Source organism: Anabrus simplex, chromosome 3, assembly GCF_040414725.1.
Source record: "Anabrus simplex isolate iqAnaSimp1 chromosome 3, ASM4041472v1, whole genome shotgun sequence".
Lineage (NCBI taxonomy): Eukaryota > Metazoa > Arthropoda > Insecta > Orthoptera > Tettigoniidae > Anabrus > Anabrus simplex.
The window spans coordinates 326,183,393-326,305,288 of record NC_090267.1 but is presented as its reverse complement, the minus strand read 5'-3'; the positions used below and the strand labels follow the sequence as shown (position 1 = coordinate 326,305,288).

The window sequence follows — 121,896 nt, the reverse complement described above, 5'->3', positions numbered from 1 at the left end:
CTGTCTTCCTTACAACATGTTGAAATTAAATGTGTTACTGAGAATGGGAATAAAATGGAAATTCTAGGATCTGTAAATGTAAAATTTAGGTTTGGTGATTTTAACTCGAAAATTTCATGCTTGGTGATTTCTAATCTCTCTTGTGATATGATTCTGGGCACCAATTTCTTGTCTGGTGTTGGATTAGTTTTGGACCTTCAAAGTAGAAATTTATTTTTCAAATTCAGCCCTAATTGTACATTTAATTTGGTTGATGCTCCTCGATAAATTGTGAGATTCCTTGTGTTGGTAACCTCATCTATGAAGAGAACAGTAACATTGATAGTTTAGACCTTAACCATTCTTTACAATAAGTGAATATATAAACAGCTTTAGAACTACAAAGGTTTCGAAAATATTGGCCGAAGAATGTTCATATAGAAATGTTCAAGTTGTGTTACAAGTGGAAGGAATTAGAAATCCGCTAGGTTTCATATCGATTATCGGATCGAGTACAGTCATTCGAGAATATCTAGTCACATGTATGCATATTGCACAAATTCAAATTACAGTACCACATGGTGCAATCATAAAGTTATACACAGCTACAGAAAAGTTCAGAAAATAAATAGAAATTGACATCAGTATGATAAACAAGGCTTTCTCTCTCCAATAGCCAAAGAACGTCTCTCGAAATGCAGGCGGTAGGCCGATAGAGTCGGCTTATATTGGCACACGGAGAGAGGAGACGCAGAGGGGAAGTTATGACACTTGCACATACACACGCCGAGGTACATACTGGAACTTAGGAGTAGTCTAGCGCCGATGACGTAGTCCGGCGCGCTGGCAGTAGTCCCGAAGCTGTGGCGGTGTGCAGGGGTAAAGCCGGGAAGAAAGCAGCAGAGAATAACGAATACGGCGGAGGTGAGTTGAAAATGTTACATACTGCAGAAACATAGGTCTGTGTCATGGCTGAACCGATGAAGGATTTCAAACATTTATTTGAAATAGATTGCAAGACCTCGGGCGGTATTAAACAGATAATAATTACAACAGTATATTGAGATCTATGACTGAACTCATGACACTCCAGATGTTCAGAATAAGAGGGAATAATATCATGTATTTAACCATCTTCCCGCCAACAATGGACAAAGTTTACAATGAAAAATGTAAAGCTACGAAGCTGAGAACTAACATGCATTCTGAGTTTGCAGACTGAAGTCAGCTAAAAAACATAAATGGGGATTATAAATGACGTTCACAGGTGGTAGATGTGAAATTGCACCATTCCCACCGAACCGCGTATTGTAGATATGCCAAAATCCGAAATCCTGTCCTTTGGTAAACGGAACCGTTTCCAGAGCTTGATGAAGAAGGCTGGCACAGTACCACAAACTCCAATCATTAGGCTGCTCGTCCACTGGAAGTGACTAGGCGCGACTACGTGATCAGGCGAATATAGGCGACATTGATTCATGCGACTATACGCGACTGGGGTCGTCCACTGCAGGCGACTTCGCGAGACTGTCAGTTGGCGTCTGTATTCCGTACTGGTGTGTATGAGTTTGTGTAGTAGGCGTTGTAAGTTATTAAAGATATTAAAGAAGGTGAACAACAAACTGTGGCATTATTACATCAACGATCACAATAAGAAACCAGTGGTGCATCCACCAGACTTGCTTCACTAGAAGTAACAGAAGTGTTACTACTGCTTATGTGATCACAGACAAATTTGTAGCATACTTCTGTGATTGATTATGGAATATAAATAATTGAGAAAATTATATTTAGCTTTTTTTCTTAAAAGTGTATGTGGGCCCCCTGAAAGATACCACGTTGGGAACCTTCGCTTCAGACCAATATGGGATTCTTTTATATGATCATAGAAACATATGCATCAATGAATTAAATACTATAATGATTTTAAGACATGTTTATTCCTTAAAATGATACATACTCATATTTCGTTTCTAACTTCATTATAATTAAACGAATAAAACGATCTGGAAGTAATTTGAAATTTCAGTTTCTCTCAGCTTCAAAATTAGTCTGATTCATGGTCATGGTATGTGTTATTTCCAAGTGCCAATACTTCTAACTGAAGTCCTTTAAATACTAGAACATCAGTTAAAGATAAGTTATTATTTTCTAAATGGAGGTACTTAAGATTAGTCATATTTTGAAAAATCAGTGGTGGCAATTTTGTTAGTTTGTTACTAGAAATGTCCAACCAATTAATTGTCATAAGCCCTCTAAATGTATCAGATTCTAGTGCTTCTAATTTGTTAGATCCCAAATCTAATCTTGACAAGTTATTTAGCCCTTTGAATGCGTCTGAAGGCAAGGAGACTAGATTGTTGCTATCTAGGAATAACCATGAAAGCTTATTAAGACCCTGAAAGCTTGTAGGTTGTATAACCGAAATATTATTTTCAGATAGATAGAGTTTACTCAGCGCTCTCATTCCCTGAAACATTCCGGGGCTTATGAATTGTAGTTTATTACCAGTTAAATCCAATTTTGTTAACATCTTCATTGATATAAATGTGCCTTTATCAATTCTAAATATTCCATTATGAGATAGATCTAAAACATCCAGATTTTCAAGGATTTCAAACATATCTTGAGTTAATTCATTTAATTGGTTATCATTTAGTTCCAGTTTTGTTATGTTTGATATTTCTTGAAAAGCTCTGGAGTTTATATTATTTATACGGTTATTGCCAAGAAAGAGCCAATCTAATTTTTCAAGACCTGCAAACATTCCCATATCAATATAAGTTAGGTGATTATTATTTATATCTAATTGAGAGATGCTCCTCAGACCATTAAATCCTCCTGTAGATATATCCATGATTTTATTGCCATCTAGGAATAGCCAATCAAGATTAATTAGACCTTGAAACATATTAATTTCAATTTTGGAAAGCATATTATTGCTGAGAGTCAATCTAGTTAATGTCTTCAAATCCTCGAATCCATTGTATTTAATACGAAATATTCTGTTTTTACTCAAGTCTAACCAGTCAAGTTTATCAAGACCAGAGAAAGCATATGGCTCGATTGTTGTCAGCTTATTGCCAGACAAATCTAACCTTGTCACTGATCCTAGTTTCTGGAAACTGTCTGGTTTTATCTCTCTCAGTTCAGCATTGTTTATATATAAATGATCTAGCTGTTTCAGATCTTGAAAAGAATTTGCCTCGAGAGTAGAAACGCTGTTATTCGATAAAACAAGTTTAGTTAAACTTGAAAGACCTCTGAAACTGTCAATTGTAATGGCTTTAATATTGTTATTATTCAAATGTAGTATATCCAACTTACTTAATTTCAAAAATGTACCATTTTCTATAACTGTAATTTTATTTTCGTGTAGATAAAGCTGTGTCAGGAGAGACAAACCATGGAAAGCAAGAGAATCTATATTTGTTATACTATTTTTATCTAAATATAGCCATCGTAGATTCGGAAGTTCTCTAAAACTTTCTGAATCAATTGCAGAAATGCTGTTGTTTGTGAGATGAAGCCTCTCTAACATTTGAAGCCCTTGAACATTGATATACGTGATAGAATTATCATTCAGGTAGAGGCGATCTAAACTAACTGCTCCTTGGAATGTGTCATGCTCTATTACTGTTAGTTTATTATTAGTTAAATCAAGTCTTTTCAAGGCCCCTAATTCTTCGAATGCATTGACCTCAATTGTTTCTATATTATTATTTTGCAAGTAAAGTCTATCTAATTTATGAAGACCATGGAAAGTACCACTTTCAATTATACGGATGCAATTATCATTCAGGTACAGTTGAGCTAATCCATTTAATCCCTTGAAACTATCAGTTTCCACTCTTTCAAGTTTGTTGCCGTCTAGATAGAGAGTATAAATGGCAGACATGCCCTGAAATATCCCTGGTTGTATGTATGATAGCTCATTATGTGTCAAATATAAGAAAATAAGATCTCTTAGCCAACGGAATGCTCCTTTCTCTATAGTTTCAATACTGCATCCTTGAAGAGAAAGGTTTTTGAGGGAGCTCCCGATGTTTAAAAGATCATTTCTCTTCAATGTGACTAAACTATTGTTATCCATGATTAAAGTTTCAACATTCTCGTCCAAGAATTCTGGCAGCTCTGTTAATTTGTTGGAACAATCCACGACGCTGTCAGTAGAACAGGAACAGGAAGTAGGACACTGCTCTGTCACGGCTACAAAAGCCAATACAATAACTCCTGTAATGATCATGGCTACTGCAACCTGAAATTTAGAAGAAAAGAAATTGCAAATTATAACATATTTAAATCTCTGAAAACCTTGATAAACTTTGGCAAAACTTTCACGGCAGTTTAATAAAATGATTATGATAATATACAGTCGAGTGCACGTAATCCTTCCGATATACAAACAGTTGTTCATCCTTGTAATGGGATGTTACAACACTTCTGCCTTACCCAGGGACAGCCCCTATCTGATTGTAGCAAATTTCTTGTGTTTACTAGCAGCCTATACCCACCTTTTGTTTACATAGTCTTTTTTCCTTACAATTGGATTTATCAATCAAATCAATCAATGACAAGTGATCTGCATTTAAGGCAGTCGCTCAGGTGGCAGATTCCATATCTGTTGTTTTTTCCTAGCATTTCCTTAAATCATTGCAAATAAATTGGAAATTTATTGAACACCTCCTAGGTAAGTTATTCCAATCCCCAACTCCCCTTCCTATAAACGAATATTTGCCTCGATTTGTCCTCTTGAATTCCAACTTTATCGTCATATTGTGATCTTTCCTACTTTTATAGACACCACTCAAAATTATTCGTCTAGTGATGCCATTCAACTCAATCTCACCACTGACAGCTCGGAACATGCCACTCAGTCGAGCAGCTCGTCTCCTTTCTCCCAGGTCCCCCACCCCAAATTTGCAACTTTTCTAAACTCTATTCGTTTGTCGGAAATTACCCAGAACAAATCGAGCTGCTTTTCATTGGATTTTTTCCAATTCTTGAATCAAGTAATCCTGGTGAAGGTCCCATCCACACACTTTCTCCACATGTCTAACAATGGAATCCTCCATGACCAGAGCCTCAACCCTACCCACCTCATTTGGTCCCCTCCTGGTCTGTCCCATCTTTCCTGACAGCTGCAGAAGCTACTTCCTCCTCCCTCTTCTCCATCCCATGACCCTGTTCTACCTGTCTTTTCCTATCCACTACTCCACATTTCCTTTTCCTACTTTTCCCTTTCTCCTACTTCCACACTTCTCAGCAACAGTTCCCTGCTCCTCATCTTCCCTCGGTTGTTCTACCTGCAGTGACTCGTACCGATTTCTTACAGAAACCTGTCCTGCTTCCCCTTAAAACATTAGACCACCTGTCTTCTACAATTCCCTCCTTTCCTTCCCATCCCTCTTTTATACCTACTGTACCCTGTACATTGTTTGAGGGAGGCCTACTTTATTTCCTGTCCTCTGAGAAAATCCTAATTATCTCCCTCAAACTCTCCAACTCCTCCCTCATACTCATTAATGCCTGGCCACGCCCACAGTTCCTACACTTGCACTCTTTATCCATTCTTTACTGAATAATGAAAAGAAAAGGAAAAATAAGATAACTTATTCTGTGCAAAAATAAAAAAGGAAAGGAAAGAAATATTGTCTATAATAGTTCACAAAGATCACACGACAATAAATAAATTAATATAGGCTACCATTACACTACAATACTACTTAGTTGTACAATTTTTTCCTACAACACCATAACAGGATGCAAATTGCTGTTCATTACGGAAAACAGAAAATAATACACAAGAATTACACAATTCTAAACTGAAGTTAAGTCGACCGTAAATTACTACAACAGAATTATAGTGAGTTCCTGCAGATACCACAGGTACTACACAAATATTTCACAGTAATAGAATAAACGCACTAATTTCTGATAAGATACTAAATACACTACAATAATTTTAAACTACGTTCAGACGTATCCTAATTAAAACAGGTTACTAAGCACAAACAGAAATGGAAATTACAATTAAAATTTGAAATTCGCAAGATTACTCAAAATAAGAGAATAAGCACTCTAATTTATAATAAGTTAGTACAATACACTACAATAATTTTTAAACTACGTTCAGACGTATCCTAATTACAATAGGTCATTACTAAACACAAATAGAAATGAAAATTCCAATTAGGCCTAAAGTTAGAAATTCGCAAGAACTACTCTAGGATTAACAACAAAGTTAAACGTGTAGACAAATGAATATTAGTACTACTTTATCCTACTGTGCTGTAATAGAAATGAAACCTGTCGTTTGGTTAAATGCCAAAGTATAGAAAGGGTTACCGTACACAAAGATACACACGAATACAACAGGCGAGACACTATCTAATATACCGTATCTACACTATAATTCTCAACTGAAATGTGGTTTATGTGATTATTACAGATGGTGGATTACTATTATTTTCCCTGCTCAGCGGGACGGAGAATAAAAGTGTCCTTAAATGCTGAAAAATATCAGGTTGTTTACAATTATTTATCAAAAATACTTCTGTCAAAACTACGCCAGGGGCATGAATTGCAATTATTGGGATATAGAAACTTGATTATTATTAGCTAACCGCTCATAAATACTGAGAGATCGAGGGTGTGAAATATAATTTACGGATACTTTAACTGCCTACTCAGAACTACAAATGATCGGAATACAGGAAGCAGCTGATTTTTATTTATATTTTCTTGATGCACTACACCTTTTGTTCACGACTGTAGCCAACAATGCAATATTTGAATACTAAGGGCGACAATAACCAATAACAATACAACGACTGTTCGGTATTTCGCCAGTGAAATACTGTATCTTCTGTTGAAATCCTTTCTTTAAACAAAATTTACAACAATATCGCATTATTTAAGGAAGTTATTACCTTAATTATAGGTGGAACCGTTGAATTGCTATTTGAAATACCCTGTCAATTGCCTGCACTAATATACTGAAGAAAATTGAAATTGCAACACCCAGAAGGAGTAGTGCTACATTACTGCAATTGAACATGCAGGAGGAGTGTTCGATTGTGATTCGATGATTACACTTTCAAGTCACTCTGACCGCAAGTTTGGACAACAATCAATACAGGATGTGCCACCACGAACTGCAATACATTGATGAATTCGTCGAGGCATGGAGTCAATAAGGCCCTGGATCGCTTCCTGAGGAATTGTGGCCCATGCTTTCTGCACTGCACGGGTCAGTTGTTCCAGAGTTGTGGGTGGCTGAGGACGGTTGGCCAGTTGTCGACGCATCATGTCCCACACATGCTCAATAGGACTGAGGTCCGGGGATCTGGCGGGCCATTCTAAGGTTGTGATGTCGTGGAGAGCTTCTCTGGAGATGCGTGCAGTGTGAACCCGGGCATTGTCCTGCTGAAACATCCCATTAGCAATGTTCGCCATCATAGGGACAACCATTGGATTGAGTACCCTATCAACGTACTGTCGAGCAGTCATAGTGCCCCCGACAAGCACTAATTGTGATTTCATATTAAAGCCAATAGCTCCCCAGACCATAATGCTTGGTGTTGGCCCTGTGTGCCTCTCGACAATAAGATCTGGGCGGCCCCTCTCCCCGGTACGTCGGCGCACACGATTCCGGCGATCACTGCGGGCAAGACAGAAGCGCGATTCATTACTAAAGACGACCCTATGCCATTCGTTGACCCACGTCGATCTTTCTCGACACCAGGCCAGCCTTACACGTCGCTGTTGTGGAGTCAATGGAACACCTTCTGCAGGGACACGGGCTCGTAAGTCAGCTGCACGCAGGCGATCACCAACTGTTTGTTGTGTAACGTGGGGTGCCACAGCTGCTCGAATTTGCGCTGCTGTTGCATGGGGTTCCATCCGGGCCATCCGAATGATACGGTGATCTTCTCTCACAGTTGTCTGTCGCGCTGGACCTGTGCCAGGTCTACGAGTGTGGATACATTCATTTGACCACTGCTGCCATACACGTTGTACCGTAGATGCCTGTCGGCCAACACGTGCAGCGACAGTCCTTAGCGATAATCCAGCCTCACACAGCCCAATTATCTGAGCCCTCTCAAACGGTGACAGTTGTTGATAGCGTGCACTTCTCTGTCGTCGAGGCATGCTTGACGGGGAACACTTCACTGCACAGACTGCAAGTCAACTATGCTACACCAGAGTCCGTATACTGGAGTGGATTCCTCCACGACCAATCACGTGGGAAGACCTCTAGCAACAATCCAATGGGTCTGAAACTTTGATCGTTTACATACCTACATGGCATCGTTCCATATCTTGAAAATCAACACAAACGACCAATGCCTTCATGGTGTTGCAATTTCCATTTTCTTAAGTGTATAACCGCTGCCGAAGTTACGACTCTTTTTAATATCTCGTCTTTGTAAGTATTTTTATCAACAAACCTACTGATATTTTAATAATTATATTAAAAAGAGATATTTCTTTTTTCATGCAGTCCTAAATTACAGCTCGTAATCTAGCGAACGCCTACGGAAGTACTCAGTGTGAAAATTGTAAATAAATACCACTAATCGCACTTAATACAAACAAACACTAAACAGGGCTAAATGTATCACATATACACAAAATTTGCTAATTTTCTGCAACTATTAACTACTTTATCACGAAGATACAACAGAGCTCTTGGAACAGCCAACCACTCGCTAGCGCATCCAACAATGGATCACACCGACGCCGATAGGTCTTATGGTGACGATATTTGCGGAGTCCAACTAGGTCATAACTAGGCTACAAAACTTAAACCAATTTTCAACATTGATCATGTACTGGTTACCCTTGTTTAATTATATGCCCATTGATTTGCTAGGAAAAAGTTGAAAGCACATCTTTCAAATCGTTCCATGTAGTGCAAAACACTATGGCTGCTGTCCGCCTCAGTAGCTTGTCGATTAGCACTATTAGCTGGAGTAATCGGGGGCCCGGGTTCCATTCCTGGTACTGCCAGAGATTTAAGAATGGCAGGAAGGCTGGTAAGTATTTAAAATGTTACACGCAGCTCACTTCCCCTGGGAGTATGATTTGCACCTCCTCGGTATGAGGACACGAGTTTCATTACTATGTCTGCTTTTCATTGGGAAGAAACTTAATATAAGGTAGGCTACATTTGAAAGAGTTTTACTCCTTTAAACTACAAATACAAGGATAATATGCACAAAATACGCAATTACGAAATCAAAACAAGTATAAAAACAATTTGCATAAATTCCGAATGCACTGATGTCATGCAGCGGCGGGTCGATTCGTGTATCAGGGTAACGGGCGGCATTTTTAACATTTCATGTGGTATGCTGAAATGAAATGGCGTATGGCTTTTAGTGCCGGGGGGTCCGAGGACAAGTTCGGCTCGCCAGATACAGGTCTTTTGATTTGACTCCCGTAGGCGACCTGCGCGTCGTGATGAAAATGCAATGATGATGAAGACGACACATACACCCAGCCTCCGTGCCAGCGAAATTAACCAATTATGGTTAAAATTCCCGATCCTGCCGCGAATCAAACCCGGGACTTCTCTGGTCAAAGGCCAGCACGCTAACAATTTAGCCATGGAGCCGGACATGTGATATGCTGATACGTTCTTTTACTATGTGTTTCCCATGGTTGATGTACTATGTAGAATTGTAGAAAATGAGTGTTAATAATAATAATGTTATTTGCTTTACGTCCCCCTAGCTACTTTTACGGTTTTCTGGAGACGCTGGCGTGCCGAAATTTAGTCCCTCGGGAGTTATTTTACGTGCCAGTAAATCTCCCGACACGAGACTGACGTATTTGAGCACCTTCAAATACCACCGGACTGAGCCAGGATCGAACCTGCCATGTTGGGGTCAGAAGACCAGCGCCTCAACCGTCTGAGCCACTCAAGCCGGCTCAAAATTGAGTTCTAACATGGAAAAAAATGTGTTTCCGGGCCCATATCATTAGAACATATTTTCTTATTCTACGTGTGAGGAATTAATCCTGGAAGTTTGGCCTACTTATTGTTATATGAGTAACAATGACATAATAATAATAATAATGTTATTTGCTTTACGTCCCACTAACTACTTTTTTAAAGGTCTTCGGAGACGCCAATGACATAATTAAAGAACTGGACTCACAGATAAAAATGTTTGCGGATGACGTTGTACTCTATCGAGTAATAAATCAGTTGCAAGATTTTGAGTGACTACAAAAAACCTTGACAATGTTGGGAGAATGACAACAGACAGTAGTACGATGTTAAGAGGTGTGAAAAGTCAGGTTGTAAGTTTTACCACCGAGCAAGTGGGTTGTACGGCTTGGATCACGTAGGTATCAGCTTGCGTTCGGGATATAGTGGGTTAGAACCCTACTCTCAGCAACTCTGAAAATGGCTTTCCGGGATTTCCCATTTTCACACCAGGCAAAAGCTAGGGCTGTACCTTAATTAGGACCACGGTCGCTTCCTTCCCACTCCTAGCCCTTTCCTATCCCATCGTCGCCATAAGATCTATCTGTGTCGGTGCGACGTAAAGCGAACTGTAATAAAGAAAATAAAACATAAACAGTTTTACCAAGAGGGAAAGTCTTCTCAGGTTTAATTATTAAGTTGATAGGATGAAAATATATCTGGGGGTTCATTGTAAGTACCTATGTGTTAGTACAAGGAAATATCTTCGTTGTAGTTATCTTATTAACGATGTTTAAATAAAAACTAGTTATTTAGAGATTGTGGTAAGGATGTAAAGGAGAGGGCATATATGACACTGGTAAGACTCCAATTTGAGTATGGTTCCAGTGTACGAGACCCTCGCCAGGATTATTTGACTCAAGAATTGGAAAGGATACAAATGATACGAGTAAGCAACTGGAATCACAGATAAGGATTTTTTGCGGATAACGTTATACTCTAATCCAGTAATAAATAAGTTACAAGTTTGTGAGTGACAGCAAAAATACCTCGACAATTTTGTGAGAGAGACAGCTGACAGTAGTATGATGTTGAGTGGAGTGAAAAGTCAGGTTGTAAGTCAGGGGCGTAGCAAAGGGGGGGGGGAGGGTGACTGGGGATTCAAAACCCCTCCCCCATCGAAATTTTACGAAAGAAAATAAGTAGAAAGTGACAATAAACTTCTGGGAGTCGACTCATTGTGTTCGCTTTTTTGAACATTCATACAGACATAATAATAATAATAATAATAATAATAATAATAATAATAATAATAATAATAATAATAATAATAATAATAACAATAGGAATCAACCTAGGAGGGGTCTTTACGGCCCTGACAAATGGGAGAGAAATGCGTCGTTGCGACCATCTGCAACAATAAACTATTGGATTCAGCAAGAGAATCCAAGTAGCCTCTTTCACTCCAGCTCCAGCACGTAACCTGCAGGAGGTGCCCCTGTTAATCCAAGCAGCCCAGTGGAAGTTTGGGTGACCAGTCCCAGCGGGAAACTGGGTCGGTGTACCGATCAGTGTTGAAGGTTCCAAGGCTCACAACCTTGGTAGTATCTTGGTCGGTGCGAAATATCACCGACCCCAGTCTCCAGTTTTTCAACTGTGAAAAGCATGGAAGAAATTTCAGATAAAGCTACTACCCCAGGTGGTAAACAATCCACCGTCTTGTACGACGTTAGCGGGCCTTCGGATTCTGGGGAGCCTGCACCGAAATGATCAGAGGTATCGGAGACCCCACGAAAGATCAGACATAGAGCGAAGAATTTCTTTGCTACCTTTAACGCCAATTCTCTATAGAAGGTTGGAAAACTGGAGCAGCTCACAGATATCCTATCTGAACAGCAAATTTTGATTGCAGCAATTCAGGGAACGAGATTTACAGATGAGCAAGTCTTTGAATCTGAAGGTTACAGGATCTTCAAGAGTAAACCTGTTAAACGTGTCGTACAAATTTTTCCCCAACTCGGCACAGGATTTAAAGTCAACACAAAGATTCTGGACTCAATCACAAATTTCACCTCTGTGAATAGCAGAGTCTCGACTCTGTCCTTTCGAAGCACAAACAAAATGTATACTATTGTGAACGTTCATGCGCTGATCAAGCAAGCGAACAAGAGAGACCCGGAGGGAACTGATAGATTCTGGGAAGAACTTGAGGATATTTTATCCAAGATTTCAGACAAACATACCATCATCTTACTTGGGATTTCAATGCCCAGGTAGGCAAAGAGAGAAAGTTCCGAAACATCGTTGGAAACTCTCCTGCTCACCAGAGAACAAATCGTAATAGAGAAAGGCCAATAGAGCTGTGTAAGGCATTTAACCTCGTAACGAAGTCTACTGCTATCAAATACCCGCCCAAGAAACCGAAGACCTGGAAATCCCCAAATCCCCACCTTGGAGAATTGTAGATTGATCATGTCGCGATCGCACGGAAGGCTCAAGGAGAAATTCAGAATGTGAAAGTTCTAAGAAATGCAAAGCTGGACTCATATCACTATCTATCCAAATAAAAATCAAACTGCTCCCGATAAACACAGGGAGAGTTCGAGCCAAAAGATTGAAAGATCTGATAGAGAAAAACCATGATCTAACCATGAGTTCACGCAGAAACTACAATCCGTGGATGCAGAGAACTGGGAACGACTGCGCGAGGCCCTGTTCGAAAAAGCTAAAGAGACGGTTCAGCTTACTAAGCCCAGGAAGCATGCTTGGTGGAACAATGAATGCGATGCAGCAATAAGGTAAAGCCAATTCGCCTGGCAGAAATGGAAATCGCTAAAGAACCAAGTCAACTGGACAAACTTCTTGAATGAGAAAAGATGTGCAGCAAAAACATCATATATCAATGGATGCTGTCCAAGTCATCTTCACAGGATCAAGGCCTTCGAAATCCCTCACTACCCAGAAGACCCTGGAGAAATAGCCGACTTGAACCACTTCATACTGCCCTGTAAGAAGTACTCCCAACAACAGAACCATCTGTACTCATCTTTGGTGAAGTTAAATACCTCAGTGCCAACTTCAGTTGCCATCCTGTTATCAAACCTTACTCCACAATTATGCGCTATAATTTTCCAATATTTATCGGACTGTAATATTAATTTATAAGATATGACTTTTTTCTTTTCATGGCCGCATGGTCTTCCGAGGCCTAACGCTCGGGTTTATAGATTCCGTCAATCTGTTGAACGCTACTCTGAGCCACTGCCAAATGTCCTTGACGGCTTCACAACTAGTCATTCTATGAATCTGAGTATCAATTACCGAGCATTTCTTACATAGCATGATCTAACCATGAGTTCACGCAGAAACTACAATCCGTGGATGCAGAGAACTGGGAACGACTGCGCGAGGCCCTGTTCGAAAAAGCTAAAGAGACGGTTCAGCTTATTAAGCCCAGGAAGCATGCTTGGTGGAACAATGAATGCGATGCAGCAATAAGGTAAAGCCAATTCGCCTGGCAGAAATGGAAATCGCTAAAGAACCAAGTCAACTGGACAAACTTCTTGAATGAGAAAAGATGTGCAGCAAAAACATCATTGACATCATTGTGTCATCCTGTGGCGGAATTTCTTTTCTTCTGTCGGAAGTAACCCGTTTATAACCTTATAGTCAGCTACTTTCCATTCTAAGGGGATAAAAGAAATTTGGAAAGTTGTGCAAATATTAGTCCAATTGTAATTGGGGTATTTCACTGTAATGTGTGCTAGCTGATCATGCTTCTCTAGCAATGTATTATAATTATATTAGTTTAACAGTGATGATATTGTGATTATGAAGTGGCAAGCTGTGCAAAGCCTGCAGAGCAGATTTAAAGCAAGACGAGAGAAAATATTGATTATTTTGCACAAGGAGAGAAGACTGAAGTGCTCTATTCTGGTCGGAATACGAATACTGCACCATTTCTCTGATCAGGAGCGCTTTGCATTTTTCGGAGACTCTGAGGCGTAATCCCCCTTTGTCAATTGGTTTCCTCAGTTGTGACCTGGCTAAACGAACCGTATATCCTCTCCATAAGCAATATCCGACACCAAGTTCTATCCGTTGGGCAATTCTTTCTACCATCAGTAAAATGTATGCAGTGTACCATAGTTCTGACAGTGCAAACAAGTTGATAATACCATACCTTTTGTATTATGTTGAGGTTCCTGCTGAGGTGCATCGATAGAGTCGATCACACCTTTTGTGTAATATTTTTCTAGTGTAAAACGACTATTTCTTCAATGTTTGGGGTAAATATGATCCCTAGGATTTTAACACGCTCCTTGGTTGGTACGTCGGCTAACATTGTTGCCTTCAGCCAACTACCAAGAGGCAGAAGTTCAGATTTCTGATAACTTACAAGGGCGTTGGAGGCCATTTCGTATGTAGATATTATTTCTGTTATCTATTGAGCGACTTCGGAGGCCTGAAGATGGATAATTACATTATCTGCGTAAGCTCTAATGGTAAACAGATTATTTGGATTAGGTATTGAGTTAAGGACGTGATGATTAGCACGTACGAAGGGTTCTATGCTCAAGGAATATACGGTCATAGAGAAGGGGCATCCTTGTCGTACTGACTTTTGAATAGGAATCGGACGAGAAAAGAAACCATTAAGTAGAATTCTAAAGTGGATGGATTGATAAACAGTAACTTACGTATACTGTTACAGAGAGAGTCGGGGAAACCCATATGTCTCATGACTCACAGCAAGTAAGATATCCATGATGAACTCGATCGAACGCTTTCTGAAAGTCCAGACTTAAAATGGCACCAGCCATACCTGTATTCCTTGCACAAAAAAGCACCGTGGTTTCTAATGCCTTGAAGATTGTGTGTTATTCTTCTAGTTGGAATACCACAGGTTTGACCTTGTTTGATGACTCTTCCCATGAAAGGCATTATACGACTTGTAAGTATTTTCATAAATATCTTATAATCATTGTTGAGCAGTCCGAATCATTGGCTGAATGGTCAGCGTTTTTTCAAACTTCTTATTGTTTTTTGAAACAAAAGTATTAGAACAAATTTAGAATAATTCCGCAAACAGAACGTTGATAAGTTGTATCTAAACAAATTAAAATTTAACACAGGAGAACATCAAGTCGTTCACTTTTAAAAAACCAAACACTGTTTCCTTTTGCACACTAGGAGCAAACTTAATTATGCCTGTCATTCTTTATCCAAATCCTTTAACAGTACACAGTTATACCAACACAAAACACTCTGCATTTAACATAAAATTGGCAGATATTAGACAAGGGACATAACAGGAAGGCACTCACAATTTAAAAAGTGTGTTCCAAAAGCTTCTTGAAGACACTTCTGTCCGACCATCTTCCATCGTTCTTTCCTGGGATGATCCAGAAATCCAGGTAAAGTCACACTTGTATGCTGAGAGTACGCCTTGATATTGTTGTGAATGGCTCCGGCTGTTATCCATATGCAAGCGTTTCCTCTCTCGTTCTGTGCGTGATTTAGTTCCAGATTCAGTATCTCCCTCACTCTGTCACTGGTTGTTGTTGTTGTCCCTGATATCCTCTAGACAGCGTTTAGTGTCCATCTCCAAACTAGTGCCGCATTGCCTCATGTGATAACTCGATGCACGAGACTGTCCGTCTCATGACATACCAGACATTTGTCATCAGATACTTGTCCATGCCTTTTCAATTTCTCACCCGTCGGGATGATTTCATTTGTGTATATGTAGAGCGATACCCTCCATTCAATCGGGATCCATTTGTTCCAAATATTTTTCCAGATCTGCTTCCAGTCACGATGTGGGTATTTCTGTTGTACTAGTGGAATACATTTATATTGCTTCAATCTGAAGTTGTATATATTCTTAGCTTTATCCAACTTTCCAGCTGTAATTTCTGTTTCTGGAAGTTGTTGTAGAATGGAGAGAGCGTTCCGGAAGCAGCTTCTAAAGGGATCTTGTTGTTGCAGGTTTGTTGTTACATACAATTTTAGCACTGCACTATCAAATACATTTTCTCTTGAGTACAAGCTTTAATGATATGTGACAGAAAGAGTGCTGTGCACTTCTTTTCGACTGCAATTAGGCGCAAGCCACAATCCTTTTCAGTAAGATGAAGTTGATCTCTTCTTATTCTGTATCTGTATCCTTTCCACAGATAAAATCCAATTGCCATTTCAACACGTTGGCAAATGACGTGTGAGGCGGGAAGAATTTGGGCAAGTTACCAGAGCTTCGACAGCGCAAAGATATTTATATACCAAACTTTTTGGAAAATGTTGAGTCGCCTTGAAAGTTCCTCCTTTAGCTGAAACCGTAGGGTGTTTAGAGAAGAAGTTAAATTAGTCTCTATCGTCTCTGAAATATCGTTACTTGCAGTGGTTAACAATGATCCGGGAGCTGGCAAATATTTGTCGATTTTCATTTGAACCTAATAGCAATAATGAGGATGTCCTATAACTCACTTGTGCCCCAGACACCTTACAGAAGGCCTCGAGAGTCTCTTACGCATTATTAGCATCTTCGGCACTGATCAACAGTAGGGTAATGTCATCCGCGTATGCGCGTACTGTGAAGCATTTGTTGTTAATAGTTAGTCCGGTTAAAGAATTTTTCAAACTTTGAATGAGGGGTTCTATTGCTAAAACAAAAAGTGCCATTGATAATGGGCATCCTTGTCTAACTGATTTGCTTATCGACAATTTTTCTGAGAGAAATCCATTTATCATAACTCGTGAGGATGCCTTGTGGTATATGCGCTGTGTTGTTTCTATGATACTGTTTGGAAACCGAAACTTTTTAAAAACTTTCCAAATATAAGAATATGCTATCTTATCGAATGCTTTGCTGACGTGAATGCTAGCCAGAGCTCCTGAAGTATTGTCACACACTGAATGATATATGATGACATCACGAATTGCCAGTAGATTATGTAATATGTTTTTTCCAGGTATAGTGAAAACTTGTCCATTAACAATTAATGACGAGAGGATAGTTCTGATTCTGTTCGCTAAAATCTTGGCCAGTAGTTTATAGTCGGTGTTTAATATTGTAATAGGTCTATAGTCACTGATATACGTGCAACTGGAGAGTTTGGGAATTAGGATGATAATTCCCTCTGCAAATATATCACTTATGTTGTGACTGAAGACATAATTAATAACTTGTGTCAGGTCTTTACCGATAATGTTCCAAAATTTCTTATACCATTCATACGGGATCCCATCATAGCCTGGCGGCTTATTTCGTGCAGTATGGTCTAACGCGCGCTTCACTTCTTCTTCGGAAATATTATTAGTAAGATGTGCGATATCATCTCTTTCTAGATGACTTTGGAGATGTCTGTCAATATCGAACTCTAAGATGCTGTCTTCTGCAAACATTTCACGGAAATATCTCTCACTTTCTGCAAGGAGCTGAGTAGTGAACATTGTCCCTTTACCATTATCCCATCGATTAATAGCTTATTGAGTGATCGTCTAATCTTGGCAATGTGGTAGAGAGAGATTTTCTCTCTTTCTGTGAGGGAAGTGCATTTTACATGCTGATGTTGTTGTTCTAGGCTGCTTTCCTTAATACCTAAAATAATTCTCTTAATAGAATTTAATGCAGAAGAGACATTTTGGCCTTGCTGTTCCTTGTGAAGCAGATCAAACATAACTCTGTCATGTCTGTCTGTTAGTTCATCAGCCCAGAGGCTGGTTGGATCCTCAAATAGCACCGCCAAAGGTTATGCGGTTATAAGGAAACCGCAAAAACCAATGGCAGCACCAAAACGAGGCGTACTAGGCAAGACGAGGAGTGAGGTAGTTTGCCACTGTTTTCCTCACTGGGTCAGAAAGTGCTATTGCAGCACGACTGACCCTATGAACAACACCTTTCATAACACTCAGATGCACAAGTCGTGCTCCGAATGTCATTACTCAGCACCACCCATACCCCAGCAGCTTCCATATTGTCACGGCCATGGATGAGACTGGGACTTCGGTGAAAGCTACAATTTACTCTGACCTGTGCCAAGAAATGGATACAAAAGTACTGTATCCATCAAGAAATGGCAACAGACACAACTCTGTCATAGAATTCAATAATTTTCCTACTTGTATCCTGGTTGTGCTCATACGCTAGTGTCCGTCCGAGAGCTCTAATGGCAGGTTTAAGTTTATATGTCCACCAGTCCATCATGCTACTATAGTGATTTTGCGCTAATTTGCATTGGTAAAATGAAATGAAATAGCGTATGGCTTTTAGTGCCGGGAGTGTCCGAGGACATGTTCGGCTCGCCAGGTGCAGGACTTTTGATTTGACTCCCGTAGGCGACCTGCGCGTCATGATGAGGATGAAATGATAATGAAGACTACACACCCAGCCCCCGTGCCAGCGAAATTAATTAATTAAGGTTAAAATTCCCGACCCTGCCGGGAATCGAACCCGGGACCCCTGTGACCAAAGGCCAGCATGCTAACCAATTAGCCATGGAGCCGGACATTTGCATTGGTGATAATATTCCGTGAAACGTCGGACATCCTCAGTATTATTGAAAACAGACTTATTCAACTTCCATATTCCTTTCCCCACGATGCATCTGTCACTCCTTGTTGCCTTCATCATATAGAACGCTATGGTGATCGCTAAAGGCGACTGAAATCACCTTACAACTATCGAGGAGCTGTACTTGTGCCGTGGATACGTACATCCTATCTATCCTGGATTTTGACTCCCCACGGCAATATGTAAATTCGACATGTGAGCCGTGTAGCTGCTGCCACACATCCTTGTGCTGCATACAAGGTAACTAGAATATAAGGTAGGCTACTCCGGCGGTTGAAGCTTCCATTGGCTGGAGCGCTCTGACGTCACGCGGTATGAACGATAGCGAGTAAGGTATACAGTCGCAGTACAGCAAGCCTGTGAGTTGTCGTGTCTGTGAAACATCTTCTCAATCTTTCATCAAATAATAGTCTGGTTTAGTCTGATTCGATAAGTAACGGCACTTCCAATAGATTTAAAAACGTGAAAATGCGTTAAATTTCGTCACATGCTGCGCAGGTAGAATATCAACTATCAAATATATGACATATACCGGTAATACGATAAGAAATAAAATATTGCCATGCAACTCAAAATAATTAATTTATTTCCTGATGAAGTAAATATTTAGATCAAATGGCTTAGGAAAATATGCATCATATCGACATCTTTATGGAATTATATTAAATTATTAAAACGTACGTGTCAGGAGATTTAATTACTTGATGAACCAGCCCAAAGCTTAGCCTTCTTATTGGCATTTTTCTCAGTGCTAGCTCCTTACTCTTTGCATTAAAATGCCATATCCTAATAAATGTCCTGGTCCTTACGTAGAGACAAAATATTTTGTCATGGAATACTGTAAATTTTGACTTAATAATAGAAATAAGCGTTTTCACGTTTTTGCATCTGTATACAGTCTTACCGTGAAACACGCCAAATGAAATTTCGAACTGGGCTCTATTTTTAACCACTCATGACTGGGATGTGTGAGGCCCCCTTTTGAAATAACCGAGATCCAGTAACAGGTCTCTTCTCGCACGACATTTTTGTCTCTTTCTTCGTATTTACTGTATATCGGATCACGGATACTGTATTATTTCACGAGCTTCGAAATATGTTCAGAAATATAAGTTATTAGCACATAATGATGTTAATGTTATTGGATTTTACGTCTCACTAACTATGTATTTGAGCACCTTTCACCACCGGACTGAGACAGGATCGAACCTGCCACGTTGGGCTAAGAAGGCCAACGCTCTACCATTTGAGTTGCTACTCAGCCCGGCTATTAACACATAACAATAATTATAGAAAATATGATTTTTCATTCAGTCATTTATATCTGATACCTTTTTACCGTACGAGCTGTAATAATGGAGATATTCAAGAGTTTATTACAAAGTGTTTCAATAACCAAGCATTGCTGACGAGGAAGTATTGTTATGCCATCACAGTAGCTAACTAACTGGCTTGATAGTTGTTGTCGTTATTGTCTTTATAATATGCGAAATAATAATAATGTTATTTGTGTTACGTCTCACTAACAACATTTACGGTTTTCTGAGACTCGAGGTGCCGTAATTTTGTCCCACGGGAGTTCTTTTACGTTCCGATAATTTATAGCGCCACACACGTTTCCATAATATGTTGACTGCATTTTAATCAGTACAGTGGTTCTACTTCAGATACTGACAACACGAACACTGTTCACGTAGTGAACCACTATAAAAGTATTATGTATCCGTGATCCGATATACAGTAAATACGTAGAAAGAGATAAAAATGTCGGGCGGTCGGTCGGTCGGTCGGTCGGTCGGTCGGTCAGTCACTTGCTTTCTTGGCTTACGCTGCGTGAACCATCAACGATAGACCTCAAGTGTAAGCGTACGAAATGTTTTTTTTTTGCTAGGGGTTTTACGTCGCACCGACACAGATAGGTCTTATGGCGACGATGGGATAGGAAAGGCCTAGGAGTTGGAAGGAAGCGGCCGTGGCCTTAATTAAGGTACAGCCCCAGCATTTTCCTGGTGTGAAAATGGGAAACCACGGAAAACCATCTTCAGGACTGCCGATAGTGGGATTCGAACCTACTATCTCCCGGATGCAAGCTCACAGCCGCGCGCCTCTACGCGCACGGCCTACTCGCCCGGTTGTACGAAATGTAGAGCATAGAATCCTCTACAAAAAAAAGTCCGCGATGGCACCTACCTATTTCCAACCGGCTGCCCTCTAGAAGCGATTTTATGCTACAGCCCGCGGTAAAAAATATAACTCCTTAAAATTAAATAAATATTTCGATATTATCCTCGAGTTCCTCATAAAAATAAATTGTTTGACCTCCTCCAGTATTTTATAAGGATTACAATAACCTTGTCAGGACATTATTTGCATGAATGGTTCAGAAGTTATGACCATTTTAGACTGTAGTGGTAATACGTGTCAGGAGCGCTGTCTCATATCACATGACGTCACGCAGAAGGCGGACAGGGAGAGGAACAAGAGAGCGCGATGCGGGAAGAGACCCCCCTGAGCTGCATATACTGTATTAGTGTCTGTAGGCCTGGACAAAAGTTAAAAGTACCTGTTTGGTCTCGTGGGTGAAGAGTGCAGTTGAAATCACCTACTAGAATTATTGGACCAGGTGTCACTAAATGGGGCACTATTTCATTTGTAAATAATAGGTTTCGGTCCTGTTTGTACTGTGACCCAGATGGGCTATATACGTTTATCAATCTTGTGTTATTATAGGTGGCAGACAGAAACCTTCCCGTAGGGTCCATGATGACATCAGTGAGCTGAATTCCTTTCTTGTATACTATTGCAGTTCCTCGGAAGTTATCACCTACGTTCGTTATATAGTCATAGTTATATAAGAAATGGAAGTTTGTCTCATTAACTTCCTGGAGGAATAAGATATCAATATCATATTCTTTCACGAACCGACTAAGCAGCGCTTGAGTTGTAACACTCCCTGCTCCATTAATATTAAGAGTGGCGTAAGTTGTAAGAAGACTCACCATAACAAGACAGAGAGGGAAAGCAAAATGCCAAGAAGCTGTATTCATGTTTGCGTAGACGGTTATTTATAGATACAACAGGTAGTGGTTGGTGCAGAGTTAGGTACAGACGATTTAGAATTAGACCCTTTCCGCTCGGCATTCTTCTTTCTTGTATGTACAGTAGACGTGGGTCCCTATAGCTTAAGGAAGCATGTGATGGTTGACTGTCCTTCAAGCTTTTGTCCGCCGTGGATGACGTACTGTGTGTTTTATTTATGTTTCTCATTCGAGGTGAGTACATCTTACTCTGTTTCTCTTCTCCAATACACTCTTCAGTTTCCACACCTTCCTCTGCCATTTCGGTATCTATTAAGTCCCGATCGGGTGTACCTGCACTGCCGATAATTTCGGTTTCCATCCTACAGGGGAGAGATGCGTTGTTCGTGGTCTGGCTAAGATCCAGGATTAAAGGGGTCCTTGGAGTATCTGTCAGGTAATTCACGGACTACTGGGCAGGCGTGGAGTTGAGTGTGGCCAAGGATGTGGAAGGCACGTCTTTAGTTGCATTAATTTGTTCATGGATTTCAGGAGGTAGGGATTCCAACTCAGTCTTCATACGTTTATTCTGACCCTCCGTGACCGAAGGAAATTCATTCCTATCAATAGCCGGGTTGTGTGCTGTGTTTTCCTCATTGTGTATATCTGCCCATGGGGCTTGTTTACTGGCATTGTTGAAATGCAATGTCGTATGGCTTTTAGTGCCGGGATATCTCAGGACGGGTTCGGCTTGCCAGGTGCAGGTCTTTTTATTTGACGCCTGTAGGCGACCTGCGCGTCGTGATGAGGATGAAATTATGATGAAGACAACACATACACCCAGCCCCCGTACCATGGGAATTACCCAATTAAGGTTAAAATCCCCGACGCGGCCGGGAATCGAACCCGGGACCCTCTGAACCGAAGGCCAGTACGCTGACCGTTCAGCCAACGAGTCGGACACTGGCGTTGTTGTGTGGCTCGCTTAGCGAGGGTGAAACTGGTATAGTGGGGTCTAGTTCCCTGACGGAGGAGTTAACAGGTGTTAGTGTGGCATTGTTTATATTCCTTCTCTCTGCCAAGCGATTCTGGCGAAGCGGACAGTCTGGTTTCAAGTGACTGGGCGAATTACAAGCAAGGCATGCTCTAGTTTGGCCGTCATAAATAACCTCTGCACGAAAGCCTTCAATATATAAGAAGGTAGGTAGGTATTGGGTCTTTTAACTCCATTGTAATAGCACGTATACCGTTGCGTACTTTGAAGGGGTATTGCTGTGACCACTCCTCTTCCCTGTGTTCTACCACTTTCCCGTATTTACTTAACGCTAACGAAATGGACTCTATAGGCACTTCCGGGGGAACATTAAGTATTCGAACATTCTTTTGTACCCTGTCAGCTGGCATCACAGTAACTTTTCCTATACGACCATCACTTAACATTATTTTCTGAATCCCTGGATAGTGACGTATCAAACGTTCGTAAATCACTGTTGAAATTACCTTAATATATGCTGCGGTTTCCATATTGTCCAGCTGGATCATGTCAATTTGATCTAATGCGAGTTTCAGCAGTGACTGGATCCAATTATGGACATCCCACGCCGAAGGCTTATTCTCACGCTCAAATATGCATTTCAGAGTATTCCTCCTTACAAATTTTGTTGCCATAATATTACTTATCTTTTCACTGTTTCACTGAAAAACAATTAAACGAATTAACACAAGTAGAACTCGAAACAAACTCGTAGTTTTCTTAACAAGTACACTGTTGTGACACGAGCAACTATATAGCAGGACAATGTAGAGCAGACAACATTCTCCCACCGCTAACAGCGGCCAACTGTAGCGTTGAGGCCTTCGGTTCAGAGGGTCCCGGGTTCGATTCCCGGTCGGGTCGGGGATTTTAATCGTCTCTGATTAATTCTTCTGGCCCGGGGACTGGGATTTTTGTTTGTCCCAACACGTTCCTCTTCATATTCACACAACACACTACACTACCAACCACCATAGAAACACGCAATAGTGATTACATCCCTCCATATAGGGTTGGCGTCAGGAAGGGCATCCGACCGTAAAACAGGGCCAAAACCACATGTGCGACAGAGATCGTACCCGCGACCCCATAGGTGTTGGAAAAAGCGGTAGAAACAGAAGAAGAATCATTGTTGAACAATGTTATTGGACGGAAGTCTGATATTGTTTTGAGTATTTTGACCTTGAGTATGAGTATCATTATACCATCACTGAACCCGGTACAATCAGGCATTTCTTCGATAAGTACATTCATTAACTCCACAAAAGTATTTTTGATGATAGGCCAGTATGTCTTGTAAAAAAGATAGCTAAGGCCTGGTGCGGACTTGTTACTAGCTGCATGTATTGCCTTAAATACTTCCTCTACAGTGATGCGACGTGTCAGATGCTGTTTTTCTTCTTCAGCTAAGTGCTCCTCTACACATGATAGAATATTTTGTTGCTCAGCTACGGAGTTTCCGTTATCTTTAAATGTTTCTTTGAAATATTTCTCTGCTTCCTCTAGGCATTCTTATGTACCATTGAACTGTCTACCATCTTCCGAGTGTAGGGTTTGTACAAATTTCCTCAGAGCGTTTCTTTTCTCCATGGCTATATGGTATAGTTGAGCTTTCTCTTCAGTCAGGAGGGATGAAGGGCAGGACCGCACAAGGGAACCTTGAAGAATGCTGTCCTGAATGGATGTTATTCGACGTTTGAGAGCTGCTATACGATTGGAGGTATCAAAGCCTGCTTGTTGTCGAACCAATAGATCATTGAGGATTACATAGTAGGAATGTAAGCTTTTTATTTTGTTATTTGCCATTTCCACCCCATGTCTTAAAAAAAAAAGGGATTGAACAGCAGGCTTCAATCTGTGCAACCATTTTGATATGTTGAGGGGCCTCTGCCTTTGTAGTCGGTTAAGCAAGTCTGTCCACATCTGATTAAATTCTTCTTTTACTTCCTCCTTATTTAACAGGGGCAACGGCCGTAGCCGTGTTGAAACACCGGATCCCGTGAGATCTCCGAAGTTAAACAACATTGGGCGTGGTCAGGAGTTGGATGGGTTGCCACGCGCTGTTGGTGGTGGTGGGGGGGGGGAAGGGAATGGAGGAGCGGAAAGGAACTGGCCACCCTACCGCACGTAAACTCCGGCTCAGGAACACCTCTGCGGAGGTTCGGACCTGCCTTCGGGCAGAATAACCCTTACCTACCTATTTAACAGGGAGCCGTTTAATTTCCAGTATCCCCTCCCAATCCTGGGTAAGGAATCATTAGATCGCATTTTTAGTACAACTGCATGGTGGTTATTGAACGGTACGATGTTAACTGATATGTCATGGACACTGGGAATAGTGTCTTCATTAACATAGAATCTATCAAGACGGGATGACGCTGATCCTTGGAAGTATGTAAAATGAACAATCGGGCCATATTTGGATTCCCACAATTCACGAAGTTGGAGAGCTGTATAAAGTCGTTCAAGCGCTGGCGACAAATTGAAAATCACCTCCATTGACTAGTCTGTGACAGTTGTGTCACGAATAGTATGACAGCTGTGTGGCAACAAATTCCTCCCTTTCATGTCTTCTGTGTGTCCCTGAGTGCAAGTAAACGTTCACGTAAAGTGTGTTGTCTGTTAATATAGATGTAATCCTTCCACTGGGTTGACATTCGGTAAAAATGAAATGTCGTATGGCTTTTAGTGCCGGGATATCCTAGGCGACCTGCGCGTCGTAATGAGGATGAAATGATGATGAAGACAGCACTTACATCCAGCCCCCGTGCCATTGGAATTAACCAACTAAGGTTAAAATGCCCGGGACCCTCTGAACCGAAGGTCAGTTCGCTGACCGTTCAGCCAACGAGTCGGACATGACATTCGGTTAACTTGATGTTTATATTTGCTCTAAACACTATAGCGGTACCGCTTGACTCCTCTCCGGGGTTGGCAATGCGATCATGTAATGGGCCAAGAAAATATAGATTACTGATGTTAATCTCTTGAAGGAAAAGAATGTCAATGTCATGATCTGTAATGAATTCTCGGAGAAGAACTTATTTACTTGTACATCGCAAGCATTTCACATTAACGGCGGCGTAAGTGCGAAGGAGCATTATAAACAAAAGGAGAGATACTTAGCAACCCACATTTCACTGACCGATTTTGATCTGGCCTCTAATTTTGTCTTGCTATAAGTTTTTAAGCATCTTCGGTCCTCGCTTAGTATTAAAGTCACCGGGCGAGTTGGCCGTGCGGTTAGGGGCGCGCTGCTGTAAGCTTGCATCCGGGAGACAGTGGGTTCGAATCCCACTGTCGGCAGCCCTGAATATGGTTTTCCGTGGTTTCCCATTTTCACAACAGGCAAATGCTGGGGCTGTACCTTAGTTAAGGCCACGGCCGCTTCCTTTCAACTCCTAGGCCTTTCCTATCCCATCGTCACCATAAGACCTATCTGTGTCGGTGTGATGTAAAGCCACTAGAAAAAAAAAGTATTAAAGTCGTCAACCGAGCGTTTTAATCTGGGGTCTCTCGAATTGGTGTCCGAAGATTTGGTTATTCTGACATCCTTTTCCGTATTATCATGTGAGTTGGTTGGGAATGAAAGTGTTTGTAGTTGACATGAACCATTATCCAAGACCTGTTCCTGCACTAGAAGATCTGTAGTAGAAGGGTGTTCCGCTGGATCAGCTATCACTGGTTCTTCGCCTTCCCCTATATATTGTTGATCGCTTATGTATTCAAGTTCTTAGTGTTATTGTTGTAGTTCTGGGATATCTACCGGCTGGGGAGAAGGATCTTGTTCCGTAGGCTCATCAGCTGATGTTGAAGAGAACTTCGTTATACAGTAGTAGTTGTCTGCACTTGTCATTTCTAACTCGCGTGTCTCAATGTTTGTATCAATATCCATGAGGGGTTGTAGTGGAACTTGTTTGGAGTTCTGTGGATCCTCATTCTCTGGTGGTGCGAACTCAGGTACTGTGTCAACTGTGTGTGTGTGCGTGTGTGTGTTGTTGATATTGTCCACAAGTGTGAAGTGGGCAGCTGATAACGGAACTCGGTTGGTCGGGAGTTTGCCACTCGCTAGTGTCGCCCAAGTCGGGGCATCGACCTCGGCTGGCGTTTGAACTGGATGTTTTCTTTTGGTGCATTGTCCTCGCAGATGACCTGTTTCACTGCATATAAAGCATGTTATGGGCTGGCTTTCGTAGCTGATTAAAGCTCAGAAACCACCGATATCAATATAGGAAGGGTTTATGGTGTTTTAACATGATTTTAACTGCTCGGACGCCATTATTTAGTTGATATCGAAAGCTTGAACCCCAGGTCTCATCATTAATGGAAAGCACTGTACCGAATTTACCAATCGGATCTGAAATTAGTTTGTGTGGCACTTCTTTCGGTAAGTTGAAAATCCTAACCAATTTGGTACCTAGGCCAGCAGAGTCTTTACTTCGGAAACCGTTACTATTAATAAAGGTGTGTTCATCTGAATAATCTTGCAGTAATCGGTCCGACGTTTCAGAATTCTTGCATTTAACGAAGATTTGTCTTGATACGCCGTTGACCTGTAACATTTCGATGTAATTTTCCTCAAGTTTTAGGTTGTCGAATATCCAGCCATGAAATTCATACGATGGAGGTCGGGGAATATTGCGATTAATGAAACTTATCACAATTGTGTTTTTTCGCTTGATTGCTGTCATATTGATTTGTCTAGTTGTCGATGCCAATGTGTAGAAGTACCTTGTCGGGAATTGGTAACGAAGTCACTGTTTGCAAAATTCCGAACACGACCAATACAATGGGACTCGTCTTCCTCACCACACTACTACTAGCATGGTATCTAGCACAGCGAGAGCTAAACTTCGCACGTGTCGAATTATCATGAAAATTTATAGTAATACAATATTATTAGAAAATGCTGTGGATCAATGAGCAAATGACATATATGGTCACCACCTGTGCTTGAGGTGATGTCACAGATTAGGAGGGGGATGATGATGTTCTCAGGACGCTATATAAAATCATTCATTCATTCATTCATTCATTATCATTATAGACTGTTATGCCTTTCAGCGTTCAGTCTGCAAGCCTCTGTGAATTTACTAAACGTCGCCACAATCCTCGATTTGCAACTAGTGTTGTGGCCTCATTTAGTTCTATACCTCTTATCTTTAAATCGTTAGAAACCGAGTCTAACCATCGTCGTCTTGGTCTACCTCTACTTCTCTTACCGTCCATAACAGAGTCCATTATTCTCCTAGGTAACCTATCCTCCTCCATTTGCCTCACATGACCCCACCACCGAAGCCGGTTTATGCGTACAGCTTCATCCATAGAGTTAATTCCTAAATTAGCATTTATCTCCTCATTCCGAGTACCCTCCTGCCATTGTTCCCACCTGTTTGTACCAGCAATCATTCTTGCTACTTTCATGTCTGTTACTTCTAACTTGTGAATAAGATATCCTGAATCCACCCAGCTTTCGCTCCCGTAAAGCAAAGTTGGTCTGAAAACAGACCGATGTAAAGATAGTTTCGTCTGGGAGCTGACTTCCTTCTTACAGAATACTGTTGATCGCAGCTGCGAGCTCACTGCATTAGCTTTACGACACCTTGATTCAATCTCACTTACTATATTACCATCCTGGGAGAACACACAACCTAAATACTTGAAATTATCGACCTGTTCTAGCTTTGTATCACCAATCTGACATTCAATTCTGTTGAATTTCTTACCTACTGACATCAATTTAGTCTTCGAGAGGCTAATTTTCATACCATACTCATTGCACCTATTTTCAAGTTCCACGATATTAGACTGTAGGCTTTCGGCACAATCTACCATTAAGACGAAGTCGTCAGCATAGGCCAGACTGCTTACTACATTTCCACCTGACTGAATCCCTCCCTGCCATTTTATACCTTTCAGCAGATGATCCATGTAAACTACAAACAGTGAAGGTGAAAGATTACAGCCTTGTCTAACCCCTGTAAGTACCCTGAACCAAGAACTCATTCTACCATCAATTCTCACTGAAGCCCAATTGTCAACATAAATGCCTCTGATTGCTTTTAATAATCTGCCTTTAATTCCATAGTCCCCCAGTATGGCGAACATCTTTTCCCTCGGTACCCTGTCATATGCTTTCTCCAGATCTACGAAACATAAACACTACTGCCTATTCCTCTCGTAGCATTTTTCAGTTACCTGGCGCATACTGAAAATCTGATCCTGACAGCCTCTCTGTGGTCTGAAACCACACTGGTTTTCATCCAGCTTCCTCTCAACAACTGATCGCACCCTCCCTTCCAAAATGCCAGTGAATACTTTGCCTGGTATACTAATCAGTGAGATACTGCACCCATCGGATGAGTCTGATTGGCAACATTTTATAACTGGATTTGTTAATAAATAGTAATAGCCAGCGTTCTTAAACAAAGGGACAGCATTGGAAATTTCTGGTAGCTAGCTCGTGAGAATGAAGCCTTGATAAGAACCCACGCTTCGTTCTCTGCTAAAAATAAATTATTGGGACACCTGTTATTACATCATCTTTTGGAACTGCGTAGTTAGAGTGGAAAAGTACTGGCAGGAGTGACTGAGATGGAGAATCATGGTTTTTGATACCCGAATCCCCTTATTCTGGAATGAACTCGTCCATATAGATGAACATCGGAGTATGCGCTCCAATCAGATTGCTGCATTTAAATAATTTCAAAGTTAGCGCGACCAAATGACATGTGGCTTGTAATTAATCCCTGTCAGTATTTAAGGAAGATTATATCAAAGGAGATGTCAGTAAATTATTGTAATAATTCTGAACTAACTTATTGGTTTGTGGCAAATGGATTGGAGTATTGTGTATCCAGATGTTTGTTATCACCGGCAGTGGGAACCCCTTGCCAGCGTGGAGAGTGGTTTATCAGCGCGGCAGAAGATATAGTCCAATTAACGCCTACTGTATTGTAAAAGAAATTACGAACAATTTTAGAGTCACGATGCATCATGGTAGTAACAAGAATTGATGCAATTTGTGTGTACAAAGCATTTCATGTTTTGGTAACTTTTGTTTTGGAGCTACCCAGCATTCCTTTGGTTGGGATTTTTAGTGGCAAGAATTAGTGTTCCTACGCCGATTAGTGCGCCCAACATCCCCCGAGTAGTGGCTTCTCACGAATCAGTCATCATCAAGAGTCTAGTGGCGGTCAGACGTGTCTTAAATTTGCTCCGCACTTAAGTACGATTGTGGTAAATTATATATATTTATTAGTACTGTGGAGGAGGAAATGAGTGTTATAAACAGAAGTGTAGGTGGTAAAGTTTTCGAAACCCCACAAGTGAGTGGAGGAACAGATTAACAAATTATACAAGTGTCTAAATCTACGCAGGGTAAAGAAATGAAACTGGGAATTATGCAGAGTTGCATCTTATGTGACGTATTTTCAATATGTAGCCCGCAGAGCATAGCAGACAGTTCAATAGGCATTGGTAGCCCGTAAGTGTGGAAACATTGCCTGCTACAGCTGGTTTGTTAGGGTGTTTGAAACGTGGAGCGAAGAAAATACTTTTACTTTCTACGAGATATTTAGCTAAAGTGGGGGTAGTCACTTTCCCCAACGGCGTGGTCTACACAAAGGGAGCGGTTGAGCGCACAAAGACTTTGCTACAGTGGAAGCAGCTGTTATGTTAGAGCATAGTACGTGAGATCCGGCCTAAGTTCCAAGTTATCTGAGTACTGCGTATGTGTATATATATATATATTACAGTGTAATGTCAAGTGTTAAAAACGAGTTGTTATGTTTAATATTATGAGTAGGAAATAAACGTGTGTAAAGTGTCAAGAGAGTGGAAAGTAGTAATATAAGCCAATGCCGGATACATCAAGAATGGTCAAGGATATTAACATGTTGGTCATGAATCTGTAAGACAACATGGCTGCCTTTAGTCCTGGCGATCCCGAAGTGCCCTCAATGTGAGTACACAATCTCATGTTTGATTTAAAATCTAAAGCTTTCCTTTGATAATGGTATCTTTATTCAGACGGGTATGCGAGTGACGATGATGTAACTATAAACCCGAGTACACAGCCAGAAAATTAGGATAATTCTGTTTATGAGTAGTGTAAATATTATTATTATCATTATCATCAGTCGTGCGTGTACTATTTTGTTCTGTATTGACCAAGTTATATTTTTGAGGCAATTATAACGAGTGATTCGCCTGTACCTGCACTATTATTATTATTATCAGTAGCATTGTCAGTATTGCATTTAGGCGGAATTTTATTTGTTTCACGCAAGCACAGTTATCGTGGGGGAGTAGTGATGAAGTCAATTAATGATAATAAAACATATATATATATACATTTAATAGTTACTGTCGAGAATTCTGTTGGGACGACAGTAACACTGATACATCCACATGTTGGTTGCTATGGCAAGTAACGCGGTTAGACAGTTGAGTGAACAATGTTAAATAAAAGGATTTATTTTGGCTCAGGTAAAATCAAGGTGTGTCAAATAATAAGAGCGATATTGAGCGACGGTAATTTATTTGAGATGTTTGAAGGTCCGTAGTTGAGAGTATATGGTAACACATGGGGTTATTTACCTGAAGATAATTATGGAGAACAAAGAGTATGGTGAACATATTCTCAATAAAAAATGGAAATATAAGTATCAGCGTGATAGCTGAGAGGTAATAGAATTCGTGCAGAATAAGAAATGATGATGACGTCGTAAATGAATAAATGTGAGGAAACAAATAAGCCAGTTAAAGAAGGTATACGAGTTAGAAGGACGAGATGATACATATAAATGGTTTAGCCGTGTCACAATATCGTTCTATTTAGAGAAAGTTATAGTACGCATTTAAATGATATTTCAAAGTTAGGTTGGTAACATGGATCACGCAACTGGGCTGGTGTGGATGCTTGCCAGTAGGAACTATTTTATTGGTTTTAACAGATGATTATTATTATTATTAATATTAAATATATTTATTACTTTATTTGCCTCGTATCAGTCATCATTTAGGTACATTCTTTTATTGTTTGTGCATTGTCTATGCATTTTATTCTGAAGAAACCACAGTAACATTTGCAATGGGTCATGGCTATATTTCAGCGAATTATAATATGTTGAGACGCTGAAATAAGTCAAAAGTGTGGTGTGTGCTGATGACAGGGTTCATCTATGTATATATTAGTGGAATTTTAAGTATTAGGTTAGGATTTCTGGCTGCGTTACCTCGCTTGGTGTACATATTAGCATAAGTTAGTGTATGTTTCTTTAAAGTAGGAGAGTTTGTCTTTTCCAGATTAATTTTACGATATCTAAGTAGGGGTCACTCGCATATATGAAAGCAAAGCTTTAGATTTTTGTATGCAACAACAACCAAGGTCCATTATGTGAGACAAAGTTACTGAATTCTCAGGCTAAAGCAAGTATTGTTTATTGCACCTGGAAGGAAGATATTGTAATTATGGGAACTCAGTAACAGTTTTGATAAGAGAAATATTATTATTAATATTGGTGAACTCTATTATGAGAATTTCATAGTTATGCCTTTACACAGTGGATTAGGTATTTCATTAAATTATGGCAAACATGGTTTTATAGATAAAGAAAACCCAATATGCACTGTTAAGTAAGATTCTATTCAAATGGTGTTACTCATGGCAAATGAATGTTCTAAGATAACTGACGTAAACATACTATAATTTATCAGGATGGTGGATCAAGAGTACCGTAATTACAGGTCAAGTTAAGATATTATTATTTATTATTATTATTATTATTATTATTATTAATATTGAATATTATTATTTAACATTTTACCAATGCAATTCACAAGCAATTAGGGAGTCTTGATGAATACCATATTAATCACTTGTGTCAGTCAATTGTGGATTTATTAATTAATTAAATAATTTACATTTTATATTTTTTTATTATTCAATTTATCTACGATTTGGTTAACAACAGTATTGGATTTTGGTAGGCGATTATAAATTCTTTAGGACTTTCCTTTATGATATCCAACATAGAAGTAACATTCATTAAGTGATATTATTATTCTCGTTTCAATTATTATTATTATTATTATTATTATTATTGTTATTACAATATTATTATTATTATCATTTCGATGCATTGTAAATTCATTAATATCACTATATTGGAGGATTTGAGTCACAAGACAATGATTTCAAGTGATCAGTTAGGCAATTAATTATGCAATTAATAAATTTGAGTACAATCAAATTAGTAAAATTAATTAATTATTATATTATGGCAACTTTTGGTATGTTTGTTTGCAAACTTATTTCACATATCTGAGAGATTAGTAGGGACATTTCTAGGTTTTGATCCACGCAAAAATCGTCGTATTATTTCAATTATTATTATTATTATTATTATTATTATTATTATTATTATTATTACTATTGTATTACATTTTAAGTTGGTTTTCCACACTTCAGATATGTATTTGGGATACACTGTGGAGACTTTCCTGTATTCTTTTAATTGGTTTACGATGTGATTTAGTGATATCAAAACAATTTTATTAATTAGTTAATATCGATATTTTATTTATTTTTATATCTATATAAAACGATTTTATCTATTATAAATATATTTTACTGATGGCAAGTAGTTTTGTTTTGATGAATAACTTGATTTGGCTATACAAAAATTTATTCATATAAATATTATTATTATTATTATTATTATTATTATTATTATTATTATTATTGTTATCATCACTAAATGTTCTCATGAGTATATTGTTATTCAATTGATCCACCTGGTTTATAAATAACATTATCCTAGTAAATATGTAGAGTTACACTGACATTATATAATTGGATGAACAAATATGGGAAACATCATTTTAACAAAATTTTATGGAAAATTATAAATATTATTTTTTAGGGATTAATGAGGTAGTCATGTGTGTCATTATTGAGAATTCTAGTTGTACAGTCTCATAAGATAATAATGTAACATTAACCAAACTTATTTTACATTATATAAAATTTATTCACTTTTCTCTTTTGATTTATCAATAAAATTTTATATACATATTTAAACTCAATTCAGTCTGAGTCATAAATTATTGTAGTCAATAGTCCACCGAATGCACTATCCCTATGCATCCTGACTCGACGACAGGGACTGATCGCGCCTGAGAAGAGGACCTCACCACCTTCGGTAAGTATATTTTAGGGCAGCCGAGGCAACATTGACATCTAATCTACACCGAAGGAGCTCTGCAAGGGTGCATAGGTAATCAGTAATGAGTTATAAAATGTCACCCAACGCTGGGGCTTGACTGTCGTCTATAAGGGAATGGTAAGTCAACGTTAGGATTATTTAAATGACCAGACTGAAACTTAGAACATTCATTGAACTTGCAGTAAAATGAACACTGTGTAAAAGGCGGAATTTCATATATGTGATACATATTGAATATATGTTATTAATGTTTATTTATGTAAAACATGGGACATTTGTTGTTGTTGTATGTAGCACGTAAGGTCACCTAGGCATAGAGGCAGACTTTTATGCATAATGGTTATAACACAGGAGCAGTGGGAGCAGCTAGTTACGAGCATTAATATGCTCAACACCAAAGTAGAAACTGTACAGAGTGAGATGAAGGAAGGACAGGACGAAATTACTAAGAACTTAACAGAAAGTCTAGAAAATAGTCAAACAGTACTCAAGGACGAAATTACTAAGAACTTAACAGAAAGTCTAGAAAGTTGTCAAACAGTACTCAAGGACGAAATTACTAGGAACTTAGCGGAAAACTTAGAGAATAGTTAGGCAGTGCTTAAAGATGAAATCACTAGGAACGTAACTGAAAGTTTTTCCCAGAAACTAGAGGATACGCGGGCTATGTTGGAGACACTCGATGGTAAAATTGTTAGTAGTCAGGGCGAACTGAGAAAGGAATTCCTAGATAACCAAGAAAAGTTATTAAGGCTCTGCGAGACTAATAGGGCACACACTAAGCAGGAATTGCATAGTTTAGCCGCTGCACATAAGCAATTAATTAAGCAGATAGGCGATGTAAGCATATCATTTACAAAAAGTTTGCAAGAAACCAAAGAAGAAGTGCAAGCTCAGTGTGAAAAGATGTCACAAAAGATCGTTATGATCGAAGATAGGGTCAGTCAGGTGGAGACGGAGACACGTGATAACCTTACGGCGGTTAGCGCTAAAATGCAGGAAACCATGGAAAGGTTGGACCAGGGATTCAAAACGGTCGAGGCCAACCGGGTAGCAGACCAGGAAAGGGTGACACAACAATTCGCTGACATGAAAGAAGACATAGTTGAATGGCAGGTGGACATGAATAATAAATGGGAACAGTTAGATAAAGGCTTGATCTCTAGTGAAGAAGGGGTTAGAGAAGAGGTGAAAGAAGTCCTAAATAAGGAAATACACCAGTTGCAAGTACAAAGTGACAACTTAGCAACATTAATAAAATTTGTGACAGAGGAGCAAAGCGAAATTAAGAAACAGCTGGCTCAAACCACGACGTCACAGGTAGTGACAGATGCTAATCCGTTCCGGGATTTGTTGATTAACAAGGAATCCAATACTCCATTAACTTCAGTTGGAGGTGGACAGACAGTTGCTGCACCGGCAAGTCTCATAAATGTGCTTAAGATTACCGACGAACAACCGAGAAAATTTAACGGGAGTGGGTCGTTAACTCCAAAAATGTTTCTGAAAGATCTTAAGGCCTACTTTAGGGAAATGCAGGTACCTGAAGAAAAGAGGTTGAGAATCGCAGAAAGATACCTCGAGGGCTCTCCTAAAACATGGTTTATTGGTTTCCGATTTTTATTTGAAACTTTCGAAGATTTTGAAAAGGCATTTCTGAATCGGTATTGGGGAAGCGACGCTCAACAGAATTTAAGGCTTGAGTTATATTCCAGAAAATACAATTTCAGTATGCCTACGAGATATAGTGATTACTTTTGGAACCAGCTGGTCAAGATGAAAGAGCTAGATAATCCTCCTTGTCAACAAGAGTTGGTTCAAGCCATAGTAAAGCAGTTTCCTCCAGATGTACAAAGGATGATGATTACCGCCAAAGCACAAAGTCCTGAGGAAGCGGAAGGAATTTTGCGACAGCTGGACAACACTGTAAATATGAGCACTCCGAGGCAAGCCAAGGCCACAGAGCACAGGGCATTTGTAGTTGACACGGTGAAGGCAAATGATAAACAAGATGAAAAGGGACGTGTCACTGGTACAATTTCAAGACGACTACCGAATGAGAGGAATACACCAAGTGGTCGGGAATTTTATGAACATCGGCAGTATCAACAGAACTACAATTATCCCAGGTCATATTCGAGAAGATACTGGAACAAGGAGCAAAATAGATACCAAAATAGGAATAGAAGTCAGCCATATCAACGGTACAGTCGAAGAGGAACGTGGAGTGATCATCCATCGCAGAGATCAGGCTACAGGAATCCGGAATATCGCAATTATGAGAAGAAAAGGTATGTGCAGGAACTGCGGGAGCAACAGCAACAGCAAGAGCAACAGAAGTGGAAGCAAGCGTTGGACAGACAAGACTTAAATCCCGATCTCACTGGAGCAGAGAGTATAGAATTTCAGCGAGCAAGGGAGCAGGAAGGTCGACGCCAACAATCGCTTAATCCAATGGCTCAGTCTTTCCCACCTGGGGGTAACAGTCAAGAAAAAAAAAACGTCAATTTTGAATTGCTAAATACATCTAAATGGAAGGATACTGGCTTAGTGGATGAAAATGCAAGTGAATGGGTGGTAGCACAAGTAGACTCTTGGGTTGTTGAACCATCAGATCTGCTAGAGGATCCAATTAAAAGGGAAGCAACACAAGTTAGGAAACTACCTGTTATTAATGTTCGAATACATGGCACACAGGCAAGGGCATTGGCTGACACCGGCGCCACGATTAGCATTATTTCTAGAACATTATTTGAGGATTTGAAAGAAAGGCACAACCTACCAGAAATACCTGTATCGGCTGTAAAAATTAGAGGAATCGTGCCGGACAAAACTACAACTTGCAAGTCACAAACACTTTTAGATATACAGATTGGAAATTCATCCTTTTCACATCCGTTTGTCATCATGTCGCGGATGAATTACAATGTCATCCTGGGAGCAGACTTCTTAAGGGAAACTAATGCTGTAGTAGATTTGGCACGGAACACTATTAAATTTCGCAAAATAGATGGCAACGAATGTATACAAATGAATCAAGAGGTCGGAAGGAATGAGGAAATTAACTGTGTAGATCAGGCTGACGTGGAACTTGTAGAGATAGAGCATGTTTTGGATCATGAGGAAATTTTTCAGGATATTTTTAATAGTGAGATTCAATCGGAACTAGAAGAATTAATTGATGTCAAGGTGGCTGAGTTTAGTGGTACGAAGGAACAAAAACAACAGCTGAGGGATATGCTGATAAAGTATCAAGAAGTTTTCGATTCAAAGGTTGGGAAAATTCCGAATTTTGCCTACGCTCTCAATGTAACAGATTGGCGTCCATACAAGAGAAAGCCATACCCGATTCCCGAAAAACATTATCAGGAAGTAAAAAGGATTATAAGGGAAATGGAAGAAAATGGGATTATAGCTAAAAGGGTTACACCTTTCGTAAACAATTTAGTCACAGTTGTCAAACCAGATGGGTCGCTGCGCATTTGCTTGGATGCACGACAAGTAAATGAAAAACTCATTCCAGAAAATGATAAAGTGCCTCCAATTAAGGATATCATCCGTCGTTTCAAGGGGATGAACATGTTTACGGGGGTAGACCTGACCTCTTCTTTTCATCACATCCAATTAGAGGAGAAGTCAAAATTACTAACTGGCTTTATATTTGACCAGCATACGTACACCTTTGAACGTCTACCCTTTGGCCTGAAGAATAGCAGCGCAGCATTGATAAGAGCCTTGGACAGGAACCTGACTGACGCTGTCAAGGAATTTACAACCAGGTTTATCGATGACATCATTATCCCAAGCACATCATTCGAGGAAAATTTGCAACGAGTCAGTCTATTGTTCCAAAATTTAATTGATACGGGATTTAAGGTCAATTTAAAGAAATCTCACTTTTGCCAAACTGAAATACTTTTCCTAGGGCATATCATAGATGGCGTAGGAATCCGACCCAACCCACTAAAATTAGAGGCCATCAATAACTTTCAGAGACCCAGGAAGATTAAGCACATCAGGCAATTCTTGGGTATGTGCCAATTCTTTGCGGACCACTGTCCTAATTATACTGAGGTGGTGGCTCCATTGCAAGAATTGTTGCACAAGAATAACAAATGGCGATGGACGGATGTAACGGAGATGTCTTTCCAGCGAACAAAGGAGTTGCTTTCCAGAAGTATCAAGTTATCTTATCCAGACTTTGAGTTGCCATTTGTACTGCAAACGGATGCTTCCAATGTTGGAATTGGTGCGGTATTATTTCAAGAAGAAGAGCACCCACCAAATGCCAAAAGATATATTTCATTTTACAGTAGAAAGTTGAGGAAACATGAAGTCAACTATAGCACCACAGAATTGGAAATGTTGGCCATAGTTCAAGCGCTGCAACATTGGCAGAAGATAGTATATGGTTTCCCAGTAAAGATCAGGACCGATCATAAGGCGCTCACATTTATGTTAAAAACGGCTGTTTCTAGTCAACGAGTCTCACGATGGTCTCTATATGTGCAGCAGTTTAATTTCACAATAGAACACTGTCCTGGTAAAGAGAACATCATTGCAGATATTCTCAGCAAAAACCCTAATGAAGAAGAGGAGCAAGTAAATTATGTTGACCTCGTACAGGAAGACCAAGAAGTTTTGCTTCATTTGAGTCAATTAGCTCGTTATCAACAGGCAGATGCTACTTTGAGTAGATTAATTGACTTTCTCCAGGGAAGAATTCAACAAGGGGATCCTAACTATATAGAAATTCAGAAAGAGGCCGAGGAATACCTAATTGTAAATAATCTTTTGGTCAGATATTTGGACAAGGATCATACAAAATTAAGGGTGGTAATTCCATCTCAACTCCAGGAAGAGATCATTTGGCACGTTCACCGGATTACAGGGCATGGAGGAATTGACAAAGTAGTGGCTACCATTCAAGAGAACTTTATTTGGAAAAACCTTAGAAAATCTGTAAGAGAAGCAATTATTACCTGCGACATTTGCCAAAGGGTTAAGGCAAATTCATACCTTATTAGGCAAATGCCTATTCCGTTGTTGCCAAGTAAGCCCAAGGAGTTGTACGCAATGGATATTTTTGGTCCAATTCCGAAGTCAACTAGGGGAAACAGGTTTATCTTGGTGACAATGGACGTATTTTCAAAATTTACCACCTTATTTCCCATGCAAAAGGCAAACACTAAACTTGTTGTAAGATGCCTCACTCGGAGTATAATTCCTGGTATGGGAAAACCGGAAAGTTTACTAACTGACCATGGGCCTCAATTTACAGCAGCTCAATTTAAAGCGACTCTACAGGAGCTAGATATTAAGCATGTTATGAGTTCTATTAGAAATCCTCAGAGTAACCCCTCTGAGAGGGTTATGAAGGTTATTTCGAAATTTTGTAGGATTTATATCCCTAATGAGCATGCCAAATGGATGAAACTTTTGCCAGTGATTACTGACTGCATCAATAACACAATCCATGAAGCAACAGGATCTATACCATCAGTGGTTCATTTAAATCAATATCCCGCTAGACCTTGGCACGCTGTCGTGGATAGCCCAGTGGATGCACAACCTGCACCAGCAATAAGAATACGAGAGGTAGCCGAACATCTGCAACAACAAGCACAGCGTCGCTTGAGGAGAGTTCAGGGAAGAAGATTTCATCGTCCGCTGAGAGTGGGAGAACTTGTATTGGTCCGACGTCCAGCTACTTCAGTACCTGCAGCTAGATACTACGCTAAATTCGCACCACTTTACATAGGCCCATATCGTGTCACTCAAACCTTTAACAACAATGCGTACAAGATAACAGATCTGGACGGGAACAATGAAGTCATTTTCAATGCTTCAAACTTGAAACTCTATAGACAGCCACGACACGAGGTTCCACCACAAGTTAACATCGTCGAACAGTGGGGAAAATCATCAGAAGAAGATGACGTCTGTTCCGAGAAGGAAGAAGAAGATGGGGAGGACACGGAGCCGTCATCAGATGAGGAGGCGACATCCTTTGTTTCCGAGGAGGAAGACGACACCATTTCGGCCCAACGCCAGGGAGAAGAGAGAAGAGAATGCTGCCCAGTATGTCTGCAAGAACGAGTGGAATTGAGGAAAGTTTTACTAACTATAGCAGAACAGTTAATAGAGGAACAGAGACGCCTTCTTCAAGAGAATCAAGAGCTCCGGAGTAACTTGCTTAAGTCAAATAGAGCATAAAATAGTACAGACTCACAGATGGTTGCAAGTGATGCACACAAGTTACATTATCAACATGGAGGTGGAAAAAAATTTCTCGATACTCTCAAAAATTTTATTTAAAGTGGGAGAGTGTTGCACCCATCGGATGAGTCTGATTGGCAACATTTTATAATTGGATTTGTTAATAAATAGTAATAGCCAGCGTTCTTAAACAAAGGGACAGCATTGGAAATTTCTGGTAGCTAGCTCGTGAGAATGAAGCCTTGATAAGAACCCACGCTTCGTTCTCTGCTAAAAATAAATTATTGGGACACCTGTTATTACATCATCTTTTGGAACTGCGTAGTTAGAGTGGAAAAGTACTGGCAGGAGTGACTGAGATGGAGAATCATGGTTTTTGATACCCGAATCCCCTTATTCTGGAATGAACTCGTCCATATAGATGAACATCGGAGTATGCGCTCCAATCAGATTGCTGCATTTAAATAATTTCAAAGTTAGCGCGACCAAATGACATGTGGCTTGTAATTAATCCCTGTCAGTATTTAAGGAAGATTATATCAAAGGAGATGTCAGTAAATTATTGTAATAATTCTGAACTAACTTATTGGTTTGTGGCAAATGGATTGGAGTATTGTGTATCCAGATGTTTGTTATCACCGGCAGTGGGAACCCCTTGCCAGCGTGGAGAGTGGTTTATCAGCGCGGCAGAAGATATAGTCCAACTAACGCCTACTGTATTGTAAAAGAAATTACGAACAATTTTAGAGTCACGATGCATCATGGTAGTAACAAGAATTGATGCAATTTGTGTGTACAAAGCATTTCATGTTTTGGTAACTTTTGTTTTGGAGCTACCCAGCATTCCTTTGGTTGGGATTTTTAGTGGCAAGAATTAGTGTTCCTACGCCGATTAGTGCGCCCAACATCCCCCGAGTAGTGGCTTCTCACGAATCAGTCATCATCAAGAGTCTAGTGGCGGTCAGACGTGTCTTAAATTTGCTCCGCACTTAAGTACGATTGTGGTAAATTATATATATTTATTAGTACTGTGGAGGAGGAAATGAGTGTTATAAACAGAAGTGTAGGTGGTAAAGTTTTCGAAACCCCACAAGTGAGTGGAGGAACAGATTAACAAATTATACAAGTGTCTAAATCTACGCAGGGTAAAGAAATGAAACTGGGAATTATGCAGAGTTGCATCTTATGTGACGTATTTTCAATATGTAGCCCGCAGAGCATAGCAGACAGTTCAATAGGCATTGGTAGCCCGTAAGTGTGGAAACATTGCCTGCTACAGCTGGTTTGTTAGGGTGTTTGAAACGTGGAGCGAAGAAAATACTTTTACTTTCTACGAGATATTTAGCTAAAGTGGGGGTAGTCACTTTCCCCAACGGCGTGGTCTACACAAAGGGAGCGGTTGAGCGCACAAAGACTTTGCTACAGTGGAAGCAGCTGTTATGTTAGAGCATAGTACGTGAGATCCGGCCTAAGTTCCAAGTTATCTGAGTACTGCGTATGTGTATATATATATATATTACAGTGTAATGTCAAGTGTTAAAAACGAGTTGTTATGTTTAATATTATGAGTAGGAAATAAACGTGTGTAAAGTGTCAAGAGAGTGGAAAGTAGTAATATAAGCCAATGCCGGATACATCAAGAATGGTCAAGGATATTAACATGTTGGTCATGAATCTGTAAGACAACATGGCTGCCTTTAGTCCTGGCGATCCCGAAGTGCCCTCAATGTGAGTACACAATCTCATGTTTGATTTAAAATCTAAAGCTTTCCTTTGATAATGGTATCTTTATTCAGACGGGTATGCGAGTGACGATGATGTAACTATAAACCCGAGTACACAGCCAGAAAATTAGGATAATTCTGTTTATGAGTAGTGTAAATATTATTATTATCATTATCATCAGTCGTGCGTGTACTATTTTGTTCTGTATTGACCAAGTTATATTTTTGAGGCAATTATAACGAGTGATTCGCCTGTACCTGCACTATTATTATTATTATCAGTAGCATTGTCAGTATTGCATTTAGGCGGAATTTTATTTGTTTCACGCAAGCACAGTTATCGTGGGGGAGTAGTGATGAAGTCAATTAATGATAATAAAACATATATATATATATATACATTTAATAGTTACTGTCGAGAATTCTGTTGGGACGACAGTAACACTGATACATCCACATGTTGGTTGCTATGGCAAGTAACGCGGTTAGACAGTTGAGTGAACAATGTTAAATAAAAGGATTTATTTTGGCTCAGGTAAAATCAAGGTGTGTCAAATAATAAGAGCGATATTGAGCGACGGTAATTTATTTGAGATGTTTGAAGGTCCGTAGTTGAGAGTATATGGTAACACATGGGGTTATTTACCTGAAGATAATTATGGAGAACAAAGAGTATGGTGAACATATTCTCAATAAAAAATGGAAATATAAGTATCAGCGTGATAGCTGAGAGGTAATAGAATTCGTGCAGAATAAGAAATGATGATGACGTCGTAAATGAATAAATGTGAGGAAACAAATAAGCCAGTTAAAGAAGGTATACGAGTTAGAAGGACGAGATGATACATATAAATGGTTTAGCCGTGTCACAATATCGTTCTATTTAGAGAAAGTTATAGTACGCATTTAAATGATATTTCAAAGTTAGGTTGGTAACATGGATCACGCAACTGGGCTGGTGTGGATGCTTGCCAGTAGGAACTATTTTATTGGTTTTAACAGATGATTATTATTATTATTAATATTAAATATATTTATTACTTTATTTGCCTCGTATCAGTCATCATTTAGGTACATTCTTTTATTGTTTGTGCATTGTCTATGCATTTTATTCTGAAGAAACCACAGTAACATTTGCAATGGGTCATGGCTATATTTCAGCGAATTATAATATGTTGAGACGCTGAAATAAGTCAAAAGTGTGGTGTGTGCTGATGACAGGGTTCATCTATGTATATATTAGTGGAATTTTAAGTATTAGGTTAGGATTTCTGGCTGCGTTACCTCGCTTGGTGTACATATTAGCATAAGTTAGTGTATGTTTCTTTAAAGTAGGAGAGTTTGTCTTTTCCAGATTAATTTTACGATATCTAAGTAGGGGTCACTCGCATATATGAAAGCAAAGCTTGATTTTTGTATGCAACAACAACCAAGGTCCATTATGTGAGACAAAGTTACTGAATTCTCAGGCTAAAGCAAGTATTGTTTATTGCACCTGGAAGGAAGATATTGTAATTATGGGAACTCAGTAACAGTTTTGATAAGAGAAATATTATTATTAATATTGGTGAACTCTATTATGAGAATTTCATAGTTATGCCTTTACACAGTGGATTAGGTATTTCATTAAATTATGGCAAACATGGTTTTATAGATAAAGAAAACCCAATATGCACTGTTAAGTAAGATTCTATTCAAATGGTGTTACTCATGGCAAATGAATGTTCTAAGATAACTGACGTAAACATACTATAATTTATCAGGATGGTGGATCAAGAGTACCGTAATTACAGGTCAAGTTAAGATATTATTATTTATTATTATTATTATTATTATTATTATTAATATTGAATATTATTATTTAACATTTTACCAATGCAATTCACAAGCAATTAGGGAGTCTTGATGAATACCATATTAATCACTTGTGTCAGTCAATTGTGGATTTATTAATTAATTAAATAATTTACATTTTATATATTTTTTATTATTCAATTTATCTACGATTTGGTTAACAACAGTATTGGATTTTGGTAGGCGATTATAAATTCTTTAGGACTTTCCTTTATGATATCCAACATAGAAGTAACATTCATTAAGTGATATTATTATTCTCGTTTCAATTATTATTATTATTATTATTATTATTGTTATTACAATATTATTATTATTATCATTTCGATGCATTGTAAATTCATTAATATCACTATATTGGAGGATTTGAGTCACAAGACAATGATTTCAAGTGATCAGTTAGGCAATTAATTATGCAATTAATAAATTTGAGTACAATCAAATTAGTAAAATTAATTAATTATTATATTATGGCAACTTTTGGTATGTTTGTTTGCAAACTTATTTCACATATCTGAGAGATTAGTAGGGACATTTCTAGGTTTTGATCCACGCAAAAATCGTCGTATTATTTCAATTATTATTATTATTATTATTATTATTATTATTATTATTATTATTATTATTATTATTATTATTACTATTGTATTACATTTTAAGTTGGTTTTCCACACTTCAGATATGTATTTGGGATACACTGTGGAGACTTTCCTGTATTCTTTTAATTGGTTTACGATGTGATTTAGTGATATCAAAACAATTTTATTAATTAGTTAATATCGATATTTTATTTATTTTTATATCTATATAAAACGATTTTATCTATTATAAATATATTTTACTGATGGCAAGTAGTTTTGTTTTGATGAATAACTTGATTTGGCTATACAAAAATTTATTCATATAAATATTATTATTATTATTATTATTATTATTATTATTATTATTGTTATCATCACTAAATGTTCTCATGAGTATATTGTTATTCAATTGATCCACCTGGTTTATAAATAACATTATCCTAGTAAATATGTAGAGTTACACTGACATTATATAATTGGATGAACAAATATGGGAAACATCATTTTAACAAAATTTTATGGAAAATTATAAATATTATTTTTTAGGGATTAATGAGGTAGTCATGTGTGTCATTATTGAGAATTCTAGTTGTACAGTCTCATAAGATAATAATGTAACATTAACCAAACTTATTTTACATTATATAAAATTTATTCACTTTTCTCTTTTGATTTATCAATAAAATTTTATATACATATTTAAACTCAATTCAGTCTGAGTCATAAATTATTGTAGTCAATAGTCCACCGAATGCACTATCCCTATGCATCCTGACTCGACGACAGGGACTGATCGCGCCTGAGAAGAGGACCTCACCACCTTCGGTAAGTATATTTTAGGGCAGCCGAGGCAACATTGACATCTAATCTACACCGAAGGAGCTCTGCAAGGGTGCAATACCTCGATAGTTGTTGCAATACTTCCTGTTCCCTTGCTTAGAGATAGGTGCAATTACTGCTTTTGTCCAATCTGAAGGTACCTTACCAACACTCCATGCTAATTTTACTACTCTATGAAGCCATTTCATCCCTGCTTCACCATTTTAGGTCTAATTTCATCTATTCCTGCTGCCTTATGACAATGGAGTTTATTTACCATCCTTTCCACTTCCTCAAGCATAATTTCACCACCATCATTTTCCTCCTCCCCATGAGCTTGGCTGTTCACAACACCACCAGGATGATTTCCTTTTACATTGAAAATATTCCCTCCACCTCTCCAGTGATTCCCTGGGATCTATTATGAGCTCACCTGAATTACTCAAAACACTGTTCATTTCCTTTTTCCCCTCCCTTCCTAAGATTCTTTATTACTGTCCAGAAAGGTTTCCCTGCTGCTTGACCTAGCCTTTCCAGATTGTTACCAAAATCTTCCCATGACTTCTTTTTGGATTCAACAACTATTTGTTTCGCTCTGTTTCTTTCCTCTACATACAACTCCCTGTCTGCCTCGGCCCTTGTTTGGATCCATTTCTGATAAGCCTTCTTTTTAGGTTAACAAGCTGCTCTCACCTCATCATTCTACCAAGATGTTCGCCTTTTCCCATCTTTACACACAGTTGTTCCTAGGCATTCCCTTGCCGTTTCTACTACAGCATCCCTGTATACCACCCATTCACTTTCTATATCCTGAACCTGCTTACTGTCTACTGTTCGAAACTTCTCACTAATCATATCCATGTACTTCCGTCTAATTTCCTCGTCCTGGAGATTTTCTACCCTTATTCGTTTGCTGACAGATTTCACTTTCTCTACCTTAGGCCTAGAGATACTTAGTTCACTACAGATCAGATAGTGGTCTGTGTCATCAAAAAATCCCCGGAAAACTCGTACATTCCTAACAGAGTTCCTGAATTCGAAGTCGGTTAAGATATAGTCTATTATGGACCTGGTACCCCTAGCCTCCCATGTGTAGCGGTGAATAGCCTTATGCTTGAAGAATGTATTCGTAACAGCTAAACCCATACTAGCACCGAAATCCAGCAAACGCTTCCCATTCCCATTAGCTTCCATATCTTCCCCACATTTACCAATCACCCTTTCGTATCCTTCAGTTCTATTCCCAACTCTCGCATTGAAATCGCCCATTAGCACTATTCTATCCTTGCTGTTGACCCTGACCACGATGTCACTCAATGCTTCATAAAACTTGTCAACTTCATCCTCATCTGCACCCTCACATGGTGAATACACGGACACAATTCTAGTCCTAATTCCTCCAACTGACAAATCTACCCACATCATTCGCTCATTTACGTGCCTAACAGAAACTATGTTCCGTGCAATGGTATTCCTGATAAAGAGCCCTACCCCAGACTCTGCCCTTCCCTTTCTAACACCCGTCAAGTACACTTTATAATATCCTATCTCTTCCTCGTTATCTCCCCTTACCCGAATGTCACTTACTCCTAGCACATCCAGATGCATCCTCTTTGCTGACTCAGCTAGTTCTACTTTCTTTCTTCCATAAGCCCCATTAATATCGATAGCTCCCCATCGAATTCCATTTCGTTCGCCAAGTTGTTTCCAAGGAGTCCCTCGCCTGTCAAATGGGAGTGGGACTCCGTTACTCCCATAGGTCCGAGGCTTGCTTACAATATTCTGAGCTCGGTCGATTCATGAAGCAGGATGCTACCCTACTTGCACATAGTCCAAGTGAGGATCTCTCCTCTAACGGGTTATGGACCACTGGTGGATTGTATAGTCCTAGCCGCCTGAGCACAAGGAGGGCCAGTACTCAGAATATGTAAATATATATATATATCATAAAATTATAATGATATATTTACATTATGCTAGTGACATCCAGGAAATTATGGATGCATAGAGACTCTGGGTTATGAAACCACTAGGAAGACGAGAACACTCCAACCGTGATATGATCTAGCGATGATACAGCGTCAAACTGCGAAAGTTTCGGCTTACCTTGGGTTGTCTACTAAGGACATGAACCGTGGAACACAATGTAATTATTCTTCAGTTGTCGGAGAAAGTCTCCATACCGACTGCGGAGTGATTGTATACGCAAGAACTTAAAAGACTTAGCTACAACTTTTTTTACAGTTGGCTTAGGTCGCACTGACACAGATAGGTCTTATGGCGACGATGGGATAGGAAGGGTCTAGGAGTGGGAAGGAAGCGTCTGTGGGCTTAATTAAGGTACAGGAAACCACGAAAAGTCATCGTCAGGGCTGCCGACAGTGGGGTTTGAACCCACTATCTTCCGGATGCAAGCTCACAACTACGCGGCCCTAACCGCTCGGCCAACTCGACCGGTAGCTACAAAATCAAATCATCCGTCCGTAAAAACGAATTCTAACTTTCGACTGGCTATGTTATCCAGGGACTTTGAATTGCATCACGCTGTCACAGACTTACACTATCTGATGAAAAGTATTCGGACACCTATCTAATGCGAAACTGAATCCTAGATGTCACGAGAGGTGGAACCGCCAGTATAAAATGAGGCGGGGAGTATTTATTGTGTTGTCAGTAGAGAAACACTAACAGCAGAATGGGTCGGTCGGGAGAGCTCAGTTACTTCGAACGTGGACTAGTCATTGGATGTCACCTGAGTAACAAATCCAGACATTTCAACCCTTCTAAAGTTGCCCAAGTCGACTGTTGGTGACTGTGGAGTGGAAACGCGAAGGAACAACCGCAGACCTCATTTAATTACGGTCAAGTTGATCAAATATTCTATCGTGATCAATTATTAGTACAATGAAGCATTGAAGAGGATGGTTGTAAAAAATCGTAAGAAATCAGCGGAAGGAATCACGCGCGAGTTCCAAGGCGCTACCAACAGCCCATGCAGCACAATGACTGTGCGTCGGGAGTTAAATAGATTAGGGTACAATGGTCGAGCTGCTGCTCATAAGCCAAACATTTCTGCAGACAATGCTAAGCGACGCTTAAGGCAGTGTAATGAGCGACGTCACTGGACATCTGGAAGACTGGAAACGAGTGATTTGGAGTGGTGAATCACGCTATACCTTGTGGCAATCCGATGAACGGGTTTGGGTTTGGCGAAGGCTTGTAGTTCGCTGCGAGACGTGCAAGCGTAAACATCGCACGCGCTGTTCTGTTGTGTGTTGTGAGGTAGAGTGTTTCGAGTGGTATTAGTACAAAGTGAAAGAAAGTGGCAAAGTTCAACATTAAGAGAAATACAATAAAATGTACATTTCCTGTTAAAGTAAACAAACCCGGACCGGCAGAGATTCATGAGTGGCTTGAAACAGTTTTAAAATTAAATATGTTAGGCCCCCTTTCAACAACAAGAAACAAGCAAAATTAAATGTTGATCAACTGGAAGCAATTCAATTGGACAATTTGGAACCAGCAGTGTACATAAAATTAACCAGCAAACTTCTGATGGAGCGAATTCTGACTTCAACAGCAGGAAAATCCCAGGTAAGGAAATTCAATGGTTCATTTTCGGAAGTAATTATAACATGTTCTGATGTGGACACAAAACTAGTACGTATAATGATTCTTCCTACTGAAATGGTCGATAAACGCGTGGCAACTTATTTCAGTAAATATGGGAAAGTTGGGGAACTTCGTAACGAAAAATGGTGTTCTACATACACATTTAATGTATATAGTGGAATTAGCGCTATGCGTATTGAATTACAAAGTGCTATCCCGACAATAGTGACAATTGATGGATATAGAGCTCAGGTACTTTATGAAGGACAGCCAAAAATATGTTACTATTGTAGTGGTAATGACCATCTCCGACAAGACTGCCCGGCAAGGCGAGGAACAAATTCGGCCGGTGAAACAGGTCCTAGGCTGATGAGTCAAGTAGTTGCAGGGAACTGTACTGCCCCATCTCTCGCGAGCGACACAGTTGTAAACACAGGCAGGAGCAACGGATGCCGGAAAAGCGCGAATACGGAAATTTGCGAGCACATCATTAAAGCGGAAATTTGCGCACACTAGGGATTATTGCTACCTAAGAAGGGTTTCCCAGGTCTTCGTAAATATTTCGTTGCCGGAAATATGCGAACACTAGAGAATCCTATCTACCCTAAATTAGCTTTCGGAATTTAATATTGACGTATTTGCAACCTCCCATACCATGTCACAAGCATCTACCAGGTAGTTTTGTAACTAATGCGAACAATAGTGGGGATTTCAGCTGAGGTCGGTTCCACCACCGGTTCAGGGCGCATGCCCGTACTTTTGTTCACTTTACTTTTAACTTTCACAGTGTTAGCAATATTGAGTATGGAAAGTGTTACTACGATCAGGTGTTGGCCCTCCGCTCATTATAATGGTTACGCGTACCGTAAATATAGAGAAACAAAAGCAGGTGTTGTTACGTGGCTGTGTTTACACCAGAAGTCATCTCACTGTAAGGCATTGATGCGGTCGAAGAATGAACAAGTACAGGACTTTATGTATCCGAACATTTGTGTTGACTACCTGGTGACGCCGTTCTAGAAGTGAAGAAGCAAGTGTGTAATGCCAAGAAGAGGGCTAGAGAAGAAAATACGCAGTTATGTGAAACATACACTGATGAAATTGGAAACACACGTAATAAAGGTTAGTAAAGAAACGCCCTTATTTATATTACAACAACTTTCGTATTTTATTAATATAATGTACATGTGCCATATGGTAAAATAAAGCAAGAATGAATTTTGTATTATAAATTATATTATAGGTCAATAAATAACAATACGTAATGTATATTTACGAAAATTCATATATTTACTACTAATATAGTGTACTATTAATTGGCATAGCCTGTACATCCGGAAAGATTGTTGGAGCTCTTCTACTCTCTTGACTAAAAGTGTTTTTTGTTTGTGATTTTTAGCTTTAGATGGTACATAAATGCAAATTTTGAATGAACAAAAATTATAGAGCGTAATAAGTTCTAAAAAATTGGTTATTATGGTTATTTTTGAAAAATTCATCGTAAGGTCAGAAATTAGAAGAATAAGAATGAGAAAGTATATCTAGATTTTTTAATACCGTATAGGGTATACGTAATGTACTTAAGATTTTTTAATCAATGTGGTCGTTTCAGGTTATGACTTTGTGACAAAAAGTGCCCCACGCAGAATCGTTGTAGAGGACCTTGCGAAATCAGCGGAGTAACGAGCGTGGAAATCACCAAGAGCCAAAAGAACGTGGTGACATTATTCTCAATGAAGAAATCTTGAAAATGGCCGATGGTAGCAGTTTTATCCTTGTAGATAACGGACTAGAAGAAAGAATCATGATTTTCAGTGGAGACAATGTAAAAGAAAGTCTAAAAACATCTACACAATTTTTATGGATGGTACATTTAGGTGCTGCAGCAAACAGTTTGCACAAGTCTACACTCTTCACGCAGACGTAGGAGGCCCTTTGGTATTTGCCCTACTCCCTAATAAGAAGAAAGAAACCTACATTCATCTATTCCTTCTTACTAAACAAGTAGTTCCACAGTGGTGTCTCAGTAAGGCCAATGTCGATTTTGAGGCAGCTGCAATATCGGCTCTACATCAAGTTTTCCCCTCAACTCAAGTGAGTGGGTGCCACTTCGATATGCAGAAATGCTTATGGAGAAAAATTCAAAATCTTGGTCTACAAGGAGAATACCGTAAGGAGGGTAATAAGTAAAGGCTTCACGTCACCATGTGTGTGGCACTGGCATTTTTGAAACCGGAGGACGTAGATGACGGATGACTCCAGATTTATGCGGAAGCTCTCGACAACCAAAAACTCTTCGAGTTTTTCGACTACTGTGTGGATACATGGCTACAAAATGAAGAGTTCCCCATCGAAATGTGGAGTTGCTACGGTAAGAGACACAGAACCACGTACGCTGTAGAAGGATGGCACAACAAATTAAATACTATCGTTGGAAACCCCACCCCAGAGTCAACATACTGGTGGAATGTTTGTAGAAGGAAGCGGAACACACAAATTTCCTGCTTGCCATTTATCATATTCAGGAATTGGACTAAATTACGGTAACCGACATGTAAATAATTACGTATGTAAAAATGACGAAGCTTACAAAAGCCGATTTTAAACGACAAATGTATGAATAAATGACGAAGCCTATGGAGGCTGATTTTAAACACGCCAAAATGGTAAAATGATAATTATCATTTTGGCAATCCAAAGCCTGTGTAAATTGTGATGGAAAGATTACTTTTTTTTTTACAGGGATCGCTTACATTACATGTCTTGTCTCTCTATTTTCGAAGACAGTGTTCGGAAATTTCCGGCATTGAAATATTTACCAAGACCTGGGAAACCCTAGTCAGATAGTAATAATCCCGAGTGTGTGCGAATTTCCGCTTTAATGATCTATTCGAAAATTTCCGTGTTCGCACTTTTCCGCACACCGGAGCTACAAGCCGGAATCACAAAAGGTTATAGGTCTTGAGTCACAACATGAACAGACCAGCCCGGGTCATAAACAAGATACAGTAAACGAAGTTCAGGTTATCACAACGCAAGCGGAGATACATTCCCTACTGAATAACCTTGTAACATTATGACCAAGGCAACTAAGTCGATGTGAACGGACCAGGCATAAATCCACTACCAGCTCATTCCGAAACTGTAGGTCTGAAGCAATCTACGGATCACATTCACGTTGAAGAACACTCATTCCACCCTAAAAGAAATGTCGCTGAACTTAAGACAGGAAACGGAATTATTAATTCTGAACTCAAAAATACAGATTTTGACGTAACCAGTTTGTTGGCAGACAACTTAAATAGTTATAGTAACCCAACACTAACAATCCCCCGAAGGAAGGTATGGAACTAGATGCCGATGATAGTAACTCCACCAAAATTTTGACAGGTCATAGACAGACTCCTAAACAGCTGTAGTCAGATGACCTTGAACTCTCGCTTCATACACTGCTTAACGACACTAGTGACATTCCCTCCAGTGAGATTGTTCCGCCACTGAAAAACGTTAAAAGCTAAAAACTACCCAGTCCACAAAAGATGGCGTCCACAAGTCGGTACAACCTTATATCAACCCAAAGGATCTTCGAAGACAAGGAAGGAGGATAGGTGAGAGACGGTAGTATGGAAATGTCTGTCAGGTCAAAAGGCTCGACAGTTAAGTTTAGTATGAAGATTAATGTTACATTCCTCATGCTATTGACGTACACTCTAATGACCTTAAACATTAACTGTATACAGATAGCCAGCAAGCAGCAGCTTCTTAAGAAATTAATTCGTAACCAAGCTGTTGATATAGCATTGTTACAGGAGGTTGCTACAGATGATTTATTTAATATATTTGGGTATGAAAGAAGAGTAAATATCAACGAGACCAGAAGAGGTACAGCTATATATATATAAAGGATACGATTCCCCATACAGATCCCGTATTTCTTCCTAGTTCCCGTGGTATAAGTTCCAACATAAAAGGAATATTTGTAAATATTTATGCATCTTCTGGTTCCCAGGCGAGAGCCGAACGAATGACTTTTATACCAGTGATATCATACATAAAATTAAAAATCATAGAGATCGAATGGTTATTGGCGGGGATTTAATGCAGTTATCAACGCCAGAGATCAGAGCGGGATTTTTCAGAACTGTATAGCATTAGCAGTCCTAGTAAAAGGGCTCAAACTGACAGACACCCGGGAATTACAAGCATCATTCGACCCAGGTTATACATATTTTTGCGCTGCTGGAGTATCGAGATTAGACCGAATATATGTCAGTGAAAGTCTGCTGATGTGTGCCCCGTCGAATTTTCGGACCATGCAGCATATATATGTAAAATAAGTCATCCGAGCTGGGAGTAGCTCGGGGAAGGGGTGTATGGAACAGTTTTCTGTGCAGTGGCAACTATGGAGGAAACATATTTATCGGTAGTCTACGTTATAAAACAATACTTGAGTGGTGGTTATGTTATGCGAAGCCCAATGTAATCAAATTCATTAAACGGTTTAGTGCTCAGTATACTCAACAAATAAATAAAAAATCCGCATTCTTTTACAAGTGTTTAGGTCAGCTGTATAGGGAAGATCCTAGGAACCCATCAACATATCTCTGCATCAAAAAAATAAAAAGAACAAGAGCACTTCTCCTCAGATTATACAGAGAGATGAATGAAAGACTTAAAATACGAGCAGGAGATCATCGAAATAATACCGATGAAATGTCATCCTTGTACCATCTCATTTGCGAGAGTAAGTGAGGCAAATAAAATATATATTTCGAAACTGGCATCGTCAAGTGGGGAGTCTTCCGATGATGTAAATATCATAAAGAACACAATTGAGAATTACTTTACACGATTGTATGAACAAACGAATGATGGCCTTATTGACAGTCAACAGTGCCTTTTTTGATTCTGTTAGAGGAAGACTGACACATGTGCAACAAGACTATATTATCGAAGAATTGCGGGAGGAAGACATTTATGAAGCCATACAGCGAAGTCCGCGTAACAAATCCCCTGAAGTAGATGGCCTAGGAAAAGAGTTCTACCTGACATTTTGGCCAGTTGTCAAGGAAGACCTTAGGATAGCCTTAATTATGTTTTATACATACATACATACATTATCATTATAGACTGTTATGCCTTTCAGCGTTCAGTCTGCAAGCCTCTGAGAATTTACTAAACGTCGCCACAATCCTCGATTTGCAACTAGTGTTGTGGCCTCATTTAGTTCTATACCTCTTATCTTTAAATCGTTAGAAACCGAGTCTAACCATCGTCGTCTTGGTCTACCTCTACTTCTCTTACCGTCCATAACAGAGTCAATTATTCTCCTAGGTAACCTATCCTCCTCCATTCGATTCACATGACCCCACCACCGAAGCCGGTTTATGCGTACAGCTTCATCCATCGAGTTCATTCCTAAATTAGCCTTAATCTCCTCATTCCGAGTACCCTCCTGCCATTGTTCCCACCTGTTTGTACCAACAATCATTCTTGCTACTTTCATGTCTGTTACTTCTAACATATGAATAAGATATCCTGAGTCCACCCAGCTTTCGCTCCCGTAAAGCAAAGTTGGTCTGAAAACAGACCGATGTAAAGATAGTTTCGTCTAGGAGCTGACTTCCTTCTTACAGAATACTGCTGATCGCAACTGCGAGCTCACTGCATTAGCTTTACTACACCTTGATTCAATCTCACTTACTGTATTACCATCCTGGGAGAACACACAACCTAAATACTTGAAATTATCGACCTGTTCTAGCTTTGTATCACCAATCTGACATTCAATTCTGTTGAATTTCTTACCTACTGACATCAATTTAGTCTTCGAGAGGCTAATTTTCATACCATACTCATTGCACCTATTTTCAAGTTCCAAGATATTAGACTGCAGGCTTTCGGCACAGTCTGCCATTAAAACCAAGTCGTCAGCATAGGCCAAACTGCTTACTACATTTCCACCTAACTGAATCCCTCCCTGCCATTTTATACCTTTCAGCAGATGATCCATGTAAACTACGAACAGCAAAGGTGAAACAGCATAGCCAATATGTAGCTCCCAGGATTCAGCAGTCTATTCTGCTATGCAACTGGAATCGCATCTGGAGGAATACTCCACATAGGGTTCTTCCTCTTGAACTTCAAGCAACGTGGTATATAGTTGCTCATGACATTGTGCCGACAGATAGTAAACTGTATAATATTCGTATGGAAAAAAGTTGACTATGTACGCAGGGGAGAAGACACTTTTCTTCACCGTCTGCATGATTGTACCCGTGTTACGCAAGCTGGGCGATACGTGACATACATCATCAAACGGACTGCTCGATTCCGACATTTTGAAGTACCACCGGAATGGATTGTACGCCCCACCATTGGGACAACTTCAGCCTATTTTACATCTGTGCTAGTGTTAGTGATTGCAGTGTACGTGTATACAGTGTTAAAAACCTATGGAACTTCGAACTCTCGATACCATAGTTTGTGTCCATATATCCAAGATGGTAATGGTTAAGTTTTATCGTCACCAAAAGCTAAATATATTGTGGAATATAGTCTGATGGGAGAAATCTACACTGAAATCAATATGAATAATTAAGAAAAAAATATTTGTTATTTTAATCTGTCTTTTGTAATTCTCTAAATTTATGTTAACGTTCTGGCTCTGTAGTGCCAAAAATAGAGTGTTGCTATACTTATTTATTTATTTAATTTTCATCATAACTGTTATATATAATGCTTACTAACAAAATTTCAATAGCGCCAATTTATAAAGGCAAAAGGAGAACATTTTCAATACCCTATGTATCCTATATTTTAAAAATAGAGGATTGTGGCGACGTTTAGTAAATTCACATAGGCTTGCAGACTAAACGCTGAAAGGCACAACGGTCTATAATGATAATGTATGTATGTATATTTTTACCAAGACATTCCTTGCTATTTTTTTTTTACTAGGGATTTACGTCGCACCGACACAGATAGGTCTTATGGCGACGATGGGATAGGAATGGCCTAGGAGTTGGAAGGAAGCGGCCGTGGCCTTAATTAAGGTACAGCCCCAGCATTTGCCTGGTGTGAAAATGGGAAAACACGGAAAACCATTTTCAGGGCTGCCGACAGTGGGATTCGAACCCACTATCTCCCGGATGCAACCTCACAGCCGCGCACCTCTACGCGCACGGCCAACTCGCCCGGTACTAAATTTTTAAGATCATCTATATTATTATTGGCGTGGTATTCTTATTGTGTACCAGCAGTGCCGAAGGATTAGGCACAATAACTATTCATTGTTTTTACCCAAGAACAAGTCATTACTGGTAATCAGTTATTGTCATTGTTATTGTAAGAATTTTCAAGAACCAACAAGATAGTGGGAGTGGAAGGAGTTATTATAGAAAAAGAGACATGTACTATGTAGAACTACCAAATGTAACACTTGGAAAAATGTATTTTTATCAATAAAAAGTTGTTAAAAAGGTCTAGAGAACGTTACCTGCAATCATGTATAGTGCCAACAGCGAAGTACGTAGGAAGTGGTATTATGGTATGGGGGTGTTTTGCGTGGTTAGGGTGTGGTTCCCTTATTGCGCCTAAGAAAATTTTGAATGCAGAAGGCTATGGACACATTTTAAACCATTCTGTAGCCTATTGCATATAGTAGAGGACCATTTCGGAGAGGATGATTATTTGTATCAGCAACCTGCCATAAAGTTGCATCTGTGAGGCAATGGTTTGTGGGCAATAACATTCCTGGAATGGATTGGCCTGCACAGATCCCGACCTGACCCCATGGTTCACCTTTGGGATGAGTTAGAACGTCGAATTCGCTCAAGACCCCAGCTTCCAACATCATTACCTTCTCTGGTTTCGGCTCATGGGAAAGAATGAGTTGCCATTCATCCACAGACATTCGGACACCTCATTGAAAGTGTCCCCAGCGGAATTAAAGCCGTCATAAAGACGAAGGGTGGAACCCACCCCATATTAATGTCCAGTAAGAGGGAACGTGACACGGGTAAAATCTAAGTGCAGTTTCAGATAGTGTAGCTCGAATTTCATCACGCTGATAAACGACATTCTGTAGCTCATGTTTCATACGTAGCGCAAATCGAACAGGGCAGTCCCCAGCTGGCAAATGAAGCATGTTTGAATACCTTACATTTTCTCGAGAAGTACTTGTCCAATTTTCAAAATAATTACGGTGCTGAATTTGTTTGTAAGTTGAAGGCTGTGTGTAGAGAAAAGTGTAGTTCCATTTAAGGAAACAAATTTAGTAACGTTATCTCAGAAGATATTGACGCCACTCCACTATCGGCAGCCCTGAAGATGGTTTTCCGTGGTTTTCCATTTTCACACCAGGCAAATGCTGGGGCTGTACCTTAATTAAGGCCACGGCCGCTTCCTTCCCACTCCTGGACCTTTCCTGTCCCATCGTCGCCATAAGACCTGTGTCGGTGTGACGTAAAGCAATTAGCAAAAAAAAAAAAATATATATATATATATATATATTGACGCCATGAAAAAGTTCTGTAAATCCAGTTATGAGCCCCTTGACACCACTATTGAAAGTGAAAACGGAATGTCGATATCTTGAACGGTTCACGAGTTGAGGTGGACAATTTAGCTGAAAAACCCTGTACATATCTAGTACAGGGATGTTAAAAGGACCACCCCGTAAGTGAAACTCATCCCAGCTGGCTAGACATACGGTAATGTGGTGTGAAGTCATTTATTGCTTATTGTGTGAGTTAAATTTTATTCGCTGAGGTTGTGTTTACTTAGTCCAGGGATGGGGTTATGTCGTTTCAGTAATAATTTTGGTTTTGTAAGGGCCTGTTATTAGTAATCAAGTGTTAGTTGGTGCACTCATGTTCATTTGATCATTTTTATGAGATAATGAGTTTGTAAGGTTCACTGCACAGCAGTGTTCGTATGTTACACAAGTCTGCTAGAGATAATAATTATGAATATTTGAATAACCTAGTCAGAAGCAACCAGCGCTATTATGCGAATCTCCAACCTAATATCAATGGTTGTAACCACCTGTATATACAGTATTTTCTTTCAGTATTTGTTATTCATCTCATACTGACAGGTCAACTAGTTCGTCTTGTATTATTTTGAATTATTTTGTTGTCTTGTAGGTGTGCTTCTAGCCACATTTGTGAATATTTCAATGGCATTTGGGCTCAGCAACGTTGAAATGCTTAAGAGTCCAGATGTTATAATAAATTATTTGTGTTGCGTTATACTAGGAATAGCTAAGGCGACAAATTATTCTAAAAATGACAGTTTCTCCATAGGTCAGGAAAGTGTTACTGCTTCATTTAAATAGAAATAACTGAATGTTAGTTTAAATATTTAACTGTTCTTGAAAGCATTCAATCGCTCATGTAAATATTTAATTATTAACTTACTGTAGCATTTTTAATATTTTCACTTGAGGTCTTCTTCACGTTACTTGATATTTTATTCAAACAATTCTATAATTTATTTTAATCATCCAAGAATGATGAAATTTATTTGTTTAATTTTAACTGAGGTTTGTCTAAATTTATGAGTGCTGAAATAACACTCACTACTTTCTAACACACTGCAGTCATTCGATTGTTTAACTTGGAACGTTTTCCTTGAACTTAGGATCTACTCACTAATTAAATAATACCTCGTGTGGACATTAGTAGTGGATAACACTGACATTCAATGTGCTTCACTAATGAATAGTTAAAGCGTCACTTACTTCTTGGTCATTGTAGAACAAATTTTCATTTATAAGAATTTTTAACCTACGGATTCATTGGGAACCCGAGTGAAAGTTTGTACTACTCATTCATTGTACCGTGAAAGGCTAAGACAGCCTAATACTTGGATAAGACTACTGTTTATGCCACTGCTTTTCCTTTAAGAATACTATTCATATTTTAACGTTCATATTTCTATTTATCTTATTTTTTATTTCTGGATTTTTATTCCTTTTTCACGTCTTAAAGTTGAATAAATCTGAGTCCAAATACCCCATGGAAGTTTAAAAAAAAGGAAATAAACAGATACCGACAGTAAACAATAAACTAAACAAACATTCAGAGACATAATTGTAAAACCAACAGATCTGCACAATCTATTTCTTAAGAAGGCTCAGAAATTGGATTTTAGATTGTAAATTGAGCATACAATTCACTGTAAAACTGTTGACCTTGTTCTTGTTCTGTATTTTAATGTAAGATTCTGAATATCAACATAGTTTACTTGTATCAGTGTCCTTATAATGACTATTCATGCGTCCGCACACCACCCACGCACCTTCGTTATGTTCTATCAGCATTTTGTAACTAACTTAAAACCCCTCCCCCCAGCATCGACCGTTCCTGGCTACGCTACTGGTCCCCAGTAAACGAACTCTTCTGTTTCAAGTTTCTCTGTTTCTCTATTTCCTCTATGTACCCTGTATGATGAAGAACAGAAGACACTCCCTGAAATATTCCAGAGATTAAGTATATGCTCCCACAACTCCACCCGGATGCAGAAGAAGATAAGTTTAAGGGTACAGTGCTGTACTGGTCAGAATACTTACTAAATTTCTGATATGTTTGACGTATTTTCAAGTGTCTAGTGCGAATAAGTGGAGAATGTACACTTTTTCTAGTAGGCCTACGCCTTCATTAAACAGAAATCTAGATTTAGCTGAAAAATGTCTCTTGCGATTCAGTTTATGCCAGGTTTTACTGCAATAACCCTTAATTTATTTGGAAAGGAAACATATTAAATCCGAGGTGTTTGATAAGGAGAGATTGTATTGCTAGGAAGAAAAGTTACCATGACAACACTCGTAGCACTATTTCCTAAGATTTAAACAATATTGTTTTTAATGTTCCTAATTATTCCATTCAATGTACACGTTTTTAAATTTTTCTGAAACAACAAATCACGAATTACTCGTATGTACTATTTACTTGCTGTTATGTATTCATCGTTGAGGGCTGGCAGTAAAGCCATCTAAAGGAGACGAGTGCGAGCAGAAGAGACAGAGCCCACCTCAACTAACAACAATAGTATGTCAGTGTAATGTTATTGTTGATAAGTTTCGGGACTTCGGACATTTTAGATAATCACATAATTTTCTTCCGACTGGGCAATATTAGAGCTTTCAACTCCCACCCCACTTTATAATTACTTTTCTCTGATTGTTCGAGTGGTCGTTCCTTCACATTTTTGTACTAATTTCGATGGTTATTTTCGTTATCTTAGTAAGTAGAGGCTAATGACCACGTGGTTTCGCAGCTAATAAAACAATCACAGCAACCGCAACCAGTTAGTTTTGACTGGACAATATTTCCACGCACATTCTAGGACTCCGCAGGATTAACAAATGTTTTCTGCTTTCTTATCCGGTGGCCAGGTACATGTCATTACAACAGCACAGTTCTCTACACACACGCTCCATAACCTACATCCTGAAGGCCTGGCCTGCACAGTCTTTCCTCAGAGAATTTACGCAATGCGTGTGGGGCCATGTAAAGAAACCGTTGCTCTGAATTTCGCGGCTCTTTCCTGGTGTAATGTGGAGGTCGGTGATTCCACATTCAGTTACATTTTAGTCGAAGAAAGAAGAAGTTTTTACACCTGAAAATCTGTCAAAATATTTCATTGATCAGTCATGTTAGGTGCACTAATTAAGTGAGTGGTTTGCGGGTATTGCAAATTAATAATAGTATAGTTTCGTAAACAAAACAGACTAATAATTATATTAATATTGCTAAGTAGTTTCATATGAAATGGCATCATCACTTCGTGAAACCGAGCGAGTTGGCTGCGCGGTTCGTGTCACATAGTAGTGAGCTTGCATTCGGGAGATGGCGGATTCGAACCGCACTCTCAGGACCCCTAAATGTAATTTTCCGTGGTTTCTCATTTTACACAAGCGGAATAATGGGGGTGTACTTTAATAAAGGCACGGTCCCTGGCCTAGACTATCGCATCGTCACCAAAAGACGTGTCTTGAATCGGCGTGATGTTAAACCAACAGCACTACATGAACATCAGGCTAATTTGTTGATTTATAATAATACAATAACGGATATTTTTTCAATTTGTTTTGCAACGCACCGTCACAGATACGTCTTATGGCGACGATAATGGATTTTTTAATGTGAGTCTAGTAGTCATTATGATGTCCTAATAGTATAGGCCTACTGCTTCTTTCTTTCCTGTATCTGTAAAAATCTACAAATTTATAAATAAGTTAGAAGATTTCGAATTCTAAAATATCCTATAACATGGCTTGAAAATCCTGTAAATCATCACAAACCTCCTGTGGATCCTGTGCTCTGTGGAGAGAAGTTGAAAGAAGAACTGACTTCGAACCTTAAGGAAATCGCCTCTTCAGTATTAAGTTTGCAGCTCTTACTTCGTGTGACTTCGGTAAAGTTGTTAGACGTGAGGTGCGTCGTCAACTTTTGGCCCAGGTGATTATCCTTAGTTAGAATTAAATTAAACGGTAGTAGTAGCAGTACTATTTCTAACTGGAAATAAAATTAACGGCCTACTTCAAACATCTGTTCCAAGACCATTCATAATGTCGAATGCTATGGAGTATCAGAAATTAATGTATGTTAAGTATCATTTGAAGAATACACGAGTAATGTGTTTCTAAAATATGCACCAATAATATTGATAAGATAAATTTTCTGCGTATAGAATGCGTACCTGGTCGACCAGATTCCTGAGGAGTGCCAAAGCTTACACAAGGAAACTCCTGCTAGTTCCACCGTCATTGGCTATCTGAATTCTGCTCGGACGATGTCTCGCTCTTACTCTGCCCTTGGCTTTGACTTCCAGGTAGCTTTGATAGTCTGACGTCATGACAAGAAATTCCAATTGAAGGATGCTTAGCCGCACTTTAGTTAAAATATATTTAAATGAACTAGGGAGCAAATTGAATAACTCGGACATAACATTTGCATCAGTTCACAAAATATTTACACCGGGCGAGTTGGCCGTGCGGTTAGGGGCACGGCTGTGAGCTTGCATCCGGAAGATAGTGGGTTCGAATCCCATTGTCGGCAGCCCTGAAGATAGTTTCCACGGCCGCTTCCTTCCAACTCCTACGCCTTTCCTACCCCATCGTCACCGTAACACCTATCCGTGTCGGTGCGACGTAAAGCCACTAGCAAATATACAGTATATATACATTTACTGTAAGTAATGAAATAATCCCAGCCTTCTCTCTGAGAGTCTACTTACAGTACACCCTTTCAAGTAAACTATTTCTGATCCTTGTTTTTAGTAAGAAATGAAAAAAGGAATCATGTAGTTTTACATAACTGTTGATGTCGTGATTATAGCCACGGCGCCTAGACGCAACTAGAGTTTTGCATGAAATCCGAACCAAAAGAACGATTTTTCATTTCAAGAATTCCACATACATGAGCTGGGATTCGAACCACGGCTGTCTTGGTGAGCAGCCAGTGAAATCGCCACTTGTCTGTCGCACTTTCCAGTAAGAAATGCAATGCACCGTATCGAATGGCGCAGATACAGTACTTAAGAAAATAATAAATTGGATTCTGTTATGGTTTGAATATTTTATTATTATTATTATTATTATTATTATTATTATTATTATTATTATTATTATTATTATTATTGTTATAGTATAGTGGGAAGGAGGGATGAAATGGCTTCATAGAGTAGTCAAATTAGCATGGAGTGTTGGTAAGGTACCTTCAGATTGGACAAAAGCAGTAATTGCACCTATCTCTAAACAAGGGAACAGGAAGGATTGCAACAACTATCGAGGTATCTCATTGATTAGTATACCAGGCAAAGTATTCACTGGCATCTTGGAAGGGAGGGTGCGATCAGTTGTTGAGAGGAAGCTGGATGAAAACCAGTGTGGTTTCAGACCACAGAGAGGCTGTCAGGATCAGATTTTCAGTATGCGCCAGGTAATTGAAAAATGCTACGAGAGGAATAGGCAGTTGTGTTTATGTTTCGTAGATCTAGAGAAAGCATATGACAGGGTACAAGGGGGGAAAAGATGTTCGCTATACTGGGGGACTATGGAATTAAAGGTAGATTATTAAAATCAATCAAAGGCATTTATGTTGACAATTGGGCTTCAGTGAGAATTGATGGTAGAATGAGTTCTTGGTTCAGGGTATTTACAGGAGTTAGACAAGGCTGTAATCTTTCACCTTTGCTGTTTGTAGTTTACATGGATCATATGCTGAAAGGTATAAAATGGCAGGGAGGGATTCAGTTAGGTGGAAATGTAGTAAGCAGCCTGGCCTATGCTGACGACTTGGTCTTAATGGCAGACTGTGCCGAAAGCCTGCAGTCTAACATCTTGGAACTTGAAAATAGGTGCAATGAGTACGGTATAAAAATTAGCCTCTCGAAGACTAAATTGATGTCAGTAGGTAGGAAATCCAACAGAATTGAATGTCAGATCGGTGATACAAAGCTAGAACAGGTCGATAATTTCAAGTATTTAGGTTGTGTGTTTTCCCAGGATGGTAATATAGTAAGTGAGATTGAATCAAGGTGTAGTAAAGCTAATGCAGTGAGCTCGCAGTTGCGATCAGCAGTATTCTGTAAGAAGGAAGTCAGCTCCTAGACGAAACATCGGTCTGTTTTCAGACCAACTTTGCTTTATGGGAGCGAAAGCTGGGTGGACTCAGGATATCTTATTCATAAGTCAGAAGTAACAGACATGAAAGTAGCAAGAATGATTGCTGGTACAAACAGGTGGGAACAATGGCAGGAGGGAACTCGGAATGAGGAGATAAAGGCTAATTTAGGAATGAACTCGATGGATGAAGCTGTACGCATAAACCGGCTTCGGTGGTGGGGTCATGTGAGGCGAATGGAGGAGGATAGGTTACCTAGGAGAATAATGGACTCTGTTATGGAGGGTAAGAGAAGTAGAGGGAGACCAAGACGACGATGGTTAGACTCGGTTTCTAACGATTTAAGGATAAGAGGTATAGAACTAAATGAGGCCACAACACTAGTTGCAAATCGAGGATTGTGGCGACGTTTAGTAAATTCTCAGAGGCTTGCAGACTGAACGCTGAAAGGCATAACAGTCTATAATGATAATGTATGTATGTATGTATGTATTATTATTATTATTATTATTATTATTATTATTATTATTATTATTATTATTATTATTATTATTATTATTATTATTATTATTATTGCTTGTGGTTTAACCTCACAAATATCCATAGGAGGTTTCTGGCGACGGAGGATGGCTTAGGGCGTAGACTGAGAAGGAAACAGTCGTGGACTGAGTCCCAGCATTTCAAGGTGTGAAAATGAGAAACCACGGAAAGACATCTTCAGGGCTGCAATTGATATAAATTATTTGTTGGATCCCCAAGAGCTTCACCATCAGCTGATATTAATAGCTTAACTGAAGAGGCGTGTTAGAGACATAGGGAGTGCGTTGGTTTTCCGTTGCTTTTCTCGCCGAACATGAAGGTGCTGTTACACAACAGTCTGGCAAGCCCATTTAAATGCATGCACCGATCGACCCTGTGAGCGTCATATTTATACATTATTCAATCACAGGGACAAGTTACTTAGGGAATGGCATTACAAGTGTCGTCCATACCAGGAGACATCACTGTTAACACTATATCTGTCCAGAGATGTCTCCAAGAATGTATTCTTCTTCTTATTATTATTGTTGTGAGCGTCCGGCGTCTCACCGTTGGGTTTCGTGGTTCAAATCCCGTTCACTCCACGTGAGATTTGTTCTGGACAAAACGGAGGTGGGACAGGTTTTTCTCCGGATACTCTGTTTTTCCCTGTCATCTTTCATTCCAGCAACACTCTCCAATATCATTTCATTTATCAGTCATTAATCATTGCCTGTTCGAGGTCTTGGAGAGTCTGTGGTGGAACAGGAAGCCCATGAACACTTCTGTCAAGTCTATCATACACATGCTCGATGGGATTAAGGTCGGAACTCACTGCTGGCCATTCCATCTCTTGAATGTACAGTTCTCGCAAGACAGCTCTGGTGATGCGTGCTACATGAGCCTGGCATTGTCATGGATGAGTACGAATTCAGGGCCAACACCGTATGCAGCAACCAACATATGCTGTAGCAGTATCTGCTCGATGGATCCCGCAGCGGTAAGATTACCACGAACGACGACAAGATCTGTACGGCCATCAATACTGATGCCACCCCACATCACAGAACCTTGTCCGAATCCCTGTACCTTCCTAGACAACATTTGGCATGAATTGCTCACCACGGCGTTTCCATACACGTTGACGTCCATCACGCTTTGTGAGGGGAAATCTGGACTCGTCTGTGAACAATACAGGTCCCCATTGGCGAAGTTGCCAGTTGACGTGGGTACGGGCAAACAGAAGGCGAGCTGCGTGATGTTGCTGCGTTAAAAGGGGCACTCGAACAGGATGTCTGAGTCGTAAGGACACTTCTTTTAACCACAAAAGTAAATTCACACTAGGATAAACTAATCACAAGTCCTCGCAGACTGAGCTAACCATCTAATTTGGATCATGAACGTTAGAAATAGACAGGACACTGGTCGTTGCAGACTGAACTAACCATCTGATTGATTTCATGCATGTTGGAAATAAACTGGACACTGATCGTTGCAGACTGAACTAACTATCTAATTGATTTCATGAATGTTGCAAATATAGTGGACATTGATCATTGCAGACTGAACTAACTACCTGATTGATTTCATGAACGTTGGAAATTAACTATACACTGATCATTGCATACTGAACTATCTAATTGATTTCATGAATGTCGGAAATAAACTGGACACTGATCATTGCAGACTGAACTAACCATCATGAATGTTGAAAATAACTCTCATCAACATATGCTGACTTTATAACTAATGATCTCTCTCTTAGTGGATGTATTATTCTACTGTTACAAATATGTGTATTATAATGACATGACATAATCACTCTGCATCGTTAGGTTCTTTTAACTCTAAAATTATTTACATTACTCACAACTATCCGTGAGGTCCAATAACCAACTATTGAAAATAAGTATGATTCTAGCCGCAATCATTACGTCTTTAACAGATAACTACTGTACAACTCCAACACCCTCCTAGTCCCTCAGATTATTAGAATGAGGCCATCTAATAATTAAACTAAAATTACAATTGTGGGTGCGTGACAGACGAGTGCCATCATTTTCACTTACCATTCGACAAATTCGCCACGACACATATTAATTATCTACTGTCACAACAACTATGTCAAGATTTCGCCGTAACAACTCTTCCGCCTCTCAAAAACCATTAATCCAGTATACAAAATATCAATCATATCAATTACGAGGTTTACATAATATTATTACTTCTTCGACCCTCTTAAATTATCCCGACAATCGTCTGATAATGGGCTCGCATTATTCTAAACCACCTCTCAATTTTCTACCTGCGGTGAATCTGCATGAAATGAATCACATTGAAACAAGCTAGATTATAATATACTCATTTCAATTGAATTTATCTCTCATGAGATCTAGCCTTCTGAGATCACATGATTCTTAAACCAAACGATTCTCGAACATTGGACATTGCACATGCCTTCTTCCGGCGTTATAACGCATTATGCTCTCGGGGTATTACATCTTGCCGGCGTCAATACATCCTGAGTTCGATTCTCCCCCGGGGCACTTCCATCCCGGGATCCAAGTGAACTCCTTTATTTTTGACATTGTCTCTACTGTTCGTCCTTCCTCATCATGTGTATTGGATGTCTATATGATCTCAAATTAATTTCGTACACGATGTTATATGGCCTGTCTTGATCTACTTTTATTTCATATTTCATTTTGAATTCGTGGCTTATTTCATGGATTTGTCATCGTACTGAAATTACGTAACTCTTGAAACAAACTTCTAGCAAATATAAAACTTTAAATGATAGGAAAATCACGCCGGTCTTGACTTAATTTAGACATTGTGATATCTCTACCCGATACCCACACAAACAAAATTTTTTCAACATTCAACTATATTTTACATTATGCTATCACAGAGAATCTTGACACACAAATTCTTTAACGACAGACTGGCATAAAACTTATCTTTACCCGATACGTTCTTTAATCCAATTTAACATAATCCTCTGAAATTTTGGGATTTCAACATAAAATGTGCGGAGTCTTCTCAAACATCTCTGTGCCACACAGCACTTAACATTTAAACAAAAGCAAATAAAAACAGCAAACTATCGGCCTACAACTTTGGCTCTTATTTACAGAGAACATAATGATGCAAAATATACTTTAAAGAATACAAATTATGTCACCCACCTGGATTTCTGCTGAACAATGACATGTTCTCAGATGTTGCCATTCACCGACCGCCCAACTAAGGCTTAACACACCATGTCGATACAAACTATATACACTTCACACATTTCTTCTCGGAGATTCTTAACTATTATTATTTATTTTTATTTAATTTTATTTTCTTACATACTACACATTTAATTTTTAACAAATATATGTGAATTCTCAAGTATATCTCACACGTTTCTTCTTGAATGCTCTTACCTTTATATAATATCTACATGAAACACTGTACATTTACCACACATAAATTGTTATCAGTTCTATATATACACCACCTGACACATTTAACAGTCAAAGGACTGTATTAATATCACCGTGCCGAGATATGCCGTTAATTTATCATTTCATCGCCAAACGCGGGCGAATTTAATATTCACGCGAATATGCGTATTTATTTTATTTAACATTTCACCAGTTCTTACCATAGACTTGTATTTCACTCTTACCAATAATCAATCTCGAATGTTCAGTTTGTCAACCGCACATGAATAATTGGCCCAGAGCGACACAGATCTGTACTCGCGTATCACTGAAGAAGGAATGAATCTTGCTCTCCCGTCACCCTTAGTATATTTTCGCTTTTAGCGCGCTATAAAATGGTAGGAAGTTTGCATCACATTACAGAATTTCATTATCCCACGGGTCTCATCTCTGGTGTTTGTGTCCCTAATGTTGAGAAAAGTTCGAGGAATATGAATATCATGTTATAATTTTAATTTGCCTCTAAGTGGTCTAAAACACTGAAGCCTGGGTTGAATAAATACTTTTCCCCCCTTCATGACGGCATACACGTGTTGCTTCGAATCTTCCCACGGTCTAGCAGAATATTTCTATTTTTGACCAGAAGAGATTCGATTATATGACAATTCCTTTCAATTTACTAGGGGGTCCACTGTACCAGTCCAAGTTTTAATTTACATCTGGGTAATTATCGTATTTTAGTAATTAGCCACGAGTATGCTCGAATCCATCCGAAATTCTCCCCTAGGATCTTATAAATCTGGATTCCTTTCCAGCCCAAAGAGATTACAATTCAACTTCAGCCATCTTGTCTCGTGGGTATGAAACGTGAAGAAGACACCGGGTGGTTGTCAAGTAATGATGCAGAAATGGATGCTCCTATCACAACAACAACAACAACAACAACAACAATAACAACAACAACAACAACAACAACAACGTATCTCCCGACTAGGTTGGTTAGTAACTTTAGGTATCCCTTTTGACGAATGTGAATGATGGGTGCAGTAACTTTAAATTCGGACAAAACTTAATTTGAAAAGCTTATTTTGTATGTATTAGTATATAACCTACACGAAACGATTTAGGGACAAAGATTTTGTAGAATTAAAATATGTATTTAGCGAGCGAATTGGCTGTGCGGTTAGGGTTACGCAGCTGTGTGCATGCATTCGGGAGATGGTGGATTCGAATCCCACTATCGATTGCCCTGAAGATGATTTTTCGTGGTTTCGCATTTCCACACCAGGCAAATTCTGGAGCTGTAACTTAATTACAGCCACGGCCACATTCTTCCCAATCCTAGCCCTTTTCCTTCCTGGCGTCGAAATCCTTCGGTATGTTAGTGCGACGTTAAACCACTAGAAGATAAGGTATGCATTTCATATTTTGAATTCTTTTGCATATTTTCCTATTTTGGAATTTGTTTTCATATTGTGCCTGTCTTTGGTGATATGCTGTTGTAATATACAGTATATAATAATAATAATAATAATAATAATAATAATAATAATAATAATAATAATAATAATAATAATAATAATAATAGGGTCCTAGGAGTCAACCTAGGAAGGGACTTCACGGCCCTGGCAAATGGGAGTGAAATGCGTCGTTGCGACCATCTGCAACAATAAACTATTGGGTTCAGCAAGAGAATCCAACTAGCCTCTTTCACTCCAACTCCAGCACGTAACCTGCAAGGGGTGCCCCTGTTAAGCCGAGCAACCCAGTGGAAGGTTGGGTAACCAATCCCAGCGTGAAACTGGGTCGGTGAACCGATCAGTGCTGGGGGCTCCAAGGCTCACAACCTTGGTAGTACCTTGGTCGGTGCGAAATATCACCGACCCCATTCTACAGTTTTTCAACTGTGAAAAAAAGCATGGAGGAAATTTCAGCTAAAGCTACTACCCCGTGTGGTAACCAATCCACCGTCGTCTTGTACGACGTTAGCGGGCCTTCGGATTCTGGGGAGCCTGCACCGACATGCTTGGAGGTATCAGAGACTCCACGAAAGATCAAACATAGAGCCAAGAATTTCTTTGCTACCTTTAATGCCAATTCCCTCCAGAAGGTAGGAAAACTGAAACAGCTCACAGATATCCTATCGCAACAGCAAATTTTGATTGCAGCAATTCAGGAAACGAGATTTACAGATGAGCAGGCCTTTGAATCTGAAGGTTACAGGATATTCAAGGGTAAACCTGGTAAACGTGTCATACAAACTGTCCCCCACCTTGGCACAGCATTTGTAGTCAACAAAATGATTCTGGACTCAATAACAAATTTCACCTCTGTGAATAGCAGAGTCTCGACTCTGTCCTTTCGAAGCACAAACAAAATGTGTACTATTGTGAACGTTCATGCGCCGATCAAGCAAGCGAACAAGAGAGACCCAGAGAGAACTGATAGATTCTGGCAAGAACTTGAGGAGATTTTATCCAAGATTCCAGACAAACATACCATAATCATGCTTGGAGATTTCAATGCCCAGGTAGGCAAAGAGAGAAAGTTCCGAAACATCGTTGGAAACTATCCTGCTCACCAGAGAACAAATCGTAATGGAGAAAGGCTAATAGAGCTGTGTAAGGCATTTAACCTCGTAATGAAGTCTACTGCTTTTAAACACCTGCCCAGGAAACAGAAGACCTGGAAATCCCCAAATCACCACCTTGGTGAATTCCAGATTGATCATGTCGCGATCGCGCGGAAGGCTCAAAGAGAAATTCAGAATGTTAAAGTTCTAAGACAAGCAAAACTGGACTCAGATCACTATCTATCCAAGATAAAAATCAAACTGCTCCCGATAAACACAAGGAGAGTTCGAGCCAAAAGGATTGAAAGATTTGATAGAGAAAAACTAGGATCTAACCATGAATTCACTCAGAAACTACAATCGGTGGATGCAGAGAACTGGGAACAACTGCGCGAGGCCCTGGTCAAAACAGCTAAAGAGACGGTTCAGCTTACTAAGCCCAGGAAGCATGCTTGGTGGAACAGTGAATGCGATGCAGCGATAAGGCAAAGACAGTTCGCCTGGCAGAAATGGAACTCGTTAAAGAACCAAGTCAACTGGACAAACTTCGTGAATGAGAGAAAGTGTGCAGCCAAAACCATCCGCAGCGTTAAACGTGCTTTTGATAAACACCAGCTGGCTCAAATTGAGCAGGATTTCAAGAAAAACAATACACGCGACTTTTATAAAACATTTAAAAGCAACTTATGGAAATATGACCCACCGAGCCTACAGTTCAGAGATTCCAATGGAAACCTAGCCCATAACGACAAGGAAAACTGCCGGATCCTTGCAAAATACTTCGAATCCCTTCTTAACTGCGAGGCCCCATTGTCCAGATTCACATTTGAAGATAAAACAACAGTTCACCGAGATTCAGCTCCACCTACGAAAGAGGTAGTCGGGCAGATTTTCCAATCCTTGAAGAATAATAAAGCGCCGGGTGAAGATTCGATAATAGCTGAATTGTGGAAGTTTTCTAGTGACAATGCAGTGGAAAAATTAACGGACATCATACATGAAATCTGGAACACTGAAAGACTTTCATGTGACTGGACATCTGCCCTAATCCACCCACTTCATAAGAAAGGCGACAAGTCGGATGTTAACAACTATCGCGGCATCTCCCTCCTACTTATAACCTACAAAATTCTCTCGAAAGCTCTTCAAATCAGGGCAGAAGAACAGCTAGACCCAGAGCTGGGTGATTACCAAGGAGGTTTCAGGAAAGGACGGTCATGTGTGGAGCAGATTATGAATCTGAAATCTGTCCTTTCATATCTTAAACTAAGGAGCAAGCCTTCTGTAGTAATGTTCATCGACTTTAAGAAGGCCTATGATTCAATTGATAGAAATACCCTACTTCAGATCTTAAAGGAATTTGGCTTGGACGGTAAAACAAGAGTGATCATCCAACAGACTGTCACCAACACCATCTCAAAAGTGAAGTTTAGAGGAGAGATTTCAGAGGCCTTTGAAATACGGACAGGAGTTAGGCAAGGAGATGGTCTCTTGCCTCTGTTGTTCAACTGCGTTCTTGAGAAAGTGATCCGTGAATGGCGCAGAGAAACGAGTTATGAAGGAGTCGAAAGCGGAGTCAGACTAGGCCACAAGAACAAGAACCTTTCAATTGACTGTCTAGCATTTGCAGATGATCTCGCGGTTTTCGCTGATTCCTTGGATGTGGCCACAAAGCAGATCAACCAGCTTCAAACACAAGCTGCAAAGGCGGGCCTCCAAATCTCCTTTGAGAAAACGAAATTCATTACAAACATCAAACTGGCGCCAAGTGAGCTAGAAGGGACTCACGGAAAAGTCAAGTGAGTTGAAAAATTTAAGTATCTTGGTGAATGGATAGAACCCAACTTGTCCGAAAAAGAAGCCTTTTCTTCACGCATGAATAAAATGGAAATGGCTTACCATCTGACTAAAAATGTCTATAACAAAAGATCTATATCTCTGAATGCAAAAATCAAACACTATTGCACTGTTATCCGGCCAGAGGCTCTATATGCTGCGGAATGTCTCGCCATGAACAAAAAAGGCATGATGGAGAAATTGGAGGCCAAGGAAAGAAAGATTTTGAGAAAAATCTTAGGTCCAGTCAAAGACAACGGCGAGTTTAGCAGACGGCACAACCAGGAGTTGTACTCGCATGTGGAGAAAATAACTGATGTGATGCGAAAAAGGAGGATTACTTTTTATGGACACATGGCTCGAATGAATTCAACACGGTTAACCAACCGCATTTTCACTTTCCTCCAAGAGAAAAAGGTAAAGGGGGCATGGTTCAGTGAGGTACAGAAAGATCTGCAGGAGATTGGGATCTCATTTGAAGATATCCAGGAGCGTGTCCCACTTAAGAAAAAACTCCAAGAACATCAGAGTTTCCTACCAAAGCCGAAGATGAAAACTGGAAAGGCATGGACGGAAGAACGAAAGGTGCAACACCGTATACGAATGAAGGAGTACTGGACCAACATAAAGCTCAAGGGAAACAGTTGAAATGACGTGGTCCTTATTTGGCCGAAACGAAACAAGAATAATAATAATAATAATAATAATAATAATAATAATAATAATAATAATAATAATAATAATAATAATAATAATAATAATAATAATAATAATTGTACCGGGCGGTACACCTCCACGCCGCTAATTCAAAAGGTGCGCCAGTTGAAACTCCTCTGCTGGAAGAAGTCTGAACTTTATTGACGGTATTAATTTTCTACTTTCTCAGAAGATGTCACTACCTGGAAATTTTGGAGTTTTAGAACTGTGTCATTTTTGATGTGTTTTTGTTTTGCTTGAAGTAAGAAGTGTGAACTTTCTCTTCTAGAGGACACTACTGAAGAACTACAATAGTGCACCCTAGTGCGAAGAAAAAGAACTGTTCTTTGGAGAAAATTTTATTTCAAAAGTTTGTTCTTTGTTAAATTTCTTTTAGTCATTGGTTAAGTTGGCAATATTACCCCTTTCTTTCCCCTTGTTTTAAATCTAGCCAATCCCGAATTTCTGAAATTAATTTTCCACCAATAATGTGTTTCTTCTTCATCTTGTGTAGGGGTTTCTCTTCATTCTCCAATAAAGTGATTGTGGGCGGGTGTTCTCATTCCCCTAACGCCTAGAACCTTCCGCGAGAGTATATAAACTGCTGATTTTAGGGTCTCTGCGCCACTTCTGTTCCATCTTTCAGTGTGTAAAGTACATAGCAGGGGGCGGGAAGCGCCTCTTTCTTCGGCAGCGGTCAACAACAAGGTAATGGCCAATTAATAACTTCTTTCTTTGCTAGCTCAGCAGTTTAACTCTCGGGGCGGGTCCGAAGCTTTTTCCATTATGTAACCTTCCTTAAAATGTAAAGAAACTTGTATCTATTTCATCTTTTAAACTGCATATCGGGATAGAGAGTGCTTAACCCTCTCGAGCTCCCAATCATATTGTTTTGAGGTGAACTTATTTTTCTCAACCTATTCTTCGTTAATATAATGTAAATTGTTCTTTTCTGAAGTCACCTCTGTAGTATGGGATTAGCCCTTGCATTAACGGCCTAGTGCCAAGTAGGTTTTAAATAAAGTGTATTAGGAGTGCGGAGAGCCTCCTTTCAAGTTGGTATTTTAGAGGCCATATAATTAACCTTTTCTCACTTAATAGGCCTCAGTAGATTGGGTATTTTACCCCTGTGTTTATGTCCGTTGAGGACAGCTTGAAGGTGGAGTTTGGTGTGGCCTGGGAGAGGCTTAAATTTGAGAGCGAGTGGCTCTTTTCCGGAAACTGAGTCTTGTATGCCTCGAGGAGGCTTTACGGTGTAATTTGGAGCAAGTGCTCCAGGGTTTGATTGGGGTCTTCTGCCCCGTTGTTGAAATTTGTATATCGTAAAGTTGGGCTAGTTGCTCAAGAATTGTGTTTTCAGGGCTCGAAGCCCAAATCCTGTAAATACTGTAATTGTACCTTGTTGTCTTGCTACTCCGTACCTGCCATTCTTGTTATTTCTGAATTTTGGAAAGAAAATATAACCTTGTTAAATTTTACATTTAACTTTAATTCCGTAGTTGGAGACCTATTCACACCCGCACCTTCTTTCACCTCTACCTACCACGGAAATCTCCGTAACAACAATAATAATAATAATAATAATAATAATAATAATAATAATAATAATAATAATAATAATAATAATAATAATAATAATAATAATGTGCATATTCACTCATTCGTGTAAGAAATACCGGTACATAAATAATATGTATATACTTACCAAACTAACAAAGCTGGGCAAGATTAGCTGAAAAGTGACACTTCTAAGACATTAACACTGGCCACCATAAAAACCTGTTCAGAACATGACGAAAAACATAATGAGCACTGGCACATATGATGTTTCAAAGTCTTTTGCACTTGCTGTTCCCTAATGTAAAATCTCACCGTTTAAGAGTGGCTGAAGATCATCCAACATCTGTCCTTAAACGATTCAGTGATCTCCATACACTTACCTTTTCATCGTGGCCGCACGGAAGATGTTATTATAAAATCTCCCATTAAATGACGATACTTACTTCTTGTTTTCCGTAGCGCATTTCTGCCCTTGTGTAGTAGTTATCCAAAGCCTGAGAAGTACGGAGCAAACTCTTTAGTGATTTTAATCTTGAAGTAATAGTTCATGGTTTAGTTGTTGTCAGCCCTTTTGATCTTTCTTGGTAAGTAGCAACTTATCGGCGAATACTATGCCTTGCAATGCCAGTGAAACAGTAGACTCTTTCAATAGGTGTTAAGTTCAGACACCTTGTTATTCCGTGTGTTTCGTATGAGGAAGTTTCCATAACCCTGGTAAGAAGTGATTTGTACCATATCGAATCAATTTCGGTTGAGATAATTGGTACTTGGCAGTGTTCGAATGCAACAACTCCGTATCGTTTGCACGTTGAAGGTGAAGAAGAAGAAGAAGAAGAAGAGGAGGAATAAGACAAAATTCCTTCTTGCTTGTTGTTTAATGGGGCTTAAAAGCTAGGTCATCGGCCCTGAGACAAAATTCCAACATCGTGACGTCTCTTAACATATGCTTATCAACAAAAGCTTTCCATTATATTTGGATCACAAGCACAGCATACTTACCTTTTCATCGTAGCCGCACGGAATATATTTTTATGAGTACCTATTGTCAACAAGAAGTCAGAAATAAATGGAAACAAGTTATTCTATACTTGCAACATTGTCCTATCTGTCTTTGCGCACTTTATTCTAAAAACATAAAATTTGAGCCATCTTCAAGTGTATCTCCGGTGAATGAATCAGTAGTGGGAATGTATTCCTCTACATTGTTGCCGAGTTATACTTCTTTTTAAATCAATAGTCACCACCACCACCCTTACATAGTGCTGTTTATCTACCCCTTGGGAAATGCTTTATTAACAGGTCATCAAGAACTTAATATGGCAAACGGTTCCACTCTTCTATGGCTGCCACAATAACGTCGTGAAAGATGTCAGGTAAAAGAGGACGTGTTCTCTTAAAGAAAGCTTCATACATGGTGGATGGAATTCATGTCGGGTGACTGGTTACCAGTCCTTCTGAGTGACGTTATTCACTTGAAGACAACGGAAAACATCAGCATGACGGTGGGGTTTATGATTATCACGCGTTGAAACGAAGTTGTTTCCTGTAACTCATCTCAATGGCGCAAAATTGGATTGTAGAATCTCCGTGACATATCGTGGGCGGCCATTCCGTTTCCAGCAATAGGTCCTACGGGTATTAAGTGTTCCATTACAACACCCCCTAAGAACATGAAGGATTCACCATCGTATGGATGGACGTCTTGTATAAAATGGTCTCATGGCGGTGCTCAGTTTGCCTCGATATTCTAATGCCCTAAATGGTATCTTGATTTCGTCGCGGAGGAAACATGACGCCACTCTTCCGTCATCCAATTTAGTGAGTCAAAGCCCGGTCTGTCTGTGGATACGGTTTGACGGTCATAGTGCAAAGGGTCGAGAGGGATTCCTTGAGTGAATGTCCACCAGGTATAGCTTTCTGCATACAATCTGAGCAGAGACACGCGATCCTTTGGCTTGGACGAGATCAAGCTGTACGTCCCTGGCGATAGAGGTGGGCATCTACGGGCTGCGACATGAAGGTAACTGTCGTCAACGGGTCTTGTGACCCGGAGATAACATATGCGAAATCGTTCATATGTTTCTTTCATATACTCTACAACAGGGCCTCTCAGGGTGCATGCGCGTGGTGCATGCACTGTGCACGGTGCAAAAGACGACTTGGCTTGGTTGACCAGAGTGCAGACCCCCCACTCCTCGATTTGGAGCAATAGCGCTTACTCTCTCTTTCCTCACGCCTGTCTCGCTCGCTCCGCCTGTCACCCTCTGCCCCACTTATGCCGTAGCGCTCCTAATCCGGGCTGAGTTGAGCCGAGTAGAGCCGAGCTTGGTCGAGTAGCCCATAGACGAAGCGTTGATCCGAGCCATGCCGAGCGGCACCGATGCACAGTGCACGGAGCTCTTGCGCCTCGATCTGCACGCGTGAGATTTTTGGCGTTTGAGAGGCCCTGCTCTACAGTATGTAATTTCCTGTGGGGTGCGTTTAGGGGTTCGTTCAGAAATCGACTTACTGGCCAACTGTTGTTGGTAAATATGAACTGTGGATGTGACGCATCACGCATAGTAAGCTGGCATGGGGTGATATGTTATACATATTGTGCCATTCTTCAAAACTTTTGTTGCTGAAGATATATATACCGTAGCGATTAAAGGAATAAAATAAATAACTTTATTATCAGCAGATGATAATACATAACTATGTAGTAACCACACAGCTAGAAGAGCTGATAGTCGATACCATTTAATCAGAACATAAACCATCGTACAAAGTCAATCTCTAATTTGGTACCCACCTTGTTTTTTTGGCGTCTCTGGCATCACATTATAAATATTTCTTGTTTGTAAATACAGGAGAAATTATTTAAATATAGACTACATAATTAGTCAAATGTTATAATAAATGTTAAAAAATGAGTCTTGAATTTGTATAAGACTGAGAGGTTTTTATTTTCTTCAAATAAGAATAATTGCAACGATTGTAATCAAGAATATCTACACTTCAACTAATTACATTCTTACTATAATAATAAGTCTAGGTTATTGCACTGAGGGTTGTGATGTGGACAGACAAACAGGATGATGATTGGAACCACTCGTCTAAGGTATCACAAAAATGGATTTTATTTGTAAATGAAAAGTTATATCTTTAGTTTGTAAATACAATCACATGTTCCGCCCAATGCTAAGACTTAACACATTCAAAGTCAGTCCTGTACACACTTTGCTGCTTCTTGGTTGATATGAAGAATTTCAGTTTATGGAATCTTCCTTAGTCTATCCAAAGTCAGGAAAACACAGTTCACTCCGAAGATTTGTTTTCAGTGCCATTATGGCACACTGGCTTATCAAACTGAGACTGTGGGGGGATGGGTGAAAGAGGACACACTCCTGGTGCGCGAAGATTAACTTACGACAATAAGCGTTTTCTTCAGTATATGCGTGTGGCAAACAGTAGTATAAAATAAGATGGAATATATAATACATTTCCATAACCAAGAGTTGATGATACAGATTAAATTTAATAATATTTAAAGGAATAATTTCGTATTAACTAACATACAGTTTTATTTACAGATAGTTAACGTAATAAGCAAAGTTTTGAGTTACAGTTGAATTCATTTTCAAATTTTACTTGCTTGGAAAATGCAGGGCGAAATCGATTATAACCTTTTCCTTCATAAATCAACCTGATATAATTTTTAACGACTTGGTTTAAAATTGATAATTATGTCATTTTCAGTCAATTTTCATGAAATCTTGACCTGATATGGAGCAATTACGTAGTTAGGTCCGTGATGAATTTGTATTGTTGCTGGGCGATGTTTTCTTGAGCTAATTTCATTTCGTAACTTGATGGTCATCAGATTGAACCCTTGTATAATATATATTCAATTCAATCCATAAAACTAAGTATTTCTTGAAAATAAGTTAATTTTCACGTCGAGTTGTAACATTTAAAAATACGATCAATTGGTCAATTATACCTGTTTATTATAAATTATTATATTTATAGTGGTAAGATGACCCAAAATAACTTTGAATTTAGGGACGGATCATTCTATGACTTTTAGCTGAGAAGTCATATGGTGTTTAAATACTAGAAGGTACTAAACCATGAGCATTTGAGATTGTTGTTAGGATAGATTAAAGAACGAATTGAAACTGAAGCAGGACTCTCGATCAGTAGTTGTTGGCAGTATTGAGTCTGACGGAATTATTTCCTATGCATTTAAAAGCAACAGTCTATGGCCTCATCTACTGCGCGCTGACATTTTGATTTGACGCAATTTAGGCAACCCGTATGTCAACCATGACGTTCCATTTTACTCTACCAGATGGCAGAGAAACCGAAACTCTAAGAGGTGACTTATGGCTGAGTTTTAATCAATTTTGTCGGATAAACAACAAATGTGTCACCAGAATTTTACACTTCGACATCTTACTACATGGTGTCCCGAACGGACTCTTTTCCGTTCTTTATGTACTGTATTTAAGAGAGAATGAATTGGTACGCCGGCCACGCGGTGTAGGGGTAGCTTGCCCGGCCAGGAAAGGGATTTTACCTTATCTGAGGGCTGGTTCGAGGTCCACTCAGCCTACGTGATTAAAATATTGAGGAGCTATCTGACGGTGAGATAGTGGCTCCGGTCTAGAAAGCCAAGAATAACGGCCAAGAGATTCGTCATGCTGACTACACGACACCTCATAATCTGCAGACCTTCGGGCTGATCAGCGGTCACTTGGTAGACCATGGCCCTTCGGGTCTGTTGCGCCATGGGGTTTGGTTTTATGAATTGGTAAATGAAATAATATACTAAGTTATGCAAGAGTTTCTTGTGATATTGAACGAACAAAATAAACTTGTGGCATATCTTAACTTACCAAGTCGACTACTGCTCATCCAGATATAGGACTACCATGTCGTCAATGTGATGCCATCCTTAGCCACATTACTTTACTATAATGATCATATAACCGGGCGAGTTGGCCGTGCGGTTAGGAGCGTGCAGCTGTGAGCTCGCATCCGGGAGATAGTAGGTTCGAACCGCACTGTCGGCAGCCCTGAAGATGCTTTTCCGTGGTTTACCATTTTCACACCAGGCAAACGCTGGAGCTGTACCTTAATTAAGGCCACGACTGCTTCCTTCCCATTCCTAGGCCTTTCCTGTCCCATCGTCGCCATAAGACCTATCTGTGTCGGTGCGACGTAAAGCAAAAAAACAAAAACAAAAAAGAAACAAAAAAAGAAAGATCATATGCTCTTCCTTTGTCAGACAGACCTCAGTTGGTTTCCTGAGAATGATTCAACCCCGTTCTAGCCCTACATAACTTAGGATTAAAATCCTTGGACTAGCGAGGAATCGAACCTCCTTGTAAAAGGCAGACATGCTATACCTACACCACTGAGCGATGACGATATTGCACAGGTTGTCAGATAATTTGACAGTAATTAATGAATTAATGAAAATGAAGGTGATCAAAAATCCCATATTTAAAATTCTATCAATAATTCCTTTAGTCCCTTTCTTCTTCTTCGCTACACTCCTTGCAGAGGATTATAAAAGCCGTTAAACACGTTTTTTTTTTTTTTTTTTTAAATCTTGTAGTTCTCATTTCTTAAACCTCCGAGCTAGACCAGAGATGGGTACTGGTATGCAGATGTAAAGTGTATGCCTACATGCGTGCTGATAAGTGTGCGCTGTCTGGCTCCATGCCTACATGCGTGCTGGCCTTTGGTCACAGGGGTCCCGGGTTCGATTCCCGGCAGGGTCGGGAATTTTAACCTTAATTGGTTAATTTCGCTGGCACGAGGGCTGGGTGTATGTGCCGCCTTCATCATTTCATCCTCATCACGACGCGCAGGTCGCCTACGGGAGTCAAATCAAAAGACCTGCATTTGGCGAGCCGAACTTGTCCTTGGACAGTCCCGGCACTAAAAGCCATACGCCATTTCATTTCAGTGTGCGCTTACGTTAACTCATCTGTTTAGTGAGCTCACTACATCAAAGTGAACGTATTCCTCTTTTGATGCTGACATGAATTTCATAATAGAACATTGAGTGTGTTTCTTTAAGAGACAAATCATTCACAGTGTACGCTATCATGATACCGTATAATACTGTGTTGAATCTGGCATTATCGGTTAATATATAATGCATTTTGGAATAAACCTGTGTTTGAATTTTTTGAAGAGTAGTGAAGTATGCAGTGATATTAATGTTAAGAATACATAGACCTAGATAAAAGTGTAGTATAACCTTAGAACTGTTAGAAACCGTACTCCAAAAGTTTAGAAGAAAGATCACAGTTAACATTGTTTTGGTGTATAAGGGAGCGTGAGGATGTGGACATTACATGGCATAGAACAATTTAATTTTTCTTTACTGAAATGTGTAATCATTTAGATGTAAATATGTCAGCACCACATGTTTAAATAAGCATTGTGAAATTAATTTTTGACTTCCGGAATTAGCCTATTTATACATTCCAAAAGTTTAAAAACGATCATCTATATAAATAAAACACGAGTTTTGTCTGTACATTACTCAGAATTTAAAAACAATGGTATTTCTGTATCGGTCGTATCCACAGTAACAAGTAAATGCACTTTTTCATTTTCCGTCATATGTCTGTCTGTGTGTCTGTCTGTCTGTCTGTCTGTCTGTCTGTCATAACAGAGATATTCATTAATTTCGACTTTTATTTTGCCATGTCCATATCAATGCCGAGCTATGAGAAAATGGGTGATCAGAATTTAATGAAAATCGGTATGTGAAGTCTAGGCCATAAAAAACTTTATTCACGCTGATAAAATGGTAGTTTAGGGGAAGGTGCCTAAAATTTAATTTTTAAGTACCTATGTTATTATGCAAAGTAATAAAATCTTATTCACAACGTGTGCACGACTCCATCTAGAATACCGTAGCGAAGCACGGGTACACCAGCTAGAGTACGATAAAGCTTCTTAGCAGATATTTTTAATAGGCATTGACTGAATTCTCACTTTGTCCCTTTAGTAGAAGAGAGAGGAAATTGTATTATCCTTCTTCCAGTCAGTTTGGAAACTCGTACAACAATCCACTGTGAGTCTTGGCCTGCTGCCCAGCCAGATCACCTGCAGATAATGGAGTATTACATGGTCCACGTGACGTCATTCTCAGCCGCATTGCTTGGCTTCCGCGAGCGGGTCCGCTGCCTCTCGTATCAGACAGCTCTTCAGTTGGTCTCACGAGGCTCAGTCAACCCTATTTGAGCTTTCAGCCCAGAATTAAAATCCTTGGATTAGCCGGGAATAAAATCTGAGTGGCTCAGATGATTGAGACTCTGGCCTTCTGACCCCAACTGCGTAGGTTCGATCCTGGCTCAGTCCAGGTATTTGAAGGTGCTCAGCCTCGTGTCGGTAGATTTAACGGCACGTGAAAGACTTATGCGGTACAAAATTCCGGAATCTCGGCGTCTCCGCAAAACCAGAATATGGTTAGTGGGACGTAAAGCCAATAACATTATGAATAAAATCCGGGGCCTCTGGGTAAGAGCACTCTACCACTGCGCTGGCGTAATTTATATTTTACAAATATTGAGGCATATAATAAGTGCAATAGTCTAATTAGGAACACACCAGGATAGCAAATAGAAAGTTCTTATTTAAAATTGCCGGCGATACCTCATTTCATAGGTGAAGTACTCTGAAAAAGTAGGACACAGAATGTCTTGTTTCAAGCACGGTACTTAGGCCTACCTATAGAAATAGACTAGTGGGCTTAGATAGAGTGCATTTCTCTATATCGACGTCGCTTATACGATCGTTTATGTTCCAGCCTTTTTTCAAGGTTCTTGCAATGAAAGACATAATATTGACAGATGCTATGTTAATAGGCATGTCCGGTTCCCTTGCTTAATGGTTAGCGTAGTAGCTTTCGGTAATAGGTCATCGAGTTCGATTCTCGGCCGGGTGAGGAAATTCAGCCTCATTTACTTAATTATTCTAGCTCGGAGGTTGATTTTTTATTATTGTATCAATAATCACCTTCATTAACATTGGTTACAACACTTCACACTGTCAACCACTTACAGAAACACGCAATAGTAAATACATCCTTCCATACAGGGTTAGCGTCGAGAAAGGTATCCGGCCGTAAACTGTGTTCAATCCACGTAAGTGCCGACCCCAGATAATTGGGATAAAGGCAAGGGAAGAAGAAAAAGAAGCTAATAACCTACATGTGACAAGATTTATGTGTACCTACTCACGATCTGGATGTGTACTATTATGGGATGTCTTTCGTACAATGGTATCGTTTCTTTCTGTAGATCTCGCTATAATGATTATTACCAATAGTTTCAGTCTCACCATGAGAATGCAGAATCTTCCTTGTAAGCATGTAGAGGACATCAGCAAGGCTCCCCAGTCACTGCTACTAGACTTGTTATGACTTTGAAACGACAGTTGTTGACGAAAGTGAGTTGTTCATCAGAGAATGCTGTCTTAATGTGTTCATGTTTAACGAGCAAGCGAGCTTGAAGTTTTAGGTGACAATTATCTCAAGTCATAAGCCACGGGAACTACAATCTTTGTAGATACCGAACTACTGAGAAGTTCTATTTCGAAAATCTTACTAACCTTCATTGGGGTTCAAACCAAACAAACAATTAGCGACTAGCCCACTACCTTCTTGAAGTTCACGCCAAATACTGTAGACGATCATTTCATTCATATAGTATTGATACGAACTTTCTTTTTTTTTTTTTCATGTAAGCATTTTACGGTACTCTTAACTTCAGTCACTATGTTATATTTTTCTCTCTCGCCCCTACTCTTCCAAGCTCATATTATTTTCATTAAACAAAAGAATGGACTTCATATTTTGGATAATACGGTAATATTCAGCTGTATCTTCTATTAAAGCAATTATGTTTGGTATACTCATCAATCTGTGTGTTGCAGATTGAATTTGACTCTTGGTAATGGAACATACAGTATTATGCCGTGCATTCTCAACCTATTCGTTCTCAGCATGGGGTTGATGGAGAATTATTTCCTTCCTCTTCCCGATGCAGTTCCACTGCTTGCCAACAGATGCCACCTGCCTCCAGCCCTGTACCCGTCCCTCCACCACACTCAGTTCAGGTCCACCACTGTCACTGTAGCCGAGGCCAGTACTGGGATGTCATGTCCGGAGGTTGTCCTGGTACGGCGATTGGGACTGACACTCCTGGCGATATCAGACCTGCACAAAAAGAAAACAGAATCGTGTAAATCACATCCATCCATTAAGTCACCAAGAAGGAGGTTAAAGAACAACGTTAGCTATAATCATTATACCGGCAAGGACACGATTTAGGTCTAACTACTATAAACGCACGAGAGATACAATTATACAAATACGTTCATTCATTCATTTAGGTCAAACAGATATGAATTTAGAATCAGGGCAAAAGGGAGCGGCACATGGTATTACCACAACGCCATCTCTAATCCAGTTGCTCATCAGTATACAATAATCATGTCTCATCAGTGCAGTCCTGAACAAGACCCGTGCAATTAGGTCGGCAATCATAAATTACACTGCCCAAATGAAGATTTTAACCCACATGTTCGGCTCGCCAGGTGCAGATCTTTTGATTTGACTCCCGTCGGCGACCTGCGCGTCGTGATGTGGATGAAATGATGAAGACGACACATACACCCAGCCCCCATGCCAGCGAAATTAACCAATGATGGTTAAAATTCCCGACCCTGCCGGGAATCGAACCCGGGACCCCTTTGACCAAAGGCCAGCACGCTAACCATTTAGCCATGGAGCCGGACAGGAAAGTACAGTATTGAGTACTGACAAATTGTTACTGTTGATAGCCTACTTCATGGAAGAGTAGACCACCGCTGTTTCTGTCAATTTTTGGTTGCTCATAGTGAGTATGTAACACTCTAGTGATTTGAATATTATCCAGAAGAACAAAATATTAGCTCCTTTTAACAAGGACTTTTTGAATACGAATTCACAATTTTCCAATCCCTTCGAGCTCATGCTGTAATAACATCGATGCTCTTCTTTTTCCAGTGGCTTTAGAATATCTTTCTCTTTTCTTCAAATCTGGTTACCCTTTGTCCGTTTAGTGCCATTTACGCCGGAAATGTGCACTGTAATATATCAACATTTTCAACTCCCTCATTTTAGAAAAATATCTATTTTAAATCCATCCCATAAACCTCGTGGTATCAAAATTACGTTTGTAAACTTTCTTCACGTTGTCCCAGATAGTTTTGTGGCTGCTGAAGTCGACCTGGCTTATTTTGTTCTGGAAAGTTGCCCTTCCTAATGCCAGATAATTTTTCAGATGAAAACTTCAATCCGTAACCGACCAGGATTTGAACCTCAGCCTGCCGGGTGGAAAGTAACCAAATAACAGTACCCTAACCACAGTCTCGGATAGCCAAATTACAATATTAACAATAATCAATCATTTCTTTACACTGTGTTAATTATTCGCTACTTCACGAATTTATTACTACGTTATTTTTTTAAAAGTATAGGCCTTTGAGAAGTTACATGATCATTAGCCTATGTGACGTTAGTAATCATCTTGAAAAGGATAATCAAAATAGCAAGCTCAACAATGTTGTCAAAACTACAACTTCCCATAACTTTCTAGTTTCTCCAAGAATCTCAATAACAAAGCCAACATTTAAGGTATTAATTGCTCCTATCAATTTCACAGACTTTTTTTCAGTAGATTTTCCATAACAGTATGACTGTGTAAGTTAATATTGTTGTAATGGCTTCATATGAACGTCTTGAACCAGCGTCCTAATACGTGGGCACATTTTTATGGTATCATTACAATAAGTATTATTCTTACCTGTAGAGGTCGCACCGTTGGGTGCGTACTGGTGGCCGTTCATCGGCTGGTAGGGTTGTGACGGGCTGCAGGGCGAAGGGCGCGCTGCGGCGTAGGCGCCGAGGGAAAGCGGTTCGTAGGGTGTAGGTCGGGTCATACACGAGTAACCACCGCCAGTGGGAGTCACGTCCCGCTGCTGCAGGCAGGTGCTGGGGGTCATGCCCCCACTGCCAACCGCCCCCGTACCCACGTGGTGGGTCGTCGCCATGCTGAAGCTCGGCATGGAAGACATCGGGCTGTAAAATAAGAACATTTTCGGTTATTAGCACGTATCACAGCAGAGCCGCACACTTAAATACTACGTCTGCGGCGTGAGGACGCTACACCAAGTGCGGTCAGAATATGTTTCCACTGTGCACAAGGAAGAAAATGATGTAGCTTTAATTTCAAGGCTTTTATTGGGGAATATTAGGGAGATAATAAAGTCGACTAGCTTATTTTAATAATTAAATGTAAAAAGAAAAAAAACGAATGAATTTTATTTATTTACTGTATTATATGCCTGTTGTACCTAACATGGGGCTTTATTCTGTACAAACAAAAAATAAAAGTATTTCATAAAAATGCATTAGCCAAAGGTAAGAAAATAGAAAATCATATCATATTTATATGGAAGTGAATTTTATTTATGCCTGATTGCTGAATTCGTTGTTAAATTCCGTAATAGGCCTACTATCAAATGCAACAATTTATATTACGTTTCGTTCTTTTATTTTTTGCTACTCTCATCACATATTTGTCTGCTTCTACCTGGTTTCATATAAAGTATGTGAAGGGTCCAGACACAATTTAAATAATTTTTCGTCTCGAAATTATAACGTTGGGACGTTTCAATAATCTTAAGATGAGCTGACGTAAGCGCACTCTTATCAGCACGCATGCACACTTTACAGTCTTGTCTAGCTCGGAGTTTTAATAAATGAGAAAACAAACGACTTTTTAAATTGGGTTTAACTGCTTTTGTAGACGACCGCAAGGTATCCAGAGGAAAGAAAAAACTAAAGGTATTTTTGATAGAATCATAAATATGGGAATCTTTGATTTTCAACCTTATTTTCATGTATTACTGTAGAATTATCTGGTAACCTGTAAAATGTCGTCTTAGGAAGTCTGCAAACTGCAATGGCCTATAAGTTATTCATTTATGTTCATTAAAAATATAAGAGCTCAAAACAAAGTATTGTAACTCAGCATAATATTTTTGTGTTATAATGGACAATTTACGATGTGTTATTAAAAGAACAGTTGAATTTATTTTATGAATGACTAGCAAGATACCCGTGTTTCGCTACCGTATTATCATGAAATTTATAACTGAATGCTTAACGTTTTATGTACGATCCGCCGAAATTCGCGATCTAAATCGTTTTCTGAGAGAATCCGCCAAAATTCGTGATCTGACTCGTTTTCTGAGAGATTACGGCAATGTTCCTCCCATTTTTCAATCTTTCTTTCCAGCAATCGATTTCGTACTTCCCGGGCTAGGTCCAGGTATTCCACCCGGTCAGTTGGGTCCCTAAATCTTTGCCATCTTTCCTTATAAGCATTTTTAATATGGATCAAATCCTTGAGGAGCTCCGGCGTGGTGTCGTCTTGGGTGCCATGGCGGTACTGGACCCGCGGCCGGACTGCAATCGTAGTCATTACCCGGCCAGGACCCGTTTCCGCACATTTTGACGACGGTTCAGAACATTATTATTATTATTATTATTATTATTATTATTATTATTATTATTATTATTATTATTATTATTATTATTATTATTATTATTATAGTTAATGGTCTGGAACCCATCCCCAAAATGCAAGACCACTACATCGCGGTAAATTGCATCTGCAGCCATTGTCATCGCTGACCATGTGACCAGCACCATCGTTGCGCGTAGGCAAGTGCGCGAGATTTCTGGCGACACGAATGATATACTTCCGTGCATTATTGACTTTATTATAGAGGTGAACAATTGCACGGTCATTATCATTTCTATCGTTTATTTCAAATGTGTTTAAATTTTTATTTATATGCCAGGAGAATCTACTGTAATCTAACTTTACGTTCTCCAAAGGAAAATATGGTTCTTGAAAACGAACCCAGGAAAGATTAAAAATGATCAGTTTATGATCAGAATAAGTACATTATGAACAGTAAAGTCAATTGGTCTCAACTCCTTTTTCACCCCACCGCCGTTAAGTTGATTTACCCCCCTGCCCCCCAAAAAGAAGGCGTGTTTCCTTATGTTTAATAATAATGTTATTGGCTTTACGTCCCACTAACTACTCTTTTACGGTTTTTGGACACGCCGAGGTGCCGGAATTCAGTCCCGTAGGAGTTCTTTTACGTGCCAGTAAATCTACCGACACGAGGCTGACGTATTTGAGCACCTTCAAATACCACCGGACTGAGCCAGGATCAAACCTGCCAAGTTGGGGTCAGAAAGCCAGCGCCTCAACCGTCTGAGCCACTCAGCCCGGCTTTCCTTATGTTTAAAGGAGATTCGAAATACCAATGTTCACGTCTGTTACCTTCAGTTCTGAGATATAAGTATCCCCCATAAAAATAATCACTGTGTTCACTTCCTTTCACCCCCCACCCCACCCACCCACCCACCCTTTAAATGAATTTTCCGTTTAAAATACTTGTTTTCTTAATAGTAAAGAAACTTCTACATACAAATTATTACGACTCTAACATCTTCAGTTTTTGAGACATGTGTCGTCATAAAAGGAATTCAACTCCTTTTCACCTCGCCCCCAAGATGATGTTTCCCCCAAAACGCCTTTTCCTTTGTTTTTAAAGGAAATCCAAATACCAATTTTCACGTCTGTAACATTTTTAGTTTTTATTAGATGCAAGTATCCTCATACAATTAATTTTTCATATCTTTCACCCCCCCCCACCTTCATTTGATTTTCCGAGAATACGTATTTAAACCAGATTGCTAATACCAATGTTCACGTCTGCGAAATCTTTCATTTTTGAGATAATAGTATCCTCATACAAATAATTCAACTAATTTTTCAATTTCCCTCCCCCCCAGGTGGATTTCATAAAACAAAAAATTACGTAATCCTATTTTTTAAAAGTGGATTCCAAATACCAAATTTCACGTCTGTAATGTCTTCAGCTTTTTAGATTTCAGTATCCTATTTAAAAATATTCAACCCCATTTTCAGTCACTTTTACCTCTGCACCGAAGTGTTTTTTCAGAAAACCGAAAGTACATGAGATAAAAAATACTTTTCACTTCGGTAACGTTAGTTTTTTTTAGCTATACTGTAGAAATGCTCATTTTAAAATTTCACTCCCTTTTGAGTTCCCCTTAAGTGGACTTTCCAAAAACAAATCACCTATGTTTCTTTACTTTTACAGGAGATTCCAAATACCAATTTCTACGTCTGTAACATTTTATGTTTCTGAGATATACTGTAGATATAGTCTTTCTAAAAATTCACCCCAATTTGTCACTCCTGTTTAACACCCATTAATTGGATTTTCCAAAAACAAAAAAATACGTGTTTCTTTATTTTCAAAGGAGATCCCAAATACCAATTTTCAGGTTTGTAATATCTTCCGTTTCTGAGAAATAAGTATCTCCCATTTAAGGCATTCAGCCCCCTTTTCACCCTTTTTTACCCCTCCTATTGGTATTTTTCGAAAACAAAAAATACGTGTTTCTTTATTTTTGATGGGGATTCTATATACCAATTCTTGCATCTGTACACTTTAAAAGTTTTGAGATATAAATACACTCATTTTAAAAATTCACCCCCCTTGCCACCCCCATTAATTGGATTTTCCAAAAACAAAAAATACGCGTTTCTTTATTTTTAAAGGAGATCCCAAATACCAATTTTCAGGTCTGTAATATCTTTAGTTTCTGAGATATAAGTATCCTCATTAAAGCCATTCAACCCATTTTTCACCCTTTTTCACCCTTCCTATTGGGATTTTCCGAAAACAAAAAATACGTGTGTCTTTATTTTTAGAGGAGATTCTAAATACAAATTTTTTACATCTGTAAACTTTAAAAGTTTTGAGATATAGATACACTAATTTTAAAAATTCATCCCCTTTTCACCACCCCCTTTTCAGCACCCCCATTAATTGGATTTTCCAAAAACAAAAAATACATGTTCCATTATTTTTATAGGACATCCCAAATACCAATTTTCAGGTCTGTAATATCTTCAGTTTCTGAGGAGATATAAGTATCCTCATTAAGGGGATTCAACCCATTTTTCACCCCTTTTCACCCCTCCTATTGGGATTTTCCGGAAACAAAATAATATGTGTTTCTTTATTTTTAAAGAAGATTCCAAGTACCAATTTTTGCATCTGTAAACTTTAAAAGTTTTGAGATATAGATACACTCATTTTAAAAATTCCCCCCCCCTTTTCACCACCCCCATTTTGGATTTTCCAAAAACAAAAAATACATGTTCCATTATTTTTATAGGACATCCCAAATACCAATTTTCAGGTCTGTAATATCTTCAATTTCTGAGGAGATATAAGTATCCTCATTAAGGGCATTCAACCCATTTTTCACCCCTTTTCACTCCCCCCCTATTGGGATTTTCCGGAAACAAAATAATACGTGTTTCTTTATTTTTAAAGAAGATTCCAAATACCAATTTTTGCATCTGTAAACTTTCAAAGTTTTCAGATATAGACACACTTATTTTAAAAATTCATCCCCCTTTCCAACCTCCCATTAATAGAATTTTCCAAAAACAAAAAATACGTGTTTCTTTATTTTTAAAGGAGATTCCAAATACCAATTGTCAGGTATGTAATATATTCAGTTTCTGAGATGTAAGTATCTTCATTAAAGGCATTCACCCCCTTTTTCACCCTTTTTCACCCCTCCTATTTGGATTTTCCGAAAACAAGAAATGCGCGTTTCCTTGTTTTTAGAGCAGATTCTAAATACCAATTTTTAAATCTGTAAACTTTTAAAGTTTTGAGATATAGATACACTCATTTTAAAATTTCACCCCCCTTTTCACCCCCTTAGCGACGGGATATCCAAAAATCATCTCTTAGCGAGCACCTACATGTTAATACGAATGCATCCCCAAAATTTTATTTCTTTATGTCCAGTAATTTTGGCTTGGCGATGATGAATCAGTCAGTCAGTCAGGACAAGTTATTTTATATATATATACTAGCAAGATACCCGTGCTTCGCTACGGTATTATACTGAAATTTATAATTGAATGTTGTTTTAGATATATAATCAGCCGAAATTCGCGATCTGAATCGTTTTCTGCGAGAATCCGCCAAAATTCGCGATCTGACTCGTTTTCTAATAGATTATGGCAAGTTTCCTCCCATTTTTCAATCTTTATTTCCAGCAATCGATTTCGTACTTCCCAGACTAAGTCCAGGTATTCCACCCTGTCAGTTGGGTCCCTAAATCTTTGCCATCTTTCCTTATAAGCATTTTTAATATGGAACAAATCCTTCAGGAGATCCGGCGTGGTGTCGTCTTGGGTGTCTTGGCGGTACTGAACCCGCGGCCAGACTGCATTCTTAGTCATTACCCGTCCAGGACCCGTTTCCACCGCGGTCCGCACATTTGACGACGGTCCAGAACATTATTATTATTATTATTATTATTATTATTATTATTATTATTATTATTATTATTATTATTATAGATGTTCTGGACCCCACAGCAAGATGCAAGACCGCTACTTGGCGGTAAATTACATCTGCTGCCATTGTTATTGTTGAGAATGTGACCAGCACGAATGTCGCGCGTAGGCAAGTGTGCGGGATTTCTGGCGATACGAATGACATACTTCCGTGCATTATTGACCTTATTATAGAGGTGAACAATTGGACGGTCAATCTCATTCCTATCGTTTATTTCAAATGTGTTTAAATTTTTATTCATATGCCAGGAGAATCTACTGTAATATAAGAACGTTCTCCGAAGGAAAAGTTGGCTGTTGAAAACGAACCCAGGAAAGATTAAAAAGATCGGTTTATGATCAGAATAAGTACATCGAAAATATACAGCCTGTTTCCAGTCATTCGACAGGGTCAGGAATGGAATGAATAAAGCCCCATCTAGCGGCGACAGTAGGAATTGTGCCGGCTGCCGAAGCACTCCTCTGGGGCAATGATCGATGAATGACAAATGAAATGAAATATTGGAGAGTGTTGCTGGAATGAATGATGACAGGGAAAAGCGAAGTATCCGGAGAAAAACCTGTCCCGCCTCCGTTTTGTCCAGCACGAATGTCACATGGAGTGACCGGGATTTGAACCACGGAACCAAGCTGTGAGAGGCCGGCGCGCTGCCGCCTGAGCAACGGAGGCTCCTTATAAGTACATTATGAACAGCAAAATCAATTGGTCTCACCTCTTTTTACACCCCACCGCCGTTAAGTTTATTTACCCCCCCCAAAAAAAATTAAAAGAAGGAGTGTTTCTTTATGTTTAAAGGAGATTCCAAACCCCAATGTTCACGTCTATGACCTTGAGTTTTGAGATATAAGTATCCCCATAAAAATAATTCGCTTGTTTTACTTCCTTTCACACTTCTCCCCCCCCGCCTTTAAGTGAATTTTCCGGCAAAAAATACTTGTTTCTGTAATAGTAAAGGATCTTCTAAATAGCAATTATCACGACTCTAATTTCTTCAGTTTTTGATTTATGTGTGCTCATGAAAGGAATTCAACTCCTTTCCACTCCCGCCCCCCAAGATGGTTTCCCTCACAAAACGCCTATTTCTTTGTTTTTAAAGGAGATCAAAATACCAATTTTCACGTCCGTAACAACTTTAGTTTTTATTAGATGTATGTATTCTCATACAATTAAGTCAATTAATTTGAGAATTCTTTCCCCCCACCCCCACCCCTTTCATTGGATTTTCCGAGAATACGCGTTTCTTTATTTTTAAAGGAGATCCCATATACAAATTTTTAGTTCTGTAATATATTCAGTTTCTGAGATATATGTATCCTCATTAAAGGCATTCAACCCACTATTCACCCTTTTACACCCCTCCTATTGGGATTTACAGAAAACGAAAAAATACTTATTCCTTTACTTTTAAAGGAGATTCTAAATACCAATTTTTACATCTGTAAACTTTTAAAGTTTTAAGATATAGACACAATCATTTTAAACATTCACCCCCCTTTTCACCCCCCATTATCCGGATTTTTCAAAAACGAAAATATACGTGTTTTCTTATTTTTAAAGTGGATCCCCAATACCAATTTTCAGGTCTGTAATATCTTCAGGTTCTGAAATATAAGTAGCCTCGTCAAAGGCATTCAACCTCTTTTTCACCCTTTTCCACCCTTCCTATCGGGATTTTCCGAAAACAAAAAAAACGTGTTTCTTTATTTTTAAAGGAGAATCTAAATACCATATTTTACATCTATAAACTTTAAAAGTTTTGAGATATAGATACACTCATTTTAAAAATTCACCCCCCTTTTCACCCCCTTTATTTGGATTTTCCAAAAACAAAAAAATACGTGTTTCTTTATTTTTAAAAGAGATCAAAGGTACCAATTTTCAGGTCTGTAATATCTTCAGTTTCTGAGATATAAGTATCCTCATTAAAGGCATTCAATCCATTTTCACCCCTTTTCACCCCTCCTATTGCGATTTTCCGAAAACAAAAAATGCATGTTTCTTTATTTTTAATGAAGATTCTAAATACTAATGTTTACATCTGTAAACTTTTAAAGTTTTGAGATATACATACACTCATTTTAAAATTTCAGCCCCCTTTTCACCCCCTTTATTTGGATTTTCCAAAAACAAAAAAATACGTGTTTCTTTATTTTTAAAAGAGATCAAAAGTACCAATTTTCAGATCTGTAATATCTTCAGTTTCTGAGATATAAGTACCGGTATCCTGATTAAAGGCATTCAACCCATTTTCCCCCATTTTCACCCCTCCTATTGCGATTTTCTGAAAACAAAAAAATACGTGTTTCCTTATTTTTAAAGAAGATTCTAAATACCAATTTTTACATCTGTAAACTTTTAAAGTTTTGAGATATACACTCATTTTAAAATTTCAACCCCCTTTTTCACCCCCTTAGCGACGGAATATCCAAAAATCCTCTCTTAGCGAGCACCTACATCTTAATATGACTATATCCCCAAAATTTCATTTCTTTATGTCCAGTAGTTTTGGCTCGGCGATGATGAATCAGTCAGTCAGTCAGTCAGTCAGTCAGTCAGTCAGTCAGTCAGTCAGTCAGTCAGTCAGTCAGTCAGTCAGTCAGTCAGTCAGTCAGTCAGTCAGTCAGTCAGGACAAGCTATTTTATATATATAGATAGATGAGACGTGAAAGACGGACATATTCTGTTCTGCAGAGAGCCCCAGCATTCTCCTGGCGTGAAAATAGGAAACCATGGAAATCCATCTTCACATTTTTATTGCAAGCTCACAGTTACGCGGCTCTCACCACGCAGCCAACTCGCTGGGGCAGGCCTGGCCACTACGGGAGGACTGCGGTAAGTGTGACTGTCACGGCGTTGACTATTGCAGGTGGCGTACTTTGCCCTGTCAGTGTGCTGTACGCACAGAGAGCACTATAACCTTCGGATACTTATAAATGAAAGTTCTTACTTTCACTTCATAATGTATGTAACATTAAAAACAATATGTTAGTTCATATTTACTGTAAATAAATTCATGTCACGGGATTACGAGGAAGCTGTGATGCTAACCATCCTTGTTACATAGATGATTTCTTCCCTAAAATAATTACAAATGCGTATAAATAATATATTGTTTTCATATTATTGTGAAACGAGAGATGAAGAACGGGGAACTTGTGTATGTTTTCTAGCTGAAAATATGTGGATGAAAACTGTGAGTCAGATGGTTGGTTTCTATCCTAATTTTATACGACCTGGGTCCCTTTTTCTTGGCCAGTTGTTATTGGATGACATTTGTCACACAGCATGCGTATATTTTTGAAGGCATTTCCTGGGGTGAAGACTCTGGTTATTGAAATATATTTTAAATAACTGTAATTGTTTCCTCGTCTTGCTGTCTTAAATTTCCTATCACTGAACACAGCACAGTCCTTTGTGTTGCTCTTTCCATTGACATAGACTAAATTAATTGAGGAGACTGATTTAGACCTTCTTCATTAGAAGAACTGTGAATAGCAATCGACGTTATGAAAGCCTTGGAAAGTTTTCGCATTTGACGATGTTGTATAGTTCCATTTTTACCATAGGTTGGCTCTTTGCACAAAATCACGGAGTTTGCACAGAGGCTTTTCTTATTACATGCTAGAGGCACGCAAATACACTGCCTGATAAAAAATGAAGCTCCCAGAAGGGGAGGAGGGAACGAAATGGAACTTCACATATTGAGAGGATATGTTATGTTATTTCAGTGATTACAAAATCGAGTCAAATTTACAAAGAACTTGGCAGTACGAGTCCACTTATCAGTATGACGTTGTACCCCCTCTGGCCTGGATGAATGAGCTAATTCGGTTGGGAAGGGTGTCATAGAGCCTTTGTATCCTCTCCTGAGGCAAGCTGGCCCACACTTTTGTAACTGGTCCTTGATATCCTGGATACTGGCAATGGGACGGAGTTGACGTCCGAGCTGGTCCCACACACGTTCAATCGAGGATAAATCTGAGGATCTTGTTGGCCATGGCAGCACTTCTACATCACGCAGACAGTTCATTGAGACACGTGCCGTGTGTGAACGAGCATTGTCCTGTTGAAAAATTGCACCACGATACTGTCGCATGAGAGGTAACACATGAGGTCGCGGGATGTCTGTGACGTACCGCTGTGACGTCAGAGTTCCCTCAATCACTACCAGCCGCGACCTGGAATCATACCCAATGGCTCCTCACACTATGACGCCAGGAGCCGCTGTGCATCTCCAAAACATTGGAAGAATGGGACCGGCCCCCAGGTCACCACCATACTCCCACACGATTGTCATCCAGGGTAGTGCAGAACCGCGATTCATCGCTGGACACACTGCGACGCCATTCATCAGCAGTCCATGCTTCCCGATCACTGCACCACTCTAAACGTTTGTGCTGTGGTGTTAATGGCAGTCTATGAATGGTACGGTAATTCTCCAGTCCGGCTGTTGCTAGTCTCCAACCAATGGTGCGGGATGTTGCTGGGAGTCCATTACTTGTTCTCGGATGGCAGGCGCAGATGTGAAGGAGTTACGATGTGCTTGGCACACAATACGGCGACCCTGCCTTGTGGTGGTCAGACGTGGTTGAGCGGAAGCTTGACGACGAGTATGTCTGCCCTCACGTTCCCATGTAGTCCTACATCGCGCCACTTTCACACCCGAATGCCCCACAAATCTGGATACTGCACGATTCGATCAGCCGGCCAAATGGAAACCCACAATGAGGCCGCTTTGAAACTCTGTCAGTTGCTGATAACGCAATCTCACACGAGTACGCGGCATCTCCGTGTTCTTCACAGTGATCACTCAACATCTGACGCTGTTCTCGCCCCTCATATACCCTATCAAGCCTGGTAACAATACTAAACACGAGCAACACTAATGCTCTCTGGTGGCCGTTCTACCTGTCACAGAGAATTACAACTCTAATCCTTTACATACCCGCCGATGGTGTGTGCATGTACGAAGTGACATTGACATCCAACCATTTCGTTTGGGTGCTTAATTTATTTTTGCCAGGCAGTGTACTAACGCTGCCTTGTTCAACAGGAAAAGTATAGTTGGCCTAGTTCCAATACAACGTAAGTCAGTCACATCATACATTACAGGAAAAGAAAAACTTTTAATCCATAGATTACTTAAATGTATGTGGTAGTTTGATTACCGTTATATTAACTTTAATTACTACAATATAATATTCTAATATTAGATCATTTTTCTTCACCATATTGTGAAATATTAATAATATTTTGCAGATGCATGTGATCAGAATGGCACTTGTAGCAAAGTACGTGTTATTAGAATTATGGATACCATTATAAATTATGCAAGTGATAATTTTTCTTAAGAAATATTTCTGTGTGATGCCTTGGTATGTAATGTTCCCTCATATAGTACTGAATTTTACAGGAAGTCTTAATATTTATATAAATGAAATGAAATGGCGTATGGCTTTTAGTGCCGGGAGTGTCCGAGGACATGTTCGGCTCGCCAGGTGCAGGTATTTCGATTTGACACCCGTAGGTGACCTGCGCGTCGTGATGAGGATGAAATGATGATGAAGACGACACATACACCCAGCCCCAGTGCCAGTGAAATTAACCAATGATGGTTAAAATTCCCGACCCTGCCTGGAATCGAACCCGGGACCTCCGTGACCAAAGGCCAGCACGCTAACCATTTAGCCATGGAGCCAATATTTATATAGTATTCATTAGATGGGATAAATAACCGTAAAAGTATTTCGGAATTAGAGATTTTAATTTCCTGAAGATGATGTCACATTTTGGGTGGGACCCTTTGTGTCGCCGAAAACCTTCAGTGTGTAAGTTCGACGTTCAACCGTTAGAGTAAAAAAAAGGTGGTATTGTTTCCAGAAACTATCTTAAAAATGCTTACTTCTAGTCCTTCCCTCTTACTTTAATCCTCTTATTTACTCTTCCTGTATCCGTAGAACTCTGGACATATTGGATCTAGGCTTATCAGTATTATCATGAATTTGGTGATTTATTCTCCTCTCATATTGAAAGAGCTTCTCTTTATCCAGTTGTGAGCCATCCACTCATTAATTTCCAGTGCATTACAAAAAGTTTTCTTGCATAAAATCATCCTTACATTCTCCATTTCGTGTCATTATCTTCTATCCCGTCCGGCTCCATGGCTAAATGGTTAGCGTGCTGGCCTTTGGTCACAGGGGTCCCGAGTTCGATTCCCGGAAAAGTCGGGAATTTTAACCATAATTGGTTAATTTCGCTGGCGCGGGGCTGGGTGTATATGTCGTATTCATCATAATTCATCCTCATCACGACGCGCAGGTCGCCTACGGGAGTCAATTCAAAAGACCTGCACCTGGCAAGCCGAACATGTCCTTGAACACTCCCGGCACTAAAAGCCATACGCAATTTCATTTCATCTTCTTGTTTCTTTGCTAGCGGCTTTACGTCGCACCGACACAGATAGGTCTTATGGCGACGATGGAATAGGAGGCCTAGGAGTTGGAAGGAAGTGGCCGTGCATTCATGCACTCAGTCATTCATCCATTCATTAATTTAGGTAGTCAGGATCTCACTCATAATGCAATGCTCAATGCAGTCCATTACATTTTAAAAAATCCATTTACCAATCCATGCAGTCATTCACTCATTCAATTCAGTCATAAGGCATGTTGTAATCGTAGGATATGACTTGTGATAAGACTTGACCTACAAAAGTAAGCACTGAATAAGCTAAGGAAGGGGAGGATACTTGTCTCCAGAGAATGAATAACAGGAATGTTTGCCAACCTGCAGCAGAGGTATGAAAGGTGTCTTGAGTTGGCTGGTTCCTATTTACAGCATACCTCGTGATGATGCTGGTGATGTGTTATTGTGTTTTGTGTTAAGGTATTGTATTCTCACTGGTAACTGCTATGTAAACTCAAACTGAAATACATGATTTCAGTATAATTTATTCTGGGTCATACTGTAGAATAGTTCTGTTTTTTTATTTGCTAGTTGCTTTACGTCGCACCGACACAGATAGGTCTTATGGCGACGATGGGATAGGAAAGGCCTAAGAGTTGGAAGGAAGCGGCCGTGGCCTTAATTAAGGTACGGCCCCAGCATTTGCCTGGTGTGAAAATGGGAAAACACGGAAAACGATCTTCAGGGCTGCCGACAGTGGGATTCGAACCCACTATCTCCCGGATGCAAGCTCACAGCCGCGTGCCCCTGACCGCACGGCCAACTCACCCGGTGAATAATTCTGTAAAGCATAAAATTCTGCTTCTGTACATAGGTTATCTTAACCTCATTCTCCCCAAAAATTCACGTGCATGGTATTAGAACTAGGCCATCGATATGCTGTCGAGCTACACCTTACTTCCGAGTGGGAAGAGAGCTAACAATTCATAGAACGTTGAACGCACATAATAATAATAATAATAATAATAATAATAATAATAATAATAATAATAATAATAATAATAATAATAATGATGATGTCCGCCTGTGTGGTGTTGTGGTTAGTGTGATTAGCTGCCATCCCCGGATCTCCGGGTTTGATTCCCGGCTCTGCCACGAAATTTGAAAAAAAATGGTACGAGGGCTGGAACGGGGTCCACTCAGCCTCAGGAGGTCAAATGAGTAGAGGTGGGTTCGATCTCCGCCTCAGCGACCCTGGAAGTGGTTTTCCGTGCTTTCCCACTTCTCCAGAAAATGCCGGGATGATACCTAACTTAAGGCTACGGCCGCTACCTTCCCTCTCCCTTGTCTATCCCTTCCAATCTTCCCATCCCCCCACAAGTCCCCTGTTCAGCATAGCAGGTGAGGTCGCCTGGGCGAGGTGCTGGTATCCCCCGACCCAATATCTCTTCTTCCAGGACACTGCCCTTGAGGCGGTAGAGGTGAGATCCCTCGCTGAGTCCGAGGGAAAAACCAACCCTGGAGGTTAAAGAGATTAGGAAAGAAAGAAATGAAATAATAAATTAATATTCATCATCATCATCATCATCATATTTAAAAGTACTCTCGACTGTGAATGGTACAACCTTAATTGCGATCCGGTCCATTAATCCACGGTCTTGTTGTCATAAACATTTTTCTAAGATTTCATGCTAAATTCTTTCATTAAACAAGGATTTAATCCTTTTGTCGCCTATTAACGTTATTTTCAACCAAGCTTTTGAACGGTCCTGGGTTAGTAATTTGTTTAAGGGAACGAAGCACAGTAGTCCTGTACTATATTTCAAGTGGTGTCGTGCACGATAGACTAACCTTCCAGGCGGCTTCACAGGCGACATCTGGCGCTCAGTGCGCCAGTTAATCATTTCAAGGGTAGTTTTCAAAGTTAATTACAGCCGACCCCTCTCGTTTCTTCATTAGCGGACGCCGGATTGGAAATGAAATAAAACGGTCCAGAATGGCGTGCCTGCCTGACTAGATTCTCCCGTTAAACAATTGAGTCAGTAATCTAGCTCGCTCGCGACGCGGTCAGCGATACATCGATCTTTATATCCAACGACTTGGTGATGGAAAGCCAGCCTTAATACGAGGTGGAAAAGCTCGCAGCAGGAGAATAAATCAAAACTCGAACAACAGTGAGGTTTGTAAGGGAGTACAAATTAATCTCCTGAAACTTCAGAATTTGAAACATATGATATATAGAATATAGCCTACTCTAATAAAAAGCACAACTTCTTAATGTAAATTGAGTATGCATTTTAAAAACGTTTTATTAATGATCTGAACAACTGTTCGGTAAACATTTTAGGTCTCGGGTTCGATCATCAGCATTGTAACGAATTTAAGACTGATAAGCAAACCTACTTTAAGGCTGAATATTCAACATACTGAGGGCCTCGAATGAGGTTCACACGACCTCATGAGGAAAATGAAGAAGTTATTTGCTTTGGAAAGTGAGTAATTGCTGTCCAGTAAACTGGTATAACGGTGCGGTGGTGGCGATTCTTATGTTTACTGCACAACAATCAGATCTGTCCCAAGAAGGACAGCTGCTTGCCAAATGTCATTTCCTTATTCCTTAACATTAAGGTACGTCTGTGGTCTGTTGTTTTATGGGATGAGGATACCTGATCCCCACATCTGTGTTATCATCTGTTACATTAAGAAACTAGTGCACGAATTGCTGTAAGTGCGGAATTACTGTACGCGTCGGACTGATGCGCTGATTTGGTATAATGGATAGCGAATCTGCATCTTTCAGTTCATTCAAGGACATATGACTGAAACGGCGTTCACTTGTCCGGTTCCTTGGATTCGATTTCCGATCGGGCCAAGGATTTTAACTGTGTATGATTAATTTCTCTGACTCGGGAACTGCGTGTTCGGGTTCATTTCATGTGTATAAGTTCATATCATCATGCCATTTTACATTTTTGGTCATATGACTTCATTAAGAGCTTCTCCGAAGCCCTCTAGGGGTGTTTTTTCCCTCGGACTCAGCGAAAGATCCCACCTCTAACGCCTCAAGGGCAGTGTCCTGGAACGTGAGACTTTGGGTCAGGGGTACAATTGGAGTGGAGAACCAGAACCTCGCCCAGGTGGCCTCATCTGCTATGCTGAACAGAGTCCTTGTGGGGGATTGGGAAGATCGGTAGGGACAGAAAAGGAAGAGAGAAGGAAGCGGCCGTGGCCTTAAGTTAGGTACCATCCCGGCATTTGCCTGGAGGAGAAGAGGGAAACCACGGAAAACCAATTCGGGGATGGCTGAGGAGGGAATCGAACCCCTCTCTACTCAGTTGAACACCCGAAGCTGAGTGAATGCCGTTCCAGCCCTCGTACCACTTTTATTATTATTATTATTATTATTATTATTATTATTATTATTATTATTATTATTATTATTATTATTATTATTATTATTATTATTATTATTATTATTTTACAGATAGGTCATGTGGCGACGAAGGGACAGAAAAGGGCTAAGAGTTGGAATGAATCTACCGTGGTCTTGATTACAGTCCCAGCATTTGTCTGGAGTGAAAATGGGAAACCACGGAAAACCATTTTCAGGGCTGCTAAGGGTAGGGTTCAAACCCATTATCCCCGATCGCAAGCTGACAGCTACGTGACCCAAACCGCGCACACTCACATAGTTCTTCTAACGACCGAGCCTTACAAGTCCCTTCATTGGGGGAATACAGTCTGTCTTTCCCGTCAGCTCGCTCTGCCCGTCTCGCTTGAGTTTGCCGAAAATTTTTATTTGGTGGTTCTGTATATTAACTTTTTTCTAAATGAGATTTGCAATATACGTTTGTATGGTTATACGTGCATTGTGAATCGCTTACGTACCAACAAATGTGTGGAAGCTGATGTCCTTACGAACACATACCTGTACGAGTCCGGGGCCATACTCATGGGCGGCGCGATGGACGGGTACATGGCGTTGGCGAAGCCACTACCGTTCAGCAGACGGGGCGGACTGCTACTCGGTTGTTCCACTACGCGGCGCTGGTTCCGAAGTTTCTCTTCTCTTCGCCACTTAGCGCGTCGATTTGAGAACCATACCTGTGAGAACAAAGATAATGAAAATAATAAACAAATACAAAGAAATACATTGCAAAATTTCATGAATCACGGCATTCGAACCAGAATTGTCGCTATTGCTTCGTGTAAAGGTAGTCTATGAGGTACCGAACAGGTTAGCTCAGTGCATTGCGACAGGACAGTTTTGGCTGCTAGCTCTGTACTCAGGTCATCCTCGAAACGGTTTTTCATGGTTTCCCAATCCATCTCCAGGGAAATGCTGGGCTGGTAACTTTTCCAAGCCCACGGCTGCTTTCTTCCCATTCCTAGCCCATATAAGTACATTTACACCTACAGACAACATCCTCACATAGCTAATCGCCATGGGCCAATCAGCTACATAACTGACGCCATTTAGGACAGCTGCGTGTCAGTTTCACCGTTCTGATTATTTCACCGGATGACAAGAGATATCAGACCTCTATTAGGTGAGTTGTTGGTGTGGTCGATTGCAATATTGTGGAATTAACACCCAATATATCACCAAAATATTTTTACATACAACTTGAAATGCTGAATGGAATTCTTCTACCCTTGAAAAGAATTGACTACATCCACCAAATTTGAACCGGAGATCTTTTGATTCAAAGATAAACACTCACCAATGACCCGAAGAGGAGGCTATAATATGAATAAAAACAAGAAATATATAGTCTTCACATAAATTAAAGCGGAAATTTATTCCACAATCAACCTTTTTTAAATAAGTAAAATTGCATTTAAAAGAAAGTCCGCCTCTGTGGTGTAGTGGTTAGTGTGATTAGCTGCCACCCCCGGACTCCCAAGTTCGATTCTAGGCTCTGCCACGAAATTTGAAAAGTAATACCAGTGCTGGAATATGGTCCACTGAGCCTCGGGAGGTCAACAGAGTAGAGGGGAGTTCGATTCCTCACTCAGCCATCCTCGAAGTGGTTTTTCCGTGGTTTCCCACTTCTCCTCCAGGCAAGTGCCGCTTCCTTCCTTCCTTGTCTGACCCTTCCAATCTTCGGAATCTCCCACAAGGCCCCTGTTCAGCTTAGCTGGTGAGGCCGCCTGGGCGAGGTACTGGTCCTCCTCCTAGTTGTAACGCCCCCCCCCCCTCCGCGACCCAAAGTCTCACGATCCAGGACACTGCCCTTGAAGTGGTAAAGGTGGGATCCCTTGCTGAGACCGAGAGATAAACCAACCCTGAAGGGTAAATGGATTAAGAAAGAAAGAAAGAAAGAAAGAAAGAAAGAAAGAAAGAAAGAAAGAACGAATTTAAAAAAACATAGCCTGAAAAATACAGAATAGCGGATGTAAGTAAGACTGACAAATTTAAGAGATAAATTTAGTGATTTGTGTCTAGTCAGTCAGTAGCAGGAAATTTAAAGAATGATAGACATAACGATAATCAAGAAGACTTTCTACAACATGCTACGACGAATAACGTACGGAAATGTAAAAATGTTTGGATGAGATTATGTTGTCACTGAAGTTTCGAAAATTTCGAAATGTATTGCTACGAGTATTTAAATGATAGAGGTAGACTTAACAAAGTGAGAAGCTATGTTTCACATTGAAAAATGCGCCCCTAGAGGGATTAAGTAGACCTATGCCACGAGGCAAGTCAGTTGTGGTTGTGCCCGTACTAGAACTGGACACTATAAGACCACACAGCGTGAGTAAACACAGCCTACCGGCACATTATACTATTATTTCTGTTGTTCAGCGATTTATATAGGCACATGACCCCAATATTTGATTTGATTGGTGGTTTTAGTTCTTTTCACTGCGTATGTGCTATTTTCAGTCGATGATGTCAGTCTAAAGAATACGTAGACATGATTCACAGGATACATTTATATCGTTACCCTTTTATGCCTGTGTGTCGTATAACTGTTTACAAAGTGTCAATACCACTGTAACAATTTTACAGGCTTTTTAACCATTAGAAATTTTCGCTTAGGAATTAGGCCTGTAACATTTAACTATACAATTTTAAAAATTCGAGATAAAACTGTCCCCTTCCCTGCTTAGGATGTTTAAACATGGAATCTGTCTACAGATTGTGTATATATACAGTAGTTTCTAGTGTTTCATTTATAAATATATTTTGCTCTCTCGTGGAGGTTTCCGTTAGCATTTCGATGGTTTAACCTTCTAATGCAATGCGCATATTCACGCATCACATTTGAAAGAAATGACATTAAAAGTACAACACGTCTTGGTATTAAGAATATTAGTTAACTGCACATTGTGGAATGAATGCATCAAAAATAGTGACTAATAGGACCAGCATCTTAGAGGGCTCGGTCTAGTCACCATGCATTCATGTTATTTCAGCCCGGACTTGAACAACACTTCGCCACATGTTTGCAACGAGAGAGGATATTTATTTCCAATTGGTAAACTATTTTTCTTTTATTACAAGCAGTATTGCCAACTTAGCGGATTTTCCGCTAAATTTGGCGGAATTAGAAGACTGTCGGCGGAGAAAAATATCATTTAGCGGACAGCGGATTTTTTGGCGGATTTCTAGATTTATTTTAGCGGAATTTAGTGTTTGATCAATTTTACGTTTAAAAAAAATTGTACTCCATTCTGTCTCCGAGCTATTCCGTATTTATTATCAGGAGCTACTAATCAGATGAGGAAAACGTGTTATTTGGATTTGATGTTATGAGATCATGGTATCATAAATTTGTAATGAGTGGGGAAAGGGTACTTATCTCTTAGTTGACGAATGACGACAGATAATGAAACTGTGAGAGAGTAGCATTTATATTTATGCTATGAAGGAAGACCGTTTAATGAACTGGCCTGTTCTGTGTGTGGCTCTTGAGGTAGGGGATTCACCTATTTTGCACTCGGCACTAAAACGCCTACAAGTTTTAGCTCGCCGGCTCGCAGGCAGGGGTTAATCCCAGTGAAACTCACAGATCAGGAGAGTGCAGATATTTACTATTATTATTATTATTATTATTATTATTATTATTATTATTATTATTATTATTATTATTATTATTATTATTTGAGATCGGAGTTCTTGGAGCAATTTTAGCGGAATTTTTAGTAGTATTTAGCGGATGTTGAAAATATAAGTTGGCAACACTGATTACAAGCCATCTATACTTGATGAATAATTCTGAAAACGTTTAACATACAGGGTTATTCAGCTAAGTTGTCCATTTCAAATAACTCGTGAACAGTTAAAGATAGGTCTATTGATATTCTGTTTTCACTTTCAGTAATGGTACCAAGGGCTCATGTTCGAACTTAAGTATTTTTCCATGGTGTCGATATCTACTGAGATAATGGTACTCTTTTTTATTTTTTGAACGGAACTACACTGTTTTCTACACCTAGCCTTAAACCTACGAAGATTAAAAATTCAGCACCGTGATTATTTTGAAAATCGGACAAGTACTTCTCGAGAAAATGTAATGTATTCAAACGTGCTTCATTTGCCAGCTGGGGACTGTCCTGTTCAATTAGCGCTACATATGAAACACGAGCTAGCTGTTAACATTCAGAATTCCTTCACCTTCTTCTGACAGCTGGGTATTCACTATATTGAGCCGAAAAAAATCTACATTAAAATGTAGCCTATAATTTAAAAACCTTAACATCTCCGAAGGTAACAGGTAAATCAAAAACGGATATGTGACGGGACCGAACGAGCTAGATGCACGGCGTGGACGTCTTAGCTGTTAGCTTACGTTCGGTAGCTGGTACGTTCGGTTCGAGCCCCACTATCGGCACCCCTGACGATTGTTTTCCGTGGTTTGCCGTCTTCATTTTAATTAAGGCAATGACCACTGTCTTCCCACTGCTAGCCCTTTCCTAACCAATTGTCGCCGAAAACCCACCTGAGTTAGTGCTAACACTAAGAAGAAGAATGCCGGGCTGAGTGGCTCAGACGCTTGAGGCGCTGATCTTCTTGACTCCAACTTGGCAGGTTCGATCCTAGCTCAGTCCAGTGATATTTGAAGGTGCTCAAATACGTCAGCCTCGTCTAGGTAGACTTACTGGCACATAAAATAACGTATGCGGGACTAAATTCCGGCACCTCGGCATCTCCGAAAACCGTCAAAGTAGTTAGTAGGGCGTAAAACAAATGACATTATTTTTATTACTACTAAGAATACCATACATGACTGACACCAGGAAGGACATCTGCCTGTAAAACTGTGTGAAATCGACATACAGGACACAGGGCACAACACATCCCCACCAAGTTGTGGGAAAAGTGGCAGAGAAATAAGAAGAAACATTAATAAACGCAAAGAAAGAAAGACCTAATATGAATATTTAAGTAATGTTGTTAGTGGAAGTGAGTATTATTTGAAGAAGATGTTTTACTTTTATTGTTAGTTGTTTAACGTCGCACTAACACATCAAAGGTTTTCGGTGACGGAAGGTTGGGAAAGGGTTGGTATTGGGAAGTAGTAGCCGTTGCTTTAATTAAGGTAAATTAAGGTACAGCCCCAGCATTTGCCTGGTGTGAAAATGGGGAAACCATGGGAAAACCGTCTTCAGAGCTGCCGATTCGAACCCACTATCCCCTGAATGCAAGCTCACAGTGACGCGACCCTAACAGCTTGCGGTTGAAGAAGAAGCACAACTGGGCTATCACCGTTTATTAATACTAATCAGAACGGAATAAAGAAGTGGTTCGATTCTTGCAAGAATGAACAAAAGAAAGAGAACGGCCAGGAAGGCTATGAAAATGAAAGAGACCCTAGGCTTCACGAACCTCTATTGTTCGCGAAACTTTTAGTGATACTTGGTTTTACGGGGGTGAGGAGTAAGTAGGAAGCTACCTCGGTTCCGGTAATACTGCCAACTGAATTGAAATGAAATCTGAATTGAATCGATAGCATGATCGATCGACATGAATGTTCTAACACTTTATTATCTTAAGCCAACAACTGTGTCACACACACATTATATAACATTTCTCGATGCGAATCTTGTTCCTAGCATGAATTCTATATTTTGGCTTTGTTGTGTAAACAACAGTACTAGTACGTAAAGTGTACGCTAAATGTCTCACGGCGACTCATAGTTTGTGTGTCAAAGGTTGCCAGTACGAAGTTCGAAGATAACCGAGGTTTACCGATTCAACCCTAGGGAGCCGAAGTATCACAAAGAAGTTTCGCGTACTATACTATCTGGATCAGAAGAAAACAGGAGAAGTGGCATAGGAAAGGAAATCCGTCGCATATCTGCTTTTCCTTTAACTGTTAGTACGGCGATATTAAAGGTGTTCAGTCCAACATTTTCGCATAGTGTATTTATGAGCACAGTAGAGAGAATATCTATTTACTAGAAGGTGAAGGAATTATCTATGTCAACGCTAGCTCATGTTACATTCGTAAGCAGGGTGAATCGAACAGGGCAGTCTCCGTAAGGTAAATGAAGCACGTTTGAATACATTGCATTTTCTCGAGAAGTACTTGTCAGATTTTCAAAATAATCGCGGAACTGAACTGATAATATTTTTCATTTGTAGTCCAGGTATAGAAAACAGTGTTAGTTCTATTTGAAGTTAGTACTGTTATCTCAGCAGATACTGACGCCATGGAAAAGTACTATAAGTCCGATTATGAGCCCCTTGGTACCATTGCTGAAGGTGAAAATAGAATGTTAATGTCTTGAATGCTTCACGAGGTATTTGAAGTGGACATCATGGCTGAATAACCCTACATATCTTCTGATAGTATACCGGAAAAATTACAGGTGTATTATCAGTGGAATGTACAGTACATGTAGACGTATGTATGCATTCACAAGTTCGCAAATCTTAGGTTTCCAGACTGCAAATTTATTAAATGTCTTAATAAGATGTTCATTGGTTAGTAGGTAGGGAGCCCCCTTAAATTCGGAAGGTGGCAGTGGCTGAATTATATGCGGCTTTGGTTAAATAGAGGCCCCATAGACATAATCCCATTTGGTCAGCAGATATGAATCAGTCGTGTTTTGCTTTGTCCTGTAGTGCGATTTGTTCTCCTTGCGATTGGATGCTGCACCTCTGTAGGGCTATGCACATCTGCACGCGTAGTTCAATATCACCTAGTTTTATAACAGAAATGTATATTTTAATACTTTTACAACTTAACATACAAACCTCTGGGTGACCCAAGACTAGGCAGAATTTATTGCCAATGTGTGGTGACGTATGGTGTGATTTGATGCTACCCGCAATGCACAAGGGGGAAATTGCAGCGGTCAGGAGGCACGACTTACAGCCGACTGGCATTGTCCGTAACTTCTAACCGAGGTTCGAAACCTGCTTTATGCATTAGGATTCTTTGAAATGAGAAGTCAAGTAGATGTGGTTTGAGTTCCACGTATACTGGTATATTGACCACTCAGACAAGGAAATAATAATAATAATAATAATAATAATAATAATAATAATAATAATAATAATAATAATAATAATAATATAATATACCACTGAAATTTCCTCATTGTGTATTGCAGGTAGCATCAATTCATACGTCACCACACACTGGCAATAATATATCTATAATATATTATTATTATTATTATTATTATTATTATTATTATTATTATTATTATTATTATTATTATTATTATTATGTCTGTTAATTTCAGCTTATGTATAAGATAACCTATATTCGTCTGTCACTCCCACACAAGGAGATATTTCTCGTACCGGGCGAGTTGGCCATGTGGTTAGGGGCTCGCAGCTGTTAGCTCGCATCCGCGAGATAGTAGGTTCGAAGCCCACTGTCGGCAGCCTTGAAGATGGTTTTCTGTGGTTCTCCATTTTCACACCAGGCAAATGCTGGGACTGTACCTTAATTAAGGTCACGGCCGCTTCCTTACCATTCCTAGGCCATTCGTGTCCTATCGTCGCCGTAAGACCTATCTGTGTCGGTGCGACGTAAAGCAAATAGCAAACAAAGAAAAAAATAGATATTTCTCGTTACAGTGCTGTTAGGAACTCATTTTCTTCTTATAAAACACTGTTGGTCGCTACAGCGTAAAATTAGGTATACGACACTCGATTTCAGTCCGTTTACTACCTTCCTGGAAGAGATGAACCAATGAAGCTTTCAAATCTCATTTTTCTCAGAAGTATAGTCAGCCTAATGTGTTTTGCTTGGAAACCCATGATATTAAGATACTTTAAATGATCCACCTGTTTCAAATTTGCATTCCGAATGAAACAGTCAATCTACTTCTGTTCCTTATAATATCATAAAGTCTTACAAATACCGATTTTCATATCATGCTCGACGTATTTAATTTCAGGTTAAAAGATATTAGGTTGAAAGTTATTGAACTGATTTAAAGTGTATGTACTGTATGTTGGGTATTCAGCCCGAAGGCTGGTTTGATCCTCTGCAGCTCCGCCAACAGCTGCCTTTGCTGGCAGGACCTAGTGTTTACAGCGCACTATGTCTTCTGGTATAGGCTAGAGCAATGTTGTTACTTTCATTGATCTGTTTCTGCCTTATCTTTGGCTTTGACAATATGAAAGTGACTGAGGTATGAGCGATGCTAGTAATGCCATTCCTTGTGCAGCCTGTCCCTGCAATGAATGGTGTGAAAATGTTGCTCATAGGGTCAGTTGATGCATGCATTTCAGTGAGCTTGGCAGACTGATATGTAATAGCAACTTCTGGCTCGGTGAGGAAAGCAACGGGAAACTACCTCACTCCTCATTTTCCTAGTACGCCTCATCAGTGATGCCTAGGCCATCTATGACAGCAGATGGCAGAGCTGTTGAGGATCCAACCAGCCTTAGGACTAAAGACTGAACATACATACACAAAGTGAAAATCTTTTGATTTGCTCAACATTACCCTTTCTTCTGATAACTCATTAACGTGCACCCACTAACAGAATTCAAATATGTGGATGAGAGAGTTAGGTACCTGTATTCGTGCCTCGGGCAGCCCAATCTTGGCAGCGAGCCTCTCCCGTGCGAACACGTCTGGGTAGTGCGTCCTCTCGAACTCTGAAACACGTCGATAACATGTTAGACATACTCCATAATTCATTGATATTGACAAAGAAAAAGGTTATAAATAATAATTTCGTGTGGTTATTGCTAGCCAGGTGTAGCATGTAAGACAGACACTCTGGCGAAGGTGGGAGTCGTCTGCTGTGTATTGGTAATTTGAGTGTGAGAGTGGTGAAGGATACTGTTGTGTGTGGCATACGAGCTTCAAGAGAGCTGGTGATGGCACAAACCCCAGTCCAGGAACAGAGGGAATTAATGGTTTACGGTTGAATTCTGTCGGCCTGGTCGGAAATAGAACATGGGGCCCCGAAGACCGAAGGCCAGGAATCCTACCACTCAGTCATGGAGCCGATGAAACAACTCACATCCTCGTATTCCTGGAGGTGACGCAGCTCTTGTCAGTCACACCTCCAGTGGAAATGAGCAGCATGCATCTCTTTTAACCATATAATAACCCACATAACAACCCTCCTGCCAATCTTAAATCTCTGACAGTATCGGTAACCGAACTCGGACATCCGAGGACGACAGCTTTTGCGCTAACCATTACACTGCAGAGGTGAAAAAGTGAAAGTGGTGTAACATAAGCAATGTAGCGTATGTTCGTGGTTGTTAGGCCATCCCCATGGTCTAGGGGTAGCATGCCTACTTTTAATCCGGAGGCTACGGGGTCGATTTCCGGCCAGGTCAGGGATTTTTTCTGAATCTGATGGCTGGTTTCAGGTTCACTCAACCTACGTGATTACAATTGAGAAGCTATCTGATGGCGAGATAGCGGCTTCGGTCTAGAAAGCCGAGAATATCGTACGATACCTCGTATTCTGCAGATCTTCGGGATGAGCACCGGTCGCTTGGTAGGCCATGGGGTTTTATGCAGTATGCGTAGGAGGAAGCTAACTTGCCAGATACTGAAACCAGGAAAGAGAAATGATGACAGGCCAAAGATAAACAAGGAGAGACTGTCAAATACGCTTAGCTTCAGAGGGAAAGAAGAGTATGCAGAGACAGAGTACTTTAATGCGAGATAACCATGCCAGCAGATTTATTGGAACTTTAAAAAAATACTTTTCGGGACAAAATTCTGACACTTGATAGGCTTAGTGTTTTAAAATCCATAGCAATACAAGGGGTAATCAACCCCTTAATCTTCTTCCTGGCCTTTTCCCAATTAGTTGGGCTGACAGTAGATGTTAATTAGCTCCAATTTTACGGCCAGTTTCCTTTCCTGACGCCAACTGTATGTGGAGGAATATAATAATAATAATAATAATAATAATAATAATAATAATAATAATAATAATAATAATAATAATAATAATAATAATAATAATAATAATAATAATAATAATAATAATAATAATAATTTCTGGAGATCCCTGGTGCAAGTCTTTCGAGCTGATGCCTATTTCAGTGTTGGAGATGGCACATAAATCCAGTCCCCGAGCCAGATGAATTAACCCATGAAAGCTAAAATCCCCGAGCCATCTGGGAATCGAACCCGCGACATCGGGATCAAAGGTTATCACGTTAACCATTTAGCCATGTAGCAGTATGTGGAAGAATGTACCTATTCACTATTGGGTGTTTCTGTACAGATTGGCAGCGTGGCATTATGTTTTATGTAAAAGAAGATGTGTATTACACACGAGGCGCTGGAGTGCCGTCATTTTGCCATGATAAAGATGATTTTAAAATAGATACCAGAAAATCGGCTGATAGGCTTCATATTATTTAAATCCACACACTCTGTAATAGCAACGGATTGTGCTAGGATTCAATCTCACAAGATAGCCTAGATAGAGATGGCGAGCGCCTAAATAACCAAACAGAATTCGTTTAGGAGCCATGCTTTTCCTCAGTGTTTACCTCGTTAAGAGTTAGCTTGGGATTTTCATTCAATCTCCACGTGGTACAGTACAATGATTTACTTAGATGAGAAGACCTGTCTGAGTCGGATTGTCGTAAAATTAATAGCAAAAATATGAAATAAAGAGTTAATAATATAGGGAATAAGTGATCAAAATTTTTAAAAATATAATAAAACTTCAAAATAATAGGGCTGGTTGTTGAAATAATTGACAAGAAGCTAAGTTGGACACAAAGGAGTGCGTGAGACGAAACAAGCCAGGCTGAGTGACTAAGACGGGAGAGCGCTAGTTTTCTGAGCCCATGATCATGAATTCGTTTCCGACTCAGTTCGGTGCTATTTGAAGTTTTCAGTTGTAACGTAAAACACATTGTAAAAAAAGGGTTCAGGAACTCCAGAGGTACAAAATTCCGATTCCTTGGCGCCTGTTAATGTAGGAATTAAGCCTATTTCAGTAAAAACGTTCCAAAATTAAACAGGAAATAGCGGATACTATACTTTTTTCGGGTAAACACAAAAAAATGTGTTATCCGAGATATTTTATAAGCCGGCATCGTACGCCATGGAGTATCGAATATAATTTTTCCCGCTCTTCAAAAATCTGATTACTTCTGCCGGGAATGAACCTGTGATCTTGGGATCGGAAGACCGACACTCTACTGCTGATACACAGAGGGAGCTAACTATATTTGAATAAGTACATGTGAAACTTAGCTTAAATTACATTAAATAATTATAAATAAATGTCCGCCTCTGTGGTGTAGTGGTTAGCGTGATTAGCTGCCACCCCCGGAGGTCCGGGTTCGATTCCAGGCTCTGCCACGAAAATTTGAAAAGTGGTACGAGGGCTGGAACGGGGTCCACTCAGCCTCGGGAGGTCAACTGAGTAGAGGTGGGTTCGGTTCCCACCTCAGCCATCCTCGAAGTGGTTTTCCATGGTTTCCCACTTCTCCTCCAGGCGAATGCCGGGATGGTACCTAACTTAAGGCCACGGCCGCTTCCTTCCCTCTTCCTTGTCTATCCCTTCCAATCTTCCCATCCCTCCACATCCCCCTGTTCAGCCTAGCAGGTGAGGCCGCCTGGGCGAGGTACTGGTCATTCTCCCCAGTTGTATCCCCCGACCAAGAGTCTGAAGCTCCAAAACACTGCCCTTGAGGCGGTAGAGGTAGGATCCCTCGCTGAGTACGAGGGAAAAGCCGAACCTGGAGGGTAAACAGATGATGATGATGATGATGATGATCATATATAACTAAAACTGTAAAGTAAATATAAATTAATACTTGTAAAGATTAGCTGTAAATAAATGTAACTAAAACTGTAAACTAGATGTAAATTAATACTTGTAAATATTAGCTGTAAATAAATGTAACTAAAACTGTAAACTTGATGTAAATTAATACTTGTAGATATTAGCTGTAAATAAATGTAACTAAAACTGTAAACTAAATGTAAATTAATACTTATAAAGATAAGCTGTAAATAAATGTAACTAAAACTGTAAACTGAATGTAAATTAATACTTGAAAATTCTTATAAAGATAAGCTGTAAATAAATGTAACTAAAATTGTATACTAAATGTAAATTAATACTTGTAAATATTAGCTGTAAATAAATATTACTAAATGTAACTAAAACTGTAAACTAAATGTAAATTAATACTTGAAAAGATTAGCTGTAAATAAATGTAACTAAAACTGTAAACTAAATGTAAATTAATACTTGTAAAGATTAGCTGTAAATAAATGTAACTAAAACAGTAAACTAAATGTAAATTAATACTTATAAAGATAAGCTGTAAATAAATGTAACTAAAATTGTAAACTAAATGTAAATTAATACTTGTAAATATTAGCTGTAAATAAATATTACTAAAACTGTAAACTAAATGTAAATTGATACTTGTAAATATTAGCTGTAAATAAATGTAACTAAAACTGTAAACTAAATGTAAATTAATACTTGAAAAGATTAGCTGTAAATAAATGTAACTAAAACTGTAAACTAAATGTAAATTAATACTTGAAAAGATTAGCTGTAAATAAATGTAACTAAAACTGTAAACTAAATGTAAATGAATACTTTTAGCAATTTCTGTACTCTGTAGTGTAGTGGTTAGCGAGATTAGCTGCTACCCCCGGAGGCCCGGGTAACCGTAAACTAAATGTAAATTAATGCTTGTAAAGATTAGCTGAAATAATCCAGAAAATCGTATTAGTGAGAGACATGTTAAAGTTCATATATCCTTAAGCTGGCTTCTCAGACTCGGGTTTCCCTATTTCAGCACGTTTCCTCTTTAATTTTGGCACTCTTTTTTGAAACATTTTGAATACCGTAAATGAAGGGACGTTAAAACCAAATAACATTATTATAAAGTCACTATTTTCCTACCTGTAAGATTTCGAACATATTCATTGAAAAGAATCATTTAATGGCGGATAAAGATGTCTAGCTCGCTTGTCTGGATATCCAACTCGATCTCTTTTGCAGGTATTATAGCCATAATTATCACGAATGAATAATATTATTTCGGGAATTCCCTTTTCGAATACCGCAGTACTGTATAAACAATACTCCCCAGGCCACTACTTCCCAGCTCCCACTTTAAGCGACACAATACTCAACCCAAAATTTACTCTTTTTTATTATATTCCTTTTTATCTGTTCTTTTCTCCACTTCTCCCCCAACTTGAGTGATCCCCTCCTTCGCACTCCTTGTGTCCTCTCCCCCTTGAATTGGAAAGGAAGGAAGGAAGAAGCTCCTTTTCGAAAATCAATAGTTTGAAGCAAGAGAAATAATTCTTTCATCTCTCCGAGTGACAAGTGTGTTGAGAGGCGCGACGCAATTAGAGAGCGCCGTTTACAGGTGAGGAGAAATTGTTGACGAAGCGGATGACTTTGGATAGGAAGGAAATGAGAGTTGAACGAGGAACATACTAGCTTCCAAATACTGTACATCATGGACTGGACTGTAATGATCCGCTTATCTTATGATTGCATATGTACCGAGTTTGAGTCCGGAGACAAGGCTGGCGTATTTGAGCACATTTAAATACTTCCCGATTGAACCGGGATTGAACCTGCCAACTTGTAAATTTCCAACGTCTGAGCCACTCAGTCAGACCCTAAAATATCTAATACGCAGTGGATTTATGGAATTAATAATCAACAGTTTTGATAAGTCTCTAGAATTGAAAAGGACTCCCACGTAGCATGGTTATACATAGGCCTAACACACAGAAAGTAATCCTGTAAGATTCAAGATCTCATTGCTAGCAATGATAGGAGGGTGCAGTTCTTAAGTGCGCAGATCTGGGTCTGCAAATCTTATAACCACCTGCAGGTTAAATTACTTCTTGTTCTTTCAACTACCGAGCTCGATAGCTGCAGTCGCTTAAGTGCGGCCAGTATCCAGTATTCGGGAGATAGTAGGTTCGAACCCCACTGTCGGCAGCCCTGAAAATGGTTTTCCCTGGTTTCCCATTTTCACACCAGGCAAATGCTGGGGGTGTACCTTAATTAAGGCTACGGCCGCTTCCTTCCCACTCCTAGCCCTTCCCTGTCCCATCGTCGCCATAAGACCTATCTGTGTCGGTGCGACGTAAAGCAAAAAAAAAAAAAAAAAAAAAAAAAAAGTTCTTTCAACTCTTTATTCTGTCTATATATTATTGCTGGAGGTCATCGATTTGTATTACTATTCACATATTACGCGAAGTTCAAAATCAACGGTCTCATTCTGAAAATGAAATGAAAATCCACAGCCTTTTTCCAGTTGTTTGACCGGGTCAGGAATGGAATGAAGGAAGCCCCAATCTAGCGGCGAGGATAGGAATTGTACCGGATGTCGAAGCCTGTCGCACTCCTCTGGGGCAATGATTAATGACTGACAAATGAAATGATATTGGAGAGTGTTGTTCGAATGAAAGATAACAGGGAAAACCTGAGTACCCGGAGAAAAACCTGTCCCGCCTCCGCTTTGTCCAGCACAAATCTCACATGCAGTGACCGGGATTTGAACCACGGAGCCCAGAGGCGAGAGGCCGGTGCGCTACCGGCTGAGCCACAGGGGTTCAGCGGTCTTGTTCTAGTCTTATAAATATAGTGAGTTTGTTTAAAAATCAACAGTAAGAGAAGTGTGGTAAGTTTGGCGATCATATAATTCATGTAATTATAATAATTGTAATAAATATAAAGGATAATCTAACTTTTTAATAATAATATACCGGGCGAGTTGGCCATGTGGTTAGAGGCGCGCGGTTGTGAGCTTGCATCCGGGAGATAGTGGGTTCGAATCCCACTGTCGGCAGCCCTGAAGATGGTTTTCCGCGATTCCTCATTTTCACGCCTTAATTAAGGCAACGGCTGCTTCCTTCCAACTCCTAGGCCTTTCCTATCCCATCGTCGCCATAAGACCTATCTGTGTCGGTGCGACGTAAAGCCGCTAGCAAAATAATAATAATAATAATAATAATATAGCCTCAGCTACCGTGTGCAGGATGCCTACCCGTCAATTTTGACATTCCAGTCAATCAGTCAATACTGATCTGCATTTAGGGCAGTCGCCCGGGAGGCAGATTCCCTATCTGTTGTTTTCTTAGCCTTTTCCTAAATGATTTCAAAGAAATTGGAAAGTTATTGAACATCTCCCTTGGTAAGTTATTCCAATCCCTAACTCCCCTTCCTATAAATTAATATTTGCCCCAGTTTGTCCTCTTGAGTTCCAACTTTATCTTCATATTGTGATCTTTCCTACTTTTATAAACGCCACTCAAACTTATTTGTCTACTAATGTCATTCCACGCCATCTCTCCGCTGACAGCTCGGAACATACCATTTAGTCGAGCAGCTCTTCTTCTTTCTCCCAATTCTTCCCAGCCCAAACTTTGCAACATTTTTGTAACGCTACTCTTTTGTCGGAAATCCCCAGAACAAATCGAGCTGCTTTTCTTCTTCCGTTTTGCTCCTCCAGATTGTAGAGTAAACTGGATCTCTCTTGGGTGACCTGTAGCTCACTTGTAATGGATATTGTCGGGCAAATTCCAAATGTTTCACCAAATATATTTTTTAAGCCGACATCGAACGTCATGGAATGTCGAATGGACTTTTTTCGGCCCTTCAAAAACCCGACTACCTCTGCCGGGTTTGAACCCGCGATCTTGGGATTCAGAGCCCGATACTTTACCCATTGATCCACAGAGGAATGTTAACCTTGTGATATTAACAATATAAACGTATCATGCATAAATCCAAAATATTCATTTGAGGTAATAATAATTTCGCGTGCCTATGTCTAGCCTTGTAAGGCAGACCCTCCGATGAGGGTGGGCGGCATCTGCCATGCTTAGGTAACTGCGTGTTATTGTGGTCGAGGATAGTGTTATGTGTGGTGTGTGAGTTGTAGGGATGTTGGAGACGGCACAAATACCCAGTCCCCGAGCCAACCATTTAAGGTTAATATCTCCGACCCTGGCGGGAAACGAACCTGAGCCCTCTGAACCGAAGAGCACTACGCTGACCATTCAGCTAAGGAGCCGGGCATCCAATTGAGGTGTTAACGGTCACAAAATGCCAAGCAATACGGATTATGATATCGTTACTCTCACAACGTGGCTCTCCAGTACCTGCAGGCCATCCGACCGATAGCAGACTTCATGGATGCTGAGGCCCTTAATGGGCTATATGTGCCGCGGGATTCTTTGTTCGTTTACTTGTGGTAATGATACAAATAAATAATTGATTTTTTTTGCTAGGTGCTTTACGTCGCACCGACACAGATAGGTCTTATGGCGACGATGGGACAGGAAAGGGCTAGGAGTGGGAAGGAAGCGACCGTGGCCTTAATTAAGGTACAGCCCCAGCATTTTCCTGGTGTGAAAATGGGAAACCACGGAAAACCATTTCAGGGCTGTCGACAGTGGGGTTCGAACCTAATATCTCCCGAATACTGGATACTGGCCGCACGTAAGCGACTGCAGCTATCGAGCTCGATAACTGATTATTATAAATTACTATTAAAACATAATTGAATTGAACTTCTGTAAGGTACTGTAGGCCTACTGACCGAAATATCATCTTCAACGGCAAGGGAGAGAATGAAATACAACCTGTGACAATACAGTTCGGTGAATGAAGTCAGAACGGTCGATCCGGCAACACTGGCGACCTGAGTAGCAGCAGGTTTTGACCACCTGCTCCCAACGTTGTTCAGTTTAGCATCGTGCGTGTGCCGTGTAAGACCTGTTTGACACAGTGCGTGTTTAGTGCGTTGGTTCTGAACTGCGAAAAGGAACATGAACGACCAAAAGATCAATGTACAATTTTGTTTTAAGCTTGGCAAGACATCGAAAGAAACGCATGCGATGCTGGTACGTGTTTATGTCCTTGAAGTGTGTGTACCAGTAGTACGCCCGTTTTCGAGGAGGCCTGAAAAGTGTTTCTGAAAACCCCCGTAGTGGAAGACCGGCGACCGCCGTCAGTGACGAAAACACTGAGAAGGTGAGGACTTCAGTCACGAACGATCGACGATTAACTGTGTGCATGATAGCGGATGAACCGCTATGAAACCGTGCGACAAATCGTTACGCAGAAGTTAGGGAAGAGAAAACGTGTTCTCGTCTTGTGCCACATCACTTGACTGACGATCAGAAGCAGGCACGTTTAGAGGCTCCACAGGAGTTTGTCGAAACGGCTGATGCAACACCAAATTTCTTGAACGATATTGTCGTTGAGAATGAAAACTGGTGTCTCAGGTACGACCCTGAAACAAAACGGCAAGGCATGGAATGGCGTTCTCCGGGATCCCCTCGTCGGAAAAAGGTCAGAGCCGAAAAGTCACGCATCAAGTTCGCTTTGAAAGGAAAGAGATTTGACGATATTCCTGACATCCAAGGAAACGTGACGAGGCTTTCGATCACCATCCCAAAGGAAACATTCTTGCAAAGTTTCCAGGACATATATCGCCGATCTCAGCAGTGCATAATTATGGGAGGGTACTATTTCGAAGGACAGTAAGGTCACTGTCGTGCATTGTTCATCTATGTTGATAGTACAGGACTATTCACCGAACTTTATTTTTAAATCCACCTTCTCTATACTTGACAATCATGTGATGTTTACAAAAACATTACAATGTGCCACCACAAGGCACCAGTCTCGGTCCTACAAGGACCATCATCAGCCCATCCAAGATACACAAGCACATACCACGGTCCCAAAACAGAGCTATACGGCGAGAATGAGAGATGAAAGAACGGACTGGGGATGTCACAAGTTGTAGTAGCCTACATGGAGTGGGAAATGGTTATGAAGAAGATAGAGAAGGAGAAGAAAATGGGGAATGTTTAAATCAGAAGAAACAATTCATGATTTCGTCGTATTTCTACACAGGCACGTTTAAAAGCCAATTTGCTAGCATCCTATATTTAAATATGGAAGACTGTATGTCACCCCATTGAGTCTGGCAATCCGATGTGGAATAACTTAAATTAGTATTTTCTTTAATGTCCAAAAGAACTGAGAACACGGCAGAGGGAAAAAATAAAGGTCCACGTCGGGAATAATCCGAAAAGACAGAAAGATCAACGTCTGTGTTACATATGAAACGTACGTGAAGTATGTCATTGCTGCTGTAAAGGAGACGCAGTGGGGTAGGACAAGTCACATCACAAGGGAAACAGACACGTGAAGTTCTACACGGATCCCATTCAATTGCGAACAGCCTAAAAGTTGAACTTCACACAAGATGGATCAAGGATATCAGGATATTTGCAGCAAACGTGTGAGCACAACTGGTCAAGGACCGTGAACTGTGAATGAGTCTGGCATAAGCCTTCATCCAGCTTGTGACCGATGATGACGACGGTGATGATGAAGATGTGCCATAAAGGGAAATACGATAACAATTATAAAATTAAATGTACTACATTTAACGAAATTAATTAGTGATCAACTGGATAATGAGAACTTTGAAAGGTCCTCTCACTATGCTAACTACTGTATTGTTAACTCACCCTTCTCGAGACTGTCGATCTGCTCGTTGGTGAAGGAAGTTCGGTTTCTTTGCAGCTTACGTTTCAATCGTAGCCGCGCCTGGTCATCGTCTGTACCACCGGCACTCGAACCCGCGTTCGAGTTATCACCCGAGTTGGTTTCGTCCGACGGCGCCCCATCCAGATCCACCACTGCAAACAGAACATGGTAATAATAATAATAATAATAATAATAATAATAATAATAATAATAATAATAATAATAATAATAATAATAATAATAATAATAATCATAATAATAATAATCAATTGTCTTTCTGTCTGTACAGTTTAATTCTGCTGGTTGTTAATATTATTTAAAATCTCATCAAAGTGCATAATGATAAATTGCACATTCGATTTCTTTCATGTCAGTTTGACTATGAAAATATCACGCCAAATCTACTGGAATTATTGTCATGGAACTTGGTATTTGAGGACATGCTAATATCGAAATAAAATTACGACACAAATTATTTCAGTATTTCCAAGTAGAGGAAGGGGGGGGGGGTGTTAAGAAGGGCGGGGTGCTCCTGTGTTTTTGAACGTATTTCCAAAGCGCTACTAAAAGCCACAAAACTTCTAGTATTTTTGAAATTTATATTTTTGTTAGGTTCGTTTGGTCCGGTAGAATTTGTAGGTGCTCAAATTTGCCATTCTTGTGTCCGCAGACTTACCGTCACGTAAGAAATTCCAACGGGATAGAATTCTGTCACCTGGGCGTCTCCAGGAACCATAAAAGTAGTTAGTGGAACGCGAAACCAATAACATGACTTTTACACCATGCACATGCTACCTACCCAGTCGTAGCATTTTCCGATATCAGTGTCACTGTGTTAGTGTGACGTTAAACCAGTAAATATTCAAAAGTGGAAAATCACTGACTCACTGACTGATCACTGTATCTCGGAAACCCCTAATGTGGTAATTTCAAAATTCGGACGATGGTAGCACTTATGCGTTAGGTGCTCACTAAGAAATATAATTTGAAAACATTCCTCCCCTATGGGGATGAAACGGAGATTAGAGTATAAAACCAAAATATTCATTCGTCATAAATCTTTTGCCGTACAAATTTTAACTTTCACGTAAGGGTTCCTTCTTTTATGTCCTAGATGTTAAATTAGACAAGGCTTCAAACATTTTATCTATAAGGGAGTTAAATGTGGGTTAAGACTCGAATATAAAAATATATTTTCCTCCAAAAGTGTTTGACTTATGAATTTAAAAAATCACATAATGTTAGCTGCTTTTTATCCTAGTTGTTATTTTGTTTTAAATTCTATCCCGAAGGGGTTAGAATTGCGGTTATCTATGGAAAGGAAAGGAAAGGAAAACATTAATTGCTCCAAAAGAATTTTACGTACGAAGTTGAAAGTTCAGTGGGTAGTTGTTCTTCTGTGTCTTAGATATTAATTAAGAAACGGTATTAAAATATTCCAGTCCCAAGGAGTTTGAATGGGAGTTAGAGCCGTTAACAAAAGTATTCATTTCTTTGAAATAGTTTGATTTACGAAGTTAAAATCTCACCTGATGATTGATTCTGTGTCCTCGATAATAAAGAAGACAAGGTTTGAAAAACTTTCTCTGCCAGGGTGGGGGGGCGGAAACCGGAACCCCATGGCACTACAGCCCTTGAAGGGCCTTGGCCTACCAAGCGACCGCTGTTCAGCCCGAACAGATTACGAGGTGTCGTGTGGTCAGCACGACGAATCCTCTCGGCCGTTATTCTTGGCTTTATAGACCGGGACCGCTATATCACCGTCAGATAGCTCCTCAATTCTAATCAAGTAGGCTGAGTGGACGTCGAACCAGCCCTCAGGTACAGATAAAAATCCCTGACCTGTCCGGGAATCGAACCGGAGGCCTCCGGGCAAGAGGCAGGCACGCTACTCCAACACCACGTCTCCTCAGGGGGAGGGGGGTTAAATAGCGTTAAGTTACGGAAACCAAAATAATCACTCCTCCAAAGCCATTTGATTTACAAAGACAAAATTTTACATGACGATTGATCTTCTCTATCTGGGATACTGAATATGAAATACTCTTAAATCATTCTACCCTCAAAGGGTCTGAATGGGGCTTAGATCCGATAACAAAAATATTCTTTTTCTGAAACCGTTTGAATTGCTAAAATTTCACATAATGGCCGATTATGTATCCTGGATCTTAAATACACTGACTGACAGAGCAAATGCAACACCAAGGAGGAGTGGTTCGAAAGAGATGAAAGTTGGGGAAAAAACAGAGACGGTACGGAAGAATAATTGATGTTTATTTCAAACCGATATGCAGGTTACACAATGCGCACGGCATCGACTCAGTAGGATGTAGGACCACCGCGAGCGGCGATGCACGCAGAAACACGTCGAGGTACAGAGTCAATAAGAGTGCGGATGGTGTCCTGAGGGATGGTTCTCCATTCTCTGTCAACCATTTGCCACAGTTGGTCGTCCGTACGAGGCTGGGGCAGAGTTTGCAAACGGCGTCCAATGAGATCCCACACGTGTTCGATTGGTGAGAGATCCGGAGAGTACGCTGGCCACGGAAGCATCTGTACACCTCGTAGAGCCTGTTGGGAGATGCGAGCAGTGTGTGGGCGGGCATTATCCTGCTGAAACAGAGCATTGGGCAGCCCCTGAAGGTACGGAAGTGCCACCGGCCGCAGCACATGCTGCACGTAGCGGTGGGCATTTAACGTGCCTTGAATACGCACTAGAGGTGACGTGGAATCATACGCAATAGCGCCCCAAACCATGATGCCGCGTTGTCTAGCGGTAGGGCGCTCCACAGTTACTGCCGGATTTGACCTTTCTCCACGCCGACGCCACACTCGTCTGCGGTGACTATCACGGACAGAACAGAAGCGTGAATCATCGGAGAACACGACGTTCCGCCATTCCCTCATCCAAGTCGCTCTAGCCCGGCACCATGCCAGGCGTGCACGTCTATGCTGTGGAGTCAATGGTAGTCTTCTGAGCGGACGCCGGGAGTGCAGGCCTCCTTCAACCAATCGACGGGAAATTGTTCTGGTCGATATTGGAACAGCCAGGGTGTCTTGCACATGTTGAAGAATGGCGGTTGACGTGGCGTGCGGGGCTGCCACCGCTTGGCGGCGGATGCGCCGATCCT

General features: G+C 39.8%; 2 protein-coding genes across 2 annotated transcripts in view; both read right to left on the bottom strand.

Moving 5' to 3' along the window:
- Positions 1-1,900: 1,900 nt before the first annotated feature.
- LOC136866311 (insulin-like growth factor-binding protein complex acid labile subunit) lies at positions 1,901-61,367 on the bottom strand. Its single transcript, XM_067143154.2, has 2 exons — positions 61,290-61,367; positions 1,901-4,237 (listed from the first exon to the last, which is right to left on the bottom strand). The coding sequence occupies exon 2, from the start codon at positions 4,223-4,225 to the stop codon at positions 2,027-2,029; it is 2,199 nt and encodes a 732-aa protein (XP_066999255.2). The 5' UTR covers positions 4,226-4,237; positions 61,290-61,367; the 3' UTR covers positions 1,901-2,026.
- An 18,048-nt stretch (positions 61,368-79,415) lies between these two features.
- LOC136866310 (paired box protein Pax-6) overlaps positions 79,416-121,896 on the bottom strand; it is a 653,040-nt gene continuing 610,559 nt past the window's right edge. The window contains exons 8-12 of the mRNA XM_067143153.2: positions 118,747-118,917; positions 108,784-108,866; positions 100,716-100,891; positions 84,685-84,959; positions 79,416-83,054 (exon numbers count right to left, since the gene is read on the bottom strand). Of these exons, the coding sequence (XP_066999254.1) occupies positions 82,966-83,054; positions 84,685-84,959; positions 100,716-100,891; positions 108,784-108,866; positions 118,747-118,917 (794 nt within the window). The 3' untranslated portion in view covers positions 79,416-82,965. The remainder of the gene's footprint in view (positions 83,055-84,684; positions 84,960-100,715; positions 100,892-108,783; positions 108,867-118,746; positions 118,918-121,896) is intronic.

Coding starts and splice junctions, on each gene's coding strand:
- LOC136866311 (XM_067143154.2), bottom strand. CDS start 4,225: ATGATCATTACAGGAGTTATTGTATTGGCTTTTGTAGCCGTGACAGAG.